General features: G+C 43.5%; 1 long non-coding RNA gene across 1 annotated transcript; it reads left to right on the top strand.

Annotated features, from left to right (window-relative positions):
- The first annotated feature begins 38,985 nt into the window (after positions 1–38,985).
- LOC138284220 (uncharacterized) lies at positions 38,986–101,783 on the top strand. The gene is made up of 6 exons (XR_011201360.1): positions 38,986–39,491; positions 39,831–39,936; positions 48,569–48,637; positions 57,789–57,863; positions 91,897–91,951; positions 101,646–101,783. It is a non-coding gene; the product is annotated as an uncharacterized lncRNA (long non-coding RNA).
- Positions 101,784–103,949: the final 2,166 nt, after the last annotated feature.

Here is a 103,949-nt window from a genome sequence, read left to right on the forward strand (position 1 = left end):
AGGCTTCAATGGAGAAGGGGGTGCCACGGTTCCAGTCTGCCAGCAGGTAAGTACCCGCGTCTTCGGAGGGCAGACCAGGGGTGTTTTGTAGGGCACTAGGGGGGACACAAGTCCACACAGAAAGTACACCCTCAGCAGCACGGGGGCGGCCGGGTGCAGTGTGCAAACACGCGTCGGGTTCTCAATAGGAATCGATGGGAGACCAAGGGGTCTCTTCAGCGATGCAGGCAGGCAAGGGGGGGGGGCTCCTCAGGGTAGCCACCACCTGGGCAAGGGAGAGGGCCACCTGGGGGTTGCTCCTGCACTGGAGGTCGGATCCTTCAGGCCCTGGGGGCTGCGGGTGCAGAGTCTTTACCAGGCGTCGGATCTTAGAAGCAGGCAGTCGCGGTCAGGGGGAGCCTCTGGATTCCCTCTGCAGGCGTCTCTGTGGGGACTCAGGGGGGTCAACTCTGGCTACTCACGGTCTCGCAGTCACCGGGGAGTCCTCCCTGAAGTGATTGTTCTCCACAAGTAGAGCCAGGGGCGTCGGGTGCAGAGTGTCAAAGTTGCTTCTTTGTTGCAAAGTTGCAGTCTTTGGTGAACAGAGCCGCTGTCCTCGGGAGTTCTTGGTCCTTCTAGATGCAGGGCAGTCCTCTGAGGCTTCAGAGGTCGCTGGTCCCTGGGGAGAGCGTCGCTGGAGCAGTGTCTTTAGAAGTGGGGAGACAGGCCGGTAGAGCTGGGGCCAAAGCAGTTGGTGTTTCCGTCTTCTCTGCAGGGTTTTTCAGCTTAGCAGTCCTCTTCTTCTTAGGTTGCAGGAATCTGAGTTCCTAGGTTCTGGGGAGCCCCTAAATACTGAATTTAGGGGTGTGTTTAGGTCTGGGGGATTAGTAGCCAATGGCTACTAGCCCTGAGGCTGGCTACACCCTCTTTGTGCCTCCTCCCTGAGGGGAGGGGGGCACATCCCTAATCCTATTGGGGGAATCCTCCATCTGCAAGATTTCAAGTTCCAAGTTGCTGCCATGTCCCTTTTTGCCACCATTACCAGTCTGCCCTCGAGCCCTCCAGCTCCTCCATTGCACCCAACAGGACCAGTTTTGGGGACATCTGTTGCCCCCTCCCCATCACTGCATTCAGCTCACTGAATATCTTACCCTAGTATGCATCTATGTGGGGGCATATCCAGACCATATGAAAGAAGTCCGCCGATTCCTCTGAGCACCGAGGACAGTGAGCAGAAGGGCAGAGGCCCGCTCGGTGCAGTCGGACGGGAGAAAAGTATGACCCATACAAAAAATACATTTGCACCAATCACAACCTCGCCGGCACCGCCATTAGTCCAGGTGCCATCAGCGCATCCAGCCAATCTGCATCCTCAAGAGGTCCCAGCCATCCCTCCCATTTATCTCTGAAATGATATAGATTGCCCAGGGCATGGTTAATTAACATCTTGTAAATTTGGGACACCCCTTTTTTCCCTAGTGCTCCCATAAGCAATTTGGCCTCCAGTGGACTATATTCAGGTAGTGTATCAGTGCAGGATTAGTGCACGTTCAGGGCATGGCGGAGTTGTAGGTACTTAAAGCATTGTGTGAGAGAGAGTTGAAAGTCAGTCTGCAAATCCTAAAAGAATAGCATCAGGTGCCCCCTTTACACGTCGCCCAACTGTGAAATGCCCACCAAGTCTCATCTCTCAAACCCATTCAGTGCAGTTGATTTGTTTAGCCATTTGCCGTGCCACAAGAGGGTCTGCTGGATAATGGCATTATTCCATTGAGTGTGACGCAGGGCTGCACGCCATGCAAGAAAGACTACTCTAGTCACTGGGTACATCTCACTGGGAAGTAGTGATCTATAGAGGAAGTCTAAAATTTGTGGAAAGCTAAGTGTAGCTAATTCCAGCTGATAAGCCGGAACAACCCACCCCTCATTAAACCATTCATGCACAACCCAGAGCTGCGTCGCTGAGTAGTACAAATAAGGGTTAGCCATACCCATCCCACTATCGTATACCCCCCGACAGGTGCTGCAGCGCAATCCAGTGCCTCGAGCCATATCAGAGGAATGAAGTTGTGGTTCTATCTAATGTCTGGAACCAGGAGCGTGGAATCGGGAATGGGAAGTTCTGGAGCACATATAAAATACGCAGCAATATCATCATTTTATATAAGGCCACGCGGCCCAAAACATTTAATGGCAGTGCTTGCCATTGCTGCAGGTCTGCCTTGGGCTGAGACATCAATGGCGCCAGGTTTAAGGGCTGTGTTAGCTCCGGGAGGAGGGCCACCAATATACCTAAATATTTGAAGCTCAGCTGGCGAATAGGCACTATCCCGTGCCAATCGTAGCAGTCCCACGATGATGCTAAGGGCACCAGCACCGATGTGGCGGGGTTTGTTTTGAGCCCCAATGCCTCCGCATAACAGCGTAGGAGGTGAAAACATCTTGGGCCAGACTCACTGGGTTTCGCCATGTATATCAAGACATTGTCTGTATTGTCTGTATACAGAGCCACACAGTCTTCATTTGCGTTTCCCCAGTTCCAACCGCAATACTGCGGGTCAATACTAATCAGTTGTGACAAAGGTTAAAAGGCCAGGGCAAAAAGAAGGGGGGACAGCCTTGACGCGTTCCCGGCGGATAAAGAAGGTGGAAGATGAGATACCATTAACCTGCACTCGGGCTATGGGGTTGGCGTATAAGGCACGGACCAGTCGACAGAATCTAGGCCCCAAGCCAGCACGCTGCAACGCTAGAAAGAAAATCCCCCAGTCCACAGTATCAAAGGCCTTCTCAAAATCAACAAAGAGAAGGACCAGGTCCTGGGGTAACTGGTGACGCTAGGCCACGTGTAGACGACATACACAATGTTGCGTGCTTCAATTAGGCATAAATCCACATTGGTCCGAGTGAATCAGTAATGGCAGGGCCCTCTTAAGACATGGCGCAAGAATTGTGACATAAATCTTCACCTCACTGTTAATGAGGGAGATTGGTCTGTAGTCGGCACATAGTCCTGATGGTGGTTGAGTTGTGGGAAGCACTACAATAGTGGCCATGTCTGATCCTTCCTGAAAGGAGCACAGTCGGTCAGCTTCCTCATATAAGGCTTTGAAGTGTAGTGTTAGGATGTCGCAAAACATTTTGTAGTATTCCGATGGAAACCTGTCAGGTCCGGGAGTCTTTCCAGCTCCCAGTGAGGAGATTGCATCACTGATTCCTTGTTCGTTATGGGGTCATCCAGAATGGGTGCCTCTGTATAGGCCAGTTCAGGAAGTGGAATGTCCGTTAAGAATCGACAAGCATGTTCCAGGCCAATCTCCGAGGAGGCCCTGTACAGTACCTCATTGTAGGAGGTGAATGTATCCGACACTTCTTGCAGTATAGTAACAGATTCTCCATGCATGTTAAACATTTCAGGGACAATTCTAGACTATGGATGGTGTGAAGCCAACCAGTAAATCAACTTCCCATTTTTGTCCCTCCACCCATACACTCTGGCTTTAACTGCACACCAAAGGTGCTTAGCCACCTCTAGAGAATAATCACGGATCTCTTCTGTATCAGCAGAAGTTGCCTGGCCACTGCTTCATTCGGCTGTGTGGATTGTTCTGCCTCCATCTGGGTGGCTCGGGCTTCCAATTGGGCAATGTGTAGGGTCTGGGACCACTCCAGAGAGCGGATGAGGCTCTTGGCCATGCCCCGTACCACTGCTTTGCTCACTCCCTAGAGAATACCCGGTGAGGAAACAAACCTTTATTAAGAACAAAATATTCCTGTAGTGTTTCCCGCAGTTGTTGGACATGGGGCTTGTGCCGCAGGTACCATGCATTCATGTGCCATGCTTGAGTGGACCCCACCACAAACTGTAGTGGCGCGTGGTCTTATATACCCCTCGGCAGGATCTCAGTGTGTGTGAGATGGCTGCAATCTATGGCAGGTAATAAAACAAGGTAGATTGAGTATGGTATGCTGCCGAAGTATGTGTGAACTGACGGCGCGCGGATGCTAGATTCTCCACACAGCCCCATGGATGCCAGTCAGCTCGACAATTCTGCAGCCTGTCTATGGGCAGAGGGGGATCCCGTCACATCCAGCATGGGGTCAGGGACTGCGTTAAAGTCTCCCCCCAGAATAGTGACCCCCTGGGGCAAATCTAGGAGCAGGCTAGTGAAGTTGTGTAGAACCCTGTGCACCACCGCTGGCTGGGCGTACACACTGATAGCGTTGACAGTGAGGCCCTCCACTTTCCCAGTCAGGACCACATATCACCTTTGTGAGTCCTTCCGCACCTGGATGACTACCATAGAAAAGGAGCGGTGGAACATTATCGCTATTCCCTTTGACCTACGAACAAACCCTGCATTGTACACCCTATCAAAGCCCTTACGGGCCAAGAACGGACAGTGGTCCCTGAGAAGATGGGTCTCTTGCAGCAGGAGCACGTTGGTGGCTGTGAACGTGCGCAAGCACCGATGTGCGCTTGATCTTGTCTAGAAGACCATTAACGTTCCACAAAATAATTTGTATCAGGGCCATCCTATCTGTGGATATATGTCAACTGAGTTCTTTCCTGCGGGTTCTCCCGGGTACCATCCAGATGCCCAACCAACGGAATAGGAGTATTGCCCTGGTGTGTGCCATAGTACCTGATATATAGCAGTACGTGCCTACGTCCCTGTGCATTTGATAGGGAAAGCAAACAAACATGGATTCTGAACAGCAATAACAAATGCCATGCAACATAACGCAAACTCTCGCACCTCCCAACTCCAGCCCCTCCCCATACTTCCCCCAAGAAGCGTTGGTCACCCTTATAAAACATCTAACTGTCTGAGTAAGAAAGTTCTTAACCCCAATCTATTGGGCAGTAGTGGACCCCTCCATAGTGTTGGATTAAATAGCATTAGTTATTAGGCAGTTGCATATCAACACGTAACTAGATTGAAGCTTTACTCTCCCACTGGGGGCATCCAAGTGCACAGGTATCAGTCCCCCCACTCGTGGCTCCTTTTCTGCTTCACCGGTGCAAGTGATTGCTGGATGCTCGGGCAGCATGAGCTGAGTGGCACCTCCCTGCAGGTGACCCACAGGGGAGCTAAAGCGCGATCCACACGCGTCCTGCTCCTCGTTGCCGCTGACCTGGGGGTCTCCGCAGCCGATTGTCCATTGTCAGTGCCTTACGGTTCTGCGGAGGGCCGCCACCAGGGGGACCCAGAAGAACCTCCTCAGTTATTCACATCCATGCTGCCATGGGAATCTCAAAGAAATTAGTTTTGTTGCTGTGCACCACTCTGAGCCTTGCGGGAAAGAGAAGATGGTAAGGTATCTCCATCGCTCTCAATTTTTGCTTAGCCTCTGCATAAGATCTACGTGGTAGTTGGACTTCTCTTGTGTAGTCCGGAAATATAAGGATCTTTCCTCCATCATAGCACAGTTCACCTTTTGCACGTGCCTCCTGTAGCACCGCAGCTTTGTCTTTAAAATTAAAGAACCGAAGTATCACCAGTTATGGGGGAGAGCCTGGCGGAGGCCTGGCCTGCAGAGCTCAGTGGGCTCGCTCTATGACAAACCACGGTGTGTGGCGATCCACTGGCATCCACAATTTAAACCACTCTTCCAAGAAGGATGCCAGGGAGGAGATTGCTGTGTTCTCGGGAAGTCCTATGATACGGATGTTATTACGCCTTGAGCGATTTTCAGCATCTTCCGCCGTGTGATGCAATTCGGATGTCCAGACTAGCAATTTGGACACTTGAGATTTGAAAGGCATTCATTTCGTCTTCCACATTGGATATTCTAGATTGCACCTATGCGATCCTTGCAGGTGCGCTGCAGAGATCTTGGTGCACTTGTGCCACATCAACTCTGACCTCCCCAATTTCCGTCTCCACTGCTGTTTGGTAGGACTGAATAGCCTGAAGAATGGTCACTAGGACTCTGGCAGGCAACGATTTCCCACCAGGGCCACCCGATGCCAGGTCACCTTTGTGAGGCGAGCTTGGGCTTGTAGTAAACTGTTCCATGCATGTTTGCGCTAAGGTTGACCGAGCCGGTTCTTCCTTGCCCATTGTAGCTCTGTCGGTGTGTAGACACCCGAGTTGCAGATGAGAACTCGTTCAGATCCGTAGAAAGTCATCTACTAGTTACAGTGGTCGTGTTGCTCAAGATCCGCAGACAACCCCGCCTAAGGTGTAGGCTGATTACACTTGTTTCAACATCTTCTGGGTTGCAGCAACCTGTTGGCGGGGTACGTTTACAGCCTGTGCTGCTGCGAGGGGCTGTGGTTCATGCTCCCCTCTTATCTAGCCCCCGGCAATGTAGGCTACGCACAATCCAGGAGAGAGCAATCAAGAAAGTCTACTAAGGTCGATGCAGATCCGGCCCGGGCTAGAGATGCCTTCTCAGGAGACACAGTTTGATGGCCCTGTCCTTTACTTGGACCCACGTCCGTCTTATTGGAGCCGATTGGCTTCCTTTGCTATGGGACCCTAGGTTTCACAGGACCCCCAGGACATGGTCACAGTCTTGTTCCACAACACAGCCTTTAGCAAAGGGTATGCTGCCTATATAGTCCCAGCGCCAGTGGGTCTTCTCACTTTAAAAGTTGTGACAAAACAAGGGTGGAGCACATGCGCCTCGCGTTTTACCTCTGTCCAGCTTGAGGCGGTCACCCTGGTGCTATGTAGTCAACAAGTCTAGGGTGCAGTAGGTTTCCATCACCTCCAGTGTAAGTTGTTCGGCTAGTGCCTCGCTCCTTCACAACGCCGACCCGCGTATAATAATCCGCCACTTTCGTCACAACTCCTAATGTAGGTACATCCTGAATCAGTCAGCCGCAGGACTTCAGGCCACCGGCGTATGCCCAATAGCCTCTGCCCGAGCTCAATCCAGTCTCTGGCTGCAGAGGGCGGTTCTCTTCCCAGGATGTGCACCTCAGTATTCCGACAGGCCCGCTCACCTTGACTCTACCAGTCTTCCCAGGCCTCTGCAAAGCTCCCAGGTGTGTCCGGGCTTCAGATGTATGGCAGCAGGGGGCGGGGGCACGAACCCAGAGCAGAACTCAGCCCCAGTCCCGGGGGCCTACGCAGGGCACACTGCCTGGCCGCGTCCCTCCTCTGGCCTGCATTGAGGCGCAGCCCTGCCACCTCACTGCAGCGGCCGGCCTCCGGAGACCCCGGCCCCACGCCACCTCCACGCCTATTTCGCTGCCCCCAGCGCCACTCAGCCCGGTCCTCTTATCCGCTGAGCCGCTCCAGCCCAGTCCCTGTGGCAAGCAGGCGGCCCGCCCGTCTCACAACGTTGATGAGGCCCCGTTGCAGCCGCCAGCCGAGTGCATCCGGCTGCCATTTTATGATGCAAACCGCCATCTGGTGTCTCACGAGCTCCCACAAGTACCTTTCACCAGATCATATGCTGCCCTGGCCTCCAAGGTGCACCCCACACCTGTCTAGATCCAGGGAACGGGTGCTACAGGCACTGCCAGAAGCGGATGACTCAGGGGTCCGGAGCACTTCTAAAGTGCGACTGCCATCTTGACGCCTCGACCCCCGGAAATTGGGTTTATTCGTTGTGCAGGATGTGATGCTTACGCACGTAATAGGTCCACAATTGTCTCTGTACTAGGAAATAAGCACCCCATTGTATCACTTGACTCACTAGTGAAGCAAAGCTATCCTAGGACTACTCAAGATTAGTGGTGTGGGCTAGTAATCTCCGTCCACTGGCACGCAACAGCACCACTCAACAAGTAATTGTCTAGTCAGCGTTTTTTACAAATTATATATAATCAGACAGATGGAAATACCTTTGTCAACATTCTGAAATCCCAATTGACCCCCCAAAATCACAGTACGCCCCACCTATACCAGAAAGAACATCACAATATAGCGGTGTCAGTATGTATCAAGTAGGCCTACCATCTTTGCCAATGGTTCACCACATTAAAATATAAAGTAAGCCTGTTGCTTTGTCAAAGGTTCATCAGAAAAGTATATAAGGCAAGCCTATAGCCTTTTCAAGGGGCAATCACAGGAATGTATAAGGCAAGCCTATTGGTTTTGTCAAGGAGTCTCCTCATAAATAAACACTATAATCATGTGTTTGAAATCATCATTAAAGCCAATGGACCCAATAATCACTTTCAAATGTAATCATTTAAAATGTGTGAATTCTACTGTTAATTACTAAAATTGTTAATAAAGCATTTTTAGTCAAATTATCTTAAAACGTCTTTCAAAGTCCTTTGTTTACATTTCTTAAGTCACATACAGCAGCCATAAAACCAACTACAAGGGTCCTTACACTCCTAAGCAGTAGAGCAAAAGCTCTAGCTCCGGAGTGCTTTGAAAAACAATGAAAACTCTCCTGGGGTCATGAACTAAATGGCAGAGGAAACTTATGGGTAGTTTTTTAAATTTGGGACATTATGGGGAACTTGCATCCCCAGAGCTGTGAATATTATAACAGCAGGTTCGTCCACTGTCTGCCTTTGCCACACATGCGTTTTTCGTTTGGCTTTTCTTTTTTAGATGGGTGTCCCAGTCCTACTCAGAGCACCTACAGCAGTACATATCAGTGTGACAGTTCAGGGAGCTTACTACTGTGCTTCAGCCAGCATTGCCTATGCCTCCGCAAGAGCTAGCACGCTACTTTCCTCCCTGCTTACTCACGGGCCAGCTTCCATTGGCGCTGGCTTCCATGCTCTCCCAAGTCATCGGCATATGGAGCAAGGGCAGCACCTACTCCTCTGGTGAGCAGTCTTGGGGGTATGGGGTACCCTAAGCCTTGTCCAGGGGATAGGGTCATCTTAGAGGAGACTTGTATGTACTAATAGAAAGGAAGGTTTAGGCCTGACAAAGGCTTATTTTTGCAACGTAGCAATTTTCAGTTTAAAACTGCCACAGGCATGTACCTGTGTGCAGCTACCAGGCTTCTCATGGCGTAGTCTCTTCCATCCAGCGTGCACACATGTGCACGTATTTACGTGTAACTAGCCCAGTGTTCCTTACCCTAGCTGTGCCACTGAGATGTAATCTTAAAGGGTGGATGGACACTGGTGGTAAGCATGCCCAGCCCTGCTACCATGGAGTTACTGTGAGTGAGACTCTGGTAGTAAGACTCACCTGCACTAAAGGTCCAAAAAACAGGTAATTTTAAGAAAACAATCCAGGCTGACTAAATAGACAGGACCCTTTTGCAACACAACTGTTAAAAATCTTTTTATTGTTGGTGTTTGTTTTCCTTTCTTGTTTGTGTCTCTAAAGTGCCAACGTTTGTGTTCATGATGACTTCTACAGATTGACTATATTAGTTCACCATACATCTTATCTCTATAGTTGCTGGATCTGGCACTATGTTGGAAACACCAACTACAAGGACACAGGTTCAGCAGCTGCCCTCACAGGGTATTTCCAATAATTAAATCTCTGTGGCTGGAGTTGTTGAGTTCACGTTGTTGACATATAATTCTATCCATGGATCAACCCTTAATTTTGTATATTTCTTTATGCTCACCTGTTACTAAATTTTTTGTTTGTTTGCAGAACAATGTATAATAAAGTACTGTGTTGAAATGTAGGCATTAAATTGGACTGATGAATTACAACTGTTTACATCTTCTCGGAGGTGCTGAGGGCATGGTGCCAGACATGATGTGCTGAACCATCTACAAGCGGGAGACGGCAGCCAGTCTGAAAAAAAAAGATCCAGTTCTTCTTCAAGCAAAAATGTCAGCTTAACAAGAGGAGCAGGAGCTGGACTAGGAGGAGGAGCACCTGGTTAAGAAGGAGGACATTATTGCCCAAACACAGGACATCTTCAAGAAGGCTTCTTCGCTGCTGGGCAGCAGTGCTCCTCCTGTATCACTTCTGATGATTGCCAGTCTTCAGAATTAGCTAAGCATCTGCAAATGCTTTTTCCGCTTATGCAACGCCTACCTCCACACAGCCCTCAACCAACAGGTACCTTTATATAATTTTCTACATACTCCTCCCATGATGTTGCATCGCCAGTCTTCCTGCTATTATAGGGACAAAATACTCTTGATGACAAGCTGGTATCAGTCATTCATCATTCTCTCTACGTAACAGACCGGATGGTACCCCACTCCATGCTAGACAACCTGTTGCCATGCATGTGGAGTGAGGTTGGCATATACTAATACTGCTAATACCTAATACTGCTCTCTGGGAGGATTTGTGTTTCCACCTGCAGTCAAATGTGTAGGTGGATATTGATGCAATGGTGGATACTCTGTGCAATAGCTAATTCTCTTAAAGACTCGTAGTTGACTGGTGTTGCATTCAGAATTGTTTTTGTGCAGAATAGTTTGCTGCAGTTAGGTCAGCTGTTCCATAGGAAAAGTTTTTTTTTTTGTGTTGCTAATAATGTTGGCATTGTTTGACAAATCTGCACCAAACTTTCAGAAGTAATGCTACTGTTTGACTACTTTGTGCATGGAATTTTTGGGGTAATCCATCTATTGGGGACCGAGGGGGGGAAAGAATGGGGGGGTCACAAACACGAAATCCCCGTGTATTAGCTGTAGACTGCGAAACAGAATTACAGCAAATTTGGTAGGAAGCTACATCTTGGTCCGCAGATTGTGCTTTTTGTGATTTGGTCTATATCCGTTAAGTAGTTTTTGAGAAATTAAGGTTGAAAAATAATTGTATATCTGGACTGTTGCTTCCACAAGACTCTTGCGAGATGGCCAGTGTAAAAATATAGCGTTCTGATTGGTCCAGGAATCTTTATTTTCTGTGGAAGCAAGCATTCTGATTGGCTACCAGCTACATGAGCAAAATGTTCCTGGCAGCCATTACTGGACTTGGGGACTTAGGTCCTGATTTAGATCTTAAGGGTAACGGTCCCACCATCCACTTTTCAACTGAAAATCCATCTGCTGTTGTGATGGTCCTCCCACCACATTTAGATGTTGGCGGTCCCATAGATGAAAGCCCACATTCGAAACTCCATCTCTGCCAAGGAATCCCATCTGCTGTCGAAGGCGCCAAAGGCAGTAGTGGGAGACGGCGGGGCACCAGCTATGCCAGCCACAATTACAGTGGGACACAGCAGCACTTATCACCACGCAGATTTGGATCTACCTTTCTGCCAAGGAAAAAGTGGTGGTCCGACCTCCAAGTCTTTGACTGGACACGACTGGACAACACCCTCCGTCGCTGCTGCCACTGGACCATGGTGAAAACACAACTCTCCCGTCGCTGGACAAAAAGGTAGTAAACCTGCATTGGCTGTGTACATTGGGGACTCACCGCACATAAGCACAGGAACACTGTAGACATATACATGTCACAGTAATTTTTTAAGTTACTGAGACATACATATGTTGGCGACACATGAGTGGGGTCAGACACATAGAGCCACACACTGGGACACAACACATCACACACATACACAACTGGTGTCAGTATTTATTGGCAAATGAATGCTGGTACCACAGTGACTGTAAATTCACACCTGTCAACTCTGTCCATGTATGCACCTCGCAATTATGTTGTGCTGCGAGTTATGTGTGAGTCAGTATGTGTTTGTGTGTGTGTGTGCGCGATGTGAGTGGCTGGTTGACGTGGGAGCTGGAGTGTGCTGTGGTTGTCAGTATGTGGTGCTTGCATATGGCATTGGTGTGGTGTGTTGTGCTGCTGTGTGCAACATTCAAGTGAGTGTTGTGTGGTAGTCGTCACGATGTGTAGTTGTGATTTGTAGATGAGTGTATTGAGTTGGTTGTTCTGGTTGTGTTGTGTGTAGGTGCAGTGACAATGGTGTGTGTATTGTGTGTCATGGATATCCGTCAATGTGCGTTTGCGGTAGGTACGTGTTGTGTTGTTATGGCAATGGCTACAGGTGTGTATGTGGTGTGTTGTCATATGTGATGCATGGCAAGGTAGAGAGTGGGTGTGTGCGTTGGGGCTGTAATTCTTCAAAATGGGCCCCCATCCCATAGCCTCTCAAGGCCCTGGGGACCCTACATCCAGGGCCAATTACTTCAAGGGAGGGTAGCTGTACGGCCCCACTCCCTGAGCCATTAAAGGCCCTGAGGAACCCCATACCCCCTCCCCCCAGGGCCAGCTCACAAGCTATGTCCCATGGATCCCACCCTGGGGACATGCTGGTTTCTCTCCTACACTGGCGCATGCAGGAAAACCTGTTTGTGCTCTCGCTTGGCGGGAGCATTTTGAAAACTCTCACCAAGCCGGAGCAAACACCAAGTCCACTTCTAGCTGGTGGGAGCTTGGCAAATGCTCATGCCAGCTGGGAGAAGATATTTGATCTGTTTACTTGTTTGCACTGATGGTGACAGGGAAACAGACCAAAATATTGGTCCTGCCCTGACAGAGCAGCATTAGTAGCTGCTCCCTCAGGACGGGAGCAATGCGGACTCCTGCTGCATGTGGGGATCAGGCTGGGGCCTTAGCGGCCTCAAGGCTCCCCCCCCCCCACAGCAAGGTTATGGTGGGTGCCCTGGGTGTGCACCAGGACATCCACCTTTTAGAAATGCCGCCTTGAGGGAGGGGGTCCCATGGCTGATACCCTGAGAATGGAAGGCCACGCGGCCCCCCTCCACTTCATTTAAGTAAGTGGACCGGGGGTCCCCAGGGCCTAACAAGGCTTAGGCCTTGCAGCTCCCCTCCCTTTTATTTATAGTAATGGCCCTGGGGGATGGGGTGCCCAGAGCCTAACAGGGCTCAGGGAAAGGGGGGCAACATAGCCCCCTTCCCTTTAAATAAAAAAAAGCCCCTGAGCGATGGGGTCCCCAAGGCCTAAGAGGGCTCTTGGAGGGGGACCATGCAGCCCACCTCCCCTTTAATTAAAATAAACGGTCCTGGAGGATGGGGTCCCAAGGGCCCAACGAGGCTTGACAAGCAGGGCCACGTGGCCCCCTCGCCTTTCATTTAAAAAAAAAAAAAGACCTGAGGTCCTCTCTGGAGTCTTTGCAGTTGAGCGCAGCCATAGGGCCAGTACCCCTGCCTGGGGACCACAGCAGGCCTTCTTTGCCAAAATCCTGAATTAGAAAGGCAGGGACATTGTACTGCAGTAAGCCCACAGATTGGAAGATGTGAACTTAGAAATCCAGGTGATTTGCATTTATCCGGATTATATGTGGAATGTACAAAAAAATTTGAAAATCGTTTGAAGCAGTGAAACACAAACTATGTAGTTTGGGATTGCAATACATGCTATTGTACCCGACCAAGCTGCAGGTGATAAATGGTAGGCCCATGCACTTTTTTGTGGACCCCAAGGAAGTATGAGAATGGCTTGATATCTCTGACTAAATTAAGACCCCGGAGGAGGGGAGAGCAGGGTGTGAGAGAATGTTGTGGTTGTTGGTGACCCAGCATGGGGGAGCATGTCACACAGGGAATCGGAGTCCTGGGAAGGATGGCACGCTAGGGCTTGCACCCTTAGAGACATAAGGGACAGGAGGTACAACTGGAGAGGAGAACTCTGGCATGATCTGACAACAGAGTTGGAGTCCGGGGAGGACACTGCCACATCCATTTTGCAGGATGCAGGGAGATCTCCAGAGGCCTAATTAACTCTGGACTTGCTGGGGCACATGGTGTGTTTGCTCAAGTTGCTCCACTGTGGGGTGAGATATAGGGGGATTTCCAGTAGCTTGCCTGAATAAGGAGTATCACCTCATATAAGTAGAGAGGGCTGACAACTGGTATTTTTCAACTAGTTTGGACTAATGCTTTTACTCCTGCCTCCTATCTTTCTTTCTTTTTTATACTCCTTTTCTTTTTTCTTTATTTTTCTCCTTTCTCTTCCCTTCTAGGATTACTGGGCATGACACTTGCCATTGGGGTTTGCCCAGCCAAACTGTCTGCTCAGTGGGCGCTCCGAATGAGTTGGAACCTCCTGTAATGAGAGACTATTACACCTAAGACTGCTTTCAAGTTACTTACTAGGTTGTTAGACTTCTGCAGACCACAGAGTTTGCATTTATTTCTTTCATTATAAAGTTGTTTGGGTAATGTCAAAGATTGTATAAATATGGGGAACTGTTACCTACCTGTTAAAATATATTTAACCAGTAGTGGCAGGATGGATAAGGTCACAATGTTCAATGTACTGTCTGCATTTCATGTATCAGTACAATGGCTTTTCCTTTCTTCTTTCAAGTGACTATGGGGGTGGTAGTCGCTGAGACCTGCCATGAGGATAAACGTGCCTGGGAGGATCCAGATAGAATTTTCCCACTGCTAGGTGAAACTTATAATACAGATGGCGAACCATGGCAGCCCGCTTTAGGGTTGTGACCTAGAACATCAGAGGCCTTAATACCCCTGTGAAGAGGTATAGAGTTACACTCCTTATGCAGAAAACCCATCTGATTGATGCAGAGGTGGAAAGACTCCTCAGGAAGTGGCCGGCCGGCTATACTCTACCTATTCATACTGTGCTAGGGGTATTGATCTGGATGGCCCCAGGGAATCCCCTACAAACACTGTTACTCCTATGCAGATGCTATGGGACGCTATATGTTAATATAGAGTCTGCTGGATAGGACTGAGGTCTGCCTACTTAACAGTTATGCCCTGAATAGAGATGACAAGTCCTTTTTCCACCCATCATTTGGATGTACAGCTTATATTGGGAAAGGGGAGTACAACTGCACGATAGATGTGACTCTTAATTGGCTTCCACCGAGCCCCTCAACTAAGCCTAATATGACACAAGCGCTAGGGGAAATGATGGAGAGAATGAACTGTGTTGATATTTGGCGCAAGCTGCACCCAAACATCTGGGACAGGGGCCACCCTGCAAAAGCTAACTGCCCTGGCATGGTTGCCGACTGGTCCTATCCAGCTTGCCACCTCCAGACACCCAATCTACAAACCTTGGGGAAGACATCAGTCTCTCTGGTTTGTAGAACAATGCCCTTCCTAGGTGGAAGTGCTAACACCCTCTCCCTCAAGAATGTACACTGCCCTGGCGGCGAGCTTCAAAGGGCTAACCACCTTTGAAACTCAGCCCCCAGACCTGCTGCTAGCAGCAGATGGTCACCCCCTTAGCAAACCCCCACTTTTGGCGGGAGCAAAGGGGGGAAACTACACAAAGAGTAGAAGGAGTGGCCCCACATTACATCCTCTACCTCTAAGGTGGTGCCTACAAGGTGGATGGAAGGAAAATATTCAATCGGGGATGGGGACGTGACCCTTCCCACAGGAAGTGGTCACTGTAGTGGGTGTAGTCACCCAAAGATAGGTGTCCCACTGATCATTACCAGGTTTCCCCTAAAACACCCACTAAATTCAGTATTTAATGGGCAACCCTAGACCAGGTAATCAGATTCGACGGACAAAAGAAGACAAGCACCAAGAAAATCAAGGACACGAGAACTGTGGACCTGCTGCAACGAAGAAAATGCGCCAAACCCTGCCTGCTTCACCCAGGACCCCACAGTCGCCACTGAGGAGCTGCTGGACAACTGGAAAAACTCTAAAGAACCCCAGAGGACCTCCAGGCTTTGAAAATCACCCAAGAACTCCCTGCAGAGTGGAGGTACCACTCTACAACAACAAGAAACCAGCAAGCCAGTGAGGGTCACTTCATTGAGCAGCTGCTAACTCCCGAACCGGAAGCTGCAGCTGCACCCAACGACACACCAACGACGGCGAGGACAAACCCTGCATGTGTGCCAAGTGTGGTGGCACTTCGCCCTCCAGTGGTCAATCCCTACCAATTCCCAGGGTATTGGTCAGTCAGCATCAGACATCAAGAAAACTAGCCCGCCCGGGGCTGAAAAAGTACCAGGAGGGAGCCCCAGTCGAGGGAGTTCAGGAACACCCCGGACCTCCCACCAGAGCGCTCCTGTTGTCCTGCAAACGACCCTTGAACGAAACTACCTCCTGCCCCAGAAGGCATCCATATGCACAACAAATAGCTCACCGATTCGCTCTGCACCCAGCCGCTGTGTTCATTGCAACGAAGAACCTGCTGTGCCCTAAGGGTCCTCCACCCCTTGTGACCTCCACACTCCAAGGGGACTCCAAGGAACTACCTCTTAACTTATCTGCACAGTGCTTTTCCAAGTGGTCCCTGGCAGTGGCCCTGCACCAGCTCCAGAGACCTTTCATCTCTGCTCCCGCCGGAACCGGAAGCCGCCCAAACTTCTCCAGCTGGCACAGTGTGCTCACCGACAACCTCAACCAACCTGCAAAAGAAGAACTTGGTAAACCAACTGTACAATTTTATATGTATTTTCAAATGTGACTTTCCATTGATTCCTATGGTGAATAATTACGCACAAAAATACTTTTTTTTATTAACCTCTTCGCTGCCAGGCCTTTTCCCCCTCCTGTGCCAGGCCTCTTTTTGCCTTTTTGGAATAGTTCTCTCTTAGGCTCTCATAACGTTTTGTCCACATAAGCTACCCACGCCTAATTTGCGTCCTTTTTTTTTCCAACATCCTAGGGATTCTAGAGGTACCAAGACTTTGCCCCAAAACACAATGTGGACACATCACATTTTTTGACAGAAAACAGAGGTGTTTTTTGCAAAGTGCCTACCTGTAGATTTTGGCCTCTAGCTCAGCCGGCACCTAGGGAAACCTACCAAACCGGTGCATTTTTGAAAACTAGAGACCTAGGGGAATCCAAGATTGGGTGACCTGTGGGGCTCTGACCAGGTTCTGTTACCCAGAATCCTTCGCAAACCTAAAAATTTGGCTTAAAAAACACATTTTCCTCACATTTCGGTGACAAAGTTCTGGAATCTGAGAGGAGCCACAAATTTCTTTCCACCCAGCGTTCCCCCAAGTCTCCTGATAAAAATTATACCTCACTTGTGTGGGTAGGCCTAGCGCCCACGAAAGGAAATGGCCCAAAACACAACGTGGACACCTCACATTTTTTCACAGAAAACAGGTGTTATTTAAAAAGTGCCTACCTGTGGATTTTGGCCTCTAGCTCAGCCGGTCCCAGGGGGGGCAGAAATGGCCTAAAATAAATATGACCACCAACACCCCTGGGGAGCGACCCTTGCCTACGGAGTCGCTCCCCCTGCGTGGCATTGGTGCAAAAAAAAAAGATCCTCGTGCCTAGTGGTTTCTGCCCCCTTTGGGGGCAGATTGACCTAAAATCGGCCGATCTGCCTCCAAAGGCGGCAGAAATGGCCTAAATACAATTTGCCCCTCTAGGGGAGCGACCCTTGTCTAAGGCGTCGCTCACCATCTGTAAAACAAAAACAAAAAATCCCCGGTGCCTAGTGGTTTCTACCCTCCTTGGTGGGAGATCGGCCTAATTAAAATAGGCTGATCTGTCCCCCAGGGGGGCAGAAATGGCCTAAAATAAATTTGCCCCCCAGGGGAACGACCCTTGCCTAAGGGGTCAATCCCCTTGCATGAAATTCACGAAGAAAAAAAAAACTCCCTGGTGTCTAGTGGTTTCTGTCCCCCTTGGAGGCAGATTGGCCTCATAAAAATAGGCCAATCTGCCCCCAAGGGGGGCAGAAATGGCCTAAATGTAATTTGCCCCCTAGGGGAGCGACCCTTGCCTAAGGGGTCGCTCCCCACCTCTTAAAAAAAAAAATCCCTGGTGCCTAGAGGTTTCTGCCCCCAGGGGGGTAGAAAAGGCCTTAAAGAAAAATGACCCCCCTGGGAGCGACCCTTGCCCAAGGGGTTGCTCCCTCATGCCACTTTCCACTTTGAAAATAAATCCCTGGTGTCTAGTGGGCGTCTCAAAAGCCGGATTGCTTTACAATCTGGCTTTTGAAACACTGAGCGAGACTTCAAAGGGAAGGAAATTCCTTTCCTTCCCTTTGAAGCCTCTCGGGCTTCCTCCACATGATTGGAAGAGAAATTATTTGCATTTCTCTTCCGAGCGCGCTGGAAGCTGAGCTTCCAGCGCGAAGGAGGAGACCTCTGTGACAATCAGCGCGCGATGCCCGCTGACGTCGTGGGGGGCTCGGGGGTGGAAGGGGAAGGGATTCCCCTTCCATCCACGACCGGGGGGTGTGGGTGGGGAGTCCATGGGGGGAGCGCTAGCGCTCCCCCCTGTTCCCGGGTGCAGGATGAGGTGATCTCGTCCAAGGCACCGTAGGAGTTAAATTTCAAACATCATCAACAAATCGGAAGTATTTTTATAAATTTGTCTCGAGTTATTTCTTTGAGTGTGCGAGTTGCATGATTGATACTGTGAGTACAACAAATGCTTTGCACTTTTCTAATGTTGGGCTGACTGTTCGACTAAGCTACCTTAAAAATTAGAGCATTAGGTGGTCTAGTTTTTACCCCTGTAAACCAACATGTGGTTGCCTGGACCCTTTGTACAGTGTGCCTCGCTTTGCACACTACACGGAGAGCCAGCCTGCTACAGTGATAGTGAAGTGACTCAGGAACATTGATAAACCGGGTAATTCTGTCAGCACACATACCACAGCTTACAAATACACCCCTGGGTGTCCACACCTTCACATCATGTGGGTGAAGTCCGCTCTACCCTCTCCACATTTGGGACATGTGGATGGTCTGTCTGTACAGGTTCTGTGGAGCCCTGTAGGTGGCATATAGGTGAGCTGCAAGAAATAAAAGTTAATCAATTGAAATTGGGCATTGCTTGAAATGGTTGCACACTCCTTTTCCATGTCCCACTCTCCATCTGTCAGGGGCACTTCCAGACTGTATCCCAAAGCTGGCGGCCCGCAATGTCCGGCCGGGCGCAGTCTGCCTTTAAAGCCATGAAGAAGTGGAAGATCACATGCGTGGCATGGCCAAGTTCCATAATTGCGGTCATAGTAGCGGAGAACCCTGGGGCAGCCAAATTTCCGATGCAGTCTTAGACAGTTTAGCATATTGCAGGAACTGACCAGGGCCCACCCCAAATTGATTCAGAGCCTCTTCAAAACAGATGAAAATGTCTGAGTGATATAAGTCTCCCAATGTCAAGCAACCACCCTCCTCCCACCTGGCAACAGTCAGTGTCACTGATCAACCAAAAAGGCTGTAGCCAACAGATCTCCAGTGACCTAAAAAAGGGGGACCTCCAAAAGAACCTGCGTGTCGCTGTCTCCCACTTCATGGCCACATGCTTAATCACAAAGAGACAACGAGATCGCACTTTCCTACCCCTCACCAATGTGATCGGGAGTGGCTCTTCCTCCCAGCATCCACTCAAGAGACATTTCTCCCAGTTGTCTTCAACCAAGCACTATGTGGCTGCATACCGGAGTTGGGATGCAATTAATATGTTTTGAAATCCAAAAGTCACAGCCCACCTTCCTGTCTGTGCAGTTTAAGGACAGGCAGTCTCACCCTACTCCTCTTACCCACCCAGACCAACATGGTCAAGATAGAGTCCAACTCCTTGAAGGGAAGGTGGATCTATGAATGCAGCTCAGTGTATTCTGTAGGTGGTACAAACAGTGGGTTAGGAGCACCATTTTCACAAGTGCTATGTGGCCTACATTGGAAAGGCAGAGTGTGTTCCCGAATGTAACAAAGCCTCGAAGTCCCCCCATGACTTTGGGATAAGTTGAGTAGTGGGAACTGGCGCAATTTGTTTCTCCAGGTACCTGAATGTATTGCTCTCCCACCATAGATCCACATCTGGCAGGCCATCTTGTGGACATCTCATCAATCTGCCCAGACAAAATATCACTGTCTGTCCTGGCTAGTCTGTAATCCAGAGGTTGCCTCCAAGGGTTCCAGCTCCAGGAACAGGACCTACAGGGAGACATCAGGATTGTTGAAAGAGACTAAGTATCATCTGCATACAATAAAACTATATGCATGACTTTACACACCTTGACTCAGCCGCACAACACCTCGCGGAGGTGAGTTGCTACTGGCTCCAGAGCCAGACTGAACAGGAGTGGGGGCAGAGGGCATCCCTGTCCTTTACCTCTCTGAATCTTTCAACTTGCAGACACCACTCCACCCACATGCCCCCAGGCCACCAGTTTGGTATATGGGAGCTTTACCCAACCCCAGAAAAGCAGCCAGAAGCCCATGCCCTGTAGTACCTGAAGCATATACGACAAACTGACATTTACTATTCCAAGCACTATCAGGGCACCCAGCTTGTCAGTGGCCCTTGTTGAGTGTAGAATGTGTGTTAGTCATCAAAGGTTAATGGAAGTGCTACTGGACTGATCTTCGTGTACCAGGGACACCACAACTGTCTCGAGTCGATTCGCCAATACTTTGTCCAGCAACTTACCATCCATATTTATCATGAGAAGGGTTCTATAGGAGTCCATCTCATGCGTGGGTATATCTGATTTAGGCAACATCACAATAACAGTCTTGTGCATTGACTCAGGAAGTCTCCCCACCACTACCCTGCTTCTGTATAAACCTCTAACAGCCTTCCTATCCGGGTCAGGGACAATGTCTGGTAAAACTCAGGGGAACCCATCCAATTATGGAGTCTTATTGTGTGGCATATCCTTTAGTGCCACCATCAGTTCTGGTCCAGCTATTTCTGCCTCCAAGTCCTCCAGCTGCTCCTCTGTAAGAGGTTTCAAATGCACCACCCCAAGTAATCAGTCAGGGGAGCACCCCTGGGACCTATACATGTCCTCAGGAAGCCCCGGAAGAACTCCACAAGTCCCACACTAGTTGACACCTCCATACCATCTGACCTCTCAATGGACAAAACCTTTGTGTGCGATTTTTCCCTGCGGATCAGTCATGCAAGAAGCCTCTTACTTCTCTCCCTCCCGCATAGTTTTCTCAGCATCAAGCAGTTCAGAGCAATGTGCAATATCAATGCTTACCAGCTTCTGTAGCAGAGATACCTGCTCTTGCCACTTTTGATCCCAACCACCATGCTTAGGCATTTGCATCTTAACACGGTTTTGAAAGATTCCCATTATTTGGCTGTGGTGGCAGTAGAGACCCAATTGTTATCAAAAACCATCACCGGGCATGGTCTGAAATCACATTCTACTTTCTCAGCCAGAAGCCTTGTTACCAGTACACGATCTAATCTGCTGTGCATCCTATGAGTCGCTGAGTAACAGGAGTATTCCCAGATCCAGGTTGGGCAATAGTGGGGGCATATTGCTCATGCAGCCATCCCCTCACATATAATATGGTGCACCCTGCCTTAGGGCTGGAAGGCCTTCCAGAGGGGTGTCTTATCCATAGTGTATGCAGTGTATGATGGACAGGGCATACAGGCAGTGTGCCATGTCGGGTTTGTGTTTTAGGTTTGCACCAGGACACACAGCCTGGAATGGCCCTACAGGGTAGCATAGTCAGGGGCCTACCCTTAGTACTCCATGCCCTAGGTACCTAAGTACCTTTTACTAGAGAATTATAGTGGTAGCTAAAGGTGTACCCAATTGTGCCAATGCATCACAACTGTTGTAGGTAAAGAGCTCTGGCCCAGGGGGCCTGGTTAGCAGTAGCCCTAAGCACTACAATTTTTAGGCTACATCATACATCAAGCAAAAGGTGGGGGGCTAAAAATGTCAAAAGAGGCATTTTCTCACACTAACCCCGCACCCCTAAATGCAAGAGGGTGGACTACTCTCTCCCTAGTGATCTAATTGGAAGAACCTGGAAAGGCCATCTGCATTGACATGGGCAGTCCCAGTTATGTGTTCAACTTGAAAGTCCATTCCCTGTAGGGAGATGGACCACCTAAGCAGTTTGAGGTTTTCACCCTTTATCTGTTGTAGCCATCTGAGTGGCCTGGGGTCAGGTTGAACTGTGAAGTGAGAGCCAAACTGGTTTGGCCTCAGCTTCTTCAGGGCCCAGACCACAGCAAAGGCTTCCCTCTCTATGGCACTCCAAGTTTGTTCCCTAGGGAGTAGTTTCTTGCTTATAAAAGCAACTGTCTGGTCATGTCTATCATCATTTTTCTGGGAAAGGACCGCTCCTGTCCCCATTTCAGAAGCATCTGTTTGGACAATGTATTGCCTGGAGTAATCTGGTGCTTGTAGAACTGGAGCAGAGCACATAGCTTCCTTCAGAGTGTCAAAGGCCTTTTGATAACTCACTGTCCAGTTAACTTTTTGGGGCATTTTCTTGGAGGTTAGTTCTATGAGGGGGCAACTACAGTGCCATAATCCTTCACAAATCTCCTATAGTACCCAGTCAAGGCAAGGAATGCCATGACTTGGGTCTGGGATGTGAGAGTTTCCCAAGCCAGAATAGTCTGAATCTAGCAGTTGTACTTGGCCTCCTCCAACCAGGTGACCCAAGTAAACAACTTTTCCCTGCCCCATCTGGCACTTACTGGCCTTGTTAATGAGGCCTACCTTCTGTGGAGCCTCAAGGACCTTTCCTAGGTGGGTCAAGTGATTCTTCCAGGTTGAACTATAGACAGCTATGTCGTCCAGATAAGCTGCACTAAAAGTTTCCAGTCCAGCAAGGACTTGGTTCAACAACCTCTGGAAGGTGGCAGGTGCATTTTGTAATCCAAAGGGCATAACAGTGAACTGATAATGCCCACTAGAAATAGAAAATGCTAACCTCTCTTTTGATCCTGGGGTCAGGCCAATCTGCCAGTACCCAAATGTTAAATCAAAAGTACTCAGATATGTGTCTGCCCCTAGTCTGTCTATGAGCTCATCAGCTCCTGGAATTGGGTGTGCCTAGGTTTTTGTTACAGAATTGAGGACCCTGTAGTCCACACAAAACCTCATATCCTTTTTCTGTTCTTTTGAGTGAGCTTTGGGGACTAACACTACTGGGCTAGCCCAGGGACTCTAACAGGATTCAGTGACACCCAAATCCAGCATCTTTTTAACTTCTGCTTGGATACTCTCTTTTACATGGTCTGTCTGTAAATCTTGTTCTTGACAGGCAAGCTGTCACCAATATCCACATCATAGGTACACTACTTTGTCTTTCCAGGTGTTGGAGATGATAACTGAGAATACTTGTGGAGGACTTGCCTGCAATCAGTTTGCTGTTGTTCTGGAAGGGTGTCTGATAAGACCACTCCATCCACAGAACCATCTTATAGGTTGCTGGAGAGGAGATCAGGGAGAGGCTCACTCTCATCCTCTTGTCCCTCATCTGTAACAATAAGCATGGTCATTTCAGCTCTATCATAGTAGGTTTTTAGGTGGTTGACATGTAGGATTCTTTTTGGGGTTTTGCAACTGCCTGGGTCAACTAGATAAGTGACTTCCCCTTTTCTTTCAAGTATGGGATAGGGCCCAGACCATTTGTCTTTGAGGGCCCTTGGAGCAACAGGCTTCAACACTTAAACTTTCTGCCCTGGTTGGAACTCCACCATAGTATCTTTCTGGTCATACCAGAGGTTTTGCAGCTCCTGGCTGGCCTGAAGAGTTTTGCTGGCTTTCTCCTTGTACTCAGCCATCCTTGAACATAGGCCAAGCACATAGTCCACAATGTCTTGCTTGGGCTCTTTGAGAGGCTTCTCCCAGCCTTCCCTAACAAGACTTAGTGGTCCCCTAACAGGGTGCCCAAGCAAAATTTAAAATGGAGAGAAATCTACTCCCTTTTGTGGCACTTCCCTGTAGGCAAACGGCAGGCAAGGCAGCAGGACACCCCCCCCCCCCTCCCTCCTGAGCTTTTCAGGGAGTCCTCCAATCTTGTCTTTTAGGATCTGGTTAAATCTCTCAACCAGCCAATTTGTTTGAGGATGGTATGGGGTATTGAACGTATAGGTCACCCTACGTTCCTTCCACATGTGTTTTAAGTATGCAGATATGAAGTTTGAACCTCTGTCTAATACTACCTCCTTCGGGAACCCTACCCTAGTGAAGATACCCAGGAGGGCTTTGGCAGCCGCAGGTGCAGTAATGGCCCTAAGGGGTACAATCTCAGGATAGCTAATGGCACGATCCACTACCTCTAGTATGGAACTGTGTCCTGATGCTGTTTGAGGGTCAAGGGGGCCAACAATGTCGACCTCTACCCTTTCAAAGGGTACCCAACCACAGGTAGTGGTATTAAGGGGGCCTTTAAGTGCCCACCTGCCTTGCGACTGACCTGGCAGGTGGAGTAGGACTGACAAAAGTACCTCACTTTTTGGGATATTCCTGGCCAATAAAAGTGGTTAAATAACATACTCCAAGTTTTATTTTGACCCAGATGTCCAGCTAGGGTGGTGTCATGGCCAGAGTGAGGAGAAATTCTCTGAACTGGTGGGTCACTACCATCCTCCTGGTTGCACCAGGTTTGAAGTCTCTGGCCTCAGTGTACAGGAGCCCCTCCTCCCAATAAAGTCTGTGGGTACTACTTACATTCACTAACTTCCTGTGCAGCTTGTTGTCTCAGGCCTTCAAGAGTGAGTAGGTCCTCTGCCCCTGCACAGATCTTCCCTGGAGGGCCCCACTGGGCCCAAGAGCTCTGGGTGGTAAGGCCCATGCTCTTTAGGGTCAGTTCTTTCCAAGAAGGTTGACTCCTCTTTCTGGGAAGAGGGATCCTGATTTGGGATCTGTTTTGAAGCTGGTCCCCCAGTCTTCTTGCCTTTTCTCTTGGGGGCTGGTCCACTATTTTAGGATCCAGCTCTCTTTTTTTTCTCTCTGAAGTTTTTCGTGCCCTTGCCTTGACACTGCATTCAAGGATCCCTAGCATTGCTGCATGGGTCTTCAGTTCTACATCAGCCTAGGGGGAATGCTCCAGGTCATTTCCAAGCAGGCAGTCTACAGGGGTGGATGAAGACACAACCACTTCTTTTTGCCCTACAACTCACCCACCCCCACCCCCAATCAAAGGTTACCATAGCCATTGGATGGAATGTTGACTCATTGTCAGCATTGGTGACAGGATAAGACTGCCCTACCAGGAGCTGATTTGAGTGATGCCGGTGCTTTTGCCACAGTAACACTAGCTCCTGTGTCCCTCAGTGCTTCCACTTTCTCTTCATTCATCAAAGGATGTTGTCTGTATTTTTGCATATTACTTGGCCAGACAGCACAGGATAATTCTACCCTACCCTCAGTGGCTAATGTTGCCTTTGTGGGGTCACTGACATGGTCCGTCCACACCTCTGATCCCATCTGGAGATTGGCAACTGCATTTACTGCAGACTGACTAAAGGCATTCTGTTTGTTTTTACAGCTAGGGTCTCCAGTTTGGTGCCCTTTAGTTTTGCAATCATGGCACCAAACATTTCTGGGATCAAAGTGTCTACTTTTGTACCCACCCCCAGACTATGAGAAGTCTCTTAGCCCACCCTCCTGTGCAGATTTTTGGATGCCTTGAGAAGACTGTTTTTTGATATTTTTTGCTTGGCTCCCACCTTTCCATTGGGGTGGAAGGGCTTTTCAGCCTCTTTCTTTTGGTCTCCTCCACCAGTGGTAGTTTTGCTCACCCTTGTCATGACCCAATAGTCTGCCTGCCTCCCCAATTCTTGAGGGGAGAGTGGACCCAGGTCTACCAGATGTTGATGTAGCCGATCATTAAAACAATTACTTAGCAAATGCCCTTTCATGAACAGGTTATACAGCCCATCATAATCTTGTACCTTGTTTCCAGCTAACCAACCCCCAGCACGTTTACTGAATAGTCCACAATGTCTACCCAGGTTTGGCTCTGGGTTTTTCAGGTCTCCCTAAACTTTATTCTGTTCTCTTTGGTTGTAAATCCAAAGAACTCATTCAAGGTACCCTTCTAGAGGTCAAAGGATTTTGAATCTGCCTTATTCAGTGTCAGGAGCATATCCCTTTTCTTTGCTGAGAATAAATCCCACAACAGTGCGCCCCAATGTTTTCTTTAAATTTCCCTCCCAAAAGATGAATACTATTTGACTACATCATCCCCTTCAGCGAAGGGAGGGACAACTCATTTTGGGAGTTTGATGTTGAAAGATTTCTCCCTCAACATTTGTCTGCTGCCACCAGAGATGGGTCCTAGGCCCAACTCTTTTCTCAGTTTCTCTAATTCCAAAAGCTGACTCTCTAAGGCCAGTCTCTTGGTTAGCCTGGCACTGTCCAGGTCTATTTCTGTGGGTGCTCTAGAGCTTCTGGTAGAAGAGGAACCACCCTCATCCCCATTATCCACAGGATCTTCTTCACCCACCACAGATGCATCATTATCATCTTCCTCATCTGGGGGATTATGTTTTTTTGTGCTGGGCCACTAGAAACCTAAGTTTCTCTGCCCTGGTGCTTTTTCCGGTATGAATTTGGTACAGCCTGCAGAGTCTCCTTAACTGGTCATAGCTATATGCCTCATAAGGTTCCAGGTCGAGCACTTGGGCCTTGGTCTCTGCCTCATTCGGTGTCAGGAGCCTATCCCTTTGATTTCCTGAGAATAACTCCCACAACAGTGTGCCCCAATGTTTTCTTTCAATTTCCCACCCAACGGGTGAACACCATTTGACTACATCATCCCCTTCAGTGAAGAGAGGGACAACTCATTTTGGGAGTTTGATGTTGAAAGATTTCTCCCTCAACATTTGTCTGCTGCCACCATAGACGGGTCCTAGGCCCAACTCTTTTCTCAGTTTCTCTAATTCCAAAAGCTGACTCTAAGGCCAGTCTCTTGGTCAGCCTGGCAATGTCCAGGTCTGTTTCTGTGGGTGCTCTAGAGCTTCTGGTAGAAGAGGAACCACCCTCATCTCCATTATCCACAGGATCTTCTTCACCCACCACAGATACATCATTATCATCTTCCTCATCTGGGGAATTATGTTTTTTTTGTGCTGGGCCACCAGAAACCTAAGTTTCTTTGCACTGAGGCTTTTTTGGGTATGAATTTGGTACAGCCTGCAGAGTCTCTTTAATTGGTCATAGCTATGTGCCTCATAAGGTTCCAGGTCGAGTTCCTGGGTCTTGGTCTCTGCAACTGTCATTTTTATTTTACTAAAGTTGGGACTTTTTTAAGAATTTGAAATCCCCTTTTTGGATAGGCCAACCAAAGGAAGGACTTTTAAAACTTTTTGCTAAAGGTTTATGGACCTAACCAGGGCCCTAATAATTATTTAAAAAATTTGCAAAAATGTTAAGTCAATTAAAAATCAAAAAATAATTAACCAAAGGCTATTTGCAGAGTCACCTGTGTTCACAAAATTGACAAAGTGGTATGAGCAAATGCAAAGTCTTTATCCCACCGCTGATCCACCAAATGTAGGAAACTGGCCCTCTGTGTAGTCTGCAAAGGTAGGTACACTGTGCAGGGGGTCCAGGCAACCACACATTGATTTACAGGGTTAAAAACTAGATCACCTAATGCTCTGATTTTTAAGATACTTGGCCGAGCAGTTAGACCAATCTTGGAGAAGTTCAAAGCACTTGTTGTACTCACAGTATCAATCATGCAACTCACACACTCAAAGGAATAACTTGAGACCAATTTATAAAAATACTTCATATTTAATGTTTAAGACCAATTGGTTTAGTACTTTTTGAAATATGATTTTTAAAGTTCAATAAAAATAGTCTTTTTGTGTGTAATTACGTGCCATAGGAATCAATAGAAAGTCACCTTTAAAAATATATACAAAATCATACACTTGGTTTTCCAAGTTCTTCTTTTGCAGGTTGGTCGAGGTCCTTGGTTGGCACACTGTGCCAACTGGAGACGGTCGGGTGGCTCCCGGTTCTGGTGGAAGCAGCCATGAAAGGTCTGTGGAGCTGGTGCAGGGCCACTGTGAGGGACCACTTGGAAAAGCACTGCACAGGTAAGTTTAGAGGTGGTTCCTTAGGGTCCCCTTACAATGTTGAGGTTGCAAAGGATGGGGGACCCTTAGGGCACAGCAGGTTTTTTGTTACAGAGCAGCTGGGTGCATAGCGAATCAGTGAACCAGGAGCCCGTGTGCAAGGATGCCTTCTCGAGCAGGAGGTAAGTTCTTTCAAGGGTCGTTTGCAGGACAACAGGAGCACTCTGGCGGGAGGTCCTGGGTGTTCCTGAACTTCCTTGACTGGGGCTTCCTCTTGGTCCTTTTTCAGCCCCGGGCGGGCTGGTTTTCTTGATGTCTGATGCTGGCTGACCAATACCCCAGGTATTGGTATGGGTTGTCCACTGGAGGGCACAGTGCCACCAGACTTGGCACACTTGCAGGGATTGTCTTCGCCGTCATCGGTGTGTTGTTGGGTGCAGCTGTAACTTCCAATTCGGGAGTCAGTGGCTGGTCAGTGAAGTGACTCTCACTTGTTTGCTGGTTTCTTGTTGTTGCAGAGTGGTACCTCCTCTCTGAAGGGAGTTCTTGGGTGATTTTCGAAACCTGGAGGCCCTCTGGGGTTCTTTAAAGTTTTTCCAGTTGTCCAGCAGCTTCTCAGCGGCGATTGTTTGGTCTTGGGTGCAGCAGGCAGGGTTTGGCACCTTTTCTCTTGTTGCAGCAGGTCCACAGTTCTCGTGCCTTGGATCTTCTTGGTGCTGGTCTTCTTTTGTCCGTCAAATCTGATTACCTGGTCTAGGAATGCCCATTAAATACTGAATTTAGTGGACATTTTAGGGGGAACCTGGGAGTGACCATTTGGACACCTACCTTTGGGTTGCTACACCCACTACAGTAACCATTTACTGTGGGAAGGGTCACTTCTCTATACCCGATTGGCTATTTCCCTTCCATCCAAGATGGAGGAAAATGAAATGGAGTGCCCACCTCGCAGGTACCACCTTTGGGGTAGTGCATGCCATGTGGGGTCACTCCTCTTACTCTGTGTGGTTTCCCACCTTTGCTCCTGCCAAAAGTAGGGGTTTGTAAAGGTGGTGACCATCTGCTGCTAGCAGCAAGCCTGGGGATCGAGTTTCAAAGGTGGTTAGCCCTTTGAAGCTCGCCGCCAGGGCAGTGTACATTCCTGGGGGAGGACGAGTTAGCACTTCCACTCAGGAAGGGCATTGTTCTACAAACCAGAGAGACTGATCTCTTCCCCAAGGTTTGTAGATTGGGTGTCTGGAGGTGGCAGGCTGGATAGTACCAGCCAGCAACCATGCCAGGGTAGTTATCTTTTGCAGGGGGGCACCTCTAAGGAAACCCCTGGGTAGAGGTGCCCCCCTGGGTACATTTAGGTACACATCCAATACCGGTACCAGTTTGGATTTATCATTCTGAGTAGTTTCATACCAAACAATCCAGGGTTCAGAGTGGCCATCCTGTAGCTTGGAAACTCGTGTTGACCAGTGTCCAGCATATGTATAAAAATGGCTGCTCTGTTCTCTCACTATGTCCCAGGTTTGGTAAAGACCCAGTAAGGGCATATTGCTCATGCATCTATGCCCTCACATATAACATGGTGCACCCTGCCTTAGAGCTGGAAGGCCTGCCAGAGGGGTGTCTTATCCATAGTGTATGCAGTGTATGGTAGACAGGGCACACAGGCAGTGTGCCATGTTGAGTGTGTGTTTTAGGTTTTCACCAGGACACCCAGCCTACAATGGCAGTGCTAGGTGCATCTGGATGCATGGCCCTAGTGGGTGGCGCAATCAGTGCTGCTGCCCGCAGTGGCCTGCCCTTAATGCCCCATGCCCTGGGCACCTAAGTACCTTTTACTAGGGACTTATAGTGGTAGCTAAGGGTGTATCTAATTGGCCGCTGTGGCTCAGGGAACCTGGTTAGCAAGGGCCCTGTGCACTACAATTTCTAGGCTACATCAGGCAAAAAGTGGGGGGGTAACCATGTCAAAAGAGGCCTTTTCTCAATTTAATACCCAATAATCTGAAATGGCAGATCGCATATAAAATTGCGTCCTTGGGGATAGTGCTGGCTAAACGCAGGGTAGCTATACATTGAATAAGAGCACAGTGCCCTACCCTAGAGATGTGGAGGAGAGATCTGTGGGAATGGGCAATAACAGAGGAGATACGGATGAAAATGGTCAACACCGACCCAAAGCTACAGGAAGAAATGGAAATGTGGTACAGCGTGCTTGTTGAATTGGATTCAGTCTGTAGGGGAAGATGGGAGGAGGGATGAGGGGACTATTGAAGATTGATCATGGTCTTGTCACCCCATACTTGTACATGCCACTGCTTCAACTTGTTGTTAACATGTAATGTGGTTATTGTACATGGAGAAATAAACATTTTAAAAAAAAAAGAAGAAATGTAAAAAACTAAAATTCACTTTGATCTGATATTCAAGGGGACTTGCTTATAAGAAAAAGATATCTTAAAAAATTTTTTAGGCTTGATATAAAATTCAAAAAGATTTTCTTTCAAAATTATAAAAAGATTGGATAATGAAAAGAAAAAATATAATACACATTACACTGGATTTCATAAAATGTTTCAATTATCGGCCAAAAAAGGCTCCTTTTTAGGTTTTGCCTGAGCAGTGTGCATGAGCTGCCAGCAAAATCTATTTTTAACAACAACACAAAATTAAAACCGGTTTAAAGTCCCACCCCTCTCCCTCCCTGGTCCCCCTCACCCAATTGCTTACCAAGACTTACCATTTGGGTCGATTCTCCTGCTTCCTCCCAGATGCTTGCCTTCTCCTGCTTTCTCCTAGGTCTTCGGCTCATGCTGCGAAGAGTGGACCTAGCATAACTTCCTGTTTGCAGCCAGTGTCCTTCCACTGTCCGCACGCTCCTCGAGGTGTTTTTGTTTTTTTTTGGTACATTTTACCATGCATTCTGTAAGAGTACATTGCATTCTACAGTCTTCCCACAGTCCATTGTTGCTTCTCTCCCCCCCTATTTCTTGCAGCTCCTTTGTATTGCTTACCCTCTTATAAAGAGGAGCCTGCTGTTGGTCTTTAAACAAATGGTTATTCGTTATCACCCTGGCTCTCTCTAAGGCCTGTGCTGTACATTCTGAATTCTCAAACAAAAGGGACATGTCTGCGCTTAGAAACCAACATTTCAACATTTTATTGACTCTTAAGGGAGATATGTGAGCTGTGTGTCAGTATCCCATTGAAACGTATGAATGATTGGAGGGTCATATTAAATTTACTATGAATTACGAATGAAAGCATTGTATGGTGAACCCTGCAGTTGGTTGTTACTGACATGCTTCGTTTGATTTTAAAATTGTTTTTTCTTTGGGGTATTTTTTAAAATGGACCATTTACCTAATGCTTAAGTGCTCTGTGATGGTGTTGTTAAAGTTTTTCTTCTGCGACCCTCCTAGGAGCAAGTCCCTAAATATTACGGGAAACCAATATGTATTTCAAATGAAATATAAAGTTTGCTTGCACATGGGAGCGCAGAGAATCTTATATTTATAAAATACCCCGCAACTTTTAGACACCCAGGACGGGATCTTTGAAATGGGCTGGAAATAAAAGCTGCAATTTACAATTGCAATACATCAAATAAATATCTTTCAGGGGTCAATAATGAGAGTTTGAGTTAGAGTTAAAAAGGTTTTATTTATTATAAGTTTAAAGCTTTTCTTTATGAGTCAAATAAGATTTACATAATGTTGCCTAAAGTGCATCTCACAATCTATCTCTATTCCAGTATTCTAAATCAGTGAAAGTCAATCATTATATTCAGAAGATATCAAAAGGAACAGGATTTCTGAGAGGCAGTCTAGTTAGCAAAGCTAAAGAATACAAAGAATAAGGTAACAGACTTTAATAGAGAATAGTTTAGGCAGAGAGCAAAGTCTTTCTGAGGCTCGCAGAGAGAGAGAGTGACTCTGAGTTGAGTCCTAAGAAGATGTGTGTGTGAATGAGCTATCTGTTCTTTCCTTGGGACACTTTGTGTAAGAAATACAATAATGTTCATTTTAGTACAAATAGTTTCAGCTAAACTATTAGACATCCAATCACAGGCAACAAAAGTGTGAGACAAGAAGAGTTTTTGTAGCTATGGTAACTTCTAACAAGGCAGCTCTAACTGTAAGATACATTTGACAACAATTCTACATAAATTGAAACTCTAAAATGTTTTCCCAGTCTTGGTCTTTGAAAGAAAAGACACAAGTGTAAATGTTGTGCATAAATAGCTTAGGTCATAATTATTCTCACACATCTCCACATTAAAGCCTATCCATAAAGAAGCAAGTTTCAAATCAGTTTAGCAGGTTTTGAGGATCTAATGTAGGTCAAGCAGTTAAAAAGAATAAAGGGCCAGATGTATCAAGATTCAAATTAGCGATTCTCAAATTGCGTTTTTTAGGAAATCACAATTTAAGAAATGCAAAAAGCGATGTATTAAAATAGAAAATCGCTAATAGCGATTTCTTTAAATTCGCAAACGCAATTTGCAAGATGCAAATACCGAATTGCAAAATTTTTTGCAGTTTGGTAATTGAAAATCGTAAATTGCGAAAACGGCAAACCGGAACAGCCTGATGACATCACAACCAAGAAGTGAGTCATCCCATGCTGTTTCCTGGAGCCACACCCTCAGGAGCAGGGAGAGAGAGACAGCCCAGCACCAGGAAGTCAGCATTGTGAGTAAGCCAGGACCAAACTGCAACATTGCCAATGCTGAAAATGGGAAGGAGAAGGGAGACAGGAAGAGGAAGCTAAAATTTAGTGAGGCAGAATTGGAGGTGCTCATTGAGGAGGTTGTTGGGAACCATGATAGACTATTTGGAAAAAAAACTCACTCCAAGTACCTGAGAGTGAAAAGCGGAAACTCTGGTCTGACATACAGACAAAAATATGTGCCATGGGTTTTGCGCAGCGCTCTGTGGAGGAGATACGCAAGCAATGGTATGACTTGCGGTCCGGTGCCAAGGAGAGGGTGGCCAGCAGGCTTATGAAGGCAAGGAGCACCAGAGGCGGACCATCGACCCAGACACCGTCCACCCCTGTGGAAGACCTGGTGGAGTCTACATTGCTGCCAGAAGCTGTCAGTGGTGTAACTGACATTGACATCTCAGGGACACCCAGCACCAACAAAGGTAAGGCCAGTAATTATGTGTATCCCCACATGTGAATGTACAAATGTCCCTTAGGGAATAGAACATAGCTTGTTGCACAGTGAAAAGTAGTCCATGTCACATCTTACATACAAAACAACAGTGCCTTATGGGAGTGGTAGTACACAATCCTAAGGTGAATACACAACATAAATAGCAAAATAGTGGTCAGCCACATAGCGAAACACCACAAATGACTCAGAGTGACACAATTTAATTGTACATTTAAAGGCACACTGTTGAAATCTGTGAAAAATGCCAGAACTGACATGCTGCACATTGTCCTTGCAGATGACTCGGTCCCTGCTGCTGCAGGATCTGAAAAAGTGGGGGAAGCAGAAACACAGCCACAGTCTGACTCTAATACCAGTGAGTCCTACAGTATTGTTCCGACTAGACGCAGGGCAAGGGTGTTACCACTGCCAGAGGCTAACCTAGACTCAGATGAGATGCCAGAACACGAACCCACACCACCACCAGAGGCGAATCCCACAGGGAGACAGCAGTCTCTGCACCAGCGCCAGTCAACTCCACTCAGGAGGTGCCACGATGCAGGCAGGCAGTGCACAGTAGAAGTCAATCTTTGGCGGTCTGGAAGCTTCCATGCTGAAGGTGCAGCACCTGCAATGCAAACAATTGAAGTCACTGCACAGACAGGTTGTGTCCCACAATAGCAGTATGGGATTACTACACAAGCAATTGGAGACTCTGATTGAGGGACAGCAAACAGCTGCTGAAAACACCAAGGAGTTGACACAGGCCATTGGGGAACTCTGCACTGAGATTCAGCAGGAGTGCGTCACCCAGCGCAGGCGCCATCACCAATATTTGGGGAGGTTTGATAGCTTCTGTATATCCGCCAATTGATTAGCAAGTTCTACAGCCCTGATATCACGGCGTGCTGTTGCCACACACGTGGAGATGGCACATTGCAGTCGGGACATTGTACAGGGCTTGGTGCAAATTACCAACGTACTGGTTGCCATGCAAACAGCACGCAGTGCCACAACTAGCAAACTGGGCGTTGGGGACAGTGAGGAGTCCTCTGGCCTCAGCAGTCTGACAGTCCCTGTGATTGATCCGAGGTGTCTCAGTGCCAGACACAGTACTGCATGTGAACCTGAAACTAGAGGTGTCAGCGAGGGCGCAGAGCACTCAAGTGGAGTGCGTGGACGTAAGAAGTGATGTTGAGGGCTACAGGGTACCACCTACACATGTACAAATACAGTCATGCTATGATGCTAATAGTGTGACACTGTGAATTGTTCATGTCTGCCCATTGTGAATAGCTATGTCCTAATGACACATTGTTTACCTGAAGTCAAGGTAATAAAGATGGTAACTACAGAAATACATTTCATTTAAGTGGTTTTTTCATTACTTACATCAAAAATGGTTGCACGTGATGTCAGCACGTCTTTGCCTGCCCTCTGCTGCACTGGTCCTGTCTGCTGGTAGAAGGGGTGGTAATGGATCATTATCCTCATCTGAGTCAGGCTCTGTGAGTTGCAATGGTATGCCCTGGTATGCCCCTGGTGGTTGCTATATTGTGCAAGATAGCACAAGTGGACACAATTTTGCATGTTGTCTCTAGGCTGTACTGTAGTGCACCTCCACTCTTATGTATGCACCTGAAGCGGCTCTTCAGCAGCCCAAAGGTGCGCTCCACCACATTGCGGGTTGCCCTATGTGCAGCATTGTACCTCCTCTCTGCTGGAGTTGCAGGGCTCAGGTAGGGCGTTAGCATCTAGGTGTGCACAGCATAGGCACTGTCTCCTGAATGCACAGAGAGTAAAATGAGTACATGTGCTGTCTGACGTCACGCTTACATCAATGCATTATTGTGAACTATCAAACTACCTAGTAGGTATCCTGCACCAAACTCCCTAGCTAGCAGTCTTGTGTGTATCCCGCTGTGGCAAAAGATGTAGGCGTCATATGTGCTCCCTGGGTATCTGCCCACGAGATCGGTAATGATGTAGGAGGCATTGCATATCAACTGTATGTTCATAGAATGATGGTGTTTTTGGTTGTGAACACATACTTGTTGGCTGATGGTGGACAGATGTCTACATGTGTCCCATCGATGGCACCTAGGACATGTGGGAACTGTGCTATCTTGTAGAAATGAACTTTAGTTTGTTTTAATCCCTGTGGGGTGTTGGGGAATCTTATGTACAGTTGTATTCTGCTCAGCATGGCATTGAGCGTTTAAAAATCTAGAGAGAGCACTCTGTGATACCCCTCCAGCTGCTGCTATGGTCCCTTGATAGTTCCCTGAGGCTAGTAGGTGCAGGAAGCATAATACCTGTACATAGGTGGGTATGCTATTGGTCCTGTGTGTGCTGCGCTGCAACATGGGTTGTAGCTCAGCTATCAGGTCAAGTATCATGGCTGAGCTTAACCTGTACTTCTCATAAATTTCCTCCTCAGGCTGGTCAAAAAGGGTTATGTGCACTCTGAAACTGACTCCTGTCTACTCCTCTCTCTCCTCAAACCTGCCAACATCCTCATTCTCCTCGCCATGACGTAGAGTGCAGCCATTGTGGAAGAGGGGCTGAGGCATTCTGGGCCTATTTATATAGTTTGCACCTGGTTACCACCTGGTTTCAGTTCATGGTAAATTGCATGTGCAAACGGCCATTCTGCGAATAATCGCAATTTGCGCATTTTTTTGATGCATCGCATTGCGAATATGTTTTTGCGTGTCGCAGTCTGCGTCTGCTAATCTGTATCGCAATTAGCGTTTCGCAAATTGCGATTCAGTAATTCATATTGCTATTTGTGATACGCTGTTTGCGACACGCTAAATCATGTCTCATTCACAAAAATATCTCAATTTTTGCGATTTCTTATTTTCGCACTGTGAATGCCTTTCATACATTTGAAAACGCTTTTTTGCATTTGCAAACTGACATTCGCACCGTTTGCGAATGCAAAAATGCTTGATACATCTGGCCCAAAATAATATAGCTTTCTTTGTTGGCATAGAAAGATTGCGTCATACAAAGGCCATGCAAAAGTCATGATAGAAACATTTCTGCTGAGTTAATGTTCGGAATTTATTAACATTAACAATCAAGCAAGCCAAGTGAATGCAGGTCATGCAAAGTTTAGAAAGGAAAGTGCAGCTTTTGATTGGGCCTAGATTTCACTCGTACATGGTAATTAAATGGATTTTCATTTTTAATTACATCTCTAGCACACATTTTAGTGTAAGGAGACCTTGTTAAACACAACAGAAGTGTAGCTTCCTTCTTTGCAACTTTGTCCTTCCCCTGTCCCAATATCACCCCTTTGTGTGATATGTACATAGTGCGAGACTGCCAAGGTGCAGGGACTAAGTAGTCCCTGTCACCTCCTATTGCTGCAAGCTGGTATCTCTATGGCTCCAAGAACATGCATTCACTGGACACCTTAGCTACAGTTTGGGCACCGTAATGGCACATTTACAGATGTGCAACGTATGCTTGGCAGCCATCTTTGAGAGACCATTCTAATTGTAATTTGAAGACTGAGAAAATATCAAATGTGCCTAGACTGTTGCATTTCCTCTGGTAATTAGTGGGGTACATACATTTTAGGCGTTTTATTTATTTTCATGGGTATGATTTATTTTTAATAATATAGGGTATCTGGTTGGATTGCATTATAAAGTTTTGCAGTGCCTGGTTAGACAAATTGATAATGTCTTTGTCTGATTAATAAGTGTATACACACTTTCCGACAGTTCATTTTACTTTTAGGTTGTCTTGTATCAGCTCCTAACAAAAAGTTAAGCCATTTCACATAGGCTTAGACAGTTGCCATCTTGGAGTGGTCACATTTGCCGCAGTTGTCTTATCAAGTATGTTTTGTTGCTGTTAGTGCTAACGGCCATGCTTCATGAAGAGTGCAGTATTTTTTATGAGAATCATTAATTGACGCATTTAGACAAAGGATATTCACATGATTAACATCCATTTTTAGGTTTCACATGAACATCTCCATGCGCTTTCAGAGAAATCTATCATTAACAAAAAAAAGCTTTAAACTGGCTTAGTACCCACCCATTACTTAATAATGGTTATTATGGGTTGGCTTCCATGTTACTCTCATTTCATTACTTCTTACTAGTCATGCCTCCTGTTTCCTCCCTGTTGCTCACTTCCTCCTGCTTTTGCCTGGGCCGTCCGTCCCGGCTGTGGAGCATGGACCTACCACAGATTCCTGTTTGCAGCCAATGCCCTTCCAGTGGCCTTGTGCTCCTTTCGGTACTTTGTTTTTACTTTTTGACATACACTCTGTATGAGTGCATGCCACTCTGCGGTGTCCTCCACCCTCCTCCTGCTGTGTTTTGTTGCTTCTCCCTCCTACCACAGCACCCTCATGTTGCTCCCCCACACGCCTTCCTCCTGTTGTCGGTTGCTGCTCCTTGCCTCCTCCCATGCACCTCCTTGGTGTTGGTTCCCCAGCCTGCTGTCTGTTATTTCTGTTCCCTCCCTTCTCCCCCACATCTCCCTTGTGTTGCTTGCCTCTCCCACTCATTTTTAGACATATTACACAGTAGTGCCGGCTGCTGTGCAACATGGCTTAAAAAAACATGCACTATGACATGGTCAGTGCTGGCCTTGTAAATGTGTTTTTTTACTTTACTTGAGGCCATGTTGCTTAGCAGCCCGCAGAACTGTGCAACATGCCTTAAAAAAAAAAAAAAAATTGACAAAGCTAGTTGTTCTTGCGTAGGTGAAACCTATTGGCTTTGCTAATGCGTGGTTCCAATATATTTCTTGAGTTATTTGTTGACTCCACTCTTTTCTGTAGGAGTGCTGCAGTGCAAGTGGTTGGCTGAATTTGGTGCTGGACGTCAAAGCTGAGCTGGAGTACATTTACTACTATTGTGGGTCCTTTTTGTCTGTAGTACCTTTAGACGTGCTGTTCTTTAAAAGCAATATTGTTACTGTTTTGTGACTGGGCCTGTCTCCTGCCCTAAACCCTTCCTTACCCCTTTCTAAAAATCTCAATTTTGTATTAAATGTTACCCGTTTTCCAGTAACTCTTTATTGTCTCTCCCACATTTACTACAAAAACATAAGTATACTTGTGTGGAGATCTGTGCAGTTGGGGTGAAGATTCCTACACAGAAAATGTAGGGTGAGGTGGAGACCTGCAGGTAGATAAATTAATAGTATTTTGTGTGTGTGAGTAGTACTACTGTAGCACTAATGAATGTGCTAAAAATGCAGTTTGTGATTAGACCCCATTGTCATTTAAGGTACTTGAATTTCCACAATCACAACACCAAGTGTGTGATGTGAATGGCAATTATCTTGTATTTATCTTTGTGGGGTGGGCGATTCCTTGTGAATATAGACTAGAATTGCATGCTGTTCATTACACCTTATTCTATTGTTTGGGTCTGAAAATATTGTGTAATAAAATCTGGTTTGGAATTGATTGTGGAGGAGGCTACATGCCTCTGAAGATATCAATCGTAATCATGTAATGCCTCACTACATGACCACCATTTTAGCATTTCTTTTCTCTGCCGTCTAGTTCACATACATGTTCAGGTTTAGAAGTTAAAAAGAATGTTTTTTGGTTTGATATCAGGAGCCTGAGCAAGTTTGTTTCTTCCATGTTAAAATTATTTCAAGTCAATGTAGTGATGTCTAAGACTGAACTCTAAGTTTGCGCCGCTGAGTGGCATCTTCTTTGCCCTCTTCACCACCAATTTATTCCTGTAACTGCTTCCTATGCTCCATTAGGATTTATAATGGTTGTGCCTAATTTCTGGCCATTCTTGTAAACCCAAGTAAACATTTTCTTGAAAATGGCTTCCTACATACGTATCTGCTGCCCACTAATAATTTAAACATTCACAAGCCATACGGGATACTTATGCATTTAGTTTTGGAGTTCCATACTGCAGGCACTTGTGCCAAATGCATTTTAAAACTTTATATTACAACAGCACTGTTTAAGTGCAGCCACGAAACATGTTTCATTTGCCTAGAATCACAACATGTTGAGCAGAAGCTAGGATTCGAACATTGCTTGTTAGCGCTAAAGGCACCAGCTCTAGTCGTTAGGCCACATCGCTTACACCAATTGAAGAAACAAAAAAACTATACAAAATACTAGTTTTGTGCCCCCCCCTTTCAGTTGTTGGGGTTCTTTTTGTACACCACGTGGATTGATGGGGGCGGGGGTCCTTTTCCTGCCTCTATTTGAGAGGGAAGGGAAGGGGTGGGTCTATGGCACATCACCTGAGTTGTGGGGTAAATGGAGAGAGTGTCAATCAGAGGCAGGGCTCAGAGCTGGGAAGGAGCTCTTCATGGCGGCTGTGCTTTGGACTGAGCAACCGTTTCCAGTGTTTTTATTCTCCCTCTAGGATCAACTTTACTCTGTTATGGAGGGGTCCAAGCTTCCCTAGACACTAACATAAGCACATTGGGGTGCTCTTTCTGTGGGATTTGATGTGAAAATCGCGCTTTTTTCGATGCTAGTTGCCGTGCTTTGTGAGAAGACACGACGGAGAAGGGAGAGCTCGTTGTTTTTTCCAGCTCGGAAGCCATGGCGCACCTCCATTTTTGTGCGCTTCGTTGAAGAGCCGTTTCCGCCTCGGCAATACCCTTTGTATCCATCGTTTCTTGTCTTTGCTCTCTGTTTAGTATGGTACTCCGTTTTATTTTTCTAAGCGGGGAAAAATACCCCAAAACAATTACATTTAAACGTTGTAGAGGGGTTTAAGAGTTCCCCTTGTGTTATCAACGAAGGATCATATTAACATCGGCCACGCTTGGATTGGGTATGTAAACAGCTGAATGTGTTTCTATAAACGTTTTCTCCCCGTTTCCCCTTACGTTTTAGTTTATGTTCGTAATGACGCAGTCTTTACATTTCATTGTATTTACATTGTTTCGGTTTTGAAAACTTGTGATTTGCATCCCGCTTACCTACAAGTTAAATATGTTCGTATTTTTGTTTAAAAGCACAGTATAACTGTCATTTCCTGCGTGAAAACATCGCTCCTTTTTTGTTCTAGCTCCGGCGCAGCGTTGGGGTTAGTTCTTTCCTTTCTTTCGATGTGCATTGACAGCCAACAGTAACAGTCGGGACGCCTCACCTCTCTTTCAACTTTTGACAGTAAATATCGGAGCACTGCTATTTCCCACCAATATTGAAAGGATCCGAAGATGAGGCGATGATAAACCCGAGGAAGAAAACGGCTCGGTGTGTAGCAATGCTTCGAGGTATGGGGGTTGTTTTACTCATTTTCCAAAAAAGTGCTTGCATGTGAACACATTCTTTACATTCGCAGCCACAGATTTCAGTTATTGATAAAAACGCTTTAGTATTGCATTTTTTCAGGCCCTTGCAGTCGATGACCTTGATAAATGCCACACCCTATTTTACGAAACGAAGTGTCTAATCCCCCTTGCAGATACTGGGAAAGAAAGCTCTCAAAGACACATATTCCCGTAGAGTCAGCCGATCGCTTCACAGGACAGGCATTGTTATGAACGGCCCAGGCTATCACCAGCATTTCACAGCCTTAGTTTTTCAGTCTGCGTTACACGACCCTTTCAAGGTCTAGGGCATTTCGCAGTAACGCGTTTCAGTTTGCTTGCAGCTAAGCACAGGGACATTTGCACTTCGCCCAAGATGGTAAGAAATTAGAATTGCCCAGTGCAGGGAAAGAGAGAGGGGCGGGAAGAGAGAAATTGTGAGTGGAATGAGACGTAAAGTCAGGGGGGGATGGAGACTGAGGCGCAGAAGGTGGGGAAAGACGGATGTGGAAAAAGACAAGGGCAGAACTAGAAAGAAAGAGGCAAAGAAAGCCAGGAAAAGAGGAAGAGGCAGAAAAAAAACAAGCAAAAGATCCATATAGATAGGGAAAGACGGAAACGTAGGCAGAGAGACAGAAAGACAGGGAGTGACATGGAGAGAGACGGGGAGGAAAAAAACATGTAAAGACAAAAGCAAACTGGTAGAGAAAGGGAGAGGCACGGAAAGACCAAGAGATGGAGACAGATGGGGGAGGGATAGAGGCAAAGCAAGAAAGGGGACGAAGGATAGAGACGCTGAGGTAAACAGCAAGACAAAGACTGGCAAGAGAAATACAAGGAATGTTGGAGGCGTGCGACAGCTAGAGGGATCTGGGAAGAGAGAGACAAAACCAGAGGCCGATAAATACGGAGACGGGAACACAATTCAATGTATCTACCTTCCTTCTGTCTAACTCTCGGTATCCCTCTACATCTGCAACTACCTGATGCGCTCTGTCACTGCACCTGTACTTCTCTTGTGTCCGTCTTGCTTGGCTTCTATGTCCTTTTCTTTCTATGTATATACAAAGCACCGTGTTTGGCTCGCAATTTTTCCCAGCACCTGCCGGATACTTGTGTTTTCCTGGGCTTTCTGCTGGGCTGATGTGCGTTCTGGGCACAAGTTGATCGCTCATCTACGAGGGGTGACAGTCTTGACACTTGGGTAATTTGCATACACAATTGCCAACTTTCTGGGGACGCTGCTTAAGCTAATGTGACCTCCTTTTGGACACTACTGCATTGCACCATTTGTGTGTTTTAAGGTATTTTTTATTTTGAATCCTAATGCATTAAAAGTAGGGAGAAGTTACTCTGCAAAATATTTTGACAATTTGTAGGAACACCGGGCTCATCTTGTTTGACCACAGCAAGGGTCCTCGCTAGTTATGCCCTTATATTTGTTTTCCCTGTTGTGACACTCATTTTGGCGGATCTGGCTAACGTGCTTCCCTATTGCATTTCACACTGCCTTGTGCTAACCATGCGTGCATAAGCTGTGCTTGATGTATTCGATTTGTTTGACATTATTAATGAAATGTACCAAGCACTTGAAAGTAAACGGGCTTGAAACAAAAAAAAAATAACCGGTATAATTGGAACACATTGGATCAGACTATGATTTATCTACATGAGGTGTCTGCATTTGGACGACGATTGGAATCGATAATGTGTTTTTCATATTTGTGTAAATCAGAATTAAGGAACAGTTTAAATTTATAATTTGTTTTTTGTGTGCCATTAACAAACTATTTTCCCGCCTTCTGGTTGTCTTACCCGGTCACATACAGTCAAGCCTTTTAACTAGCTGTTGGGCTTTTGTCATATATAACTGTGCAGTGGCTCACAAAGTATGTGTACAAAAGGTGACCTGCCGCAGCATGTTCTCATTTTCGTTTCTAGGGTTGAAAATTGATACCAGTGTATTTGGGTAGCTCTGTCGTATTACACCTGTTACATTTCCTTTTGCACACTCGTGGTTCCTCCAACATGCTTCTAAACTACATGCAAGTCCATGTTATCTATTGAACCTCTTTGGAGGCTGGTCTAACTTATATGGCCTCCGGGTATTAACTTCTCGTGACCCGATTGTAGGGTTATTTGGTGAATCAACCGTTTAATATTTCGACTTCTTGCTCCAAGTTTGTCTGCATAAGTGCATAGTGTTGCCAGTCTACTCCCAAGTACCACTGAATGCCCTAACCTCTGTTGGATTTCTGTTCAACACAAAAAAACTTATACTTATGGGTTTCTGTGACAGTTTGCGTTCAAACTTGCCCAAAATAAGGCTTGGGTTGCATTTTGTATGGTTTGCCTTTCTGGCACTGTCGGTGTTGCCAATACCACAATACCTTTACTGCAGTGAAGTGCTCTAAGGGTGTCTGGTTGATGGATGGAGAAATTATGATAGTTACATGAGGACTCAATGTGTCCATCATTGCTTATATTTTCCAGTCACTCGTGTATATTCCAGTCTTGTAGTGCAGTTGATTAAAGTGAAGTGTTAAGACTACTACGATGTGTAGGATTGCTAATGGACTGGAAACAGTTGACCTTTGGTGACGTGGAGATTACCCCCTAGTGAAGGTGTAGAATTGGAAGGTCCTAGGGTGTTGAATCTACTTGGTTAACAAGTCTTCAATGCATTAAGTTGAGGCTTGATGTAGGATACAATTTTCCGATGTTCGCTACAATACCTCTGACCTTTCAGCCACAATTTTTCAGATGGACTGTGATGGTTTATTTTATTTTTTGCGGATTGAAGACTCCTTTATTTGCAGCAGTGACCATTTCTGTGCTCTAAGCGTAATGTAAATCGAGCTACTTGACTTATGTTGACAAGGGGTGGACAACTACTTTCATACAACCTGTGTGGGTGTGTATGATTTTTATATAATATAGTGTGTATACGTATGTAGGTCTCCCTCCGACCATTATAAAGAACTTGGTGCAATTAACTTCCAAAGTACTCTAAGCTTTCAAAAGGCCTTGTTAAGCAAACTGCCCTACATATGAAATGTAGAACTTCCTATACGGATCCTTAACCCTGCGTAATTTACCTGTGTTCCGTGAACTCAAAATCCACAATTGTGCAGTAACCCTCACCCTAATAATGTGGATTAGTAATAAACTTTGATATTGCCCCTTTGAGCTGAGTTCCCTTCAGGGCACTAGACGAATTGAGTGGATTAATAAGTGACCAGTAATTATTTCAACTGCGCTGTGTATAGCGCCTGAATAGTTTGGAGTTTATGTATCCTACGGAAGCAATATCATGTATGACAAAAAATTATGAAAGATCCTTGTAAATGTATTTATTTTGTTATAGATGCGAACCAATAAAAGCAATATGCAAAAACTCAGAAGATCATGTTCCTAAATATCACTCCCTTGAATTTTAAGGAAGTCGTGCTGCTGTAAATTTAGAAAATGTTCATGGTTATGGTATACAAGTAGCTTTGGAAGTCAATTTGTAATGGGTTTCAGAATTAAACATGTCTTCTAGTCTCTATATAGGCAAAGTGTGATTGCTATAGACTGCTGTAATTGTTAGGGACACATTTTTCCACTCATAAATGACGTTAGACGCTTTGATCCCCAAGCTTGTTGTGCCCATAATGCAAGTTACTGCTCCAACTTGATATGAAAAAAACCAGTAACCCCCATCTTCAACAAATTATTATTTTGAGATTCTTAACACTGTATCTCTCATTTACCACAATCTTTACTAAAGGCACAATTGTTGCTTTTAATAAAGCAGCTAATTTGTATGATTGATGGCTAGTAAATGGCCTTTGTCAGTCGAAAATAAACTACTTTTATTCTGCCCGCGTAAGCTTTTTTTTGTTTAAAAACTTGTGAATTTTACTTGTTTCTTATACACTGAATAGATTTACCAATCTAGTTGAGTTTAAAACTTAATGGGTTAGTCCGTTAAGTCACCAAATGACTTTTCCTTTTTATCACACTGTCTGATTTCAGACAACATGCACCTGAGTATTAGTGTATTGAAAAAATATCAGGAAGTGCTCAGAAGAAGTTTAAAAGACATCTAGTGTTGTACTGAGACCGAATTGGCTGTTTGCCTCCTGGGAAGTCAACAAGGATAAATAAGAGAGGAAAGCATATAAAAAAAATGCCTACAGACAGCGTGTTGGACCAATTGACGCACCAGTCTCATGTTCGTCATGAATAGCTTGTGTTGACTGGAGGCCTTCGATAGGCTTGGTATTGCATTGAAAAACGAGTGAGCGGTCCGTTGAGCTACTAGTCAGACGGTTTTGGGGGAGCAAAGCTCGCAGAATCCAACATCACGAAGTCTTTGGGGCTCCCACCGAACCATTTTGAAGGTAGCCAATTTTGTGCGGCAGCGATGTAATGTCGCATAGCTGTTTGCCGGGGACCCACGGTAATGAGTAGTGCACTATCATTTCTGCTACGCGTTCCAGCCTGCATTTTCTTGTCATTTTGTGTACAAAATGGCAGATTCAATGTTTACGCCTGTGATGTTCATGGTTACAAAATGGCGTGCTTTCGAGCGGAGATGGAAGGCTCTATGCATTCATCCTGTGTTAAGTGTACTACGCAAGACAGTGTGAGGGCCAGAGCCGAAATTGCCCCGAGTGCTGCCCCTCCCGCAGTACTAAACCGCTTTCAACCCGAATTCTGGAGGAAGGGTGAGTGTTCTCCTTTGTCCTTCAGCATAAAATACCAACGCCATCGGAGCCTTTAACTCCACACAAAATGTGTTCTATTCTTTCGACAAACCAAATTAAATACGATTCTGGCCTGTTACAATTAAAGAAAGTAACAGTCATTGTTGAACCTTCGACTTAGGCAATTAGGACAGTTCAGTTTTATTGATTTAACATGTTATGGGATCTTTTAAAAATATTACGATTTCAAATGAAGTGTTCACGATTAAGCAGATTTATAGATTTAAGTTAACATTAATACGGATGGAAAAGTGTCGTATTATAAGTTTCATTATTAAAACAAGATTTGTGCTTCTATTACAAATTCTACCAGTAAAAGGCAGCAGAACTCCCTTTTGTTTGCTTCAAGCCTCATTGAAACCCAGAATACAAAAGGGATATATGTTTAAATATGATTCTTTTAGCCTTTGAGCATCGGACACGTTTTACAAAAGAATTGCACAGTTTTTTTAATTTCTGCTCTTCAGCTATATAAATACACATCCCTTTCTTGTCATGGTGGGTTATTAGAAAGATTGTCACCATATTATTCCTTTTGTTTCATTCATTTCAATTATGAAACTTTTACATTTATTTTAATTTATTTTGTTGAAGAGGGATGAAGAGTACAGGCACTCAAAAGTATATTTTGAATGAAATAATTGGACTTGAATGTCATCAAAGGTGTATTTTTTGTGGGCAGAGTAAATAATTACTTATGACATTTATTTTAGGGTATTGCATTTTAACAGTGTAAACTCAGTAACCAGGAAGTCTTGAGTTTAATTCCTGGTGGTAAGGATTTGTTGACGTCCTCATTGCTACATTCACAGTGCGTGGAAGTTAGCAGGTCGTCTTGAGGAAAGAGTGCAGGGAAACTCTGCACTCAGTGCACGCACTCGAGACCCTCCCTGCTCGCCATGTGACCTCATGTGAGGGCTGACACGACCTACCAACCCAGAGAGAATGGAAATTGTGCAGCCCCGGTTGCGTTTCCTGCTGCTGCCCGGGAGCTTGCTGAAATGCCAACCCATCCCTCTTTCTGGGGGAAGTACAATTCGCCCCCACCCCAAAATTTTTTGTAAAAGGGGGCATATAATGGTTTGTCATCTTGGTTCGGATCCCGAGGGTTCTGCAATCTGTGCTCCTCTCCCCTCCGCATCAAGTCTTAAAGAAGCTTTTCATGGAACCAGGGACTATAGGAATTAGTTTGGTGGGCTTATTGGGTGTGTTGCACGTAGAAATAATATTTCATATTTTTATTGTCTCTTTTAGCTTCTTTGGAGAGATTTATCACAGAATCGAGTCAGATAAGTACTTTTTCACTTTTTTAGACTTGTTGGCTGCATGCTTTCACTTTACATTCTGCTCAAAGCACTCGTTTCTACGAGTACCTCTGCGTTCTGCCTGTGATATAGTATTTGAGGAAGAAAGTTTTAGATTGAAAAAAGAAATGGCATTTTTTTGGGTGACAGGAACAGCAGGTCCTAACTCAAATAATAGAAAGTTTCAGAATTTGGGAGGGGACTCAAAATTCTTACCACTTCTGTGGTTGGGCCGAGCTCCTGCGATGGATGAACACTGACCATAAGTGAATATGGTCTTTGCATTGCCCCTGATTTGGCGCTAGACCTAGTTACACAGGTGGGAACTTTTTTTTTTTTTTTTTTTTTTTGGAGTATTGGAACACTAGATGATAGGATTTTTTTTGCTTCTCTGCAGGTTCTTGAATGTTCTCTTGGGAATGTGAGGACAATGCGTGATTTTAGTTAGTTTGAGGCTTGCAAGGCATTTTGGGTAAGAAAAGGTCGTGGGATTGTTCATATTAGACTACCCTGGACTCCTTGGTGTATAGTTTTCAGAAATGCCTGAATTCAATATGTTTCTGGGGGTAGTGGCCTAAAATTTCGCTGCTGTCCACAAAGGCAGTTAGGGTGGTTTTTCATGCCACATATTTTATGTCTTCACGTCAAGTTTTTGGACCTTTCTTTTTGAGGGAGCTTTGCCCAGCCGTAGAGGTGAGGTACCGTTTTTTTTCTTTTCTTTAATAGGGTTCCTTCATACTAATTTTTCATTCATTGTTTTTTTTACCATATCAATTTTGTGGCATGGTCTGTCTGCAAAACAAAAAAAAAATCATAAGCTGAAGCTCAGTTGGCTTTGGTTATCGCTTGTTTTGGAAAACAGAGACTCGTTATAAATCCCTGCAACCAGAAAGATCCGACAGACGTAACATGCGACTTTTGTAAATAGTCCATAGAGGTAAAACATTACAGCTGTATATTTGACATGTTGCTATTTCCCTAATTAATTCATTATTTTTTATTCCAATGATTTGGGAAAACCATGAACAACTACATAAATAACATACCTTACTGATTATGTAATTTTATGTAGTTTTCTGAAATGTATAGCTTTCTTAGTTCACCAATGTTTCACACCAGTTTCTACTAGAAATTGAAAGTAGGTTGAAACCGCAAAAAAAGTAGGAAAATGGACTACCAGTTAGGAAAATGCAAAAACTAAAGTAAAACAAAATGTCTTCCTTTTTCAACTCTGCTTGATGTTAGCACAGCAAACCTTTTGGTAATGCTGTTTTTAGGGAGGAAAAATAATACTTTCTTTCAAAACACCTTTTTTTTTTTTTTTTTTTTTTATTTCTCCAAAAGTCTAAAATGTTGTTATATTTTAGTTAGTTTCTCCGACACCACGAGCTGCGGGTACCCTGTGAATCCCCCAAGAAGTGGAAAAATCTAGATGCACATTTTGCCTGGTTGCTGTATATTTATATATATTTTATATATATATATATATATATATATATATATATATATATATATTTAAACAAAACGTTTAAGCACGAAGTACCCCCAAACATTAAAAAATACAAAACTGGGCAATAGGACTGAAAATACCTCCGTAGCTAAGGGTTTAACAGAACTTTAATCATTCTGTGATTTATTTATTGACTTCATCCACAGCCTGATTTGAGAAGTGGCGAATCATGGATGTTCCTTAAACACCCTTCATTTTTTTTAATCTTTCTATTTAGAATTCATTTTTATGGAACATGGATCTAAATACAAATTTTGTGTTGAATTGTCAGCAATAATTGGCCTATCTGAGTTGGGTGTGCTCTAGATTCTGTAGGCGCGGAATGCTATTATTTTTAGGGCTATGTTTTCAGTTGGTTGATATCGCCCAACACCACAGACAATTTGTTGATCCAGAAGGCCGAAGTTAATACATTGGTTATCTGTTGCCCATATGTAATGTTGTGATAAATCTAACAATCTTTTGTTAGCCAGGTTTCCATTTACACTGCTGATGAAGTTTAAATCTAAAGTTTAAACAGTTCTTTTTGCACACATAATACTATATGCGTAGTAGCGTAACACCACTGTTCTTGACCATCTTAAAGTTCTTGTACCAGATATTTTTAGTTATCATGATATGATCTTAAAAAAAAATTCCAGTGCTATTAGACAGTGAAACGGGGAAGTATATATACGTAGAGTTTATTACGCCTATTGAAAGGCAAATGGTCGTCACTCTTAGAAAATTACAAAAGGTAGTATTGAGGCCTGTGTTTTTGAGTCCGTTGCCATTTGGCGGTTTTAGTCAGTTTGTCCACTGTGGTTGTTTGAACGCAAAAAGAAAAAACGCTTGTTGTACATATTTAAGAAAATGGGTGAATGCATTTTCAGAAGTGTTAGTCCTCCGCCCCCTGTAAATCCCTCACAACATTACAGCAACAAATTGTAAAAATGTAATTTATTTTAGGTAACTGGCATGGTTGTTATACTAGGAGTTATTTTTTGTATTGAGGCTTTTCTGTTTTTTTTTTTTTTTTTTTTTAACAGTTATCACCGAAAGCAGATACTATTCTAACGGGAGCACCTAGAAGAAATGTACAAATCCACCGTTAGTTGGTAAGTATTATACTTTCTTTTACACGTCTGTTTTAAACTTGTATTTTAAATTTTATGCTTCATTTGAATTTAACACCCTCTATCAACCAAAGTGACCTGAGCAAAAAACACTAACTGCCCAGAGTTCTGAGGCAAGAACTGAATTGATGGGAATTGAGCAAAGCATGGTGTCTGATAGTCAGTGGATCTTGTAGATTAGTTGTCAAAATGTTGCAACATAGAGGGTGGAGTTTCGAGTCACTCACTGCACCTGCCTGCGAGGGTATCTCCTGCCCCTCTTGAGTGTGCAGGCAGATGCAGCCTGCACAGTGAACCATGGACCGGCTGATAAAAGCATTCACTCAGATTTTGACTTGAATGTTATGCCCCCAAGGCAGGGCAAGTTTCTGGCTGCCCTAAGGGCAGTGCATTCAGTATAATAAGGCACAATTTCCTTGTTTACGCCTGGTGCACATTTTGAAAGGCGCATCCTGACACAGGCAGGGAAAGTGTGCCCCTTGTGTTATACCTCCCCTGTTTCTGACTAGGTAACATGTGCGTCTGGGTCTAGGGTATTGTCGATGTTCCGAATGTGCTGTATTTAATGAATCCCTACTTCGTGTCATTTACTTAAGCCTTTTATGAAGACTGTTTGCTTCCTCTTCGGATGGTGGCCATTGTTTTTTAGGTCGAAGCCTATCAGACAGCGCAGCTGGGGGACACTAGGAAAGCTCCCCTAGCAATGCATTCTGCCCATTGATTACCATTGGCTTTTTGGTTTGTAACTTGTTTTCTATTTACTGGCTTTATTTTATGTTTTAAGCTGTCCTTGAGTTTTTCCCTTGCCCAAACTTAATTTACAATATCCTTGAGTGCTCCCTGTCTCTATATAGGCCTTTAAATGTTATTCTTATCTTGTCACATTTTGCTGTGCATTTAAAGACAGAGGTCAATTGCCAGGCTCCACCTTTTGAGGGAGCTTTGTGTTTACTTTATTGGGTGTTTAATTATTTTCTTCTGACTTCAAAGTGAGAGGATTTGTTACAATCATGCTGGCTACTGGGGGGAATTCTGAAGAGTCTTAGAAATGCATATCCTTATACCATCACAACAAATAAATATACTATATACATGTTAATGACATTTCCACACATTATAGTTTGTGCGCTGTATACTTTTCAGTAAAACTCTCTCTGCAAATGAATTGGCCATTTCAGTTTATCTGTAATGGCAGTTCACTAGTTCACTACCATACCTTGCATACTCCACTCTACGCCACTCCCTTCTACTCTGCACCACTTCACACTGCGTCATTGCACCCTACTCTGCACCATTCCACTCTACACCACTCAGTCTACTCCTCTACACTGCATCACTCTGCACCAGTGCACTCTACTATGCACCTATGCCACTCTACTCTATGCCATGGCACTCTGTTCGTTGCAAGTCTACTCTGGCACCCTGCACTCTATGCCATTGCACTCTACTGTGCACCATTGCACTCTACTGTGCACCTTTCTCCTCTGTGCCACTTCACTCTTCTTTGAAATAATCTACTCTACGCCACTGCAATCTATGCTGCACCACACTGCATCACTCTTCTCTGTACTACTCTACGCCACTGCATGCTACTCTAACCACTGATCTCTATGCCAACGTGCTCTACACCAGTTTACTCAAAAACAGTGCACTCTACGCCACTACTTTCCATCACTGCACTGTACACATTGTATTCTGTCACTGCATTCCACGCCACTCTGTTCTAATCTGTACCACTATACTCTACATTGCTGCTCTGTACACCACTCTGCGTCACTGCGCTCTACGCTAAAGCATTCCACACCACTCCACTGCACTCTACAACAGTTAACTCTGCAACACTAGCCCCTGCCACTGAACAGTATGCCTCTCTAATCTGCCACTGCACTCTTTTCTGCACCACTCTGCTCTAAGTTGCTCTATGCCAATGGACTCTACGCTACACTGTGCCACTCTGCAGTACATCAGTCCACTCTGCACAGCTCCACTGTATGCCAGGCTACTCTAAGCCACTCCAATCTACTCTTCACCACTGCACTGTACAACACTGCACTCTGTGGCACGCTACGCTGCTTCACTCTACTTTGAAACCATCTACTCTATGCCCTGCACTCCACTCTATTCCATTCTGTGCCACTGCACTCTACACCATTGTACTCTACAGCACTTTACTCAAAACCGATACATTATGCCACTGCACCCCACTATATTCTATTTCGCAACACTCTACTGCCACTGCATAAGTCACTGAACTCTACGCCACTCTGTTCTTCTGTGCGCCACTTTACTCTGTGCCACTGCTCTCTCTGCCACTGCACTCTACATCAGTGCACTCTTTGCCAATCTACTTTGCAATACTGCATTCTCTGCCACACTGCATCACTATACGCCACTTCACTATACACCTCTGTGCTCTACTCTTCTCCACTCTATGCCAAAGCACTTCATATTACTATGCACCACTCCAGTTTAGTTCACTCCACTCTAAGCCAGTGCACTCACAGCTACATTTTGCACTCCATTCTACCATGCACCACTCGAATCTACCCTGAAAGTCTACTCTTTGCTACTCTACTCTATACTGTACCAATCTACTCTACGTCAATGGGCTGTATACCACTCTAAACTACTGCACTCTACCCAATCAACTCTGCATCATTTTACTCAAATCCAGTGTACTCTATGCCAACTACTCTAGACCAGTGCACTTTGTCACTATACTCTACGCCACTGTATTCTACTCCGCACCACTGTACTGTATGCCACTGCTCTCTCCAGCACTCTATTCTGCAACACTCTATTCTATGCCGGTGCACTCTACACCATTGTACTCTATGCCACACTTAAACCACTGCATCCTGTTACTAAGCAACTGCACTCTATGCCACTATACTCTACACCTCTGCACTTTATCCTGCACAGCTTCACTTAACTCTGACATGATCTACTCTATGCCTGTGCATTCTACACTACTCTACATCACTCTGCGCCACCTCCACCCTGCATCACTCTACTCTGCTCCAGTGGACTGTATCTACTCTGTGCCACTTTACTCAAAACTAATGGACGTTAAGCCACTGCACTCTGACAATCTGCTCTGCACCACTTTACTTTACGCCACTTCACTCTAGACCACTTTACTCACACTCCACTCTGATGCTCTATACATTAAACTCTATTCCACTCTAGATCAATCTACTCTGCCTCTCTACAACACTTTTCTACTCTATGACGGTCTACACAACCCCTCTATGCCACTCTATTCTGCGACCCTCTTCTCCACTGTACGCCACTCCGACACTGCGTCACTTTACACCACTTTGTCATTCCACTCTGCCACACTACGCCACTTGATACTACTATGCAACAATCTACTTCACTCTACACCCGTCCACTCTGAAACCCTAGTCTGTCCATGACACTCAACAATACTATGCCACTAGACTTTGGGTTGACCACTTGGCATGGAGGCAAATTCTGGACAGGACTTTAAAAAAAAAAAAAAAAAAAAAATTCAGGATGAAGGGGCAAAGTTCAGGACAAAAATTCAAGAGCAAACGTCAGTTTTTCAGCCACATCCAAGAGAGGCCGTATCCAATTACGTTTTCAGTGCATTTATTTACTATTTTTTTTTTACGTAGCACTAATTATTCACTATAGCCTTTTTGTGATTGCCTTGTGGTATGCTACATTCAGGTGTCACATGATGTCCTTGTTCAGTAATAAATTAATGCCCTTCAGCACTGTCAAGGCCATCATCCCCTACACAAATTTACCCAGTCTTTCTTGTAGAGACTCAAAAGCAACAGTTTGATTGTGTCTAAACATTTTTAAACCAATGGCAAACAGCTTAGGAAACATTAAGGTACGTAACCTTATGCTAGTGTAAACAAGTTGACAAAAACATCTGGCTCACCTCAATCTCCAGTGGACTTTCAACCTAAAAAACAAAAAAAAACAATGTAATGATGCAGAGCAGATGGTGTGGGCAACAGTCTCACACATAATGTCAGGATGTGAGGTACCCACGGCGTCTGTTGTCTCAGCACTAGAGTGTACTTCCAGAACTCTACATTTATGTCAGAGCTGGGAGTCCGGACTACCAATCCAAGATAATGAAAAAGGAGGATGAAATTAAGATGAGATGGGAGATCCAAAGCACCATATTGAAAGGGGTGTTGCTAAGAACTGGTTAAACAAAGAAGAGAAGAACTAGGTGGGACCGTTCCTAAAATAAGACAAGGTGGGTCCACCAAGAGGTATTGCATACCTGGGGAGTTGTCTCTGCAGGTAGGCGAGAAACGGAAGACGCACGGTCAAGTAGTTGAACAAGCAGCACCAACCCATCCCTGGCAAACTCTTCTGGTGCAATGGTACGCGGTTTGTGCTTGTGAAGGGTGAGCAGAGGTCAGACCCCTTACAAGGTTGTACAAGACAATTGCCCACTCTCTCCATGTCTTGAAATGGTTTTACGATTGAGCAAAAGCCAAACCAGTGATCTAGCTTATCCCGAAGTGTCAAAGTACACATAGAATTTTCAAAGTATTTGGGATGTAAATTGCACAAAATAAAATTTAAGAACATGAGAGATTTTAGAATGTAATTAGTGTTTCTTTAACAAATAGTACTGTTTCCCCTTTTATATACAATTATGTTGCAAACCTTCCTGTGCTCGTCCCTCATTCCCTATTCAGACACGCCACACATCAGATTTGGTCGCTGGGGCGCTGTCTGATAGCTCTTTCTACTCATCTACCCGTGACTACTAGTGGATTAGGCCTTTTGGACTTAAAACACTAATATTTAGTTGCACAGCTCCAACGGGTGGCTTGCTCGCTGGCTATCTGCCTGCCCCCTGCATGGGATGGGGTTTATCCGTGAAGACTTTAGGGAGGGCTTACTGCACTACTCAAGGTTTCCTACTGACCATTCTACGGAACACCATCTGGGTTTATCTTGCACAGCTTTCTATTGCCTTGTTACAACCTGTAAACTCGCTGACACAAAGAAATCCTTGATGGCTGCCGAGGGCAACCCCATCAGTGGCATGCTACAGGCGTCCTAAAATTGGGGGTTGGGGGTTTGTTTCTGAACGGCGAGCTACTAGATTTCCAAACCCTTGTGGCAGACTACCATCGTCACCCGGGTCAACTCTTTACTTACAAACACCTTAAACAATCATTAAATGTTCTTTTTCATGTCTGCCACGTAGCACTTAACCCTACATGAGGTGTGTCAGAAGCTCTACACCATAGGCACTGGTGACCAACTGATAAGATGGGTGTACAGACCTTTCCTGCAACATGGAGACTACTCCAGGACTTATCTCTATATTATCTGGGAGACTGATGTGGCCAGCCCTCTGCAAGATACGGACTGGGCTAAAATACTGGACTTTCCCCATAAAGTATCCTGCGGCTGCTACTTTAAGTACATTCATAGAGCTGCCGTGGGAATCCGCTTGTTGATTACCATTGGCTTTGTGGTTTGTAACTGACATTTTGTTGCTTTCAATTTGCTGGCTTTATTTGTTTTAGGCTGTCCAGCTTGAGCGCGTCCCTTCCCTTATTCACAGTATCCTTCAGAGTGCTCCCTTTCTGTAAACAATCCTGTACATCTTGTTCTTATCTCGTTACGTTTGGCGTCCATTCAAAGAACAAGGTCAATTGTCAGGCTCTGGAGCTTGGTGTCTACTTTTTTTTTTTTTTTTCCCCTCTGACTTCAAAGTGGGAGGATTTATGTGACAATCTTGCTAGATACTGGGGATAGGAAAGATTTTTTTTCTATTGCATAATATTTAAATGAACTGTGCAAGGATATCAGAATTAGCAACACAAATGAAGCCCATTTGTGTCAATTCTTAACTGTGCTGGAAATAAATACCTTAATATGATTAAGCAAATAATTACACTAGTTGATGCAATTTCCACACCATCGTTTGTGCACTGCATAGTTTTATTAGAAAAACTGTATGTCTGTGCTAACGTAATGGTAATTTCAATCAAAAACATGTCCGTAATGACAGTGTGCTATCACATCATGCATACTCACCCTGCTCTTTACCACTCCACTTTACACCACTGTACTCTGTGCCAATGCACTTAATGCCACTCTACACCTGCGCTACTCAAGTCTAGGCCAGACCAATCTTCTCTGCATAACTCTACTCTATGCCACACTGCACTGTACGCCACTGCACTTAATGCAAATTCACTCCAATGCACTTTACTCTGTAACGCACAACTCTGTGCCCCTTCACTCTACGCCAATACACTGTCACTCCAATCTACTCTGCAGCACTGCACTCTGTCCCACAGCACTCTACACCACTTTACTCTGCCACTACACTCTATGCCCTCTGCGCATCTGCAACCTACCCTGCACCCCTCCATGCCACTTCACTCTACTGTAAAACAGTCTACTCCACACTACTCTGCCTTACTTCTCTCTAAACAACTGTACGCCACTGCACTCTACTCCACTACACACTTCTCTGCAACACTGTACTCTATTACATTCTGCACCAATACTCTACACCACTGCACTCTACAGCACTATGAGCCAGATGTATCAAGGTTTTTTGCATTTGCAAACGGTGCGAATACCCGTTTGCGAATGCAAAAATCCAGTTTAGAATGTATGAAAGATATTCTGAATGCAATTTTAAGGAATCGCTAAAATAGCGATTCCTTAAAATTGCGACCCTGTTTAGAGAGTCGCAAATTGCGACTCTCTAAGAAATCGCAAATAAGGACTCCTTATTTGTGATTTCTTAGCACATGTATGAAGCCATTCCTAAATGCGATTTGGACATTTAGGAATCGCTATTTACCACCAGGTTGAACCTGGGGGTAACCATATACAAAAAATTTAAAAATGCATTTTTAAAATGTACATGTAAAGCACACATGCCCTTTTGGCATGTGTGCACCTTACATGTAACAAAAAAAAATTGTGGTGCAGCAGAGGGGGCCTTAGACCCCCCCAGCACCCTGGGGTTTTGCATTTCCAAATTTGCGATTTCTGTTTCGGAAATCGCAATTTTGGAAATGCAAAAAATTTGCAGATATGGGCCAACAGGCCCATAGGTGCGAATGGGGACAGATTCTCCATTTGCGATTCGGTAATAGCATTTGCGATTTTTAAGAAATCGCTATTACCGAATCGCAAAAATCATACATACCCTTTTGCATTTCTGAAATAGCGGTTTCTTAAAAATCGCTATTTGAGAATCGCAAATCAGTTGTATGATACATCTGGCCCTATACTCTGCAGTACTATACACTGTCACTGCACTGCGCCACTCAAGTCTACTCTGCCACTCTACACTACTGCACTCTCTGCTGTATGCTACTCTACTCTACTCCACTCTGCCACACTACTCTGCCCTACACAATGCCACTTCACTCTAAACTGCACTGTACGCCAATGCCCTCTACTCTGCACCACTGTACTCTACCTGACTGCTCTGTGCCACTTTACCCCACTCTCCACAACTGCTCTCCAACACAACTCTGCAACACTACATTTTCCACCGGTTTACTTTACACTACTCTACTCTGTACTACCGCATTCTATGCCAATACACACTACTCCACAGCACTGTACTCACGTTATCTACGCTACACCACTGCACTCTGCCACTCGTCTACTCTGCAATCTACACCCCTGCACACTGCCACTCTATTATATTCCACTCTATTCGCCACTGCACTCTGCCATTCTACTCAGCAACACTCCACTATGCACCACTGCAGTCTATTATGCACCACTCAAATCTATGCCTCTGCATTGTACGCCTCTGAATTCTATGTCCCTGCACTCAATGTCACTTAACTCTGCGCACTATATTCTGCAACACTATGCCAGTGCACTCTAGACCAGTCAACTCTACTGTATACCACCCCACTTTATGCAACTCTGCAGTATGCCACTCCTAAACATGACACTTTCTGCCACTTCTAAACACTTCACCATGTCACTCTGTGCGACTCCTCTATGCCACTGACTGTTAGCCATGCTGAACAGCGGTCACTCTGGTGCATAGCTAAAACACATTGGCAAAGCAAATAACTCTTGTATAGATGAGAACTAGTGACTTTGCCGATGTTGGTTAGTACTAGGAGGTCCGGGGTCCCTGAAAGCACTGTGACTGTAAGTTCTTATTTTAAACATGTATTACACACAATAATATAGGCTGCCACAAAGTGCACAAATAATTTTAGGTTAAATAAAAAAAGCCCTTCTACAATATAGATTTCAATAATATACAGATTATACCTAGTGCAAACGTTTTTTTTTATTTTTATTTTATAACTGTCCATTAAAACCGCACACTCCTCAGCTCGGACACCCTTACAGTACCTCTGTAAAAGAAAGTATCTCATCAGAAACTTCAAGTGACCCCTTAGATTAAAGCCAATATAGGTTTCCAAGCCCCGTTAATTAGCAGATTTACCAGTTGTGCACATTTGCATTTCTTTTGGGAAGGAGACGCCCTGGCTAAGAAGGCCTGTTTTTTCTGCCCTTCGGGATCCTAACAGCGATTCCCTGCCTTTCAGTCGAGCTGAGGAAACTGAATTGTCCTAATTACATGTGTCCTTCAGCTGAAAGGCTAAAATTAGGGGCAAATGCTGGCCGTTACGCCAGTCATCACGTGCAATGGACGATGGGGCTAAATTACGGGTAGTCCATGAATATTACAGACGGGTGGTCACCCTACTCCTCAACATGACAGTTCACTACACCCTACTCACTCGACTCTATTCTACAGCACTCCAGGCCACTCCATAACGCCCCGCTCTACTCCACTACTCCACTTTGAGGCGGCACGCCATTCTCCTTTGCTCTAACTTTTAAACATGGTGAACAGCTGCCAAGCTGCTATACAACATAGCTAAAAGCTGACGACAAAGCCAATACATCTTGCATAGGAGAGTTCTATTGGTTTTACCAATGTTTTTGTGCATGCATTCACATTTTTGACTCTACTTCTCACAAAGCAGTTGCGGGCTTTCAGAACCCCACTAGGTCATCCTAAATGTGAAAGTATGCCTTATGACAATTGTATGGTGATATTATTTTTGGCTGCAGTAGGACATTTTAACATGACCTTTAATTTTTTCCCCCCCAGGTATTGAAATTGTTAATTTGTTTCGCGCACCTCTAGTGCAGAGCTCCAGGCTGCTTCAACGAACTGACGTCTCTGGTATGTTTAACAGCAGCTGTAATAAAAGGACATGGGTTGGGTCTTTAAATATAAACTTGGGTAATTGGAATAACTTTGCCTACTGCAAAAGCGTTTGTAGCTGTTCTTTCTTATGAATATCGAATCTTTATTCTGAAAAAATATTAAAACTGCCTCAGCGTTTGTAGATTTTATACTCTCAGATCCGTGACCTGAAGAAGCTTGAGTGTTTTTGAATATATATTCCCACTGTTGTTGTTTTTTTTTTTTTTATATTGAAGTTTCCGAATATTTTTAACTTGAATGTGGTGTGTATCTAAGGTATTGATTTGATGTCCTTTGTGGAATCCTATTTCAAATTGAAATTGTCTATGTAGTGATTCGGTATTTTTCCTGTTAATTTCATATACAATTTAGATGACCTTTTAAGATGTGTGGGCCCTACTATAAAGGTGGGTCTCTAGTCCTTGAGTTGTACTTGCGCTTCGTGTACTTTAATCAAGATTTGTTTCATGTTCTATTACATCACTTGCGAACATATGTTCACCCTTTGAATCTGTATCTACCAGCAACTTGATTCAATTCATATATATTTTCTTTTGTATTTTCTCTTGAAGACCAACAGTAGATGCAAGGACATCTGCACAGGTTTCCAACCTACTTGTGGCTCCCCCCTACAGTATTCAGCCAGAGCACTTATTAAAACTAATTTTTATGGGAGCGGTATTGTTAATATGTTAATTAGGATGTTCTCATAGGAAAGATTCGTAGCACAACAACTGTTCCAGACATTTTGGAAGTTGTCAGGATAATATTTGTAATTAGGGCGTACCTGTTCTTTTCTCCACATGCTTCAGCAATATGGAGACAATCCATGGGTCAAGCGAATGATTTCTTACACTCAACTGCATCTATTTGTTTTATGGGTGTAGGCGAGCTTTTACTGTCATGTATTCTATTAGTGTAAACACTTCCAAAGGACTGATCATATTTCTTGTTCTGGGATCCTTTTCATTACCACCAGTTGCTGGATTCCAAGTGTGAGCACACTCGTCCACATTCTTGAGTTCAACTCGACCTGTTTGTGTTGGATTTAAACATTCATTTGTGTACTCCGAAGGCAAGTTGGGATTACAGTAGATTGACAACTCATTATGTCCTACCTCACAAAAAAAGCTGTGATGTCCATGAGCTTGATGCATGGTTACGACAAAGAAGTAATGCACAACTTCAGTCTCATAACCACAACGTGCATTTCAGGGAAATGCCCACTCAATATGCTTATGAAACACATTTTTACGCTTTTCTACTGATCCCATCAGCACATGTTGCACATGATGGCTTCTGTTTAACCGTCTTACAGTTGCACCCAAGCAGGAGCTGCTTTTTATTTGGTAAATATTTGAGTTGCAGCAACAGGCAATCTGTAAGTCACTGTACATATAAAGCTTCCTTCGCCCTTTAAGTATAGAACTACATGTCTTCTGGGTGAACGTAGTTCAATCTTTAAGTGAATTTCAAAGCTATTTTTGTCCAATTCAGTAAATGAAACGTGGCCTCCACAGTGTCAGCTAGCACATAATATAGTCATGAGCCAGCGTATATAGGGAAGCGTAGATTTATCAGACCTAGATTTACATCTAGTCAAGTTGACAAAATAGTAGTGTCGTTTATTATGGATTTGTTATTGTTGATATGTTGACCACTCTGTAAGACACACCATGTCCATCTATCCACCCACCCCACCAATACCTAGTTGTCATAGGCAGGGGGTGATTGTCAATTATGGCTTAGCCCATTATCTGTCATCTTTCAGAATTTGATTAATTGAGTAATGTTAAATTGAGTAATAGGACACACTGTTATTAGGTGCTGTGGAAAAAAAGTAAGCTATGTGTTTAAATTGCATCACTCCTTTTGATGTGTTTTTTGCATTGGCCTTATTGTAAAGCATCTTTTTGCATTTTGCTTTGTGCCAGTGGTTTTGGGCTTGGAGCGTAGCTTGGTCAGTCAGGTTGGAGGGTGTGAGCGTCAGATTTATCGGCAACCAGGCTGGCATAAAAAATTTAAGTACTTGCTATGTCAAGCAGGATGCACAGGAGAGATCTGTGGGACAGTGGAAAGGTGAGAAGATGTTGATCGGTGGGAGCACTGAGAGAAAATCCATTTTGTGAAATAACGTACATTTTTTAAGACTCTCTAAACAGAGGGAGTGTCTATGTGCGTGTGTCTGCATTTCTGACTGTGTACCTTTTTGTCTGTGTGCATGTGACAAATCCTAGAGAAATCCTACAGACATCTTACCATAACCGACTGAGAGCACCTGTACCCAACTATTTATCAGAAACTACATTAGGGGGATGTAACAACGTTCCATTTCCTCTCCTCGCCACCCCCCAACTGACCCCTCGTCCTCCCGGAAGTTACGCTCCTGTATGGTGTGTGGGGGTGAATGTGTTGCCCCTTTTTGGACAAGGAAGGGACTCCTATATGCAACGAAGTGTTAGTGTCACAGTGAGGACAACACAACTTAAGGGGAAGAGCCATGGTTTACATTCTGATGATGCTCGAGTGTGTTATTACATGTTTCTTAAATACTTGCAGTATTGTATATAAGATCCAAAGTACTCTAAGCTAACAAATAAGGTGTCATGCTGCTTGCTTAAGCACCAACATTAAAAGCTGTCGAGTCTTGCTTCTTCTGACTACACTGTCCAGTTTAGTTCTTGAATCATTGATTCAGCAGTTACATAAAATATTGTTGTGTTTTAATAAATATATAATGGCATATTTACTTTTAACTTCAATCGAATTGTTGTATCCTGTCCTTAGTATTGCCGACGTCCATGATGTCAGGTTGTTAGAAACAATTTGTGGCCACAGCTTTGGAAAGCACATTCCCGTTTTTTTTTTTTTATTATATTTTTTGGGACTGTGCACTGACTTACTGTCAAAGCTAAATTGGGCTTGAAGGCCATTGCATACCTGAGTGTTCTAGGGGCACTAAAGTAACGTTTGTTTGAATCCGCAATTTAAGTTGTAAAGTTGGCCAATGTTTTTGAGGTCTGCATATTAAGTTGTGGTTGCTTACTTTTGATAGTTTGCAGGGATCGATATATCCAATGTTTCGTAATTAATATCAGAGTTTGGATGTATCCTTCCCCAGGCTTGTGTGCATAACATTACAGGGAAGATTTGACCGTTTCTGGTTTTTTTTCTTTTTTTTTTTTTGATGCTCATCTCTAAGGTTTAATAATTAACACTATTTTGCCCGCCGTCCCTTCTGCATTTTCATTATGCTGCTTGTTTACTCCGTTCATTTCTCCATGTTGAGAGAATTGAAGTTTCTTAATAAACACTTAAAATGCTAGCCAATGGTTAATTGTTTGCATAATCTGTATTTGTTGTCAAGATGTTTTAGTCACAACTCTGTTGATTTGACATCTAGTTAAATGCACATGACTTCAGACAGAAGACTAATAACTGCCAACGTGTTTATCTGAATGAATGTAAAGCTAGTAAAATACAAAATTCTATTCAGTCCTTGATAGAAGAGGTCTTCGCTGATTCAGTTTGAGGAGTTCATGGTGGGGGGGGGGAGCAGGCGGGGGTACTCTGTCAAAGTGCAGTGCTTATACTGTGGCAACAGTAGCTTTAATCAACGAATCTGGTCTTTGTGCAAGTCGGCAAAGCCTCCATTTAACAAGCGAAACCGAATAGCAAACAGTCGTCATGTGTGGCAGGGATTTTTTTTGTGGCTAGTCCCATGAAGTCGCCTTTTGTTAGGTATTTTGGGTCGAGCGCAAAGCACTCAAGTCCCTGGTGTAATCACTGTGGGCTTTTAACCATGCCCATGTCAAGCTCATCACTTTGACTGGTTTGTGAGCTTGCCTTTTAAAATTAGCTTGATTTAAATAGTGGAAGGCATGCATATGTCATGCCTTTTCCGGTGTTTAGCCCACCTCAAGTGCACCGGCCAACTACTGAAAAAATACGAAGCTTCATGTTTTCTGTATGGTTTCTGCACTATTTTTCCCTCTTTATTTTGGAGGCACCGTGATCTTGCTGGGCAGTAGTAGGGTGCTTTGCAAGACATTGATCTTGTTACATGGATATTTGCACTTTTGCCAGTTACATGCATAATTGCACTTTTGCCAATACGTTTCACTCCGAGTGAACTTCTGTTTCCTTCCTTTTGTGTGTTAGCTTTGCGCTCATGGCGGCCTTCGACTCGCTTATGTGAAACTGTTTTACTTTTCAGTTTATGTGCAAGAAAAGTCCAGTTAGGAGTTTACAACACTAATAGCTTTAACTCGAGTAAACGCGAAACCCATTGAATTGCAAATGCTTGTTTTGAATTTCTGAGCAGACCAAAAGCATCAGAAAATCACCCAAGGAGTGAGGCCCAGAATAGGGTGCAGAAGTGGCTTGTATCAACCGGGGTTAGCAGTCCAGGCTAGCACGAATTAAGCCACTGTTTTATTTGTATTATTAATTTTATTGCATTTCAAAACAAAAACAAGATAAGCATTGCTGCTTCGTTGGAAAAATATTTAAAGGGATCGTTCTCGAATATTATCAGCACATTTCATTATTTCCCCCACCAAACATCCCATATTTTATATTTGCGTGCAACCATGTGCCTTGTAAACCGTTTTCTCGGCACATACACAGGTCTATTCCTTGGGGTTTATTCTGCTGGGGTTCTGGGGAGGGGTTGGTGCTATTCAGTGTTTGGCTGTGTCTTGCTTAGCCACTAGGAAGCCAATAACTACTAATTTACAGGTTCCCATCGAGTTTTCGTCCACCCCTGTATGCCTAAAATTGCGTGCTTGGGAGAGGGGTCACTGCTTTAGCAGCAGCACCCAGTGTTAAAAATACAGTAGACCCGCTGTGAGCAACTCCGTGACAGACCCAGATCATGTAAAAACAAATCTCCCCCTTCTACTCCATATCTGAGGCATCAGTGTGTTTTCCATGCGTACTAAAGCCTGTCTGGATCAGTATATACTCTCTGGAGAAATTAAAATTGTGTTAACCATAAATTGGCTGAAATAGCTACGCATCTGGGTACTATCTTGGCTACTTGCCATTCCTCCTCTTCAAGTGGGCCCACAACTATCTGCCATTTGTCTTTAAGTGTAATAAAGGGGAGTTCAGTACCAGTGACCTGTGTATGCGAGAAATGCCCAGCTGCTCCTTCACTACCTTAGGCTCCAGCGAACTGAATTCTAGGACATCACCTAGTAAAAGCTTGTGTTGAAAAGTGCATGGTGGAGTTGTAAATATTGATGAAATTGATTGGCATGTTGGGTGTATTCTTCGGGTAGCTGTTATAACCTTTTGTTTAGAGATTAGACGGTCTTCCACACATCTCCAACCTTTGAGATACCAGTGAGATCCCAAGGTCTCAACCCTGCAAGTCCTGACACCTGTGGGATCCAAGACCCTGGCCGCAAGAGAATCTCTGCAGTAATTGCTTTGAAGCACTTAATCGGTTTCTGAGCACTGTGCTAGCTAAGCAGTCGGTCCCTAGTAAGCTCATACATCCCTATGGGATCCAAAGACCATGCATTTGCATTATCAACCCTAGATTCCAGGTTTGGAAGAGGTCACTTTCTGGGATCTACTCAGCCGTCCAGTCATTAAGGATCACTAATTGCGAAGCACAGTAAAACAGGCAAAGGTCAGGCACACCATCCCACCACTGTGGAGCCTGTATACATTTATCTAGGAAGACTCTAAGTCGTGCATCTTCACCCACAAAAATGCCCTCAGTATGGCATTAGTACCCACAAAAAAGTGTTTTCTGGTATTTTGAAAGGATAATTCTGTAGTATACAAAACAATTGTGGCAGTGCAGCATTTTGAGAGAGAAAAAAATAAAGAACTGTAGAGCCCATATGGAAATGGGCAACGTATCCCAGGCTAAAAGTTTGTCTGTGCCAGCAAGTGGGGCTGTGTTAAGCTTGCAACTGTGTCTGGAATCTCTAGAGGTATTGATTCCGAGATATTGGAAGTGACCATCTGAGTATCTTAGGATATTTGCAACTGGGAACTCAGGACACTGCACGTGATCGACACATATTGTGATTTTAGAAAATGTACTTTTCAGTCGGAGGTGTGATCATGGATCCGTAGAATATCCAGCAACTTAAGAACAGAGCACTCTGGTCTCTGCAGGTGAACAAGGAGGTTTTTTGGAGGACGGGTGAGGGTTTTGAGGAGCACAATCATAATTATCTCTGCTCCACATGATTCCCCAAAGCCGAGCATCTTGTCTTGTCCACTTTGATAGGAGCTCGGCAACTAGTGCGAGAAGGAGAGGGGATAGCCCTGTCTTGTGCTGCTCCCTCTCAGAAAGGGGAAAGATGATGTCCCATTGACTGACACAAGCAAGTCTAACAGAGAAGTCTGAAGTTCATCCACCATAGGATCTGCAACATAAAAGGCAACTGAACGCTCTCAAGTCCAACAACACTACAGCTATTGTCTCCCTAGCTCTCCCGTCTTAACCATGATCATCTCCATATGACACATGCAGTGCTTGATTCCGTGATTTGGCATGAAGCCATTTTGCTTGGCATGAACAAAGTAACACATGTCCCTAGACAACCGTGTAGTGAAAATCTGTGTCAAGACATTGGCTTCGGTGTTAGAGAATTTGACAGATAAGAACAGTCCGTCCCTATCTTGGGGACAAGCGCAATTGTTTATTCCTCAGCCACCTCTCAATATAGTGCAATAACATGTGGAGCCAGCAGAAATTAATAACTTGTAAATAATTCAACTGGAAACCTGTTAGGGGCCAGCGTTTTTCCATTATTCATAGTAGAGATACCCTCCTGCAACTTCTTTCTAGAATAATGGTGCATCCAGATCGTCCCTTTGGGGTGTGTCTAATATACTCCCAGTTAGGTGGAGTGGTAATTGGGGGGTGGATTGTTCCACCGTTAAAGGAGCCTGAGCTCCGTATACGCCTGTATAGGGTTCTGCGAATGCCTCAACAATGGTTGTAGCTTCCGTTTCTAGGTCTTTGTGTAGTTGTGCAGAGCTCAGTCATGCATTGCCAGCTAATTGATCATCTGGCTTGCATTGCCCTCTCACTTTGATCCTATGCAATGTAGTAAGCCTTGAGAGCCTAGCAGAATACAGACGGAGTCGCCGAAGGTCCTTCATTGCTGTCACCAGTTCTCAGTGTAATAGTCCTTTGACTTTGAGACCATGCTCCCCATTAGGTAGTTAAGCCTCTAGAGTGTCTGCCTCTCTTCCTTGCTCCCTCTTAGTCCCTGTTATCAATGCCTCAATATGGCCATGCGTGGCCTGCCAGGTCTCCTAAAACGTTCCTGTACACTGCATTAAGTTTTACCCTTTGATATCCTAATAGGAAACCACTTCATCTGATTACATTTGACAATTGTTCATCTTTGAGTCACCATGTGTTGAGGTGCAAGCGCCTCTGCTGTCTGTCAAGTCTATCCTGAAAATCTTCTCCACTGGAGAGTGGTCTGACAAGCTGCTTGAAAGCACCCTTACATTTTTAACCGCTGCCAGCAAGAAGAAATAGTTTAGGTGTGAAAATGAGTCCGAATGCGAGGAAAAAGTATATTGCTTAGTGTTGGGGTGACATTTCCTTTAGCTGTTGCAGTGAGTCAACCCATTAGGCAAGTGGAGTTGGTCTGGTTGTTGCCCTACAGCTTAGGCAACACACGTCTGGGCATACCCTTCCCACTTAGGGCAACTTTAGCAACGCAAAAGGATGATGGACGGAGTGCTGAACAGTGCAAACACTCACCCCCAGTCTCAGATCTGTGTTTACTCCATCGTTCTTTTGCTCACCATGCCACCCCAGTTTGGACCCATCCATAGGCAAAACAGTCTTAACCCTGTTCCTCATGGAAACAGTCCAGCCCGAACTGCCAGGCCAGGTCCTCCCTGGACCGGAAACAAGCATCCTGGGTCCATTTTCAGGGTATCGCCTTTCATCAGCCAGGCTAGCTTGAATCCAGTGGCACAGTGACCACGGTACCCACGTCTGGGCATATCCTTCCCACTTAGCTAGTGCATTTTCCCTTGACCGAGTGTTTGGAGCCTTACAGGGTAAAGGAGCAAGTATTTAATTTACATAGCCTGTAATTTAGCTTTCACGTCTTTGAATGCCCTCCTTTGCTGCTGGAGCTGGGCATTGTAATGTGTGAAAATCATAATTTTAACCAAATCGTCTGCTGGGTTCAGCCCACTCTACGCATTGCATTTGCATCTAGATAGCTAAGCAGTCTAAAGATGAGACTAGGAGGAGGCCACCGGAAGGTAGCTTTGAAGTCCACGACCTGGCGACCTGTCAGTCACAACACAAGAGGATGGATAGTTCTTTATCTGGGACCCAGAATTTAACCATGTGGACCATAGATAAATACTGGATAGCTTGCAGTAGATCCGCTGGTGACGTCAAGTCCACAATTGCTGTTGGATGCGATGCTACCCTCACCCCCTCCCTTCCTCTGGGAAGATGTTAGTGCTCCACCACCTTTCACTGTAGTGGCTAGTGCTGCTCCCACCAGAATAGCACCGTCTGTCTTGCTGGACTGCCAAGTGGGAAGACCTCACTGTCCGGTTTGCAGGGCTCATACCGTACTCATTTGAAATTCATACACTGACCTTAAGCCTCCGTTGTTGGCACCCAAGGAGCAGGCTGAAGCGTTCCAGTCATTTCCAAGGTTGGTTGGGCAGGCTCTCCTGTATGTTGTAATGAATGATTGGGCAGTGTGCAAGTGCTCACTTGTGCAGTGCCTGGCTCCGCAATGTAGTCCTCCTGCCTTGGTTCGTCCTTCGGGCAGATAATTGCATCGCATGCACTGTTAAGTAAATGCTCCAGACCAGTAATAAATTCCTTCTTTTATTCAAAATAAATCTCCAGTAAGGCCAACAAATCATCTTGCTGTCTGTCAACCTTCTCCATTTCAAGTCCCAACATTCCAGCCCCACAACATTCTGTGCTCCCTCATCACATTCTATCAGCACCTAGCTATTCTATATCTCCTTTATAGTAGAAGACAAAATGCATCTCCTCTTACATAATGAACATGAACACACGGACATAACGAGAACAAAATGTACATTTTAATTTTTAATTTTTTTTTCAAACACAACTCTAAGAACGGTCTAAATTGTTATTATAATCTTTCAAATAGAAAGGTTGTTTGATAATTCTACCTTGTTTACTCTTATATGATTTCCTCTTCGTATCAAGTCTTGAACTTCCCTCTAAAGTATTAGCATCCTCTTGCGTAGTAATTTCTTCAACTCCAATCCTGGACTCTTCCCTAGTTGTCATGCTACTATCAACCTTTTGCTGCGAGTCTAATCAACAATTTTTTTCCTTTTATTTATCGTACGGATTTCACTTACTCTTTACATTTGACAAAATGACTCGTGCCAAATCCGACCATCACTCAATTTGGCCAAATTGTTCTAAACTACAACCGCAACCCTCTGTTCAGAATATTTACTTTCCCCCCGCCTCACTTTATATGCTAGTTTAACACGCACTATTTCTTCCTTCTTCAAATCAATCTCCTTAGCTCACTTCTTTTTGTCCACTTTCTCTTTATAGTCATCTTGTGTTTTTTTTTAATATTCCTTATTACTTCAGCGGGTGACCAAACCTTTAATCTAGAATTATTTAACCACCCGATTGTCCTTCATGAATGGTATCATTCCCCTCATGATAGTAAATGGGCTGTACCAATTAACAGTTGGTATGGCCCGATAAATCCAAATAATTTTTTTAATACTAGATTTCCAATTTAGACTTTTATATTTAGCCAATTGTAACAATTCTTTAATGACCAGATTAAATCTCTCCATTTCCACTCGGATGATAAACAGAAATTAACTTATGTTCTATACCATCACATTTTTTAAAAAAAACACTCTTTCTTCACCTTGAATTCTACACCATTGTCTGTAATGGCTTTTTTTTGGCAGACCCTTCCTTTGGAATAGTTCATCCACGAATAAAACCTTTCCAAAATTAGCCTTATTCACAACTTTAACTTCTGGCCATTTGGGAAAGTAATCTGTAGCCACTATTATAAACTATTCTACATTTTCTTCAGACATTTGGACCCATAATATCTAAACCGATAAAATCCCACCCATCTTTGGGCAGGGAACGGTGTGTAACTTTGGTTTTAAAGGATCAGGAGATTTATCTCCATTCAGACATGAGTCATATTTTCTAATAACTCGTTCAATCTCAACATCCATTCCTGGCCACCAATAATTTTCCTTAAGTTTCTTTGTTGTCTTTATACCTAAAAGCCCCTCATGACATATTTTGATATGTTTCTCTCAAACCTTTTAGTGGCAAAATCCAGTTTCCTCTTACTATGTTGTTTTGAATTAGAGTTAACTCGTTGCATATCTCAACAAAAATCAATTTTAAATCAACACTTTCTCTGGCTAACCGTTCTGAATATAGTTCCTTAAAGATAACGATTGATCATTTAAATTAGTCTCGATCCAATCCTTGCTAAAAATGGCATCCCAATCGATACTTCCTGTTTATGCTGCACTTATCTCTTCTACATAATTTTCTTCAAGACGTAACGGCAACCTACTCAAGCAATCTGCAATTTTGTTTTTAACACCCAGTAAATATGCCAGCTTATACCTAAAGTCCAATAGTCTTATAGACATCTTAGCTATTCTAGGCGTAGCATTTAAAAGACCCTCGGTGGACTGCACTTTTAATAAGGGCTTATGATCACACCTTACATCAACAGTAAAACCTCACAAAAAAGTTCTTAAAATATTCTAATCCCCACACTACTGCAAGAGTTTATTTTCTCTGACTGAATATTTTTCCTCTGCAGGTGATAATGCCCTAGAGGCAAAAGCTATGTTGACTTCTTTGCCATTGGTATTTTTTGTACTCAAAACTGCACCAATACCCTTAATACTAGCACCAGTAGTTAGTACAGAGATGCGTTTAGGATCAAATCTAGATAAAGTTCTTGTCAAGCAAATTTCAACTTTTATCCCATCAAAATCCTCTTGAGCATCTGACCAGACAAACTTACATTTGTATTTTAATAATTGCCTCATATTAAATGTTTTTTCTGAAACACTCCTCACAAATTTAGCATAAAACTCGCCAGCCCAAGGAATGATCTCAACTCATCTTTGTTACCACGTACTAGTGCATCTCTTATAGCAGCCATCAATTCTTTTAGGTTTAATACCTCCAGCAGTAATTTTGTGCCCTAAGTACTTACCTTTTGCACTCCAAATTTACATTTTGAAAATTCCGCTGTCAGCCATTTCTCAAACTACTTAAAACGTTATCTACTCTGGTATCATGTTGCTCCTTATTCTTCCCTATAATCAAAATGTCATCCTGGAAAAAGATCACTCCCTCCATACTTGAAAAGTTTATGCATCAACTTCTGAAAAAATGCTGCAGCAGATGCAAGCCCAAAAGGCATGCAAACATAATGATAATACCCCTGAGGAGTCATAAGTGCAGTTACATTTTTACTGTCCGCATGCAGCCTAATTTGATGATACGCGAATGACAAATCTATAGATGCAAACCACTTCATACCCTTAGTCATAGCGAGCATTTAATTTATCTTAAAAAAAAAAGAAACTTTGCAGTACCATGTTGCAGTTCAATTCTCTCAAATTGATGCACAATCCGATTTTACGAACTGCCACCAATGATGCTTCCATTTCTTCAATTATGCCTTTTTTTTTTTGTGAAGACTTTCTAGTTCCCTGTCAACTTGCCACAGTATGCTTTAAGATTTATGTACCTTTGGTACAGCATTTTTCTTTAATATGATTATATGGAGTACTCTTTAAGAGTGCCAATCTCTCCAGACAACACATCCGGAAACTTGGCTTTTAATCTGGCATTATTTTACCTCATTATCTCACACCACTTTCCATTGCTCTACACTATTAGGATCCAAGATATTAAGCGCTCTCTGATCAGACCATCCCAGAACTGCTGGACCCTCTTCGGCAATGTACAATTTACCTAATTCCCTTCTCTCTTCAAAATAAAAAATAAAAAAATACTTTTCAGTAACCAATCAGGGGTATGGATTCTCCTGTGGAAAAACTCTGGAGCAACATCTGATGGACACATGGAGGAACCAATATCATTTATAAATGTTTCCTTTCCTAAACTTCCTATTGATTTATTGTAAATGGGAAACCAGAATCGGCCACTATAAGTAGTTCCACACCTCCTAAACAAATTTTGCAAACAGGTTTGTTTTTGGATTGTATATTCAGGTGTTTAATACAAGAAATCTTCTTCAAGTTTAGATTCCTCATCCATCTCAATGTCATCAGAACGGTTAACACCTAGAACACACATGTTCTTTTGAGCAATTGCTTTTCTCTGATTCTGAATCAGAGTTGGATTCGTTGTTATAGAAACCTTCCTACTTCTACAAACTTTAGTGAAATGACCCTTAATTCCACATTCTCCACAGAGTTGGTTACGTGCAGGGCATTTTTTAACTATACACTAAATGTTTCTTACTCCCACATCTATAACATGTTTTTCTCCATTTTGCCTTTAACCTTATCTATTTTAAAGTTGTCATGTTTTGTATATATTTTCCTTTCTTATGTTTTTCTTAACTAATGATGTAATTCTGTAACTTTTGTTTCAATAGTAACAGCTCTTGCACATTTCATTGATATTTCAGCCTCCTTACCTAAAGTAATAACTTCCTCTAATTGCGACTCTCCATGAATCCATAATCTTTCTTGAAGGTGGTTATTGTTTACATGCATATGTATCAGTTCATCATGTAAAGATCCAAATCTACATGTTATCACAAGTTTTTAAAGATCAGATACATATTCTTCAATCAATTCCATTTTCCTTTGTTTCCTATTTAAACAAATTTAAATCTATCAATGGCAATACACAATGACGAGGAGTAATATTTGTCTAAGTCTTCTAATGCATGCAGGAAAATATTTGAATCATCATCCTGACAAATTTTCTTTTCTATAGAATTATAAACCTTAAGGCTTTGAGGTCCCAGACAGTGCAACAGAATTTTCTTCCTTTTGACTGGTGTTACTACTTCAGCAACGATAGTCTCTGTTGTTCATAAATTACTCCTGCCATGTAATCAGGAGTTCCCCTGATGAACTTAAAAGTGGTTGTGGAGGAGTGAGAGAATGTCTGTGACACACATTTTATAAATTTATGTTGAAAAACACTTGAATTTGCCTGGTGTGTTGTCCTTATGGTTATATGCAGTGCTTAGGTGCTCCAAAATGGACACTAAGTAGCACGGAGTGTCAGAACAGGTTAACGCAGTAGCATCTATACAGCAAGTGAGTACAGGAAGACAATACCCAGAAAGCACACTCCTTCCGTGCAGACAAGGAATCCTCAAGCAATCAAAGCCATTGGAAACATCTTCGTAATCTGTAATGTATGTGTGATGAGTTGCTTGCGCTGAAACCAACTTTTTAAATAATATCCATTCGTGCTCCGTAAAGCGAGTGCCGTATGCACGACGAGTCACTCGCGTTGAGGTTTAAATAATAACCTCTCATGCCTGAATCGTTGGTTGAAACCTAATGCGTGCAATAGCTCATGCGCTTGTTTACCAAATTGATTACTCCCTTGTAGACATCATGCGTGTAGCCACTTAATGCCGCAGAGTAATGCGGAGAGGACTAAGAGTTTGCATCAGTTAATTCTTTTATAATTAAATCTCCAAGTGATTGTCGCGCCGGACAGTCTATCTGCGAAAAGTGTTGGCCCAGCGCTTCGCGTACTCACGTCACTGATAACCAACTCGATTATTTCCGTGATTTGGATGTGACCAGCTGCCGTTGGTTCTTTACTTCCACTCGTCGACAAATCTTCTTAGGTAAATACTCCAGACCAGTCGTAAATTCCTTCTTTTATTCGAAATAAATGTCCAGTAAGGACAACACATCCTCTTGTTATCTACCAACGCTCTCCTTTTCAAGTCCCAACATTCCAGCCCAACGACATTCTCTGCTCCCTAATCACATTCTGTCAGCATCTACCTATTACATATCAACTTTATAGTAGAAGACGTAACATGCGCCTAGGCAGCTACACCACAGTAGCCTGCAATTACTCATCACCCATGGGCGGGGAGGAGGTGGGAAAAGGGCAGTGTGGAAGGCCCTACGTTTTGCTTTGGCCCCAGGCATGGCCTGCTTGCTCTCCCGGTTTAGCTGCCGAAGGGGGCACAAGCACTGCATATGACCCAGAGGGGCACGAGCGGCAAGGGAAGGCAGGAGCCACCACTCTGGGCACAATCATCCAGTAGGGCCCCTGGTGCACAATGGCCCAAGCGAACAAGTCTAGTCCCTCAGTGGTTGTCACGGTCTCCTTCTAGTCCAGGGACACACATGGCTCCCCTGCGTACAGGTTCTCTGTTTCCATATTGCTGCTCGCTGAGCATCAGGTCCACACAGCTGCGTTCCTCTCCTCTCACTGGGCACACTCAGGTGTTCAGATGCTTTAGGAAGTTCTTATCTTGCAGGATATTTTACTGATTATTAGGTGATCGGACAGAACCTTACAAATGTGAACGGCGTATTGGGCGATAAAGCCTCGCCACTCATTTATTTTAATGGCACTTTGGCAGGATGTGGGTTAACAGTAGAGAGGTGAGGAAGAGGTCAACGGAGGAAAAAAATAGATTAATATAGTTAAATGTTTTCAATTAGCTTGCTTTTGAAATATTCATAAATATTATCCGTTCAGTGTGTGCAGTTCAATGCAGGTTGGTGATCATTTTGATAATACCATACTATATGCTTTCAATCTAATTTCTGCCCATTTCTTATCATTTTGCAACAGTTTTCCCCCTTTTTCCGGTTTACAAATAATATTCCTTGCTCAAGACCATGCACAAAAGTGGGGGGTTTGGAATTTGGAGGTGGGGGAGGGGTTGTTGGGGTTCGATGGGAATTGGCCACCCATTGGAGTTGCGCATCCAGCCCCCTCCCCCGTTCACGGCACTAGTTAGGCCTAGCTAGGTATGGTAATAAAATATTACTTTACCTTGGAAAACAAAACCTAGAATTTCACTGAAAAGCCCAAATGTTAATGTGACCTAGTTTGATATAGCTCTGAAATTTTACATTACATTTATTTAAAAAAGAAAGAAAAATCTGAGTAACTCCCTGAAGTGACAGTATAGTTAGGTGAAATTGTCAGTTAGAATGTTGAATTCTTAAAGTAAAAACACATTCATATATTCTGGCCAGTTTAACTGAAGTAACTTGAATTCCTGCTCTCTCACCATGCCTTGCTTATTATCTCACATATTACATCACTCATGACATGTTCTGTGACATCCAGGCACGGCTCGTGGAAGGGAAGAGGCAGGGAGGGGGGACCAAAAATAAATAAAAGAAACTTTACCTTTTTCTCGTGCTGCTCCATCCAACCTGCTCTCCGTCGTTGCGGGCACAGGCTCCTAGCCTGCCCTGCGGCCAATCCTGATGCTGCTCAAAGCAGTGTCGGGATTGGCTGGGAGTGCCCAGCCAGGGCGCTCCCAGGTAGACTGGGAGCCTGTGCCTGCTCTCTCCAGCCCGGCAATGCAGTGCCGGATTTAGGAGGCCCTACTGCGCATGTGTGTTGGGCCGGCCAAATAGAGATGCACATTGAGGGGGGGTGCTGTGCACTCCTTCTCCATCACGCCCATGGCCCCACCCTCTTTTATAGTAAAAACATAATAAACACAGTTTATTTTGTTTTTACTATAAAAGTTTTGCAGCTCCTGCTGCTGGTGGGGGAGGCGATGCTCCTCCACCCAAGTAGAGGAGCCGCCCCTTGTGACATCATTGATTACGTCAGTGTGACAATTGAAATGACATAATTGATGACAACACAGAGCATGGCAAAGGAGCTAGTTAAAGTCAAGGATGCCATGTTGTGAATCTTTGGCACCATATCCACTCCCTTTGATGCACCTTTGGGCCCCACTGGCTTGCTGGAGTGTCTATATGGGTTAGCACCAGCAGATTCCTCCTCTACACTGTGTGTGCCTCCTGAACCCATTCCTGGTTCAGCTCCAACTCCAGGGCAGACACCACATATGGCACCACGACCCACTCCAGTTCCGGCCACATTCAAGCCACCCCGATGCTGGAGAGCGTCCATTTTATAGCCCAGTCTGACTCTGAACTGAATCTCTCTCGACTGAGGTTGCATGCTGGAATAGTTCCATCATGACCGGCCCAGTTCATTCTGATTAAGACAAAACCACACCTTTACCTATGATAGGCCCTCCTGCGCTTTCTCAACTTTTTGGATCAGACTCTGACCAAAGTCAGCCAGCTTTTGATGCCAGTGGAGATTAGGGAGATGAATTCCCCCAACAATATGAAGACCAGTTCTGTTTGGACCTTTAGGAGGCTAGTGGGTTGGCACCTCCAATTGTATGGAGCTAGGTTGTTTCTCTGGCCTTTGTACAGAAAAAACAGCCTTGTTTTCTGTCATCCCTGGGCAAGCAGCTGCCGTCCTGTGATTGCATCTTTTTTTGATACAGAACCCTATGCTTGAAAGCCCAATATTTCAGGCTTCGACACAGCGATAGAGGGTCGAAGATAATTGAGGTGAACTGTAAATTTTCTCCTCGGCTACCCGCGCCTTTTTGTCAGTCCGTACCAGCTGCTTGCTGAGGAGGTATTCACAATAGTTCTAGGACATAGTCACTGAGATCTTGTTTGCGGTCCCATAAGAATTCCTTGTCAACCTAGTGCAAATTATTCAAGATGTCCATGACACTGCCAGTTATGTCATAAGGTCAGGACTGGAGATGATTGTTTAGGCAGAGCTGTCTGGACTAGCGTGGTGCTCCGGATCCAACCATGGAGGCGATTAACTGGCTTTTTGGGTGATGTTCAGGGGTCACTCATAGATGTGCCTTTTAGCAGATCACCTATTTGACTAGAAGGCCGTTTCAGACCAAAGCACCTAAAAAAAATAAAAAAAAAAAAGCAGAGACACTTTACCAACACTCTATCCACGCCCACAAAGCAGTATCACCAGCGTTTTTCCACTTTTTGAAGCATTGCCAGTGGTTTTGCTTATTGGTAGTGCCAAGGCCCACCAACCTAGCACCCATGTACTTTTGGGGTCAGGGAGCCAGCAGACCATGTCCAACCCACCGGCAGCACCCTCTGGGAGGCATTTATCTGGGGTGACAGGTAATAACATTTGACATGTGGGTCCTGCAAATAATTAACACGGCTACACCCTCCTATTACTCTACAACCTGCCATATCTTCCATTCACATCAGAGTGGCTTTCAGAGTAGCACTTGCCCATTTTACAGCAGACAGTCCAGGTTCTTTTATAAAAAAGGAGCTACAGAGGGAGTTGCATCCTCGCCTGCTATTTCTTAGTGCTGAAGAAGGTAGAGTACTTCAACCTATTTTGTATGTCACACTTCTCAATTTCTTCCTGCTGTAGGACAAAATCAAGATGCTCATACTGGTGCAGGTTCTGACCTGAATCAAGGAAACCTTAATGGTAGTGTGGAACCTGCAGGGCGATTATTTGATGGTTCCAGTCATGCAAGCCCACAGGCGCCATTTGTGGTTCAGGGTTGACCAGGAACATTTTCAGTTTGCCATGCCCCCCTTTGGCCTCACCCGTGCCCCTCTGGTGTTCCCGAAAGTGATGGCAATGGTTGCAGCATAGCTTTGGAGGTTTGATATACCAGTTTTCACCCCTACCTTAACGACTGGCTGTTGAAGGTGGGCTCTCCATAGTCCGTTATAAACAACCTCTGGATGACGATCAACTTGGGTTCACTGTTAACATGCTGAAGTCACAACCGATTTTATTCAGACATCGCTTTCGCAGAGCCATTTTTATTTTTTCAATCTGTGTATTGCTTTTTTTTTTTTTTTTTTTTTTTGTCGTCTTGTCCAAGTATGGAAATGCCAAGAAAACGTTATACAATAGTATTATTAGATTTCAGAGATACGTTATACATTGGCATGAACAATTGTCAAGGTGGGCTACTTTGTTGTTTATGTAGAGCAGGGCGTAAATCATTTATATATTATCTGTAGGATCAGTTAGGGAGAAACAGACATAAGACGTATAGGAAATAAACTAACATAAGAACAGCTGTACATATGTCAGAGATCTGCAGGAGAAGGCATACATTGTTCAGTGGAGATAATAGTGTGCCATACCAGATATAAACCGCTAAAGAGCCACACCGGAGGCAACTGGAACATTAATATTAACTGGTATGTTAGCCCTAACTTCACAACCCACCCTAGAAATTCATTAGAACTGCCTATTTAGTCATTCTATTGAGTTCATATCTGTCACCTTGGATCCTACAACGGGAGGCAACAACATGTTGGTGTGCATTTGCTGTAGTAAGCTTGGTCAGGGAAGTGAGGAAAGAAAGCAGCATGCATTGCATCACCCGTCTGTCCATCACAGGACATTTGGGCACCTGGCAATGGGGAAGCCTCTGGTATATCAGTGTGTAGGTCTGTCATAATGGCATCCCAGCTGCTGGCTATTGGATGTCTGCAGAGTCCTAAGCCTTCTTCCCTGTGTAAGGCAGCACTTTCAGCCTGCGCCCAGTTAGTGAACGACTACATCCAAGAGGCAAGGTGTGGTGGGTCGGGCGATTTCCATCTGCAAATGATCATTCTTTCGGCTAATATTAATCCCAAATCAATAATTCAGAATGTGGCTTTGTGTTTCTTACTCCTACGATAGTCCTAGCACACACTACTTCCCATGTGTTATAGCTCTGTAAGTAAGAGCAAGCTCAAAGCGTATGTATATCCGTGTGTTCAGTGGCATGTGTAGCTGCAGATACACATGCTGTGCATAGTCCGCCGTCTGGTGTTGGGCTCGGAGTGTTACAAGTTGTTTTTCTTCGAAGAAGTCTTTTTCGAGTCACGAGACCGAGAGACTCCTCCCACTTCGGTTCCATTGCGCATGGGCGTCGACTCCATCTTAGATTGTTTTCTTTCCGCCGTCGGGTTCGGACGTGTTCCTTTTCGCTCCGTGTTTCGGGTCGGAAAGTTAGTCAGAATCTCGGAAACTTCGTCGGTATTGTTTCGTTCGGTATCGGGGTAGTTAGAACAAATCAACACCGAATCTTGAAGAGCTTCGGTAGCCCTTCGGGGTAATTTTGATCATCCGTCGGGGCCTGGTAGGCCCGACCGCGTGCAACATCGAGACTGATGGAACGGACCCCGTTCCGATTCTGTCCTAAATGCCATAATAAATATCCTTATACGGATCAACATTTGGTCTGTAACTTGTGCCTGTCCCCCGAGCACAAGGAGGATACGTGCGAAGCCTGTCGCGCGTTTCGGTTGAGGAAAACGCTCAGAGACCGAAGAGCCAGGAGGTTGCAGATGGCGTCCACGCCGACAGGACAACAACGGTTCGAGGAGGAGGAGGAAGAAGAATCTTTCTCCATCCACGAGTCGGATTCCGAAGAATTCGACGTCGAAGAACAACCAACCGTGAGTAAGACGTCGAAACAAAAATCACACGAAAAGACTGACAAAGCCCAGGGGACGCCACCGCCAACAGGCCATGGCTTAACCCGGAAAGTAGGTGACCGTCCAACGGCACCGAAAAAGGGCGAGCTGCTGTCGAAGTCATCCGACTCCGGTCGAGATACAGGCATGCAGCAATCTCGGGACCGAGAGAGTGATGCAGAAAAAATTCGGCACCGGCACAGCGGCACCGAAGTTGGTCGGCACCGAGAGGGCACGACGCCGAAAAGACAAAAGATCTTGTCGGAGCCGAAAAAATCCAGGGACACCGTTTCGGTGCCGAAACGCCCGGCAACCGAACCAAAAACTGGTTCCTACTCAGAGGAACAGGGACTGTCCTCTCAACTAAAAAAACACAGATTTGAGGAGGAATTACAAACAATTGAGCCAGATCACACGCAAAAGCGGATCTTTATTCAAAAGGATACAGGGAAGATTAGCACTCTTCCCCCAATCAAAAGGAAAAGGAAACTTGACTTCCAGCAAGGAGACAAGCAACCACAAGCGAAGGTGGTAAAGAAGGTAACTCCACCACCCTCTCCACCACCATCAACTCATGCATCACCGGCACAAACTCCACCATTAACACACTCACCAGCTCATACCACAATGAGTCAGGATGCATGGGACCTCTACGACTCTCCAGTATCGGACAATAGCCCAGAGTCGTACCCAACTAAACCGTCACCACCTGAGGACAGTACATCATATGCACAGGTGGTAGCTAGGGCAGCCGAATTCCATAATGTCTCGCTACATTCGGAGCCTATTGAGGATGACTTCCTCTTTAACACCCTGTCCTCCACCCATAGCCATTATCAAAGCCTTCCCATGCTTCCAGGAATGCTAAGGCACTCAAAACAAATATTTCAAGAGCCAGTTAAAAGCAGAGCCATAACTCCGAGGGTAGAGAAAAAATACAAGGCTCCGCCCACAGACCCGGTTTTTATTACATCACAACTGACACCAGACTCAGTAGTTGTGGGGGCAGCTCGTAAAAGAGCCAACTCGCATACATCAGGCGACGCACCACCTCTGGACAAGGAGAGCCGCAAATTTGATGCAGCGGGAAAAAGGGTTGCAGCACAAGCGGCAAATCAGTGGCGCATCGCCGACTCGCAAGCACTCCTGGCGAGATACGACCGGGCTCATTGGGATGAGATGCAACATCTCATCGAACACCTCCCCAAAGAGTTCCAAAAACGAGCGCAACAGATGGTGGAAGAGGGACAAAGTATCTCGAACAATCAGATACGGTCTTCCATGGATGCAGCGGATACAGCTGCAAGGACAATAAATACTGCAGTCACGATAAGGAGGCACACATGGCTGCGCACATCTGGGTTCAAACCCGAAATACAACAGGCTGTGCTCAATATGCCGTTTAATGAACAGCAATTGTTTGGGCCGGAGGTCGACACTGCAATTGAAAAATTAAAAAAGGACACCGATACAGCCAAAGCCATGGGCGCACTCTACTCCCCGCAGGGCAGAGGCACATTTGGCACATTTCGTAAAACAACTTTTAGGGGAGGGTTTCGAGGTCAACCCACAGAAACCAGCACCTCACAAACAAGACCACCTACCTACCAGGGACAATATCAAAGGGGAGGTTTTTGGGGACAATACAGAGGGGGCCAATTCCCAAGAAACGGGGGAAAATTTCAAGGTCCCAAAACCCCTCAAAATAAACAGTGACTCACAAGTCACACAACCCCTTCACACAACACCAGTGGGGGGGAAGACTAAGCCAGTTCTACAAATCTTGGGAGGAAATAACAACAGACACTTGGGTCTTAGCAATTATCCAACATGGTTATTGCATAGAATTTCTCCAACTCCCTCCAAACGTCCCACCGAAAACACACAATATTTCAAAACAGCATATAGACCTTCTAGGACTAGAAGTTCAGGCATTGCTGCAAAAGGACGCAATAGAACTGGTACCACGTCATCAAAAGAACACAGGAGTTTACTCACTGTACTTTCTAATACCAAAAAAAGACAAAACTCTTAAGACCAATACTAGATCTCAGAACACTAAACACCTACATCAAATCAGACCACTTTCACATGGTCACATTACAAGACGTAATCCCACTGCTCAAACAGCAAGACAACATGACAACATTAGATCTAAAAGATGCGTATTTCCATATACCGATACATCCTTCGCACAGGAAATACCTAACGTTCGTATTCAAAGGAATACATTACCAATTCAAAGTGTTGCCATTCGGAATAACAACTGCGCCAAGAGTCTTTACAAAATGCCTGGCAGTAGTAGCTGCACATATCGGAAGGCAGCAAATACATGTGTTCCCACACCTAGACGATTGGTTAATCAAAACCAATACGCTAAAACGGTGTTCACAACACACAAAATATGTCCTAGAAACCCTACACAACCTAGGTTTCTCAATCAACTATGCAAAGTCACACCTGCAGCCGTGTCAAACACAGCAATACTTAGGAGCAACAATCAACACAGCAAAAGGGATTGCTACTCCAAGTCCACAAAGATTACAAACATTTCACAATGTAATACAAACCTTGTATCCAAAACAAAAAGTACAAGTCAAAATAATACTGAAACTACTAGGCATGATGTCTTCATGCATAGCCATTGTCCCAAACGCAAGATTGCACATGCGGCCCTTACAACAGTGCCTAGCATCACAGTGGTCACAGGCACAGGGTCAACTTCTAGATCTGGTGTTGGTAGACCGCCAAACATACATCTCGCTTCTATTGTGGAACAGTACAAATTTAAACAAAGGGCGGCCTTTCCAAGACCCAGTGCCAACATACGTTATAACAACGGATGCTTCCATGACAGGGTGGGGAGCACACCTCAATCAACACAGCATCCAAGGACAATGGGACATACATCAAAGAAAGTTTCACATAAATCACTTAGAACTGTTAGCAGTATTTCTAGCGTTAAAAGCATTCCAACCCATGATAACCCACAAATACATTCTTGTCAAAACAGACAACATGACGACAATGTATTATTTAAACAAACAGGGGGGGACACACTCGACACAGTTGTGTCTCCTAACACAGAAAATATGGCATTGGGCAATTCACAACCATATTCGCCTAATAGCACAATTTATTCCAGGGATCCAGAACCAACTAGCAGACAATCTCTCTCGGGATCACCAACAAATCCACGAATGGGAAATTCACCCCCAAATACTGAACACTTACTTTCAAATTTGGGGAACACCTCAAATAGATCTATTTGCAACAAAAGAAAACGCAAAATGCCAAAACTTCGCAACCAGGTACCCACACAGGTACTCCCAAGGCAATGCTCTATGGATTAATTGGTCAGGGATATTTGCGTACGCTTTTCCCCCTCTCCCTCTCCTTCCATATCTAGTAAACAGATTGAGTCAAAACAAACTCAAACTCATACTAATAGCACCAACATGGGCAAGACAACCTTGGTATACGACACTACTAGACCTGTCAGTAGTACCTCATGTCAAACTACCCAACAGACCAGATCTGTTAACACAACAGATCAGGCATCCAAACCCAGCATCGCTGAATCTAGCAATTTGGCTCCTGAAATCCTAGAATTTGGACACTTAGACCTCACACAAGAATGTATGGAGGTCATAAAACAAGCTAGAAAACCTTCCACTAGACACTGCTATGCAAGTAAATGGAAAAGATTTGTTTATTACTGCCATAATGAGCAAATTCATCCATTGCATGCGTCTCCAAAAGATGTAGTAGGATATTTACTACATTTGCAAAAATCCAATCTAGCTTTCTCTTCCATAAAGATACATCTCGCCGCAATATCTGCTTACCTGCAGATTACTCATTCAACTTCCCTGTTTAGAATACCTGTCATTAAAGCGTTTATGGAAGGCCTAAAGAGAATTATACCACCAAGAACACCACCTGTTCCTTCATGGAACCTCAACATTGTCTTAACAAGGCTCATGGGTTCACCTTTCGAACCCATGCATTCTTGTGATATGCAATACTTAACGTGGAAAGTTGCATTTCTCATTGCCATCACATCTCTAAGAAGAGTAAGTGAAATACAGGCGTTTACCATACAAGAACCATTTATTCAAATACACAAGAATAAAGTAGTTCTAAGAACAAATCCAAAATTCTTACCAAAGGTTATCTCACCGTTCCACTTAAATCAAACAGTAGAATTACCAGTGTTCTTCCCACAGCCAGATTCAATAGCTGAAAGAGCACTACATACATTAGACATCAAAAGAGCACTAATGTACTACATTGACAGAACAAAAGTAATTAGAAAGACAAAACAACTATTTATTGCCTTTCAAAAACCTCATACAGGAAATCCAATTTCAAAACAAGGTATTGCCAGATGGATAGTTAGGTGCATCCAAACCTGCTATCTTAAAGCAAAGAGAGAGCTGCCTATTACACCAAAGGCACACTCAACCAGAAAGAAAGGTGCTACTATGGCCTTTCTAGGAAATATTCCAATGAACGAAATATGTAAGGCAGCAACATGGTCTACGCCTCATACATTTACGAAACACTACTGTGTAGATGTGTTATCTGCACAACAAGCCACAGTAGGACAAGCCGTACTAAGAACTTTATTTCAAACTACTTCCACTCCTACAGGCTGAACCACCGCTTTTGGGGAGATAACTGCTTACTAGTCTATGCACATCATGTGTATCTGCAGCTACACATGCCACCGAACGGAAAATGTCACTTACCCAGTGTACATCTGTTCGTGGCATTAGTCGCTGCAGATTCACATGCGCCCACCCGCCTCCCCGGGAGCCTGTAGCCGTTTGGAAGTATATCTTCAACATTTGTACATTTGTAAATATATTACTTTAACCTTCATTTGGTACATACGTATTCATTCCATTGCATGGGCACTATTACTAGCATACACAACTCCTACTTCACCCTCTGCAGGGAAAACAATCTAAGATGGAGTCGACGCCCATGCGCAATGGAACCGAAGTGGGAGGAGTCCCTCGGTCTTGTGACTCGAAAAAGACTTCTTCGAAGAAAAACAACTTGTAACACTCCGAGCCCAACACCAGATGGCGGACTATGCACAGCATGTGAATCTGCAGCGACTAATGCCACGAACAGATGTACACTGGGTAAGTGACATTTTCCTTACCAATCCACAGCGGAGGCGGGCAGCGCCTGTGCAGTTGCAATACCTATCTTTCTGTGCGGGGTCGGTTGAGGTCCTCCTATCGTCCAAGAAGAATTGCAAGTGTTAGGGCTGTAAGTGTATTCAAGGAGCCAGCCAGCGCACCAAATATCTGCATTGACCTAAAATGTGAAGGTGTGGTATAGTTAAGTGCATAGGGGCTTCACAGGTCATAACACTCTTCCTTCCCTCCTCCCACCCCCAAAGAAATAGGGGTGGGGGGCAGGGGCATTCTCGTCCATAAATGTGTCATAAGTCATTCGCAGAGCCATCGTTGGTACAATATGTTTTTTTCTTTTTTTTTTTTTTTCCTTCCCTCTAACAGAGAGTCTAGGACATTTAGGATATCATGTTTTGGTCTTTGGGTCTCTGTGATGAGGGTGGCTTCTTGCCCTGACAGCCTACTTCATCGTTCTTGTCAACCATGTCAGATGGCATATACGGGCTGTGCAATGCAATCTGAACTTTCAGTGGGCTCCGCACAAAGGGAACCAGTCAGATTCCACCCAGGTTTTGGAGGAGACTGCAGAATATCTGCAGTGATGGCTGCTTGACTATCACTGGAGCACTGGCAGACCCGTCTACCTAACCCGTCCACTGTGTTGACAGATGCATCGTTGAAGGGTTGGAGATTATCTGGGAGAGATGATGATCAGAAGACTTGTGTTCAAAAGAGAACCATCTCCACATCAAGCAGGAGTTGAGGGTCAATCATTTGCTGTTAAAAGCCTTCCTATCATACATCAAGAGGACTCTGGTTTAGGTCCTCCTCGAGAAGAGGCTGGTTTAATTCCTCGCAGACAACACAACCACCATGTGGTAATACAACAATATGGGTGAACTGGGGTTCTGGGCCCTGCGCCAGGAGACTTTGCATGTTGAACTGACTGGGTGGTCATGGTATTTCACTGATCTTGTGCCACTTGGTATCGTTTAATGCCAGGGTAGACAAACTCAGCTGATGACACCAAGCAGATCTCGAATGGCGATTATACTCATAGGTGGTGCAGGGCATCCTCCAGCAATTGTGAGAACCCTGGCTTGATCTCGTTGCCGACTCTGTCGCAGTGCCAGGACCTTTGCGCACTCGAGTTCCTAGGAAGTCTGTCTCTTAGAGATGCTTTCTGCCCTTAGTGGGGCATGTGACTAGTGTATGCCTTCCTGCTACTACCTCGAGTTCTGAGATAGATCACAAATGACCATGCCCAAATTACCCTTGTCTCTTGATATGGGCTAGTAAAGTGTGATACCTGGAACTTATGGGTATGAGCATCTGACCTCCAAACAGGGTGCTGCTTTGGGAGGAACTTGTGGGTCAGTTTGCACCAGGCCTGCGCAGTCCACACGTGTGGAGATTAAGCGGCAGCAGTTGGCTGAATTTGATCTCCCTCCCAAAGCAGTGGATGTCATGCTTGTGGCCAGGCATCGTTCAAATATATCTGTTTAGCTGGACGGTGGGACAATTGGTGGCTTGGTTTGGCACCTCAACTTGCTGCAGGCCAAAGTGTTGAGTTTTTGTGTGTGTTCTTTTTGCCTTTGGCTCAGCAGGGACTTGCAGTGGGCACTATTAAAGGTTTTCTGCCCTTTTGGTCTTGTTGTGTGTACCGGACCAGCTGTCCTTGAACAAATCACCTGTTGTGATACAATTTCTTAAAGGCCTGCTTCATATATTTCCTCCGAAACCCTTCATGGTACCACAGTCTGATTTGTAATCTCATTGCTTGAGTGAGCTTCAGGCACTTTCACTCAAGCTGCCCTAACCACTTTTTTCACGGCAAACTGGTGCTGAGGACTAGAGCTGCCTTTGTACCAAAGGTTTTGACTCCTGTTCATTTCGGACAGTCAATCACACTCCTGATTTTGTTTGCTCCACCTTTTCCTCCAAAGGAGGAGGAGAGACTCCATTGTTTAGGCCTCAAAAGAGCAATCAGTCTTTATGTTGCTTGCACCAAAGACTATTGGGTAGACTATTGGCTATAAGTTGTATGGGGTAAAGAAAGACAAGGCAGTGCTGAAAAGGACTTTAAGGTAGATAGTCCTCTTCATTAGGTTCTGTTATGCGCTGGCCAAGAATCGGCGTCTAGAAAGACTGAGGGCCCGTTCAACTGGACCAAGGCTGCTACCATTGTGTTGGCACACGCTGTGCAAGTCCTGGATATTTGTCTGGCCGCAACATGGGCTTCAGTGCACATGTTCATGAAGTACTTAGCTTGGTTTGACGGAAAAGGCATTTTGAGTGTTTGGCCCTACATTACTTTTGGGTTTGAGGCACCTTAGAGACCACGACCTGGGGAGGTACTGGTTTGGTATGTATTGTAAAGGTAAGGAGTCTGCAGTTAGAAGTATCCATTAGAAGAAAGTTACTTATTTTCAGTAACTCTTGGTAGTGCATTTTGCATCTAACCACAGATTCCTCACTGGCCTCCCACCTCTCTGTTCTATGGCATTGCCTCTTTTCAATCTAAAAAGGCCCCAAATTAGAATTGTGCATACCATCATACGTAATTTGTTTCTAGGCTCTGTGTTAGTGTGTAGAGAGTGTTGAAGCTGATGTCAAGCATACTTGGGTGGTGGTTACATGCGGCTCCAACTTCCACTTTTGTGGCCAAACAGAGTTAAAAGGAAGCTGCATGACTGCACCTAGTGACATGCAGGGGCAATGCTGAAATTTTTTCCAAATTGTCTGGTGCCTGTGGATATTATAAAGGTGAGTAATCTGTGATTATGTTATGCAGATCTGCAGAGTGCTTTATCACCCAGGAGGGTATCCTGGCGCTGAGCAAGTGTGAGACTCTGTACACCTAATGACTAGTGAGACTACTCAAAAGAGCTAGGTCTTCAGCTTCTTGCAGGATTTGAGCAGAGAGGAGGAGCCCTTATGTGTAGCAGCAGGTCATTTAATGCATTAGGAGCGATGTAGGAGAAGGCTTCACTAATCTGGCTTTCTGTATGCATGGGATTTGTGCTAGTAGGAGTCCTGAGGAGCATATGACTGGAAGGTTTGTGAAAGCTGATGAGATTGTTTAGGTATGCTGGCCTTGAAAGTGTGGTTGAGGAGTTCGAATTGTGCTTGTTTGTGAATTGGGGCCAGTGGAGCTCCTTCAGGTTTGATGCAAGTGTGTGGGGGGTGAGGTTTGAGAGTGATTCTGGCTGATGTCTTCTTAATGGTCTGCAGTAGTCTGCGGTGTTTTTTTTTTTTGTTTTTTTTTTTTGCCCCTTCTGCCGAATAGAGGATGTTCCCTTAGTCCACTTTTCTTGTGACCAGTGTGTGCATGACGGTTTGCCAGATACTGGTTGGAAGCCATTTGAAAATCTTCCTCGGCATCTTCAGGGTATGGAAGATGAGGTGGCAATAGGCTCTCATTTTAAGTTTACCATCTGTGATGATCTCTTGGTTCTTGGCATGGGTGGTGGTCCTAGCTCTGTTGGCTCCCAGGTGGAGTCCCACAGTGATGTGCTCTTAACCGTTTAAGAATCTGATGGGATTGGATAAATTATTTTATTTGTGTAAATGGGCAGAATCTTATTTGTGCTTGGAAGCTTTACTTGATGCAGTGGCTTAGCAAAAGTGGAAAAGGAGCCATTGACATCCCTTCAACTTGGGTGTGCTGAGGGAGAAAATGAAAAATATGTTTTTTTTTATTTTTATTTTTTTATTATTTATGTCCTTAAGATACACAGTTTTCTGTATAAGTGATGATTATAGAAATTTGAGAATAAGTTTCATGGAACATGAACGACCTGTTGCATAGTGTTAAAGAATGAAAATAACCATCTACTGGGTGATTCTGAGGCAGATATACCGTTCTTACAAGAAACCCATATTCCTCAAAGCCAGATTCAACTTCTTCACTCAGCCTGGACTACTGTTGTGTTGGGGCCAACAGGCATGAAGTTATAGTTTGAGGCTCTGCAAAACTAGTATGAAAAAAGTCAGTGATTGAGGTCCCTGGGACTAAGACTGATAAAATGTTAATTGGGCAGGTGTTGCTCCTGGGCATACGAACTTTGTCATTGTCATCATGTATGGCCCTACGATGAGTATCCTTCATTTTTAGGCTACTATCAGTTGGGCTACCCACTATGAAAGCTGTCCGTTATTGCAGTTGATTGAAATCTAATTCTAACCCTGATGGATCCACCAAACTCTGACATCCCGGTATAGACTGAAGGAAGTTCTCTTGGTGTCTTCCCATACACTCAATCCTTTAGCTATGTATATTGTGCAACAAACACAACTGAATACGGCTTCACTTATTCTGTGTAATACAGGTCTTTAGCTAGAATTATTTTTCTATTTCAAGATGCTTGTACATATTTTTCTGAAATACGAAATCTCCTAGAATTGTCTGACCATTCCATGCGAACACCTTCAGTGTCTCACAAGTGTCTTGTATCCACTCAAAAACATGGGTGGTCTTTGAGTCAGTCTGCTACCGGATTCTAAATTTTTATTGCGTATCATACCTCATCCAAAGATTTTGCTGTAATTTAGGATCTGCTCACATAAATGTTCAATTGGACTCAACTGTAATGTTCGGAAAAAGCCTAAAGATGACGCCAAAAAATCTACTCGCTGGACAAGATTGCACAGCGCCAGTTTATTAGAAACTTAGTCTGAACATCTGAAAGTTCAGTACTTAAAAAATCGTTTTCGAACTTGCCATATAGCATAATGCAGGAAAGAGCTTATCAATGGGATGAAGCGTTGTATATGCTATTGTCAAACTGGCTTAGTAGTATAATTAAGCCCATTCATTTTATTAAATGGATATAACTTCTGGAGATATTTTAGATTTTTTTTTTTAACCGACTATTTTTGTACTCTTTATTATTTTTGAACTGCTCAAGATCTTGGAATGCAAAGCTTCGTTGAGCTTCAGTCTGTCACCTTAAGTTCTACATTGTCCTAAATCTGAGCCACTGACTGAGGAGGTAATCGCAACAACAACATTGTGTTTTGAAAAGGCAAAGCTGCTGGCCATGATGACGTTTCTGTTTAAAACTATCAGTTCTTAGTAGAACAAATGTAACAGCCGTTTCTACTTGTATGTGAAGAGTGTTTATAATAATAATAGTGTTCCCCCAAATCCATTTTTTTTGGGGGGGTAAACATTGTAGAACAAAATGTGCCTCTTTCCATCTATTCTTAATAAACAGAGGTAGTAAATGGTACGTCAGAACCTTAGCTGACCAGTTACCTGGACCACTCAATGAAATTATTTATAATAATAATAATAAGCAACAGGGTTTACTTAGAAGTCACTGATAAATAAAAATGTCTTTCTTATTGATATTCTTTGACTTTGCTGCTTTCAGTAAACTCCCTACTATTAGATGCAAAAAAACGTTCGACTTAACATGCCGTAGGTATGTGCAAGAGACTGTGATACTATGGTATCCTGGTGCTATTTGTTACGGGACTTAACCTTTTATCAAAATCCTATAGCCCATAAATGGCTGTAGCAATCATATCTTTGATACTACAATGGACCTGCCAGCACTGCCTGCTTCACGCACACCTATTTTCTATTTTTCTTTTTTTTGAACTCATGAAATCTACGCTTCAGGAGAAATTTACATGGGGGGGGGGGGTTCAGATATTAAGCTCTTTGCTGATGACTTGTTGGTCCTTTCTTCCAACTCTGCAGCTTTACCTCAATCATATGAGTAAATGTGACTTAGTGAGTATGCTTTAGTGATCTTATACAGCAGCTATGCATTTTAATTCTGAATCTCATGCCCTCTAATGCCATGCTTGTTTTTTTATGGCAACCATGGATAGTTATGCATATTTGCTTTTGTTAATGTCATCCTCAGTGCAGATCTGTTGTATCTTAGTTATATTTTGTGGATGTGTCAATTTCATTCTCACACGAAATCCTCTAATGATTGTACACGGTCCTTCAGCTGATTTCAGGCTGAGTTTTTGCTGTTTATCACAATTCATAAATAAAACAAGAGGGTGGTATGGTACACGAAAGAACAAGCAGTCACTGACCACTGGTAACAATTCAGTGGTATTCCTTTTGATGTAAGATGCATTGATGAGGTGCAAGCCTAATAGTTTCTGACCTCTGTAATAGGTCAGAAGTTGTCTTTAATTCTGACCATACCTTTCTTGCTAAGAAGGCCGTAATTTTATTAACAGTGCAGCGACAGCACCTTATAAGAATGATGCTACAGTTGGGCACATAGAACAGATTGAACCACATTCTATCAAATATTTTTGAAGGCTGGCACACCCCTCTCCTGATGAATTAGATGGACGCTCCACAGAAAAAGGGGACAACCTAAGAAGTACTTTAAGCAAAAGAGGCCAGAAACAGTACTCTTTGTTATAAGGGACTTGGGTTGTGCCAGATTCTTGGCTCACAACCCACACCAAAATCAAGATATTTGGGCCATTGCTCTGCTTCAAGAATGTTATTTCCTTGTGCCTAATCACAGACTGTAATGATGCCTAATTCCATGTTCCAAAGCATACAAAGCACAAGACCTACATTTTCTTTGTTTGATAAACATTTATAAATTATTCTAATACCATGTAGTTGCGGTTTATCAGCTGCACTAAGCTAAATATGTGTGCGATACCTGTATGCTGGTAGGGGAGAGGTGCCGCGAGCAGCATAAACTGGACCATTTAAATGCATCTTCGGCAGTAGAGAGACTCATGACATTTGTAATGCCTTTATTTACCAGGGCTTTAATTCTTCAGCAGTGTGAATGGTAATGAAATAATTAGGAATAATTGTGGTGTCCTTAGCTTTTCTCCCTATGAGACCATTTTGGCAATTGTTATACATTGAATACAAAGTTCTGCAGTTGGTGTACACCACAGAAAGTAATCATAGACCGATATTACATGGGCTCGGTCCCCAAAGTAACTACAGCAGACTTTTCAGGGTGTGCGTGAGGCACTGAACTATTATGAGCCACTGAAATATTATGGGTTAGAGGACGGCCCGTGTGCTACAGACAACTTTCCTCATGCTGTAGTTGATAGGCCTGGCTCTGAAAGGCTTTCAGACCAACATAGAAGGCAAGATGGTACAATTTGTGGCGGTCAACATCAATTTGTTGTAGTTGGGGGGGGGGGGGGGGGAGGGAAACGTAATGTGAATTAAATTGCAGCCGCTTTCCTGATGGGTTAAAAAAAAAAAAAAAACAATTGACATTCAGGAACAGGACCTTTTGAAGACTACAGAAACATGCTGGCCTGACTCAGCATCAAGAAAGAATACCTCTGCCATTAACTACTAGTACGTATCGTCACAAAATAGGGTCTCTGACAGATTGTTTTGCTTGCCAGAGAGAAGATATGCATCCTAAAAGGGACCTCTGTGGATCAATTGGAATGAAACTTTACCGGTACTTTTTCCCCAACCCCACTTATTCCAGTGGTCGGGGATTGCGCTTCCCTGTGATTGATTGCTCCATTGTGATTCAGACCACGATGGTACATGCTCCTCCTCTACATGTGCTGTTCAAGAAATTTGGTGCTTCCACAGCTTCTCAACAGTGCTCCCGGACCGAGTCAGAAGCCTGTATCCCAAAGTCACTGAATTTGTCAGCATATATTTGTATGTGTTTGTCCAGTTAGATTTGCAGATGGTCCTTCTCTACTACATGAATTGGGGCTTTATTTAGAGTTTGGCGGAGGTCTACAATCTTCAGAAACTAGCCGATTTCCTGTCAGCTGTATTTGACATGCACCCTTACAGTGGCGGACAGGACATCTGCCGCTTTTTGGGGGCAATTCCATGTCCGCCCAACTCGTATTAAGTCCCTGTGTTTTTCCAGTTTGCTTGATTAATCAGCAGTGCTTTTCATTAGATATATTTGTTCTACGGTTTTGAGCTCTGAATTTGTCGCTGATAAATTCTCACTTGCAAGTGATTGGAATTTTCTGCAAATGGATATTACATTTCCTCCAATTAACCACACCTACCATCAACTTTACTCTTGTCAAAACAGCTTGCCCATGAGTGCTAAAATGTTTAACCCTAAGGGTTCACTGTGGTAGTACAAGCAGATGAAGCATTATCAACCGCTTATTTTAAGATGTTAGGTTTTAGATTATTTCAAAACGAAAAAGGACATTGATCACTTTTTTAAAAATATAAAGCAAGTCATTAGACTGGTATACACAGCATGTAACTGCTAGTTACTTATGTTGGAGTTAAGAGTGGGCTGGTATTTAGAAGCAGTTTCTGTACATATGTTCATATCTTCAAGATTTGTCACGTCTTAAGGCCCGAGTTATTAGTTGAGCTTATTTTCTTTGTACAGCACATAACTCTAAAGGATATTCATTGAAGGAGTTCGCATATTTTTAGGCCTTGCCTAGAGACCGCTTACGTTAGCTAATCGGCCTCAGGTTTAAAAAAAAAAAATGTATAGTAAAAAAAAAAACATACAGAATATGCACATATACAGGGGCTTTTGGCCAGTCCTCCTCATTCGTTGTCTTTTGAAGTGTCATTTGAGTTTTGCCTCTTTGCACTGCAGCATACATTAGGTCAGCCCATTTCAACCACTGGTTTTCTCCGGTGAGTAAGAGCATTTTGTTTGTGCACATCTGCCTTAAAAACGGCTCACTTCAGTGGAAGGGCTAGTGAGCCAGTCTGTTTTCAATTTTTATTTTGTTGGGGGGCAGTTTCCCACATACTGTTGCTTACCCCCTGCCACCGCTTACAGTGCACTGCTTCCCTGGCAGCAACTGACTTATTTGGGGGTAATGTTTTTAATGGTTCACCAATACTTAATTGGTTTAGTATCCAGATATGGCCATGTTGTTTCTCAATGTCTTGGCTATCTTGAGCAAATATTAAAATATCCATCTACCATTCGGATTGGGCAGACGGTGCTTATTTCTGCAATGGCGACCATCTTTGAACGTTTTTGGTATTACAAGATAACAGAATAAGTTCCTTCTAAACACATCGCCCACGTGTGAACACGCATTGACAAAGCCAATAACTGCCATGTGTTAGGATTTACATTTTTCTTTTGGGTATTGTCTTTCCCTTACTGTCATCTTATTTTCCGCTTTATCCTTTTTTGCTTTGTTTTTTTATGTTTGTTTGCTTTCTTTTTCTTCATTGCTATAAAAAGAAAACTGCTTGAAAATGAAAAAACTTAGAGCCAGGTGTTGCTAACACTGTAATTGGTCCTTCAGCTATGCCGGTTTGACTTGTATCATTTGTTTTAAGAGAGTAATTGTATTTAAATTAAATGTAAATGAATCATACGTGTGTTTATTTATTTTTTTAACAGGGAATATGCTCTGATCTGGGTATTTTTTTTAACAAACATCATTTTAAAGTGAATGGTAAGTTCTTTTTTCAGACTTCCTTGTAGGAATATTATGTACTTCCATTTTGTTTGGTAGTGTATTTATGGGTATTACAAAACTAATTTATCTTAAACCCACTGTACATTTCTAGTACAGCATGAGAAAGTGTAATCAGGAAATATCACGTCTAAATATTCAAATGCTGGTAAATTCACATGCCTTCTGCCAGATGTTGCTTTTATTGTAGTCTAGCGAATGCTTTTACTTGTAGGCTGAATTGCTTTGTTGTGAAAGATGTCACATGTTTAGATGCCGGATATTTTAAATATGAATTGGAGAGGTATACTCAACATTGATTATTATAGCAGAAGATTATCTTCAAGCTAATTTGTCTTTCACATAAAAGTAGAAGTCTTTATTGAAGAGGAACTATGTGACACCTACTGTTGGAGGCATGGTATTGATTGGTGAATAGCAGGCTTGTTGGCAACTCTAAAATCCTATTGAAACAAGGGCTCTATTGAAGTTGAGCCTTTTGGTAGTATTTGATCAACCTGCCTGGGAGATCTTCCCACACAATTGTATTAAATTGTTTCGGTATGGTTCAAAAGAACCATACAATCTGTACAGCCTTTTCATACTCAGAACATTACAAATGAAACGTAGGTAAATCATTCCAGTTCATGGCATCATGCATATCACATCACAAATAAGGTGCACATGCATCGCTAAATGATGCTACAAGCTTAACCTTACTTATGAGGTATGGTAGTTCATCTACATCCCTATTAAATAAATTGATCTTAACATCTATGATGACATGAATTGTATTCTTAGGTGTCAACCGCATTCAGTGGGAGTTGCTTTCCTAGTCATAAAATGCCATGTTTAGCCACCTCTAGAATATCATGTATGGTAAATTCTATAAATAATACATCCAAATAATGTTATAGTTCACTATCAACAATGCTATGCCCAATTTTCATGCACTGCGTCCAGACCATTTAAATTCATCTTAATTTAAGGAAATTAGAGGATACCAATTTAGGGGTAGGGCTTAGTATTTATTGCTATGCCACATGTGCTTCCTTCTTATATTAAAAAACAAAAGGTCTAACCAATAAAGTATTTTTGCTGCATTTGATTCCTGGTGCACTCGTTCTTTACAAAAAATGATATCCCTGCTTTCTTATTTATTAAACTTAATCATTTTTTAGTTGCTTATGGAACAAGGAAGCCACAAAACGCAAACCTAAGACATTCAATACTTTATGAGCACATGGAGGGTAATTAATGGGGGGGGGACAGCAGGGGTGGTGGGGAAATGGACAAAAACGGAAAGAGACAAAAGCAGTAAGGAACTAACAAACCAAAAATAATAAACAGGAGAGCAAATGGTATGTACATCTCTGATGAAGTAGGCCAGGTTGGACATTGAAGTAAGCTGACCGAGGGGCAAACTCTTTTGCAGAAAGTCATTATTGTGTATCCTCATACACCGCTGTGTGGTCTGTTTGCAAATAGTCTCTAAGCTGCTGCCAGATATCCTTGGGTCTTGAAGATTTTATATGTAGGAAAGAATGAAGTTCGGAGTTTGTGCCACAGTTTAACATATATCGTAATCAAGCAGATAAAGTAGGGAGCACACTACTTCCCGAATGGAGTGCCACTTGCTTATTGGACAAGAACAGCACAGTGGCAGCGAAACGCCTTTATCTGGGGATAATGGCTTGACATAGCCCAGTAAGGCCATCAGTGGATCTGGATTAATTGATTGTTCGAGCATGAGAGACAATGTAGCATAGATCCCCTCCCAATATGATTTGATCTTCTTGCAGTTCCACTTCAAGTGGGCAAAGTCCACCTGCTCAGCTCTAGACTTGAAGCAATTATTGGGTCTAGTAGGGTCAAGTTTAGCTAAGGCTTTGGGGGATGTGTATGCCCTGTGTAAAAACATGTAATGCAAAAGCTTGTGACAATGATTGTTTGATACAAGTTTGGTCTGAGTGCAACAGTAATACCAAGTCTTATCTGGAATGGGGTGTCCTTAATCCCGTTCCCAGGTTGCTCCCAATCTCTTTTCACCGACTGGTTGCATCTGTACCGAAGTGCTATAGAGTTTAGATATAAGGTGGCGGTTGTATAAGACAGTGATTAAGTTGTAAGTGAAGGGAAATCTGAAGGTTCTTCCGAGTAAGTCGGTAAGGTGTCACTGAGTGTGCTATGTAAACGGAATATAAAACCCATCTTTAGGAGTCAAATGTCCCTCTTTCCTCCATAGTGAAGCTAGGCTTGAGTGCCCTTGACAAATAGGTCACTGACGATTTGTAGATTTTTAAGTGGTAGATGTGGGGACTATAAGGTTTGGCCACCCAGGTAGTGTAAACATTTGGACTAGGCCCCATCAGGTGGTAGATAGGGTCTGTATTTCAGTGAGGTCCCAGCGGAGCCCAAGCGGCAGCAGAGAGGCAAGAGGGAGTTTAGCACTTGAGCCAGTTCAGGTTTGAGGTATCTTAAGTTTAGTGTTAAAGTGATACCAGTAAAGTGCAGCATGCGATTGGGCCACTAAATAGTATAACTGTAGGTTGGGACCCCAAGCCCCCCACGGTCATATGGAAGTGTCAGCGTATCCCATTGAATTCGGGAATGACGACCAGCCCATATCAGTCACATGAGCAACCACCTCAAGGTGTCCAAACTATTTGTTAAGGCAATAGGTATTTTTTTAAATGGATAACGAAATCATGGAAGGACCACCATTTCAATGATGGTTTTACGTCCAGCCATTGTTAGTTGGAGTTTAATCCAGCGTTCTGTTTTGAGTCGTGAGCTTGTCTATAGCTGGATCAGTTACGTTGTATGACCTCTGTTCTGTCCCTGTGAAGGTGTATGCCCAGATATTTGGTACAGTCCGTGCACCATTGAAGGGGTGTAAAGTCTTAAGCACAGGGCGCATCATAGCATCTGTAAGAGGAAATATCTCAGATTTTATTGCAAATAATGGACCATCCAGAAAAGTTTATGAAACTCATCTCCTCGCAAACGAGAGGGGGGAAAATGTGTGTGGGGTTTGCGGATAAACAGCAACGTATCGTCAACTTAGAAAGACACCTACTCTTGCTCTCTTATAACAGAAACAAAACAGCAAAACATGTTCTGCATCCTCACCAGTCCCCTCTTTACACTATTTTCAATAGCTTTATTGTGGAAATTGGTGCAATTCCTAGATAAGTTTCCCTTCCACATGTAATCAAGTGAAGTACCTTTTTTTTCGTTTAGTAATTTAAATGATCTTACCACGGGTAGGGGCTTCAAGTAAATGCTAGGAATCACTAAAGCACTCAGATAATGGTAGAGAGACCCAAATGTTCACTATATCCCATCAGCGTTGTTTCAACAGAGTAATTCTGAATCCGTGTCCACAAGTGACCGCGCAAATGTCATCTCTTATTCTGTTTCTTCTATGACTGATTACTGGCAAATCGGATCCCTAAAATTTCATAGGTAATTACATTTTCTATTATACATTGACTCCGGGCGTGTAGTTCACTTGATTTCAGTGCCTATGTGTATCATTTTGATGACAGTCATGTTCAGACTTTTCTGTCACATAGATGTGAAATGCATTTAAGAGTCCTTGCAGAGTATTTCTCGATTTGTGAATACCACATTGCTTGCAAATATTAGTCGATGTTCTGCTGTTCCACACCCTCTGGGTTAAACCGTATAGGCTCCAGTACCGCTAGAGACCCCAGTGTTAACCACAAAACTTTCTGTTCTCAGTCTTCTCACAAATGTGGTGTAACTGTTGTACAATAACATTGAGTAATATTATAATTTTTCTATTCTCGTACCTGAGAGAGTTGGAGTAGACCTATTCTTTGCATTGAGAAACCCACTTGTAATCAGTAAGTGGTTTGGACAGTATCCGTTATGATAGCTTCAAAAATATTTAGTACAAGCCTGTTTTATATTTTTATACTCTTGAAAAGGGTGTCATTGGTACTTCGGTCATCTTCTCTGTTCAACTGTAAACTTGGTTATGAGTTTAAACTGAGAAACATTGAAGTTGAACATAAAATGACAAATACCGAAGGACATAAGACAAAGATTGGCTTTGGTACATGCCAGGTGTTCAGCAAGCCCATTTCAATATGATTTACTTGGGTAGTAAGGATGGTATTTTAGCATACATTCACTTGCAAAATAGATTTTGCAATTGGAAATAATCTAGAAAAGAGGATTTGTTTAATTATTAGTACTTGCTGATTATAAATGCTTATTTACTTTTCTTCTGCTGGGGAGGGTGGAGGGTAAGAGCAGTTTGTTCAATCTAATTCATTTGCATTACTCCAAGCATTCCAAGCTGTGGGCCTGATTCACAAAGATAAATGTACGCTTGTGTGTGTGGGTTTTTATTTTATTTTCTAAATCACAAATTGTTTTATAAAAGTTTACAACTACTGAGAACTCTGCACATAAAAAGATAGACCTGTACTATATTTTTATGCACTGAGTTCTCTGCCCCACTGTGGAGTCCCCACAGTCATTACCACAGTCATTACCTTACTATAAACCTGTAGTGTGTGAATACAAAAAAGTATACTTTCATAAAAGTGTGTTTACTTTTCTGAATCTGGCCCCACGTGTATTACTTATTCCTTGCTAAAAGATCAAACCATTCTAGATCTGCCCTTTTTAAGTGGGTGCATCGAATAGGGGTTTAGTTTTACAATTGCAGTGATTTAACAAGAACTGACGTTCCAGAACCTGAAAGTGTTATGAGGAAGCTGTGCACATGAGCGCAGAGAATTTCTGTTCTAACTTGAAACTAACACTTCAGCAGCATAATCGAAAACTGTCCTACCTCACATTATTCCAATATTTTTCTGAAAGATGTGCTGGCGCGCCGGTCCTTGGTAAGTAACCTTACAAGGGGACACGTATAAGTCGATGAACCTTTTGATTCTTATAGAGTTTTCTTACCATAGATTCGATACAGAATCAGAACTCAATACACAATAACCATAACCATTAGTCAATTCAACAATCAATGGAGTCAGTAATTTTCACACACCATAACTTTTCAGTCATGAATAACCACACCTTTAGGTATAACTTTAGTAAGTTTATTCCTTATTCGTTAACAAGACAGTCATGAATTTTTAATCATTAACTCTTAATCAAAACAATTATAGTAATCCGCAAGTCGCAGAATACGTGACCTAATCAAAGCTTGGCTTAAAAGACATTCTAATGCATCGACATAAGACCTTAATAAAACCTAATTCAGTAACCCTGACATCCATTAAGTTCAGCAAGATAGTCCGTCAACCATTTGTCCCTGTAATTTTAGTCGTCTTGTAAGTAGCCTTAACTAACTCCAATTTGCATCAGCATGTGGGGCTTCATGCAAAATAATTGAGCACAAATATGGAAAACATCTACCTAAATAAAAGTACTAAGTCAGTGCAGTTGGTACCTAGAAACGAGTCACAGAAATGCAATTCAGTCATTGTCATATCTTCCTATCCCACGGTAAGGGTCAGCAAGCAGAATCAGTCTTCATCCTCGGGTCATCAGTCGATCAGCAACGCATCAGGCTCTCAGGGAGTATGAGCCCAATGACAGAATCTCAAATCTCTTCTTCTCAATATCGCAGTTCATAACGAGGAAAGATCTGAGATCCTTTCCCACTGTCACGTTGTTATATCAAAGTTCTCCAAACCATCCCTCAGTTTCCAATTGGTCAATTAATCGTACGTTATTACTCTATCCAATAATGTCCCTTTACCAAATCTACGAATTCTAATATTTCACAGTTAACATGTCGTTGATTCGTCTGCTTTACGATGTTCCGGCTTGTCGGGTATCGAAATTGCATCTTCGTCTCCAGTCAGTGTCTTCATTGTTCGCGTCCTGGGAAAGAACCCTTTGCACACTTCACACATTTAGTTACTTTATAAAAGACCTCATCTCCTGTCCGTTGGTTCTCATTTTATTAGAACAATAAGCATTTTACAGTTAGTTCACTCTGTCAGCATTTTTCATTAAACGCTAAGAAATATAGCTTCTGCATGAGGCCTGGCAAAACTAGGCCAAGACACTCGCTAAGTTAAGGCCTACAATTAATAAGCATGAGCATAATTTATAACCCTTAATATGACATGTTACTACATAAATCTAATACATTTTCAATATTTCATATTGATTAATCATTAATTAGTACATTTCGTGAACACTTGTGGCCAATCTCAGGTCACATTTTCAAAAGTGCACATTATTTTTATAAGTTAATTTTTTCTACATAAGTCATTCTTCAAAATACAGAAACAGTCATAAAGTTTCTAATTAAGACATCCGCGTTAGCAGATGTATTTCTGAAACCTTACCAAACTTTTGCCAGCTTTGTGCATAGAATATTTTCACTATTAAGCAATTTGGTTCTGTACAATGTTACATACTTAAAAGTGGGGGGCACATGAGAAAATTCACCAACACTGTGACGTTTCAATTGATGATTTTTGGATGAGGGGGATAAAACTCTTGACATTAAGACGTTGAAATCCAATTAGAACTAAATGATTGTTTTGATGGAAAACCTTTCAATTCGTTGGAGCAGATATGGTATATAACGTTTTACATTTTAGCACCTGTACTTCGAGTTTCCAACTAAGCTAATGTCAGTAGCCATCCAGTGAGATAGTTATTGCTTGTTCCTCCTGATCCTTTCCTGAAAAAAACAGGTTTAAAAACTGTTCTCCTCACTACATGAGCTCTCAATTGAAATGGTGCTCTCCTTGGAGGCGTAAAAAAATGACTGTTTTATTAGATTAGTTCAGCAGTACCACATTTGTGTGAGTGCTGTGACCAAAACAGTCCTTGCTCATTTGGTTACTTAAACAATTTATCACAAACAATTCTAAGTAAGTGTTCTAGAGGCTCCCTACTTTTCCCTTGCCCCGCCTAACCCCACCCCCACCCCCAACCCCTGAACCGCTACGCAGATAACCTTGCCTCATCCACGTTACTACTTGAGCTTATGTCATAAGTATCTTAACAGTAGTGTCACTCCTTTGGGCTATCAACTGAACAAACTGTAGATAGGTCTTTGTAATCTATCACTATTTATTTAGCTTTTTCTATTAATTTATCCCCTTTAACATTTTGAATAGTTAAGCGATTTCGTATTTCCTCCAGTATTTTCATATTTACATGTTAGTATTAGCCTGTGAACTTGTTTCACATCTATTTTTATCCTTTCCCTTCAAGAAAAAGACGTGGAAACGTGAGTGATGGAAATACTAGCATAATCTCCTCACGATTCCTCTTCTTTGTGGTGGCTTTTTTAGACATGAAGTCCTATCTTGGACTGTCCAGTTCTATGTCTTGCTTAAGAGGGGATGTTCTGTTAGAGCAACACTTGTGCTTGGTTACATTGAACTTACTGGATGAGCACCTCACAGACCATGATTTCAGTTTGTAAATAGTGCCTCATTTTTTAGGGTTGTAAAGCCTAAGACTATTTTATGTACCATCTGCAAATAAACCCACCTACAACTCTAAATGTAATTTATGAATGTTTCCAAAAATTGCTTTGTGGCTCCACAGTTGTCACTTGCGTTCCTCAGAATTTACTTAAAAGTTGGGTACACTGCCATCTTTTTCTTTGCTGTTACTAACTCATATCAACTTGGCCTCGGTTACCCGTTTTTTCTTGAGGAAAGACAGTGAACGCTTTGCAGATTTAAAGCATGGCAAAGAAGCTCTTTCCCAGCTTTTTGTTTCCCTTGGATTATCCGTTTGAGGCTTTTCGTGTCATCAATATTTTCATTGTGTTGTTAATTTGCTCGAGTAGAAAAGATACTTTCTCTAGTAAATAGCTTTTTGCTTGGGCTTGTAACGTAGTGCATTTCTGCTTTCTTACCTTTCTCACCGGCTATTCTTTTCATAAACATAGTGCATTTGAAGTAGTTTGTGATGTGGCACGCTCCTTGCATATATACATATATAGGTATTCTCATGCTTCACGTATCCGCCATATGGCTCCTTCGAACATTTTTAAGTTAGACTATGATCAATTTGGAGTTTGTGCTTAGGAAGAATTTTGCCTGTGAAGTGAATAGCTCCCATTGTGACAGTGAAAGAATTAAGAGTCAAGTTTGAATCCTGAAGAGTAGTGGAACGGGACAGGAAAATTGTGCTTTATATGGCAAGATTATGTCCTGGAGCTGGCTGCCTCTCCCTACATGATATCCTTTGATCACTATGTCCATTAGTACCGCTTCTTAGTGGCCCTGACAGCTTGCTTGACAAGTGGTTTTCGGAATCTGTTGATGAAGGTCATGATTGTGCACTTTGGTGTGGATTAGGCACGCATTCTGCATGTTGGAGCCTCTGTGCCAATGGTGCAAGCCCCCCACTTGGCTTCCTGAGCTGGGGATGGACCGAATGTTCATTGGCTGAAGTGGTTTTGATTTGGCAGGCATTGGTGACAGGGATGGGGACTGCAGGCAACCTGTGTTCTTGTTCTGGGAGTCCCTATGCAAGCAGCAAAAATATTGAGTTGGATCTTATGCTCAAAGAGAAAAAAATGTAGTGTTTTTAATAACAAGATTGCATTCGTTTACATTGTTTCGAAGTACAGTACTGTTACGCCGCCTGACTTTTGAACATTTCACAGCCCATCTAATTTTTTTAGGGGCGGTATGGATTACATTGCAGTAATCCAGGATCCACATACCTGAGGCGCTCATCAGATTACCCTAGTGGCTGAGTTTGTAAGAGTCAGCTGATCTTTCTAATTAAGGAAAGTTGGTACTCTTGACTGCTGCGTTCATGTGGGTGGGGAGGCTGGGTGCCTAAGGATGACCTTAAAGACTGATAGTTCTCTCGCATACAGTTGTATTTGCTATACAGACAATTAGTTGCTGATCGTATAATTTAGATTGTTAATGTTCATTAGCTAAAACTGAATTTCATAATGATCACAATTGTTGCATTTAGGCAATGATATGACTTTTGTTTATTTCTGTGCATTCGTTTTTCTATTTCAACAAAACCTCAATCGTTTAATGCATCTGTTACTTTATATGTAATTTTTTATCCTTTCTATTTATGGCATATATTCATATTTTTTTTTAACTGACTCCAAAGTTAAACAGCAGGAAAGAAGAAGCTGTACATGGGTGATTGTTGACAATCTCCTACTTTTATCATGGTTTGTCCATAAATGTTGCTCTACTGGATGTATTTACATACATAATAATCCCATAGCTTCACGTCTTAAATTACCACTGCATGAGCAAGTCCTAAATCACATTGACAATCACTCAAGTGACTGGTGCTGGGAAAATTCTGTGGGCCCCCCATTCCATGTTAAATTATTTAAAATATTGGGCGCATATTTACATTTTTACTAGCTCAAATGTATGTGACTACATTTACCTTGTTTGCAATTTTACAGTTTGTGAGAATGTGTAAATCTGGTAATTACTGCACAGCTTTCGAATCTTTTGCTTTTTACCCTACTTTGAATACAATTTCTGATGTTGTTTTTCCTATAAAAAGAAATCTGCCATAAGAAAACATGTGTTGAACCATTTTATTGCAAATGCATGTACATGTAAAGTTTTAAACTTTGTACTCAATCGGTATATTATCTTTACTTTTAAATCTGGATAATTCTGCATTCCAACACTTTTGTATTTTTTTTTTTTTTTATATAAAGAACACGGGACTGCTGATATTCAAGTGAAACATCATGTGGGAAATCAAGATGATGGTTCTAATTCCCTGCCTGGTTTGCAGAGTAACATCATGGACTAAACAAATGCACCTTATTTTATTTTACCATGAAGAATAAAATACTGTATAAGGATTGTCACCCCAATACTCAACTAGCTTTCTGATCAGCATGATAATTGGACTCCTGCTTTCCAAAGGTCACAACAAAAAAAATTGACAGATGGATTTTATAAGTATTTTGTCTAATTTATATTTTTACTGCATATTTTGTAGCTTCACTGATCAATTTGAAATGCATAGCTATGGATATTACTAAATGTATCCAAATATGAACCAAAGACCTAAAATTGTGTATTAAAAATAAAAGTGGTTGCATTAAATTGTTATCTTTGTCTTTTATTAAACCATTCTCTTCCATAAGTGCTCAGTGTGGTGTCTGGGTGTGAAGAGAGGGGTTGTCAATGGATTGAATAGATTGTTTTTCTTAACACAGTATAATGAGAAAGTGGTGATCTCTTTTTGTGGTCATGTAGCTTTAAGTTGATATGGTACAACCTGATCCTATTTGGCATGTTGAAAATTGACATTTCATTACTACTCTTTTCTCCGGCAACAAATGTTAATGGAATTTAATTGTCTATCGGGTGTTTCCATGTTGCATAACGTTTCTCCCAAAAGGTGATATATTTAAAAGACCGCAAATTCTTCTTTCCAATTTGCTGATAAGTTTGTGCTCACAATTTTGTGTTTTCCATCCACAATTGAGATGCCTAGACTTATCAAAAAAGCATTGTCTATTCATTGGCATTTCTTCTAGCATGTCAGTTTCTATGAGATTCGTTGATCTAACTACCAGCAGAATGAGTATGAGACCACAGATAGGGGTCATTCATTGTTCTCTTTTTAATGTTCGCAGATGAAACTTCTGTGAATGTTTCAATTTGAGCACATGTAACATCTGGCACGTCATAAATAAGTGCCATTTAGGTTGGCAATTTTTATGTTGTGATCTTGGGGTTTGCCATTTTAAAGTCCTATACCTCTGTTAATATTGTAACTCCAAATTGATTTCTTAAAGTTAACCATTTTAATTTCACCTGTACCTTCTGATCTTTCCTATATATTTTATTTTCGTTACAAGAAAGTTTGAATACGATTCACGATAATTTCATTATGCTACCTGAAACTAGAGTTTTAGTTGAGGGAAGGGGGGGGGGCTGATGCACATTGAGCTGTCATTTGCAGCCTTGGATTTAAGCTTCTAGATTTAGATGGCGCTTGTTTTTCAGTCACTGCAGAGCATCGGTTGTCAGGTGATTGAAGCACAAAACTAAAAAAGGATTAATTATTTGTTCCAAGCATTAATATATAGATGTCTGGCATTGAGAAATATGGTATTTTCTGCAAGAAACATCTTATGCATACTTTGTGGTCCTGTTTTCATAATGTAATTGGGAGATAATGCATTGTGTGTGGAAATAGTCTTAGTTCTGTGCATTTTGGTGGTTTTAATAAAACGTCATAGTTTAACTCTGAGATGATTTTGGAGTACTGTAGCTTGTCATCAGTTTCACTTCTGTCAACTGTGCACACTAAATACAAAAGTAGCGCAATTTTAAGGCAGGTGTGTGTGATGGGGTAATAATCTATTAAATGGCTAATGGAATGGTTTTAATTAGGACTAAAGTACATTGAATAGTGTTTAAATTCTGATTGGAGTTACCAGATCGTGTATGTCTACACAGTATATCTGCAATATCCATTATTGTTTCAGCATTTGAAACTGGTCTACCTTATGGCCATCCGAGCTAGCAATATTTGGTGGGGCATTTGACCTGTAATTTGATGATCTTGATTGAGTATGAACCTTGAATGCACTTCCTGCTGTGGGATAATTTCCAAACTAATGTGTGCTATTTGAGGTGTAGGGCATTCTTAAAGACTATTCTGAAGTGAAACTCTCCATAGATCTGACGCTGACCAACAGGAGATAGGTTTTAAAGTTGACTAGGCAGGGCTGGGTTCCACTTGAGTTAAAGACGAAACCTAGTACATGATTTGGGGTGTTCTCCAAAGTTGTTTGACTACAACCAACAACTGGTACAATGGATGTGTGAGGCAGTACTTCTTTTAATACTCATTTTAATACAAGATACATTGGTTCCACGTTAACACACCAAGTCTATGATGTGAATGGTCAATTTTCTTGTATTGATATTTGTAGGGCAAGAAAGATTCGGTGTGAATCTAGTCTAGATTCACATGCTATGCATCATTCTTCCATCTA

This window comes from Pleurodeles waltl, chromosome 3_1 (genome assembly GCF_031143425.1).
Source record: "Pleurodeles waltl isolate 20211129_DDA chromosome 3_1, aPleWal1.hap1.20221129, whole genome shotgun sequence".
In the NCBI taxonomy this organism is placed as follows: Eukaryota; Metazoa; Chordata; class Amphibia; order Caudata; family Salamandridae; genus Pleurodeles; species Pleurodeles waltl.